The following is a 144179-nucleotide window of genomic DNA, read 5'->3' on the forward strand; positions in this document are numbered from 1 at the left end:
TCTTCTGTTTCATTCAGCAATGGTACTCTTTTGAGAGAAATTGATGAGATGGCAAACTATATGTGAAAATTAGCTGTGTAGCAGTGACTGCAGCCAAGCAAATTTTAAAGTCAAGTAAGAGAAATTTCCTGGGTAATAATAATGCATTCCTGCTTGCATAAAATTATTTAAAAGGGATTTTAAATGTTTGTTTGTACTTAAAAACCTGAAAAGTAATTTTATTGAAAGAAATCCCTTTCCAATGTCATCATTCTACAACAAATGAAATGTGAAAAAGAGGAATAGTTGTTCAGCCAAGTGTTATAGGCAACTTTTCAAAAGGCTTACCAGTTTTATTAATTCATTGCATTCTTCATCCAAAATACTCAGTCCCCAAGAATCTTAATGATAGACTCCATAAATCAGTTACTTGGTCCTTAGTATTATTAGTAAATTTGACTATTTCTTTTCTCTGCTTTATATTCTAGATAGGGCATTATACTTTATTTTTATCTAGAAATTATTCATTTTTTAGTTTATCAATCTATCAATTTCATTTTAGAATTGTCAAATGACATTACAATTTATTATAAAAATAATTATTTAAGCTGACAATATTGAGAACCACTATATTGTAACTTTGCAAAAAGTGCATATTAATATAATTTAAAATGTTTTCCAAGTTATATCATTTTAAAAATCTCACTAGCAGATAAACTTTTGTTTCCTTTATTACTTATGTAAATAAATTTTTCTGCATATCCTTTAGTTATTTGTATTTTTTCTCTGAATTTTTTCATGCTCATTACATAGACTTTGATCAGTAAATTTGAGTTTTATTTATATCTATTTTTAAATACTTTGCATTATTACATGTTAAACCTTCATTATAATTATAGCAAATATTTTTCTTTATGTATCACAGGTATTTTAATATCAGCTGTGATTTTGTTGTATAGAAGGCTACCAAATATACCACATATTCTTTGTTAATATTTTCACTGTATATATCCTTAGAAATTCCTCACCCAGGTTTACAAATGTTTTGATATTTTTTGTTTTTCACGCATAGTTTTACCTAATAAGGCCAACTTGCTTTCTTTTCAGCATGCATTTTACTGAATAATGTAAGTTGTGATTCTAACTTGATTTATCACATAATTTTTCCCATTTACTCCTTTAACTATGAGTATTATATTCTAAATTCTTACATATATAGGACTTGTTTCTACATTTATTTTTCCCAATAATCTATTGATCCTTGTCCTCCTAACACAGTGTATTAATTATTGTCTTTTAAGATAACTATTTAGTGTCTGGAAGCCCCTGTCTCCTTCATCATTAGCCTTTCCTTGAAATCACTAGCACCATTTTCTCAGTCATTTCATTTTCATGTAGTTTGTGATAGTCATACCAAATTTATGAAAATATTTAAGGAATTTTGTAAGACTGTACTAAACTTCTATCTTCATTTAAGATATAGATAGATAGACAGATGATAGATGATAGATGATTTATAAATACACAATAATCAGCCTTTCCAATGAATTTTTCCTCTGTCAAGCACAAATTGTGAAATATTTATTGATAAAATAAATGCACGAACGGGTAAATGTACTCAAAATGCATTGATTTGTTTCAACCATCTGATGTTTACAAAAAAATATTACCAATTAGACAATACATAAGTGGTTTGGCTCTTGAAAATGTTAAGATACAAAATCTCAAATCAGTAAGAACCAATCTTTATACTGTCAAAAACAAGTTTTACAGAATTGTTATTTAACTAAGAAAAGGTAAGTGTAAATAGAAGCTCAACAAGGGAAGGAACCAGAACACATTTAAATGATCAACCTAAAGATTCAGAAGACACCTAATTGTGTGGATATCATACCTTGCTCGGTAGGTGGATCTTCTCTTTTTTTGGCCATTCCAAATGCATTCTTCCAGTGGCCGATAAGATTTTTGACTAGCCCAGACTCTGAACCAGCCTATTCCATATCATCTGCATCTCAACTTTGACGAGTTCTGTGCTAACAGGGTGACTAATGAAAAGGTAACAGGACCAGGGGTTTCAACGTAATTATAACACATCATTCATTAGCTTGCCAAAGTCTCCTTCCAGATATCAAACTGCTAGTTTAATAAAAATGGTAAAAAAAAAAAAAATCAAGACCTGTTTTTACCCCTGCATGAGAGCCCTTAGGGAGAAAAATTCCTCCACCCTAGTGCGCAAAGATATTCTATAATGAGCAGCAGCTACATCCACGAAGTGAAGGTCAGACCTATGGCATCAAATCCTCTGTCACTTTCCTTCACAGACACCTACTAAAAGCCCAAGGCAGCATTTTAAAGCAGGAAAGTACCCCAGAAATGGTTAATGAAACTATGACTTTCCCCCATGGGGAATAGCCTTCTGAACTAGAAAACAGGCAAAACTAGTCCATTAACTCTCCTTTGAGAGAGGTATGCTTTTGTGGCTTCATAAAAATAGCAATGCAGAGTTGGAAAAAATAATAAGTCTCAGACTTGAAATACTAAAATGCATGCCCTCGGTAATCAGTTTAATGAATGCTTAGTAAATAAAGGGACTGCACACAAACTCATATATCCCCGAGGGGTTAGTGTAAAACCCACGTGACATGAACAAAGAACTTTCCCCAGAAGCGAAGGTAGGTAAGTAAGTTGCCTTTTCCAACTGGCTCTTCTACATTTATTGAAGGCACTGACAGAAGTCAACCAAAGTCACTTGCCCTGTGAGCAGGAGGATATTTGAACTTTGTTTTCTGTTCTCATGTTAGTTGCATTAGAATCTCGACCATTATTTTTTCGTGATGAGGGAAAATATATTGTTTGAATAAAGAACTATTATTACCTCTTGCATCTGTGTTCAAAGTTCTGCATTGGGAGATGAAGCATGTTTTATATTATCACTTTAGAATAGGAAAAAGAATTCCCGGGTAGGGATCTAAGCTAAAATGGGTCATCCTGTTGGGCAGAAACCAGGACACCATATCCTTCCTGTGTGAAATCATTACATAGCTACTGTGGCCACTGTGGTCCAAGCAGCTCACAGATTTTTATTGTTTGTCTAGTTCACAACAGTTGTAGAATCATTCATTAACCTACGGGGGAAATGTCAAAACAAAATATAAAAAAACTAGGCAGCCATCAAAACTTCATTGTAAAAGAGAGAGAATTTCACGCCAGGGAAGGCATATCTTTGGGAAAGTTAATTTGTTGTTTCTTTAATGTTCAATGGAATATATGGGTTGTAGTCCCAAATTTCTACTGGTTTTTGATATACCAGTTTAGAAAAAGGAATAATAAACCTGGTTGATATCTAAGCTCCTTTTCATGCCTCATTTTTTTTTCTAACTACCCATTTGTCTCCTCTCTTTATTTTCCCTCCCTCCCTTTCATTCCTTACTTCTACCTTCCCTCACTCTCCCCCTCCTTTTCTGGATTTCAAAAGTAAGTGTAATATTTTCTATACCTCAAGACAATTTATCAATGGTAAACCACAACATTTTGAGAAAATACAAGAAAAGTATTATAACCTCCATTGTCAACAATGCAGGGCAGTTAAAATATTCTAGAAGGGGACACCATCATGGGCTTTCTACAGTGGTTATATGCTATTCCCTAGTGAGAAATAGATTTTAGCTGGCGGAGACAATCAGATTATTTTGAATGTACAGCAATAAGTTAGTGTAATTACTATGATTAATGTTTTTAGAACAAAATTGTGAGGTTTTCCTAATGAATAAAGCTGAAATGTTTATCTTATAATAATGTTGTAGCATTGTATCAATATAAAGTGGAACAAAAAAAACCTAGAGAAGCACAGAACAGCCAAACCATAAATCTGAACATGAAAATTTTGCTTTTACACATCACTACCTCACTACTTTAAAATTTCCTAAGTTGAAATGTAGAACGTTTATTTGATATTGCTAATAAATGTACTATTTCCTGAAGTTTAAATTCAATTTCCAGAAATTAAAAGTACGTGAAGGAGAAAAAAAAATCCCAGTAAAAAAGCATAGTTACAGATCAAGGCAATTAAAAAGACATCAGGGTGAGAGATATAAATAAGACAGTGTGATCCTTGCAAATGCTAAAGACTAATTTCTTTCGATGTAGAATTTATCTTTAATAAAGATAAATGGACTGTGGTACCATGGTTAAGAGCTTGGTTTCTGAAGCCAGGAAGTGTGAACTTAAATACAAGCTCATCTGTATGGCCTTTTGCAAATTATTGAAATCTCTAAACCGGTGATTTTAAAATTTAGATTCTGAATGATGCACAGAGTTTCCAGGAGCCTGGCGGGCTGAGCTGAGAATGCGGGTTTCCGCCCAGGTGCAGCAGGCCCTTTCCCCGGCTGCCCTCCAGGGAACATACTAAGTGAAAATCCTCACCCAGCTCCAATCCTTCTGTGGCAAACTGCCTTGGGGATTAAAAACTACTGGGCGGCCAAACAAATGGACAGTTCCCGTGGCTTGTGTCGGTGGAGACCCTCTGACCGCAGGGCCACCAGCCCTCTGCAGGGTGGAGAGCGCGGGTCACATTTGCCTAAGTACCAGTGACACTGGGAAGGAAATGGTCTGGGTTTTGTTGGAAATTCTGAGATCAGATCTATTTTAGCATTGGGAATGGAGATAACTCTAACTTCAAATTCTTCCTCGTTATGCTTTAATTATTGTCGAAGAGCATACTGCTCCTGAGGGAGGAACGCTCAGCACAAAGCAGAGAGCGTCGGGAAGAAACGGTGACAGGAGGGGCCCCTCGGCGGCCGGGAGGAAGCCCAGAGCCAAGCCCCCGCCCGCAGCGCGGGCCCCGGCCCTCGGAGGCGAGCACCGGGCGGGAATTCCCAGCCGGGGCCGCTTCCATCAGCGCCCGAGTCAGGCTCCTTCTGCGGGTGTCAGCCTGCCTGGGCCAGGCCGGAGTGAGTCCTTGGGGTTTTCCTGGCTTTAGGAATTGTATGATCAAAACTATTCTTTATAGACAGTAAAAAAAATAATTATTTCTAGCTTATCTTAGATTAAATAACAAATTAAATATTCACGTGTTTGCTACCATGAAAATGAATGAGATTTGTTTAAATATGAGAAGTTGATATGTTGCTTCCTCATTGGCCAAATGAAGTAAGAATTCCCTAGAACGCCTGGGAATGCATCACACTTTTATGTGACTATATAACCGCACCCGGCGGCAGCCGCTATCGCGAGAAGACGCCATGGTGAGAGGCAGCCGGCACCATGAGATGCAGCTGCTATCGCGAGAGTTGGCCGCTATCGCGAGAGGCGACCAGCATCCCGACAGGCAGCTGCTATCATGAGAGGCAGCTGTTATCGCGAGAATTGGCCTCTATCGCGAGAGGCGGCCCTATCGCGACAGGATGCCGCTGCCGTGATACGGCAGTCACTATCGCGACAGGGCAGCCACTATCGCGACGGGCGGCCACTATCGCGACAGGGCAGCCACTATCGCGATGGGCAGCCGCTATCACGACGGGCAGCCACTATCACGACGGGCAGCCACTATCGCGAGAGCCGGCTGCCATCGCGATAGGAGGCCACTACCGCAAGAGGCAGCCAGCATCGTGATAGGACAGCTGCTATCGAGAGAGAGACACGGCCGCTATTGCGACAGGTGCCTGGTATCGTGAGAGGCAGCCAGCATCCAGAGAGGCGGCTACAGGAACTGGACTGGGTCATGACAGAGAAGTTTTCTGTATGTGTCACTGTCATTTTTAGTTTATACTGAATAGGTCTAGTAAATGAGTGCATTCAACCAGTCGCTGGGAGTAAACAAACGCCCGGGCTGAGGCCTAGCTCAGCACAAGTCAGAACATGGGCCTGCACTCTAAAACTGGTGCAGAAAGTCAAGCCACAATTACTGCGCACGATGCAGGTGATCACGTGCTGATCATTGGCGGAACATTGTTTACGGGAAGTGACTCTTGGGCTTAAATATGTAGACTATAGTTGTAGATATGTAATAGTTATTTGTCAGCAAAATTACTACAGCGTTTTTTCCAACATATGGCCTATTTGTTAAAAATAGCAGTGAATTAATAAAACAGAAACATAACCTGTTAAATAATTATAAGCAAGCCTTGGTTAAAAGAATTTTAAAATGAACAGGTTGTTAATTTTCACATATATCATACGGACCAGAAATTTTGTCTGTTAAATCTGACAATTTGAACCTTCTATGATTTCTTGGTAAGGCAAATTTCTCATGTTATGAAATGACAATTTCCAGTAATGCTACTAAATAACAGTAACAAAGTATTATTCACCTTTGGTTGGTTGGTTGTTTTTTGGTCTGTGTGTTTATCTTGTTTGAGAACACAGCTCTTAAATCATAGAAGGTTCAAATAGCCTTCCTTTGCTTATATTTATTTTTTTATTTTCTTGAGTCTGCGAAATCTTTTTAAATTTTTATTTTATTTGTTTTCTTTATTGTTGAAAATATGACAAGTGTCCCCTCTTTTCCCCTCCATTGAACCCCTCCATCAGGCAACCACCCCAGCCCCCTCCCTCAGGTCTTCTCCACTCTATTGCCTGTGTCCATGATCTAAGTTTTTTGATTAATCTCTCTTCCCTCCGAAATTGCTCTGACTGCTCCATGTTTCTATATCTCCGTATCTATCTTGTTTATCAGTTCATTAGATTCCACATATGAGTGAGATCATGTGGTACTTGTCTTTCATTAGAAAATGAGCAAAAATTATTCTTTGTATATATATATATTTTAAATATATGGGTACAATAGATTGGAACCCAAAGCATTTTCTAGTTCTATTAATCTCTGTACGTGCGTACGTACGTGCGTTCATGCGTGTGTGCGTGTGTATAAAGGAAGTTTGCTTGTGGAAGTAGACAATGGATTGATGGAATTTAGTTATAATTTGTGTGTACAACAAACCCATTGATTTTTCGGATCTCTATTTATGGATTTCAGATTTAACAGACAAAATTTCTGGTCCGTATGATATATGTGAAAATTAACAACCTGTTCATTTTAAAATTCTTTTAACCAAGGCTTGCTTATAATTATTTAACAGGTTATGTTTCTGTTTTATTAATTCACTGCTATTTTTAACAAATAGGCCATATGTTGGAAAAAACGCTGTAGTAATTTTGCTGACAAATAACTATTACATATCTACAACTATAGTCTACATATTTAAGCCCAAGAGTCACTTCCCGTAAACAATGTTCCGCCAATGATCAGCACGTGATCACCTGCATCGTGCGCAGTAATTGTGGCTTGACTTTCTGCACCAGTTTTAGAGTGCAGGCCCATGTTCTGACTTGTGCTGAGCTAGGCCTCAGCCCGGGCGTTTGTTTACTCCCAGCGACTGGTTGAATGCACTCATTTACTAGACCTATTCAGTATAAACTAAAAATGACAGTGACACATACAGAAAACTTCTCTGTCATGACCCAGTCCAGTTCCTGTAGCCGCCTCTCTGGATGCTGGCTGCCTCTCACGATACCAGGCACCTGTCGCAATAGCGGCCGTGTCTCTCTCTCGATAGCAGCTGTCCTATCACGATGCTGGCTGCCTCTTGCGGTAGTGGCCTCCTATCGCGATGGCAGCCGGCTCTCGCGATAGTGGCTGCCCGTCGTGATAGCGGCTGCCCATCGCGATAGTGGCTGCCCTGTCGCGATAGTGGCCGCCCGTCGCGATAGTGGCTGCCCTGTCGCGATAGTGACTGCCGTATCACGACAGCGGCATCCTGTCGCGATAGGGCCGCCTCTCGCGATAGAGGCCAATTCTCGCGATAACAGCTGCCTCTCATGATAGCAGCTGCCTGTCGGGATGCTGGTCGCCTCTCGCGATAGCGGCCAACTCTCGCGATAGCAGCTGCATCTCATGGTGCCGGCTGCCTCTCACCATGGCGTCTTCTCGCGATAGCGGCTGCCGCCGGGTGCGGTTATATAGTCACATAAAAGTGTGATGCATTCCCAGGCGTTCTAGGGAATTCTTACTTCATTTGGCCAATGAGGAAGCAACATATCAACTTCTCATATTTAGACAAATCTCATTCATTTTCATGGTAGCAAACACGTGAATATTTAATTTGTTATTTAATCTAAGATAAGCTAGAAATAATTATTTTTTTTACTGTCTATAAAGAATAGTTTTGATCATACAATTCCTAAGGCCAGGAAAACCCCAAGGACTCACTCCGGCCTGGCCCAGGCAGGCTGACACCCGCAGAAGGAGCCTGACTCGGGCGCTGATGGAAGCGGCCCCGGCTGGGAATTCCCGCCCGGTGCTCGCCTCCCGGGGCCGGGGGCCCGCGCTGCGGGCGGGGGGCGGGCGGGGGCTTGGCTCTGGGCTTCCTCCCGGCCGCCGAGGGGCCCCTCCTGTCACCGTTTCTTCCCGACGCTCTCTGCTTTGTGCTGAGCGTTCCTCCCTCAGGAGCAGTATAGAGACATAAACCAAATGGTTGGCTAGTTAAGTGTCAGTAAACTGGTGATAAAATTTGGATAGCCTAAGAAAGCCAAAACAATGTTTCGTGGGGATTTTTAGAACTCGTTTATTTATAGTGAAATATGATTATTAATTATTCTATGAGGTTACTTATAAAAGTATATTTAAATCAGCGTGATAGGAATAAATAAAGGTATCTTAAAATAAGTTTTGATTTTTAAAAGGGCTCTAAATTTGTGGGGAGATAAACTTTGGAGGAGAGAACCTTCTTAATTCCTTAGGTGGTGGTATTTATAAACTGAGTCATTTACTCCTTTATTTGGCCAGTATTTGTTGAACACCGACTATGTGTCGTGCATTGTGTAAAAGTGAAATAACCTTGATCAACAGAGCCAAAATGTCTTTCCTCATAGAGCCTAAGATCTGACAGTTATTGGAAACTGAGTCAAAAATATGCCAGATTACTATTTCATTTGGGTCTGTTCTAAAGAGCATTACCAGGTAAATACTCTAAAACTTCTTTAGGGAAAAAAATGATATGGTACCATGTGCTTTTCTATTAACAAAGTCAAATTTCACAATCATAAAATTTTTTTTAGCGTGCAAACAGAACTTAACCATGTGTGGAAATAATTATTCTTTTATGCAGCATAGAATTTGAACTTTGAAAATTAATTAAAATCTATATTATTACTACTGGAGTTAATTTTGCACAGATTTGCATCATTTAGGCAGAAAGTGAAAATGTTACAAGGCAATTCAAGAGATTTTATTTCATTTTTTAATACTGCCTTATGAGAGTTGTACCTGAAGACAGATTATATACGATGGGGTACTAAATCTGTTAGTCAAATTTTCTCTCTAGTCTTTGACAACGGGCAAAGTAAATCCTTGTAATAACTGTTAATAAACATCAAAATACCAATATGATAATAACAGTGGGACAGTGTATAGAGTGTCAAATTAAGTGAAAAATACATAAATCAAGTAATAAGAAGGAAATCTATTTCCTTCCCATCTTATTATAAGGCAAACTTGAAGAAAACTAAGTAGAAAACATTACAAAGAAAATAAAAGAACCATCATTTTTACTATTATAGATTTCATAATTTCAAATTGACCTCCTCGCTAAAATGAATCTATAACCCTAAAATCAATACTGGAAGTGGCTTCATGGTTACTCATAGGGTATTGAAAATTTGAGTCACCTTTAGAGCAGTTCCCAACTGAGGTCACAGAGATGACTCTCTGTCTTCTTTAGTTCAGCTTTTATCCTGTAAACCCGTATCCTTTTTGCAGTTTGTTTAGTAGCACATTATTTGCATTTTTGTGTTTTTTATTGGTGAATTCACTGCTTAAAATGGTCTCCAAGGCATAATTTTCCAAAGCATAAAAGTGATGTCTTTATGGAGAAAATACATGTGTTAAAAAAGTTTTATTCAGGCATGAGTCATAATGTTGTTGGCCATGAGTCTAAGGTTAAGAAATCAACAACATGTATTAAATAAGGTGTTTATAAACAAACAAAAACCCACATCAAACAAGGTTACATATACGTTGGTTTACCAAAATGTGGCCCGAGACACTCAGGAACCTAATCCTGTATTTCCCGTAGGAGCAAATATTCACTATTCTCTAATTCCATGTTCACAGCAACTTTACAGAATGTACTGTGAATAAGAATTTACTGTAGATTGGTAGGAGATAGGAAAACAGAAGTTTGGTGAGCATCTAACAAATCTATACATGACAATACTTAAGAGCACCCAATTTTAGCCAAACATTTTATCCACTTGCAGTCAAGAGAAAAAAACCAAACCAAAAGTGGCTCAGAGACAGAAAATAAAATGAAGCAAGGATTTGTCTCTAGGGGAACCAAAGGAAGAGAAAATAGAAGCCGAGACATCTAAATCTTTAAATAACTTTGAAAACTAGCCCAAAATTTTCCACGTCAACAAAGTTCACTAGAAATCTTCAAAAGGCCACTCAGTTCTCACAGGATTCATCCTTATCTCTTCCTGGGTGGTTTATAATATGGAAGCTAGAAATATTTCCCTTAAACATAAGAATACATTTATTCTGATTTTTAATTAGAGCATTTATCTTTTTTTTTTTTTTACTGATTTCATAAGTAGAGACTCAACCCTGTCTTTATATGTAGCCAAAACTTATCGAATGCCTAACATCAAAAATGGCATATTGTGCATGCTAGGTCTCTCCAAATATCTGTTGGTTTTATGAAGGAGTGAAGCATGAATTGTACATATTTGGGATTCAGGTGTGAAGACAACATGCATGGCCATCAAGAGGCTATTTTTAAAGCCACAATACTATTCATCCCTTGAAGTGGTTTGTCGGGAAAGTCATTTCAAGGAAGTGATCTGCTATGTAGATCTCTCCAGCCAAATATATAATAATTGATTAAAATGCCTCTTATGGCCTGTAAATAAATTATATTGATGGGAAATCAACTGTGCAAAGCAAAATCACCTAGGGGTTATACCTGAACATTTCCCTATATTGGGTTAAAAATAAAATCAAATGAATTAAGAAAAGTACAATCCCCTTTAGAAAGAATCATTTTGATTTTGAATAGATTTTCTTGTCTCAACATTTTCATCAGTTTAAAACCACAAACAGTTTGGCAAATGGTTAGAACTGATTTAGAATTTATTTTCTTTAAAACCCCCTGCTATGAAGAAATTAATAAGCCTTTTAATATACCAATCATGAGTTTCCGAAGGAGGGCAAGGCTTAATGGAAAGTTAAGATGGTCACGAACCAAACTGGAAATTTTTTGTAAACTGAGAAGTTAATCAGCACCAGAAGACTGTCTTTGTGCTTGAGAGAGATAGTAACATAGTGTGCACTTATTCTAGAACAGGGGTGGACAAACTCTAGCCCTTGGGCCAAGTCTAGCCAAGGGTCGGGAGTTATAAATAGTTTTACTGAAACACACCCATGCTTTTTCATTTATACATTATCTTTGGTTGCTCTCTCACAACAACAGCAGAGTTGAGTAGTTGCTATAAAGACTTTATGGCCCGTAAAGCTTAAGGTATTTACTGTCTGAACCGTCATAGAAAATGTTTGCCAACCCTTGCTCTAGACTAATATTTCCTACATAGAGTTAAATAAGGCTCCATACAGTCTGTTTTGTTTACCTTTTCTTTGCAGATGTTTTCAATATTTCCTTAATATTGAGTGAATCGCATAAATGCAAAATATCAAATTTGATTTCCATTGAATTGGCTTCCTTCCTTTTTACTAAACAGATATTAGATCACTGTACCTTCTGTTTTTGCTTTTTGCATCTATCCCATAATAAACTCTATTGTTTTATTAAACCAAATATTTCTGATACTAACTACAGAAAATTAGATTGAGAAAACAGAATACTGTACAATAGAAATAACATGTAATCCAATTATATAATTTGAGTCCCTTCCTTTTTCTATTTTCATCTCCCCTGCCCCTCCCCCCCATGGATTTAGGAGCAGATGCCAAAAATTAAAAATAATAGTATAAATGTTTGTGTCTGACCTCAGCTTGATGTCCACCTTTTAATCAGTTTTGATGGAACTTCAGTTTATGTCTCATGTAGTATACTATTTTTTTAAAATAATACTTCATGTTGTTTAAATCGATTTGAAAATATGCGTTGCTCTCATATTTCAGGGGCATTATTTCTTTTGAACCCTGAGAGAATTATTGTATTAAATATCAGGTTTCAGTGAATTATATTGTACTGCCCTTACTGAAGAAATACAACATCCTTCTTTTAAAAAAATCAAACTTCAGGGGAAATATAGGTACAATTATATAAAATATGTGAAGAAACAAAATTCTAACCTAATTTTTAGCAGTACATTTTGCCAAATATTACAATAACACAAGAGAGAATAATATAAAGCACAAGAACTAAAGCACAAAACAACGTAGTACGTGGGTTGCCAAAGAGTTTGGTAATCTATGAGCCAATCAACAACCTTAATTTACTGAAGATGTGAATTCAAGGAATTATGTTGGCCAAAAGAAACACTATTTTACATTTGGCTGTCTAACTTTTTTCTGAAGTGAAATTAATAGTATGCAAGGAAGTGCTGCACTTTCCCAATTTTTTGGATCACCTAAAGATATATAATTGAATGGAACTTGAATGGAATTAAATAGAATGAAGCTTTTCCAGTTGTTTCAGAATTCCTGCTGAAGATTCAAACAAACAGTAAGTTGCTAATAAGCTTCTCCACATTCTGAAGAGGAATTTCTAGACACATAGCCACAGGACTTGCTAAAATTTAACCAGAACTTTTGCCTCACTCGCTCCCACTACCCCTTCTAGCCCAAATAAGACAAAGACATTCATCAGAGGAAAGAATTAATCTGGAGTGTTCAGCTGTATAATTATTAAGAAACATAGTAATACTCTGCTCCAAACAAAGCTAGCTGTGTTCCAAGAGAACCACGCATAAAGGCTGGGGAGTCTTCGAAGGCAAGGCTCACATAACATTCCCCAGATGGGTGGTGGTTGAGCTGGAGAAACCTGAGCCAGAGGACCAGAGTGGACTGGAGTGGGAGACATTGGGAAGAAACTGGCATTTATCCCCTCGGAGTTTCAAGGCATCTGTGAAGGAAGAGTCCAAAAGCTGATTCTCTTCTACATATTTTTGAAAGTTAGATTCTGAATGAAGCAGCCTCAGAAAGTGGAGTGACAAGGGAGGGAAACAATGGGAGTCCCATATACGTCCATTTTTTAGTTTGATAAGAATTAGGGTTGACATAAAATACAGGATGTCCAGTTAAATTTAGATTTCAGGTAGACAACAAATAATTTTAATGTAAGCATATTCTAAATGTTGTACAGGGCATACATATTTAAATATGGTTCCTTATTTATCTGAAATTCAAACGTAAGTTGATGCCCTTTATTTTTATGTGCTAAATCTGACAAGCCTAGGTAGAGTGCAAGCATGAATTAAAGTAATGCTAGCTGCTATAACAAACTCCAAAGCGTATAATGGGTTCAAGTATGATAGAATTTACTTCTTGTTCATGAAAATTACCAAGGAGCAAGCAGCTCTCCTTTCACTGAATCTAAATTTATGTTATCTTGTGGTTCCTAAACATTCAAAGGTGCCTTCCAAAGTCTGTTTATACCTCCAGCTATTATCCACATTCCTCCAAACCTGATTACAGATTTAAAAAAAAGAAAGAGAGAAGTTATCAAGTGGGTTCTTTTAAATTCCGGATGTTTCTAGCCTCAAATACCTATTAGAAATCAACAAGTGTTTCCTCAGAAGCAAACCTGTTTTTGTTTGGTTGTGTTCTCAATCCTATTGAATTTGAAACAACCCTGTGTCTTCTATATAATTGAATTCTAGCCAGGAACAGCTAAAGAACAGAACCAGGCAGAAGTTTTGCTTCGTGTTGTCTGGTAGAGCTTGATCCCAGGGGCCAAAAGTTCTCGTTCAAGACTTGATTGCAGGAAAAAAATAAAATAAAAAGAAATAAAAAGAGGAAGGAGAGTTGTGAGAATTGGCAATAAAGATTGCTACAAATCATAATTGCTAATAAAAGGCCACAGTTGTTCTTCTGACATCATTGACTTAGAGCACATAAAGCATATAAAGTTCCTCTGGGTTGTGCTTAAAATATTTTAAATCTCACACTAGGGTTATTAAAACTTAACAAAGAGTACTTACGTTTTTTAAAGTATCATAAATATTTTACTGCAAACTGTTTTGATGTATATGAAAATAACTTGATCCAAAGACAATATTTTTGTTTTATTTTATTGTAACTCATCTCTTGAATGATTCTCAAGTCCTCTAAGTGGTTAGACAGGAAACAATACTGAAAAAAAGAAGCAATAATCAGGCAAGCATATATCATCATCGGCATATCTCTGTAATTTATCACTGATGTGGGACAATGCTTGCATTTACTTGTAGATAAAATAGGTGTTCAAGAAATGTCTTAAATATTGATAAATGCATTGTCATCTCCATAAAAATTCATGTGTTGCTGAAGCTACAATTAGCTGAAGAAACAAAAATTGAAAAGAATATAGATCAGCTATGGTGTGATATTATTAGTGTTGTAAGAGTCCACTTACTAATAAGTAAAAGAATCCACATTCTAAATAATTTTTACTGTAACTCTCACAATATCTCTTTAAAAATCATCTATTTTGTAAATGTAAACTGGTAAAGCCACTATAGAAAACAGTATGGAGGTTTTTCAAATATAAAATTAGAATTATATCTGATCCAGCAATCTGGGTATATATCCAAAGGAAATAAAACCATTATCTCGAGGAGAGATCTGTAATCCCACGCAGCATTATTGACAATAGCCAAGATGTGGGAAAAACCTATGTCCATCAGCAAAAGAATAGATCAGGAAAATGTGGTATATACATATTCAAATATTTTTTATTTTTTATTTATTTATCTTTGTTGTTGAAAGTATTATAGAAGTCCCTCCTTTTCCCCCCTTGACCCCTTCTCCCGGAGCCCCCCAACAGGCCTTTACTACACCATTGTCTGTGTCCATGGCTTATGCATATATGCATATAAATTCTGTGGTTAATCTCTTCCCACCTCTCCACGCCCCCTTCCCTCTGAGATTCCTAAGTCTGTTGCATTCTTCCTTGTCTCTGGATCTATTCGTCAGTTTATTTTGTTCATTAGATTCCACATATAAGTGAGATCATGTGATATTTGTCTTTCTCTGACTGGCTTACTTTGCTTAGCATAATAATCTCCAGGTCCCTCTAGGTCGTCTCAGAGGGTAATAGATCCTTCTTTTTTACCGCTGTGTAGTATTTTGTTGTGTAAATGTACTACAGCTTTTTCCCCCACTCACCTACTCATAGGCATTTGGGCTGTTTCCAGAACTTAGCTGTATACAATAGAGTATTATTCAGCCTTTAAAAGGGAAATCCTGCCATTTACAACAACATGGATAAAACTGCAGGGTATTAGGCTAAGTGAAATAAGCCAGACACAGAAAGACAAGCACTGCATGGTATCACTTATATATATAATCAAAAAAATAAAAGAAATAAAAAACAAAGGAAAGGAAAATTTGAACTCACAGAAGCAGATAGTAGAAAGGTGGTTACCAGGGACCAGGAGGTGGTGGGAAATAGGGAGCAGTTGATAAAAGACACCGACTTTCAGTTTTCAGATGAGTAAGATCTGAGGATCCAATGAATGACATGGTGACTGTAGTTGACAATGCTGTGTTGTATCACTGAAGTTGACTAAGAGAGAAAAAAAGAGTGGGTGTAGAGCTGTGTCAGTAATGGATGTGTTAATTGACTCCTTGATGGGGAATTCTTTCCCAGTGGACACAAATATCAAATCATCCCATTGTACTCTTTAAATACTTTAATTTTATTTTTCATTTGTACCTCAATAAAATATTGAAAAATATCTATTTAAATAAATTGCTTATCAACTGCTTAAAAAATGTGGAAAGCTAGTATTCACTGACTCTATCAGATAAGGAAATAGTTATATTTCCTCCACTTACTGAAAAGTCACTTGGGAAAACAGTATGCGCACCAAAAGTGTATAACATTTGTCAATTGGGAATTATCAGATTTATAAAGTTTATTGTCTTATAAAACCAGAGTGGAAAAAAAATAGACTCTCTTAGTATCTACCTCCCAGAGTTCTAGGTTCATTCTCCTCATTCAGCATGTAAGTGACTGACGGGCAGAGGAGTAGTAATCCTTGGTTAGAATGCAAGCATGGTGCAAGTGTGGGTTTTAGAGACTAACTGCCTGAGTTCCAACCCTGGCTCTCGTATCTACTCACTATTTAAGTGACACTCTAAAAACAACTGGATCGACAATTTAAGACCATTTATATTCTGGTACAAACTACATGCTTGCTTGAACTGTTACAGGCTTAAATTCATTGTATTTCATTAATATACCCTTCCAAAGATAAGGAGATTTTAATCATGGCCACTTGTAAAATACTTTTAGCCATTTTTTTTTTAGTTTTTTTTCCAAAATAGCTTTGGCAGAAGGGGCTGGGAATATCTCTGGAGGCTCTTCTTTGAGACACTAATCCCATTCATAAGGGCTCCACCCTCATGACCTAATCGTCCTTCAAAGCTCCCACCTCTTATACCATCACCTTTGGGAGTTAAGATTCCACATATAAATTTTGGAAGGATATAGACAATAGCACAACTATAAATATTCATATATGGCTTTGTGGTGTGTCAGCTCAGCTAGGATGAACTACATTTTCCAGCATTGCCTTTCTAGAATCTTTCCAGATGATGGGGACTACAAGAGAGATTCTTCATGAGAGCTGGAGGACAAGAAGGAAGCAGCAGGCATTTTTAGCATGAACCTGTGTTCTCCCACTTATCCATTCTAACTCTAACCAACCCAGGTGCTGCTGTGAAGGGATTTTGCAGATCTAAATAAAGTACCTAATCAATTCATTTTAAATTAGGGCAATTACTTTAGGTGGGCCTGATTTATTCTGAGGAAGGCCAGAAAAATGTTTAAGCCTTTTCTGAGGACACACATTAGGCCCTGTTGGGTTCCAGGCTATTCCTAAACACTCACTATGACCGGACAACCTGTGCATAGAAAGCTTTGGCCCGTGCCTGTGGGTACCAGCCTGTTTGCGAGCCTCCCTTCTTGACTTTCGACCTATGGCATTTCAGATTTGCTTAACCAGTCTCCACAATGTGTAAGCCAATTCCTTGAAATTAAAAAAATTAAAAATAAATAAATATATATGTTTGGGAGAAGGTATATCTATATACTTTATTCTACACAGGTAGTTGGGAAATGGTGATCAGGACCAGTCCGGAACCCAACAGGGCCCAAGGTGTGTCCTCAGGAAAGGCTTTCCACTTTGTAGAGTCTTCCTACAGAATAAGGTGGCCTGGTAGAACCCTGACTGACAAACTTCATTAATGGGTTAAAGAAACTTTTGCAATGTTTATTCTAAATTTGTATGAATCACATTTTTCAACTTTTAAAACCATTTCCTTGACAAGGTAAGTAGTGAATATCAGCAATAGTTCCTTCGGACTCCGCTACACACAATACAGTAAGAAACCAAATATTTTATATATTTGAAAAAAAGTTTCTCTCCATGGTTCCAAAGTGACTAATATTGAGTTGTAACAGTGATGTTATTAAGGTCATTCCTTAGTAATTAATGTTATTATTAAGGAATGACCTTAAATAATAACATTATTTAAAAATAATACTGTTTAGAAAGTAGGTTACCTAATTTCCTATTTAGCATATGGAACCCCATTCAATTTGGGGGATTAATTTTGCAAGAATGTTTTGGGGTGTACCTTTGCAATAAAATATTCTAGAGCTCACTGACAATCACTTATTTTGCTTACCACTCTCTTGATCTGATTGCTTTAGCAAAGAGTAATAGAGACAGACAAAATACAAAGGCCACAGGGACACTCCTCTGGTGAAATGCGGCATCCTATCAAGCTGTTGAAATCAGCAAGCTGGAATGGCAACTACGGAGCAACTCTGGGAAAGGCCAACCATTTATATTAAGTGTTTCTATCAATTGAGTCAAAAACATGACTCATAATGACTTTTGGCAGCTGGAGGGACAGAAAGCACTGTTATTTTTTTCCGAATGAGCCCTTGCAGACTTTCGTCTGGTGAACAAGCATCCTTTTAAAATAGCCCTTGAGATTAGAAAAAGATGGGTTAAGAGGGGGACGATAATTAAAACTGGAAGCAAAGAAAGTGGGTAAGAAAAAGGGGGAAAAATGATGCAGATGAAAAGAGAAAAAAAATGACAGGGAAAAGATTGGCCTTCGAGTCACCGCCCTGCACCACAAAGAGGAAAGTAGGCGGTGTGTGGGATCCTCTGCTGGTGACTCCACGGTGGCCTGATTAGCTGGAGCGCAGACACCCACGGGGCCTGTGAGCCAACCAGGCCCTTCCCAGCCAGGGAGGGTGGGGGAGGCTGGCGACCACCGCTCCTTGTGGCCGAGAGAGGAAGGGTGGAGTCTGTTTGCACTTATCCTGCATTTCATCAGTTCAGCTTGTGATGTTTTCATTCACTTAAAAAAATGATGAAGTGATCCCCAATGGGTGTGTTTCACTTTCTAAACAATAAAGACGTCTGTTTTTTTGGTGATGCTAAAAGAGCACATTTTCACCAAAGGCTTTTTCCACATTACACAGGAAGGGTATTCAATATCCAAGTGGGTGGCGCCCTCAAAGGGACCAATTTTGGAAACCCCCACCTAGAAAAACAGTTTTGGATTTTTATGGTTCTTTTCATCCAAAGGTCTCAAGGGATTACCAAGCAAAATATGAAATCCCTGACAACATTTCAAGGTGCTAACAGACGAGAGTTGCTGACATCCCTTGGCAGACGAGAAAACAGTGGCCAAAATGAGGGTACCTTGAGGCAGAAAATAACAAAAGAACCAGGAATCCTATGCCTCAAACTACTACTGCTGCCTCTGAAATTTGTATGCCTGCCATGACATGGGCTCATTGTAATTATGCACAAAATAACACCCCTTTATTAAAATACTGCCATTACCTCTGGGTCAGTGTGTATCATAACTTGCTGAATGAGGTGCACATTTTCAAGGTTAGAGGCAATTCCCAAGACGTGTGTTACATAATCCTGAATACTTGGTAAATTTTTATCGTTAATAATCATAAGATTCCTTTGGTTAATATTGATTTTCTTGTGTGATTAACAGTCAATTTGGAGGGCTAATTATACATATGAGAATTATAGGATTTTATTTCACTATAGATTGAATTTTCAGTATAAGATGCCATTTGGCTTTATTCTGCAAGTGGACTATTTAAATTTGACAAGTGGGAGGGAAACGATTAGCAAATACGGCTTTTATGTTCTTGAAATAGCTATGCTTTAGCTAAAAAATAAATTTTCTTCATTCCCAAGTAAACCTTTTTGCGTTTTACTATACTGTTGACTATAATTCATGTTGACTATAAGCTTGAGAGTTTTCCCAGGAATAGGTTAAATCAATTAGCATTGGTCTTATTCAGACACTAGAAATACAAAATAAATATCCAGAATGTTAAGTATACTTCCTCTAAGATCCAGAGCTCAGATTCAAAATATACTGCTCATGACCTAAAGGACACATAATCAATGAACTGCAAAGAAAGACCTTTTTTGTAATATTAGTAAAAACCTTTGCCAAATTAGTCTCTGTTCCAAGTTTCAGAAAATTCCTCATATACATATTTTAATATATTTAAAATGTTAAATCTAGAACTGAAGACCATTAAATGGCTCATATTTATTTTCTTGAATGTCAAAATGTAGCCATTGCCAAAAAGCCTCTGGGTGTATGTACAAAATTTGTAAAAATACATAAAAACCTACTGAACCAAAACCACAGTGGAACTCACAATAACTTTCCAGACAGCATAATTCACCACTTAGTCACTGGGGAATGCCAATCTCAAAAGATAGATTTTACACCAGGCCAAGAAGATCAACAAAAATAAACCCTTCCTGGACTAGAAACAAAAGGAAAGCCCAATTCCAATGGCCTTGAAAAATTCTAATTTCAATGATGATAATAATAAATTAACTATTTTAGTTAACTGTTTAGTGCCAACATTTAATTGAAAGATTTTTTTTTAAACATTGTGCCTTTTGACATGATACTGAGAAACCAAGAACATCAAAGTATGTGGTACTAATCATTTTCTATTTGTTGTACATTGGGCTTTACATGTCTTCCTGATTTCATATTCAATTAGTAGAGAAGCAAAATTAAATGTGTTGAGCCACATGAAAGAATTCTAGTGGGCTGCTGACTCTTATCCCTCTGCAGCCTGAGCCCAGGCAAGGATCTCTGGAAGTCTCATCTCTCTCTCCAGCACCTACCCTGTCTCAGTTGCTTCTCTCCATTTCCTTTCCCACTGCCCCAGTTCAGGCTGAAGAGGGGATCTCTCCGTGGGCAGCTCTAACGGCCTCTTCTCTTCTACTATCTCTCCTCTGCCTCTGCTCTTTTTTACACGCAATCACACACACACACTCCTGCCACAACCATTTCTCAATTTAGTCCCTCCTCAGCAGTTAGACATATTTTTTAAGAAATGGTAATCAGATCACTTCATTCTCTAGCATATAATTTCCAGGGGCTTCTCACTGCACTTTGAATAAACTTCAATTCCTACAAGAGTTCACAATATGGATGTAGCACCTGCCTATTTCTCTATTGTCCCTATGTATACAGCCTGCAGTGACTACAGTGTGACAGTGAAATACTGAAGTTAATATTCTTTGTTAATTTGTCAGGTTTCTGTTTCATTAAGTGTAAACACATATAAATCTAATAACTTATATTGTGGATGTGGATTTCAGGTGGCTTAGTAGGAGAGAGGAGCAATCTCATAGTAAAAAATATAAAACATGAAAATTAATATTAGGTTTGTTGTGCATAAATCTGAAACCTTAAATATTTCCATCTCACCCACTATGTCATTCTGTGTCTTTCCTCTGAAACAAAAAAACAGAACTTTCATGCAAATAATTTATAAGTGTCTATTCCTGAGGGCATAGAGCAGCTAAAAGCAAAATCAAATAGATTACAGAGTAAAGAATAACAGAGGAATACTATGACATATTACAAGAAATCAAAAGACCTAGGTTCTAGCCTGTTTTTGCCAGCTGGATGATTTTAGGGAAAAATCATGTCTTAGACTCTACCCCTTAGTCTGTAAGATGAATGTGGTTAGTAGACTATTTCTGCATTCTTCACAAATGTATTATTGTGTGACTACAAATAAATGAGATGCATGAATGTGTATAGGATGGCTGTTTGACATTAAACTCTTCCCCACCCCCATTCTTATTACCCTTACCCTTCCCTGCACTATTAAAGTGGTAGAACTATCAGCCTTGAGGTCCTGAGTAGTATGTTCAAGTGCAGCTTAGAACAAAGAACTCAGTTGAGATGCTAATGGGTTTTGAAATTCATAACAAACACAATTGTCTAAAAGCCAAAGAGTTATTCATATGTAAGACCCCAGGCATTTATTATGAGGACAGTTTTCAATTTGTGGTTTTGAATTACAAAAAAGACTTGTCTTAGAGGAGCAGGAGGAAGAGCGTGGAGGGCTAAATAAAGTCTCTGAAACAAGCATAGAGTGAAAGCAGATTGAGGATAGTAGCCAAAGAGCAACTTTCCTGCTACACAGGAGAGAAGTGTTAAATACACATACATATGCATGCACACCTCTGGACAAGGAAGGAGTCTGGAGAATGTTTGAGCAAAAGAGTTGAAAGTTCAGATGCTCTCTGGTTCCCTAGGAAGACAGCCAGAACCCCACACTTTTGAGTGTTGCCCTGTTTGCTTGGAGAAGAAAAGAGTGGGATGTAAATACTCATCTTATTTTACAGGAAATATCCAAGGAAAATGGATATTCAGAGGTGCCAGGATGTTAAGATACACCTGGAGACAGATTAGAAAAGGCTCAGAGAGGTGTTTCCTAGGGTGAGACGAAGAACACACCTTACAAAGTCCAGCAGGACTAGGAGTGGTAGGGAGAGCAAATGAGAAGACACAACTCCCTAGCGTCAGGGGGAGGGAAAGCACATTCAGAATCTCCTTAGACAGGGTGGAATGGGTCATCGGGGACAAAAAGGGACATCTGTAATATTTTGAACAAAAATTAAAAAAAAAAAAAATCTACTTTGGACTGAATTGCCTTTGGCCAGAAGTTGGGACAGGGCAATCAACCACATGACCAGCTACACAAGGGACTAGGGAAGGTAGGGGTGATGTCAGTCTCAAAGCCCCCAAATCAGACAGAGCAGGAACTACCACAGCAGAGGGATGACCAAGCAATGGTATGTACATCAAACCCCCTCAGGAAGAAAATTATGTTTGTAAATCAGAAGTAACTTAGTTATCTACAAGTTTCTAGATTAAGCATGTTATACCAGCTGTGAAAATGGGAGTTCCACAACCAAGTTCACTTAAAAAATGAAAACAAAATTAACTCATATAAGTGTGCAACTGAATTGTGACTGCTAACATCTTATCTCTTTAAAATGTGCCTTGGGGTATTTAGAAGATGAAATTTTAATTATCATTATTATTATTATTAAGAGGATGAATCATTTAAAGGATACCAACTGCTGTCACTTGTAGTGGCAGAAACCACAAATCTCTGCAGAGCAATGTGCCTGTCACTGAGGCAGACAATCAGAATGGCAACAGAATGTGTGGAACCATCTATGTTTCACCATATGTAGCTAGGAACTAGAGTGGAAAATTAACTTTTCTTTCTTTCTTTCTCTTTCTTTCTTTCTTTCTTTCTTTCTTTCTTTCTTTCTTTCTTTCTTTCTTTCTTCCTTCCTTCCTTCCTTCCTTCCTTCCTTCCTTTCTTTCTTTCTTTCTTTCTTTCTTTCTTTCTTTCTTTCTTTCTTTCTTTCTTTCTTTCTTTCTTTCTTTCTCTCTCTCTCTCTCTCTCTCTCTCTCTCTCTCTCTCTCTCTCTCTTTCTTTCTTTCTTTCTTTCTTTTTCTTTCCCCTTCCTTCCTTCCTTCCTTCCTTCCTTCCTTCCTTCCTTCCTTCCTTCCTTCCTTCCTTCCTTCCTTCCTTCCTTCCTTCCTTCCTTCCTCTTTCTTCCCTTTCTCCACAGGGAAAATTTAAGGGAGTATAGTATAGTGTTCTAAGAAACAAACTTAAAAACAACAAACAAAAAAAAACCTCCCTTACAATTTCTCATGGTCTCAATGAACAAACAAACAAAAACACAAAAAAAACCTTTCATACAATAGTGATATGTAAATTTATGCTTTAATTTGAATATGAAGACATGTGACATTCTGGAGCCCAAGCTGTTGAAGGGAAACATATTACAAAGGAAATATTGCAATTTACAGCATGAAACATGAAGCAGTATTAAGAGATAGTCAACTTTTGTACAAGTCTTCCTTAATTACCTAAAATTTTATGAATGTATTTAAAATAAGACATCATGAAGAAAACTGAATCAGAAGATAGTACGTAGCGCAATCCATTAACTCAATATTGTCTATAGTAAGACACTAAATATACTTAAGAGATTTACTCTCATATACTAGTGCTAATTAAAGTTTACATTCACATTGTCTTTCTCAGTCACAGATAAGCAAACCTTTATTCTGTCGACTTCACAAATTCTTGGACTTATTAAGACTTACTGTAGATACCCTGAAGAATTACTTAGCCTTCCCTCTAACCCTGTGAAGAGCAATAAAGAATTTTAAAAAAAAATCATATCTTGGTTATGTGCGAAATGTAGAACTGTCAGGATTCTATGGAGGAAGAAAATGACAGAAAAAAAGGTAGATAATGAAAAAGGGACATCCATTTCCCTGTTCCAAATGTTTGAGAAATTATTGTCTTGAGCCAAATATATTCTGATAAGAAATGTAAACTAAATAAAATGACTGTTTAAGAAACAATGCCAATAGTTAAGGAATCATAGCTGTGCTAATTGTACGTGGAGAATTTTCAGTCCTCTAGAAATATGTTTTAAGGAGTCTGCCAACGTGTTTCAATTGCCAAGTCTTGAAAAAATACAGGCTTTCCTGAATATTTCCAAAAATACTTGCAATAGCTACACTTATTGTAGAACCTCATTTATCTAGTAACAGCTCATTCAAAATAGAATATAATTTAAAAACTACTATTCTGTAGTTGTATAGATAGAGGTTTTCTATTAACGTTGAACACTTATTTTGAAATAAAGTTTTAGAGGTTACAGAACAGTATGTAAGGAAACCAAATGGCCACTCACCAGTTGTGAAACTATGCTGTACTTCTCCATGTGCAAACACCACAAAAACCACATTCAAAGTACCAGGATCACTGCATGACACATTTACACTCTACATTTAAATGTCTTCACACTCAAACCCAGTCACCATCCTCAAATAACCATGAGGTGGTCTCCATTAGTTACCAAGGTCACTACACTAAGTGAACTAAACCTGACATGTCTATTCGCATGAGAAACAGCAACCTGAATGACAACCATATGATGGAGAAAAAGAACTTACAAATATTGCTCTATATTATTGATAATATTAACCTTTACTTTAATATTTTCCCTCAAAACACAAACAAATATTTTTAAGACGATTATGCTGACAAGAAAAACTAATAGCTACCATAGTTTTTGTTTTTATTTTTTAGAATTAATTTATTTTTTAGAATTTGTAAGGAATGCACAGGAAGAGAGTTCAAATAATATTAAAGTGTATGCAATAAAAAGTATTTTGATTTTTCATTCCTACCCAGCTTTCCTCCCCTAAGACAACCAGTAACTAGCTCCTTAGATATCCTTCCACAGATACCCTATACATATATAAGTATGTACACATAAATTTTTCTTTTTTTAAAAAAAAAAAAAAGCTTTATTGATTTCAGAGAGAGGAAAGGAGAAGGAGAGAGAGAGAAACATCAATGATGAGAGAGTCATTGATTGGCTGCTTCCTGCACGCCCCCCACTGGGGATTGAACCCGCAACCCCGGCATGTGCCCTGACTGGGAATCGAACCTCGATCTCCCGGATCATAGGTTGATGCTCAACTGCTGAGCCACACCCGGCCAGGCTAGATTTCTTTCCTAACACAGAAATATTAGCATGCTACAGAGCCTTTTCTATATGTTGAATTTTTTTCACTTAATATAAACAGGAGCTTTTCAATTTCAGTGCATATAAATCTTTCTTGTTCTTTTTAATATCTGCATGACATTTCATTGGATGAAATTACAATAATCTATTTAAACAGTTCCCATTGACATACATTTTTCAGGGCTGCAATGACTATTCTTATACATGCATTATTTTGTGCATGTGAGAGTATATCTGTAAGATAAATTCCTAGAAATTAAATTGCTGGGACAGAGGACATGCATTTATATTTGTGCTTAGAGAAATAAAGCTGTGGTTAATACCATTTATGTCAATTTATGCTCCCACCTAAAGTATGAGTCTATATCCCCATGTTATAAGACTTAGAACTTATTTATTGCCATTTTGAAAGTGAGTGAATTGAAGACATTTTTGCTTACTACTGCAAAATTTAAAAAAATTAAAAAGTATACAAACATGAATTAACATTGAAAGGTTTGCATGTTTCCTTTTTTATAAAACCAAACATAATCTCCAAATCTGAATTTTCTTTGAGTAAATAAGCTGACATCATTTTTCACAAAGCCAAGTTATTTTAAGACTAATAATTCTCTCCAAATTTCAGCATCATTGAAAAAAATCAAAATAATTTCAATATGAATGGAAACAGTACAATCAGTAGAAGACTATGCAGTTATTTATTTATATTTTAGGTGGTAGAAAATCCTAGTAATCAACTTGACATCATTCAATGGACATCAAATATTTAATTTAATTTTTTCCAATTTACTTATTTTCTCAATATTTAATGTCTTTTTTTTTTCTAAAATAAGAAAACCTAGGACTTTAGTTTTTCCAAATAAAGTACATCTTAGAGATGAAAAAAGAAATTTTTAGGAAAATTTTTCCTCATTTAATTGCTAGTTTTTTTGTGTTGTGTTTTTCCCCGGTACTTTCTTTTGAACAAATTTGTGCACTTCTGCATGAAAACCCTACTCTCAACTTTCATATTTGAAAAATTCCAAAACTACAATGCTTATGAGTTGCTTGCTCAGCAATATTTTCCTTTAAACAAAATCCTATTTTCCAACTAAAAATCAATGAACAAGAATGAAGTTGGTAAATATGTATATTTTTGCCCTATCATACCCTAGTATGAAGATTTTATGAGGTATGATTAGTTTTCTATTCATCCAGAAGACATAGGATTACATTTCAAAGCAAAGAGGAAGGAATTTCTTGAGCATTTAAATATGTTTGTAAAGAATGATGTTGTTTACTTGCCACTCCGTTTTCTCTGGGTTGGCTAACCTCCAGCATCTCTTCTCATGTCAATACACATTCAGAGCTGCTTTTGCTCCGAGACAGCCCCAGGAATTTTAACCTGACACTTTGAAGCATGAGGCTTCAGAGTTAAATGAAACTCCTTGGGGTACCAAAGGTGTTCCTACAAAGCACTGTTCAACTAAAGCTTGTCTCTCCTAGAAACTCAAGAAAAGGTGCTCCCAAGGCTGGCTCTCCAGGCCTCTTCAACCAGACTTCAGCGACGTCACAGGTAAAGATCTGGCGGGGGTACCAGCTTGACCTATCTTTGACCACTGCTGGAGTAAAGGAATATCCAGGTATGACTAAAGAACCGTGGCAGAAGGTCAGTTCCACTGCGGACTTTGAAGGAGATGCTCAGAAGAGGCGCCTGGAGACAAGGGATGGAGAGAAGAGCCTGAGGTGTGTCTCCAATTGACTCCAGACACCCAGCTCTAAAGATCATTGTCTGAGCGTAACATGGAAGATTTTCATGAGACACTAAGGCCTCAGCATCTCATCAAATATTAATATTCTCCTGTTGGTGACTATGTGTAAGTTCCATTCTTGCAGAGAGGTTATATTAGACAGGAATACATTTTTGGAAATTTCTTAGAATTACCAGTGATTGATATTTTGTAACTTGTACATGGAGCTTAGTGGGTTTTAAAGCAGTTGTCTCTAATATCTTCCTACTATGATCCATAATCAGAAATGTTGTCATCTGCCTTTCTGAAGTAAGTGAGGCCTTATCATCTGTCTCCCAACATCACTTATATCTTTGGGCTTCACTCCACAAAAAATAAAATCCAAACTCCCGGAGTTTTTGATACTCATTCTAGCCCCAACTAACTTCTAAGTCACATCTCTCTTCATTCACCTATGTACATTTTGTATTGTAGACATTAAACACTTCTTGAAGTTCCTCAAAGGTAACATTTTTAAAATATAACTCAGCTCAACTGCTCTTACCAATCTATGTGTTACACTTCTACTATGTCTTTAAGGTAAATCATATAGCATCTCTTCTGTGAGGTCTCAATATTCACTATGGAAATATTAATAATTTCTCCAACTATAGAGTTCAAAAATCTGTTAGAGATTGTGTTAACGTTTATTGCATTAATTAGACTATGAGTTAATTTTCAGGAATCAATATTTATATTTGCATGACTAATGCTTACATGACATTTGACACATGATAGGTAATCAATAAATCTGTGTTGAATGAATAAAAAATGAATTAACACACAAATAAAGCAAAACCACATGGACTATCTATACAGTTAAATATTTTTCTGGTAGAAGGCTGCTTCAACTTTATAGAAAATACTTGCCTCTTAACACAGCCAATATTTATATAGAAAAAAATCACATTTATGTCTCTAAAAGTCAACATGACATTTTTTTTAGCAAATTGCATGGGGGAAAGTAATTTTCCAAATAGAAATGATAGAACATCAGAATCACATAGACATTTTGAGAAGCAGGCCAAATCTCAACAAAGGGGGTATTCATCTTAGATGTTGCTGGCACTAAAAAAGGCCATGTTCCTGCAAACAAACTATTTTTTAATAAGCATGTCAATTACATTTAGTAATCTGGAAAAAACTTCAAATATTTAACAGATACTCATATATTAAAATGTTATTGTATTTTAGAAATTGGGAGTGCAAGACTGACATATAACTCACTATATTTTTCCCACTTGAAATAATGGGAAACAAACCAAAAAAGGACATAAATTCTTGGTTAGCATTTTTATTCCTAATGTCTGACTTTGATAAACAGATTGTTATTAATAAATGGGAGATAGCTGTATTAAATTAGCTATTTAAAACATTCAAATCATTGTGCTGTATATTATAAGAAATATAAAAATAAAGATGATTTGCTGCCTTGTCTTCAAGGAACTCACAGTTGAGTCTGTGTCTAAGAAATATGATAGTATTACAATTAATTTTTACTTCGAGTGCTAACTTATGAAATTTTAGTGGCTTCATAGGATGCTATGTTAGTGAGAATTCTGAAGCTACAGCCCAGCTCGGGGGATGAACACTGTGATGTTTGTAACAGTCCCATACTTGCCACCACTACTCTAGGAATTCTCACACACACACACACACACACACACACACACACACACACACACACACACACAGCCCTTCTGGTTGAAGTGATAAGTTAAAATTTCCCAAAAGGTTTGACACTTAAGCTGGGCAGGGTAATTTTAGGAATAAAAATGAAAAGAAAAAAAAAAATCATCAAAGAAAAACAGTGCCAGAAGCAAAGTTCAGAAGAGAAAGGGCTGGGAAAATCCAATAAAAGCAAGTAGACATATAGGTTGAGACCAAAGGGATTCCTCTTGTCCTTGAAATGGAAGCTTAGTGTAGTTCCTAAGAAAGTTTCCTTCAATTTGACACAACTAAGCAATGAGAAGACTTTTCAATAGAATAGCAATCTCACAATCACTTGGACAATTAAAACTGAGAGCTATCAATTGCTAGTATATGGGAGGAACTAATGCTAATTGTAAGACAAATTTACTAAGAAAAATCTTGGCATACCCTTGATTGAGTTTAATGAACCATGGTCTAGAAAAAAATAAAGCATATAGCTTAATATAGGCAATAATCTAATCAATAGAGAGTCATAATAAAAAGAGGGACCCCAAACCTTCATTTATAAAAGTTCTATACCATTAGCCCTTCTGTCTGAACTGGGTTGTTTTAGTTTTCCATTGACTTTAATTACCGGACATGGTACAACTAAAATATATCCTAAGGGATCTCCTGTGTTCTAGACATAATCGTTCATACTTACATTTTGTAGTAGCAATTTTTCCTTGGCAAGTGATATCAATCATCCCAGCCAGTACTGTAACTTGCTTATGTGCCTGGTGACTTAAAGGTATAAAGATTACAAAGTCGCTGAGCGGCAGTCTCAATTTCCAGTCCAATGCAATAATTGTTTTGTCTCCTGGTGGAAGCATTTCTCTCGATGGAACTAAGTACTCCAAACCCGCAGAGCCTAAGGCTGTAGGTTCAGGAAGCAAAGATTTTGCTAGTGGAATGCTAGTAGCATTAGAGAGCAGAGCAATTCCCAGCTTTATTCTTTCATCCCTGGACCAGTGGATTCTGGCTAAGGGAAAAACAGCATCATATATTGGACACAGATTTAGAGCATATACAAGATCTGCAGGGCACTGCTCCATAAGGCAGCTTCAGGAGTGGGGGGGAGGAGGAGAGCATGTTGAGGCCAGTGAATTCCATGAGCATGGGCCCATGGCCACACTTCCTTAGCTGTGAAGCAAGTTCCTTGATCAGAAGCAATGTTGTGTGAATTATGGTGATGGGGAATACGGCATTCTGCAAGTCCACAGATGGTAGTTTTGGCAGAAGCACTGTGTGCATAGAAGGCAAATTCATATCCAGAGTGCCTATTATACTTCCCCTTCCATAATGGAAGTAGTTCAGTGTAATTGACCTGCCATCAGTTAGCTAGCTGATCGTCCCCCAGAAATGGAACCATATTGCAGACTCAGTGTAGATCTCTGTTGCTGGCAGAGTGGGAACTCAGCAGTGACTCTAGTCAGGTCAGTCATAGTGAGGGGAGTCCATGTTGCTTGTGCATAACCTCCCTCCACCATGGCCACTTTGGTCATAAGCCCACTGGGCAATGACAAGACTGGATGGGGAAAGAGGCTGACTGGTATCCAGAGAATGGGTCTTCCTATCCACTGCGTCATTAAAATCCTCCTGTGCTGAGGTCACCCTTTGATGAGCATTTAAAAGGGAAACAAATGTCTTTACAATCTTTGTCCATTTAGATATCATTCCTAATCTTCCTTGTCATAAATTTTCCAATCATATATATTCCAAGTCCCTGGCCATTCAGCCAAATCATTAGTCAGGGTCTATAAAAAAGCATAGACTTATAATTCTGACCATTTCTTTTCCCAAGCAAAATAAACCAGATGCGCTGTTTGAAGTGCTGTGTACTGGGAGGATTCCTCTTTATCACTGCCCTTCAGGGATATCCCGGAAAGGGGCTGCAGTGATAGAGCTGATGGCTTTTGGGTGGCGTGTGCATATCATACAGAACTGTCTATTAACCAGGTCTAAATTTTCTCTCCCTCAGTCAGCTACTCATAGGGAATTTCCCATGCCTAAATGCAAGCTGAGAGACAGAAGGCAATGTAGCAGGAGTAGGGGCCTTGAATATTTGGGCTAATACCTCATGCAACTTACTTATTCCTTCAGGGCCCTCTCAAGCATGATCTCATATATGCATACCACCTTTATTTCATAATGGAGTGCTTCTGTGCATGTCCAACTTTATGGCTTCGCGTCTCAAACACCCAGTTCACGATGGAAAGCTTATTTCACATGATAATTCGGTGGCCCATGATTAAGCATTCATTACCTACTAAGACCTGAGATGGATGGATCGATAGAAGGATAGATAGATAAATAGATTATAGATATATATATGACGGATAATAGATAGATGATAGATGATAGATAGATGATAGATAGACGATAGATAGATGATGATGATAGATGATAGATAGATGATAGATAGATGATAGATAGATAGATGATGATAGATGATGATAGATGATAGATAGATGATAGATAGATAGATAGATAGATAGATGATAGATAGATAGATAGATGATAGATAGATAGATAGATAGATAGATGATAGATAGATAGATAGATAGATAGATAGATAGATAGATAGATAGATAGATAGATGATAGATAGATATAGATAGATGATAGATAGATAGATGATAGATAGATAGATATAGATAGATGATAGATAGGTCCTATAGTTTGTTTCTCTGGAGAACACTGACTAATACAGTCCATATTAATACATTTGGTCAGATTCAACTTGATGTTCCTTCCCCCACTAGCCCACTCCCTTAGGATCCATTCCCACATATATTCCCAGATTTCTATCTATACACATTGGGGGGAAACGCAGTTATGCAGTTTGCTGTGTAGTGCACTGCACTCTGGCAGGTCACACTGTTCTCATTCTCTGCAGCCTGCTGGGACTTGAGTCTAGCTATAGGTCTAGCAAAAAAGACAGGAAGCTCAGGTAGTCATGAGGAGAGAATCAGTAGTGCTTTGTAAAGCAACTGCAGCAGCGGAGGCCAAGAGAGGTGCTTCAGGCGAAGGAAGACTAACCACCTTATACGTGAATATTTCACATCATTTAAAAAATCTTAGTCTTATTAAATGCGAAAACACACACACATAACTCATCCTATAATTGAACATTTTCCACATATTTCTTGTAACACTCCTCTATTCTAAAATGTATTGATACATTGGAGACTAAAAAAAAGTCACTGGATGATTATTAAAATTTTCTAGATTTTTTTCATAAAGTAAGTTTTCACATTCTAGTACAAATCAGCAAAGGGGAAAACAGAAGACCCAGATGGAGCCTGTGGAAGTTATTTTTCTGCAAGAGTCCAAACCGAGCTATAAAGTGCATATTCTCTGAGGTGATTCATCTTTACTTTATAAAAATTTACAGCCTCTTTTTTCTTTATCCATGCCAGTGCTTCATTCCTTACTTCTATCTCGCAACTCATCAGCCTCATCACAATGCACTGTTTTGCTTATACTGTACCTCAGGAACTCCCAGGTGACTTCAGAATACATTTTTTGTCTTGTTTTCACAACAAATTTGTCTTTACTATCTCTTTGATTGCATCATGGTTGATATATTTATACATAATATGGTAATAGGTATATATTTTAAGAATTTCATATAAGCAAATACAGGATTTAAAAAAACTACCATTTCTTCACAAGTTACTAAATACAAGGCACTGTACTAATTACATAAAAAATGAGAGAGGGAGAAGAGAGCCTTGCTCCCTTCTGTAAAACCCTATTGTTGAGCTTGCGTGAAAGCAGATTACTATAATGTGGTCCCTGTCTTCCATGGAAAGGGCAGATATGCAAGCACATGTAGTTACCTAAGGGAAAATAAAGTGTGAGAGTAGTGATGTGAGTAGAGTGCCACGGCCACGTGCAGTAGACAGAATTCTAAGATTCCCTTGAGTTCCACCTCCTGGTGCACAGTTCCTGTATGATCCCTTTCTCTTCAGTCTTGATTTGTGACTATGATAGGGTATCACACCCATGATTATGTTACATTTTCAAGCTGAAGAGGTTTTGCATTTTTAATTAAATTCTGAATCTGTTGACTCCCAGTTAACCAAGAGGGAGATTATCCTAAATTGGCCCAAGTTAATCAGAATTGTTCTTTAAAGAAGTCAACTACTCAGAACAGCAGCAGACACTATCCTGTTTTGTTGGCCTTGAAGAAGTAAACCACCCTGCTACGGGGAGGACCATGGGGCAGGAAACTGCAGGCCCCTCTGGGAGTTGAGAGCCTTAGTTCTACAACTACAAGGAGTGAAATTCTGCCAAACAATCTAAATGACCTCAGCAGAGGACCCTAACTCCACGTGAGAATGCAGTCTGGCTGATAGCTTGATTTTGACCTTGTATTTTGCTAATCCTTTAACACTCAGCTTCCAATGCAATACCCTTCTTTATATCCTCAAGCACAGATAAGTGTTTTTCCCTCTGTGCTCCCATGATACCCTATTCACGTCTTGATTACAGCAATGCTTCTATGAGTGTGATTCATTCACGAGGATTTGTCCTATTATTGACCATGAGCCTCTAGAGGACAGGGACCCTGTTCTTTTCACTGCATATCCTTCCATGCCAGGTATGTAAGAGGCACTAAATACTTATTCATTTATCCATTCATATACGTATTTAATTCATACTATTTGCTGACTGAGTGACTGTGGGGCAATAACTTTATTCACTGGTTATGGAAAGAAACAAAAAATAATGCATATCTTACTAATAAAAAGTTGACCTTCTAAGATGGGAGCTACAGTAAGAGGAAGGGCTGAGCAAGAAACTGCCTTATAAACAAGAAGCATGGACTTGGCAGATAGGGAAATGTGAATAACTTAATCAGTGACATAGCAGGGTTTTCCTTCTTGAAACTATAAATTCAGATAATATCAGTCACAAAAAACTGACTATATTCATATATATATGGTACCATATTGCAGACTCAGTGTTTATTTATTTTTTGTAGTTCCTTGATTCTTGGCTCCCAGAGAAAATTCAGTAAAGCTGTTGAATTTTCCTGTATAATTTGCTGAGGTGGGGACATATTTTCAGTGCATTGTAATTCCATCCCTGTGTAGGTAACCAGTCTCAACCTATAATATATTCACTTAGACATTTTCTTAAGTCCTAATTACACAATTCTCCTTTATGTTGTTCTGGCTCAGTCCAGAAAGTGGTTCATTAAAAAAAGAGAAATAAACTCTAAGATGGGCTGTTAGTAAATGTTGCACTTATAGTTATGAATAAAAATATTGTTTCACTGTCTCGATGTGAGTCATATTTTTTTGTTTGTTTTGGTAGCTTTAAAAAAATAAAATAAAAAAGCTCTAGTAGCTTCCTCTGGCAAAAGCACAAGAGCTCTACAGATTTTAGTCTAACTGCCTGCCATCAGTCACGGAGCTGGAACGGCCCCCTCGCACACCAGGCCATCTGAGTGACGCAGAAGAGTCGTTTTTAAGGGTCTTGGAACTTGCAATCACTTGGCTACCATCAGCTATTTCTAGAGGAAAGGGATCCTCAAGCCCAATAGACCAGAGGGTCTTTGGGCTCTGCCAAGAAGAGTGACAGAGGCTATAAAACTGTCTGCTCTCCTCCTCTGCTAAGTGTCTTGCCAGAAATCACAGAGACGCGGAGCTGTTGAAAATGCGGCTGCTTTCTTTCAAAACGCACCCTGCAGATGCCGCCTCCTGCTCTCTCACTCCATCTGCTGGACTTTGCTCAAAACACTGATCTAGTTAACACAACTCGGCTAGGAAAACCGCATTCCAGAGAGCCTTCAGTCCCTGTCGTTTCCCCTAGAGGTTAAGGTCCTCAGGAGCCAAGGGTCTGACAGCCAACAATTTGAATTTGTTTGCAGGATCTTTTTTTGTTAAAGAAAAAAGGAGCAATGGGCAGGTCGAATACAGCGAGGTTCGTTCTGAACACCACATCCATTTTTTGAGCATCTCCTCCAGAATTATTTTGCCTTTTACTATCTTTCCAGAACTTTCCTCCTTTTTTACATTCACCCTGCAATTTGTGGTAACTATAACAGTAACTTACAGTAGAGGAATGGGCTCTGGATTTAAAGTTAGATGATAAAAATTTAGTTCTGACCTGCATGTCCTAATACCAGAGATTCACCAGTGTCCCTAAAGTGTGTAGAATAGATGTTCTTACTAGGGGGATGGCATTACAAACTCTGGTGAGGTGGAAGGGGTACTTCAAAATATCTGTAGACTCCTAATAACCGAACCCCACCCTTAATTCTGGCCCCTGCCACTCTCTCCTGTTTGCCTCTTGAATTTGCCTATGACCTTTAAAAAATATTATTAATAATAGATATTACTTCTTAGAGTAGTTTTAGGTTCACAGGAAAGTTGAACAACAGGCAGAGTGTTTCTATATATCCCATCTCCTCTAGCCCCCTCACAGTTTCCCCCATTATTTATATCTTTTATTTCTGTCATACATTTGTTATAATTGATGATCCAATATAAATACAGTATTATTAACTAAAGTCCATAATTTATATTAGGGTTCACTCTTACTGTTGACAGTTCTATGGATTTTGACCAATTCATAATGTTATGTATCCACCATTACGGTATCACGCAGAACAGTTTCACTGCCCTAAAACTCCTGTGCTTCACTTATCCCCTCAACCACTGATCTTTTACTCTCTCTATAATTTTGCCTTTTCTGGAAATGTCATATAACTAGACTCATACAGTACTTAGCCTTTTCTGGTTGCCTCCTTTCATTTAGCAATTTGCATTTAAAGTCTTCTCTGTCTTTTGTGACTTGATGGCTCAATTTCTTTTCACTGCTGAATAAATATATTTCATTGTATGGATGGACCACAGTTTGCTTATCCATGAACCTACTGAAGGTCATTGAGTTGCTTCCAATTTGGGGCACTTATGAATAAAGTTGCTATAAACATTCCTGTGCAGATTTTTTTTTAAATTTATATTTATTGTTGAAAGTATTACAGATGTCCCTTTTTCTTCCCATTCACCCCCTCCACTCTGCTCCTCCCCAGGCCTTCACTGCACTATTGTCTGTGTCCCTGGGCTATGCATATATGCACATAAATTCTTTGGTTAATCTCTTCCTGCCTCCTCCCCTGCCCCCCTCCCTCTGAGATCCCTCAGTCTGCTCCATGCTTCCATGTCTCTGGATCTGTTTTGTTCATCAGTTTATTGTGTTCATTAGATTCCTCATATGAGTGAGATCATGTGATACTTGTCTTTCTCTGCCTGGCTTATTTCAATTAGCATAATACTCTCCAGGTCCCTCCATGCTGCCTCAAAGGGCACGAGATCCCTCTTCTTCACAGCTGTGTAGTATTCCATGGTGTGAATGCGCCACAGCTTTTTTATCCACTCACCTACTGATGGGCACTTGGGCTGTTTCCAGATCTTAGCAATTGTAAACTGTGCTGCTATGAACATAGGGGTGCATATATTCTTTCTGATTGGTGTTCTTGGGTTCTTAGGATATATCCTAGAAGTGGGACCACTGGGTCAAATGGCAGTTCAACTTTTAATTTTTTGAGGAAACTCCACCCTGTTTTCCATAGTGGCTGCACCAGTCTGCATTCCCACCAGCAGTGTACTAGGGCTCCCCTTTCTCCACACCCTCGCTGTGCAGGTTGGTGGCCTTTTTTATAGTTTTCCACATACAGTATTTTTAAGCTTATCTTCTTATTTTTTAAATGCAAAAAGCATATTTTATATTCTCTCTGAAAAATGTAATATCTATAATCTTTGTGGATATGTTTCTGTTATCTATTGTTCCTGCTGATTAAGTGTGCTATTCCTAGTCTTGAAAAATTACCTAGATTAAAAAAGGGATCCTTCCTCTAGAAGGATTGGCTTCTTGCTGACACCTAGGGGAACTGCCACTCTATGATCACTCTGAAAGACATTCACAATCTATAGGTTATTTTACAACTATCAGGTGATATTAATTTGGGCTACAAATTTGTTATTCAAGTTGGCTATGGTTACAGTTTCTTGGGGCTTTTTCCCACTTCTGTTCTATACAACTTGAAGGAAACTGTCCTGGATGTTCAGGGGATGGAGGGCAGATTTAGTACATCTTCCCTCCCTCCCCCCAATTTCAGCATTTAAATTTTTTTTAAATTACAGTTTACATTCAATATTATTTTGTATTAGCACAGTTGTTAAACAAACATACTTTACAAAGTGGTCTCCCTCGTGTTTCAAGTACCCACCTGGCCCCATACATACCTACTACAATATTATTGACTATATTCCCTATGCTGTACTTGACATCCCTACGACTATTCTGTAGCTACCAATTTGTACTTCTTAATCCCCTCACCTTTTTCATCCAGTCCTCCAATCCCTTCCCCTCTGGCAACCATCTTCAATGGTAAAACATCTGATCTACCATTCCTCTAATGCTGTGGCTTTGTGAAGTCCCAGCTTCAAGTAGGAAAAATCTCTTATCAGATTTCTTGCCTTGGGTGGTTGATAGGCTTTAGGCTTTAACTTCTATTCCCTCAAATTTAAGCCATGAAAACTAAAGTGCAAATTAGCCTTGATTAGTAATTGCCTGTGGGGCAAATACAGCACCAGTACTTCCTTGCCTCTTGGGTTCCAGGTTTTCCTCCGATTTTGGCTTGGTAATGCCTTACTACCTTGTCAGCTTTTTGATGGTTTTTAAAAAGTAATCATAAAATATTTTATTCAGCATCTGTTGTTGGTTTCAATGGGAGGATTGGTCTGAATAATCTAACCTGCTATATCCCTGGAAACAGAACAAGACGTGCAACGTATTCTAAACAAAATGCTTAAATTGAGTTTGAATCTAAGTCTGATTCAAAGTGGAACAGGACACTTTGTAAAAACAAACCCGACTAAAAATTAAATTCATGAACCTGCCCCAGGGTCCCAGAAATAGTGATACTATTATTCTGTAATAAGTATATACTGGCAAGAATTTTGCAGTGTGCTTTTCAGGGAATCAAAGTACAACTGAAAACTGAATTTTAAAAAATCACCTCTGTACTTGAAGAGAAATTTTTGCAAGTAAAGATAGAGAACCAAGGGTGTCCCTATTTTTGCAAGTAAAGATAGAGAACCAAGGGTGCCCCTCAAATAATAATAAAGAGCCTTGTTCAAAGATACAGCAACTCAACTACACTGTGGTGGTACAAGAATGGGATGGAATCAACAGAAGAATATCAAAACTGTTAATAATCAAAGAAGAGAAATTGGAGAGATTGAAACCAGTCCTACCCAAAATCTTTCAAGTCTCATAATTAAAGATTTTTACCAATTTCTTGATGATGAAATAGTACAACTTCACTCTATGTTATATAATTCTACTTTAGTTAATGTAGATTAAATTATGTATATCTCCCTTACTATAGTTTAGTTATTTTCTATTAATCCCCTTGGACTGTATACATTATCCAAAGTCAAAGAGTGTGTCCAGGAAGTATCACTGATAGGTGCCTGAACCTAGAGAGCTGTAATTTTGCCAGAATATTACCCAGCCAGGCTTATTTCTAGCAAAAGTAAGATACAGATATATATAAGAAAAGATATATATGGTGTTTGTTTATTTGTTTTTTTTGTGTGTTCTGGGCAGGAGTGTGGGAATTGAGTCTCCAGCAGAAATATCAGTACTTTAGAAAATCTGCAATTATTATGTAATAGACACATTTCTTTCTGTTCATCTCTATTTTTAAAGAATTCTGTTATCTAAATGTTTGACCTTTAAAAACCTGCATGTTAAAAATCTTAATCATAACATTTCAAGTTAAAATGGCTTTTTATGGAAACCTTCATTACTTGAAAGGCTTTGTCATCCACTTTCTTGATCAAAATAGGTAGTGACCTGTACAGCAGCCAAGAACTTTTTCCTTGGAGTCACTTTCTCCTGATGGATGAAGGAGCCGGCAGCGATTCTTACTGGTAAAGTGTGAGCAGATAATTTTATGTGACAGCCACATTATAAATGAGGCAATATAAGCATGAAGTAGTTCGCAGCATTTGCTTCTATCAAGTTCTACTGATTAAAAAGGCAAGGTGTGGTTCAAAAATTATCTGAGCCTCCAGTAATTCTTGGCTTCCCTATAAGTCAGACTACACGAGAATACACTAGAGGCTCTGGAAAGGAAGCCACGTCATCATTGGCAAGGCGGCTTCTGGAACGGGCCCCGGTTGGCTTAGCCGAGTCTCCCGGTGCAGCCTGAAGGATGCGGCGGGCGCGCGGAACCGCCTGAGGTCTCCTGTATTAAAACCCGAGTGTCCCTCGTACCAGTTGTAAGCTTTATCAGAAACCCTAGATCCAGGCATCTTTTCAAGATCTCAGGCACTGAAAGGATCTTTTGTAACACTGCACACTGTATAGCAAACATTGTTGTCATCAGCAGGTTTGGATCTTCTGGGAGTCTGCGTTCTGTCAAGGTTTTTGGCAGCGATTCAGGTAGAGAAACATTTACTTTAAAATGATTAATGATTCCCCAGTCTACTTTGCCAAGGACCACGCTTTTTGTACTCTCTTTTTAGTCATTGATCCTGAAACACTTCTGCAACTTACTCAGCTTTCAAATTAACATATATATATACTTTGAAAAATATACATACTTGATTCGATCTTTCTTTTCCCTGGAAACCGACCATGGCTGACTCTTTTGGACAAGCACTGTGTAAATATCTATTTCATCAGTATTATTATTTGAATGGTGTAATTTAATTAGTCCGTTTCTAAACCCACATTTATGGCCAGCTGGTAAAGCCAGGATTCTGAGATATGGCCTTTATTTGATAGGGCTTTAATAATGCAGTTAACTGTAACAGTGTGTAGCGCTACCTATTACACAGTAATACCATTAAACTACTTCACAATAAACAATAGAATAAGCGAAGACTCAACTTTTTTCTAGCACATGTGACCTGGAGCTAAGAAGGCAAAATCCCAGATGGTTATAAATGTAAACTATATTATAATTCATTTATATTAATAATGAATATACTTTAAAACTTTCAGACAAACAAAAAATTGGCTTCATGTCTCTTTCTTAAATGTTCTTTGCTTTGAGCAAAGCCTTTATTTCCCCTTTTAGGTAGAGGAAGGAGGTGAATAGAAGTCCTGTGTTTGGGGCGTGTGTGTGTGTATGTGTGTGCATGTGTATTTCCTAAAAATACCACTTAGTGAAATAACATAATTCATTAACAAAACATGCTACATTTTCATTTAAATATGCATTTAGGTTTCAGCTTTTAAAAGAGCTTACCTTTTGCCCTGGCTGGTGTAGCTCAGTTGGTTGACCTTTATCCTGTGCACCAAAAGATTGTAGGTTCAATTCCTGGTTGGGGCACATGCCCAGGTTGTGGTTTGGTTCCAGTTGGGTACGTATAGGAGGCAACCAATCAATATTTCTCTCTCACATTAATATTTCTCTCTCTCTCTCTCTCTCTCCCCTCCCCTTTGTCTCTCTCTAAAAAATCAATAAAAACATAAAAATACATAAATAAAATAATTTACCTTTTTGTTGGCCATGAGCAGCAACAAACTAAACACTAGGAAATCATTTTTGGGTAAATTTTCTCATCACTGTTTATTTATAAGAAAAGGATTGGTGACGAGAAATGACTTATAGGACATCCACACCCTGGGAAAACTTGATAGGAAAAGCACCAGGGGATAGACAATCTATGCTTGGCTCAAATGTGATGCCATTTGCACCTCGATGGTAGGAGGAGGCTATTTATCCAAACTTTTAAAAGCATCTCTCTAAACTAACAACTTACGAACAATGATAATGACCTTCTACAATTAGGAATTATAAAAACTCTCAATCTTTATTGTCTTTTGACTTGTACTTGTATTATAAAAGGCAATTTAAAAAACCCAGACCTACATTAAATAGAACTTCCTTCAAATCCCCCCCCCTTACAGAAAAATTCTTAAATTCTAAAAATGAATATAGCAATTGTCATAAATTAAGCATTACTGAATTTCTCTTTTTGGCTATAGTGTGTTTTCATTCCTTAGATCATTTGAAAAGTATTTATGAATCACCTCCATGTACCAAACCCTATTCTAGATATGGGAATTTGACAATGAACAAACATTCAAAAATACCTATGTCAAGAAATTTGTGAGAGTATTTCATGATGTATAGCAGAAGTTTACCAACTATGGCCCCTGAGTAAAATCTGAGCCATTACCTATTTTTTTAAACAGCTTTATTAAGGTATAATTAGTATATTAAGAAATGCACATATTTAATGTGTGCAATTTGATGAGTTTCAGCATAATGCCCATGACACCATCACCACAGTCAAGGTGACAGACATATCCAACACCTCACACACTTTCCTTGTTTCCCTTTGATTTGTTGGTTTGTTTTGTGGTTGTTGTAAGAACAGAACACTCAAACACTCAACATGAGATCTACTTTCTTAATACATTTTGGAGAGCACAATACCATATTGTTAAGTATAGGCACTATGTTGCACAGCAGATTTCTAGAATTTATCCAACCAGCCCAACTGAAACTTTATACCTATTGAATAATTACTTCATTCCCCCTCCCCTCAGCCCCTGGCAACCACTATTGCATTCTCTATTTCTATGAGCTTGACTATTTTAGGTACCTCACATAAGTAGAATAATGCAGTATTTATCCTTCTGTGACTGTCTTTTTCACTTAGCATAAAGTGCCCAAGATTCATCCATGTTGTTGCAAATGGCAGGATTTCCCTTTTTTTTTTTTTTTAAGGTGAATAATATACCATTGTATATATATACTTTCTAAAATCAATTCATCTGTCAATGGACACGAGTTATTCCCATATCTTGACTATTGTGATTAAGCTGTAGTGAACATGGGAGTACGGATATCTTTTCAAGATCTCAATTTCAGTTCTTTTAGACATACCCAGAAGTGGAATTGCTGGATCATGTGGTAGTTCTATTTTTAATATTTTGAGGAACCTCTATACTGTTTTCCAGAGATGCTGCATAATTTTATTTTATTTTATTTATTTATTTTTATATTTTTATTCATTTCAGGGAGAGGGAGAGAGAGAGACATCAATGATGAGAGAATCATTGATCAGCTGCCTCCTGCAAGCCCCCTGCTGGGGATGGAGCCTGCAACCCAGACATGTGCCCTGACCGGGAATCAAACCTCGATCTCCTGGATCCTAGGTCCATGCTCAACCACTGAGTCAGGCCAGGTGGGCGATGTTACACAATTTTAAATCCCAGGAACAATGTGAAAGTGTTCCAAGTTCTTCACATGCTCACAACACCTATCTTTTGTTTTGTTTCTCTTGTGATGATAGCCATCCTAACAGGTATGGTGATATTTCATTGTAATTTTGATTTACAGATTCCTAATAATGACACACATCACCTTTTCATATATCCATTGGCCATTTATATGTTTTGTTTGGAGAAATGTCTGCTCAAGTCCATTGCCCATTTTTAAAGGAAGTTATTTGTTGTTGTTTTTGCTATTTAGTTGTAGGAGTTTCTTATATAATTAAGAAATTAACTCCTTATCAGATATAGGGCTTGCAAACATCTTCTCCCATTCTGTAGGTTAACTACTTACTGTTTATTGTTTTCTTGCTGGGAAGAGCTATTTAGTTTGATGGAGTCCCCACCTGTCTATTTTTGCTTTTATCGCCCGGTCTTTTGGTGTCATATCCAAAAATCACTGCCAAGACCTAAGTAAAGAAGCTTTTGTCCTATGTTTTCTTCTAGAATTTTTATAGTTTCAGGTGTTATCTTTAAGTTTTTAATATGTTTTGAGTTGATTTTTGTGTAAGATGTAAAATAAGGTTCCAATTACATTCTTTTGTACATAGATACCCAGTTTTTCCACCACCATTTGTTGAAGAGAATATCCTTTCCCCATCGTGAATTTTTGGCACATTTGCCAAAGATCAGTAGACAGTACAAGTATGGGTTCACTTCTGGCTTCTATAGTCTCTTCCACTGGCCTATATGTTTGTCTTCATGCTAGCACCAGAGTGTTTTAAAGACTGTAGTTTTATAACATATTTTGTAATCAGGAAGGGTGATGCCTCCAACACTGTTCTTCTTTTTCAATAATGCTTTGACTATTCAGGGTCTTCTGTAATTCCATATACGTTTTAGGATTATTTTCCATTTTTGTAAAAAGTTCCACAGGAATTTTGATGTGGAAAACATTGAATCTATAGGTCATTTTGACTAGTATGAATATTTTACTATTAAATCTTCTAATCCATATACACGAGATGCCTTTCCATTCATTTGTGTCTAATTTCTTTCATCAATGTTTTGCAGTTTTCAAAATACAAGCCTTTCATTTCATTGGCTAAGTTAATTCCTAAGTATTTTACTCTTTTTGATGCTATTATAAATGGTATTGTTTTTAAAATTTCCTTTGTAGATTTTTGGTGTTAGTGTATAGAAACACAACTATGTATGTCAATTTTGTATCCTACAACTTTATTGAATTTGTTTATTAGTTCTAAAAATTTTATATGTGTGTGTAATCTTAGGGTTTTCTACATAGAGGATTATGTTTTCAGAAACAAGGATAATTTTACTTCATCTTTTCTGATTTAAATTTATTTCTTCTTCTTGCTTAATTACTCTGGTTAGAGCTCCCAGTGCCCAAATTTATAGAATTACAAAAAACAAAGCCTTGTGCATCATACTAGATGTGACAAATCAATGTAAAAAGTACATAGGACAAGGAATAAAAGAAAAATTCATATTTAGGTGCTAAAAAACTCACTTTATCGTTGTGGTGGACTAAATATTTTCTCCCACAAAGATGCCCATACCTTAACCTCTGAACTTGTGAATATATTACCTTAAATGGCGAAAAGGAACTTTGTAAATGTAATTAAATTAAAGATATTGAGATAGGAGATTATCTAGGATTATCTGGGTGAGCTTAATCTAATCACATTGTTCTTATTGGAGGGGGGCGGGAGAGTCACCTAAGAATCAGGGAAGGAGGTATGCTGATGGAAATAGAGGTCAATGAGAAATAGACCCACAGACAGAAATTGAAAGCTGTTATACTGCTGAATTTAGATAGAGAAAGGGGTAATGCACTGAGGAATGCAGGTAGCTACTAGAGGCCAAGAAAGGCAATGTAGCAGAATCTCCCATCAGAGTTTACATAAGGGATCGGCCCTAATGACACCTGAATTTTAGCCCATAGGACTCATTTTGAACTTCTGACATCCATAACTGCAAGAAAATCAATTTGTGTGTTTTAACCTACTAAGTTCATGGTGATTTGTTATAGCAGCAATAGGAAACCAATCCAGTGGTGACGACTCTGACTCTGGAGTCAAAGAGCAGAAACATATATCCTGTTATTTACTAGAAATGATATGTGGGCAGATTATTTAATTTCTCTAAATCAGTTTCCTTATCTTTAATTTGGATATAAAATAATACTTCACTGGGCTGTTTGTGGTATTCAATAAGATACAATGCAAGTAAAGCATTTAGCATAATCTCTTGCATGTAGCACTTGCTCAATAAATGATAACTATCAGCAGCAGCTACAGCAGCAGCCTCCGGTTTTCTGATATAAAAGCAGAATGCAGTCATGTTTTTACCATAAATTTCCATATGTATAAAATATTACAATCATGGGGCAGTGGTTACACAAGCTTTTTCAGGAGATGGGACACCTGGTAATAATAATTCTTTTTTTGTGGTTAATTCATGTATTTAATCTGGATTTAGTTTCTGCATATTTCTGTTCTTCAACATTTATTATCTGGGTTACGAAGAACCCCTAAACTAGTGTCCCTCACTGTCTCCTTTATCCACAGTAGCCTAATAAAATCCAAAGCTGGTCTCATCAATCCTCTGATTAAAGTTTCACACTCCTTAGAGGGACCTACAACTCTTCAAGATCTAGGTCCAGCCCACCTTTCCAACCTCTTTCTCCAACACCTCTCTCCCCAACCTTTGAAGCATAAACACTGGCAGTCTGGAAAATGTTTTATCTCAAGTCCTTGAATAGTCTCAGCCCTCTCAACAAATGCTTGTGATGGCTTTGCTCAGCTGACCAACTGACCCATTAGCAGAAGCCCTGCTCCCAAGGAATCATCTATGTGCATCTATGGCACCGGTATTTCCCTCTATCAAAATGAATATGCTCATTAATTCATAGGGCAATACTGGGTGTCTGTATAAGTAAGTATTATCTCAGTTGATGCACAGATGTTGCTCCTATCCTCTGGAATGTCAGGATCTAATAGAATATCAGAAATGTCAGCTTAATTATTTACCTCCCACCTCTTAGTCTTCTCTATGACTGGGGTTCAGAAAGAGCCTTTTAAAAAACAATATAAGCACAATTAAAAAGACAATAAAGATACATAGCAATAAGTATGTTGGTTGAAAAAATGCAACAGAATTTTCAGTAAAAAAACAAGGCAATTTCTTATAAATACACATTGCTCACAAAGTTGGGAGGAGACTTAAAGCTTAAAGAAAGTTGAGAAAGGAGGAGAGAGTTGAAAAGTCAGTATTTGTCATTAGTTGTGGAAGATGATGGTACTAAGAAATGTGTAGGAAAGGGGCAACTCCAGATGTTCTGGTCATTTATCACTACATAACAAACCTAATGGCTTAAAACAGCCTTGCTCAACATCTCCATAACTAACTAGCAGCAATTCAGTTTCCAAGTTTTGGAGAATTTTTCTTCTAGTTTGTGTTATGCAAAATTAAGAAAGAGTTCTACTTTCCCACACTGGACTCCTGAACTGCTCCTTGCTTATTCTGATAGGGTCTTTTAAGAAAGGCAGTGGTGCCACTTCATTGCCATGATAACCTAGGGTTCCCATGGCCAGTGCTCTCACTGATCATGAATGGCCCACATAGACCGGCATTCCTGAACTCTAATATCAAAGATCTAGTGCTCTCTCTGGAGGTTCTTTGTCAGGACCCATGCCAATCTCAGGACTTGGAAACCCTCATCCTCTCCCCACTATCAAGGAAAAGTCTGCAAACCTCTCACACCTGGTGGAATACCACATAATCTCACATGTGTGTGCTGTGAAAAATACAGTACTGGCTTTCCTCTTCTGTAGCTGAGAGTGGAGTCTTTGGTTTGGTTCCTTTCTAATTTATTCGGTACCAATAGTCCGTAGGTTATGTTATAGACAGGCATACTTCCAAATGTTAAATAATGTCATCCTTTCATCTTAAAAGCTTCAGTGACTCAAGCCCAGTATACCAAAGGGGGCCCATATAGAATGGAAGGTCTTTCCCCAAACCTCACTTTTCCTTCTCTCTTAGTTCCAGCTGCCCTGGCAAGCTCACTGGTCCACACAACTCCAAGGCTGGCACGTGGCCTGTCACCTCTCTTCCCCCCTCCCTACCTTCTTCCCTGCCAGTAACTCATTTTCTCACTTAACGCCCATTCATCCTTCCGATCTCAGCTTAAATGATACTTTCTTAGGAAAATTCCCTACTCTTCCACCCCCCAGGCTTTACTAAGTCACTTTATTAAACATTCTAATCATTCCCTTCCCTGTACTTTTTACTCATAGCACTTAAAATACTTTGTGATTATATTTTGTTTGGATGATTCTTATTTTAATTTGTCTTTGCTATTAATCCATAAATGCCATGAGAGTGAGGAATCACATCTGTTTACTTTCCCTTGATACTGAAAATTATCTAGCCTGTGTCTGGAACATGGCGATTTGTCTAATTAATAGTAATAAGCTATTGGTGAGCATGAACCAGTGTGGCTCACAGAATGTTCCTGGTAATGGTGCAGTCTGCCCTTGCTTTGGTGTTCCACAGTCTTCTGTTCTCAAACCTTCCTTTTATGCTTCCAAGTCCGTAGTACCAGGACTTGGCCTTTGCTCACATAAACATACAGTGTAGGCATTTTGAAAACCAAACCTTTATTTGTTAACCCCTCAAATACATATGTAATGCCTATGTATACTTATGTTACTCTTGCACTGCTCTAAGTTGAGAATTTGGTGTCTATCGTTTCTTTTCTAGTCTGTCTGCAGGAAAAAAAATGTAATTTTCTGCTCCAGTGATGCGCTCTCCCCACCTACGTGTGGATGGAGTTCTAAAGACCCTCTGGTGGGAAGAGTCCATTCCTGCTTGGAGACGGAAAGAGGCACAGACTCTCCATTTGGGCAACAACTCTGACACTTACTGTGTCACATCATTAAAACTTCCCAAGGCAACGGTAGCTGGGAGACTTTCTGTTTAATCACTTTATACTCAATAAAGTGTGGATTACACAATATTTTCATAATGCCATGGTAACCTAATGAGTCATCTTCCATTATAGGCAAGAGTACTGCTGTCCACAACCAGGGCATAGTGTCATCAAAGCCAGGATGGAGGCATACTGACAGATTCTTACCAACTTCCCTTTTTTAGACTTTATGATAATCACCCACACCATTTGCCCAAGTCATTGAAGCAGTAAACTTAATCTTTGCAAAATACTTTCATTGTGTGCTGTGATTTTCACATTCTGAAATTATTTCAGATTGATTGCATTTAAGGAGGACGGGCCTCTGATGACATTCTGAAAGTTCTTAATCTTATCAATAAAATATTTCCAATTTATCCCAAAGACTGGGTGACTTCTGGGGAGTTTTCCTGCATCTGATGATTGGATTAGCTGTGATCACCGAGATGCCCTTTCCCTCACATGGATTTCCTATTGACTTCCTGATCTGTTGTCAGTCATTTCTTGTTCTGAAATGTGGCATTTCCCACAAATTAATATCTTCATTCCTCTTACTGACAGCAGTGAAAAGCAGGTTTTATCACATTACTTACTAGATCCATAAGAATAGATTGTTTTTTTAAGTACTAATCCACCCAATCACCTAATCTCAGGTTAATTTCTTCTCTACCATGCATTAACATACTGACTTGTTGTCTGCCTCTCTGGCTGGCTGGCTGGCTGTTTGGTGGAAACACTAAAAAAGATTTAATTTTAAAAGGTCAAAATATATTTGAGAATAAGTAAATAATGCAAGACAACATAATACATAGTTTAGCACTCGGTTTGATAAAACAACAGAGAGTAAGTACTTACAGAAGTTCAAAAAGAAAGGAAGCTCAATGAAATTTGAAGAAAAAACAGCAGATTTGGGAGAGGAATAAGTGAGTTTTAACTAAACCTAAAAAGGGATCCAGAGGGTAAGATTTACCTAAGGAGTGAAGAGAGAAGTAGTGAGCAATCCAAGTGAAATAAAGTACATGACCACAAGGACAAAGACACGGAGAGAAAAGTATGATCGTGAGACAAGGTGGGATAAGTGCCACAGGTGATAATCACTATTGCGAGTGAATTTATAAACATAACATTTGGCTGAATTTTACTAAAAAGCAGAATATTAAATGCCAATTCCATTGACATTTTCTGTGTATTAGCATAGGCAGAAATGGACAGTAAAGACAAGCCAGGAAAATCTGTTTTTAAATCCTAGACTCACTTCTTCCTAGCTGTGAAACCTCAGGTAATTCTTTAACTTCTCTAAGCATCAGTTTTCTTACTTGTAAAAAGTAAGGGATGGCGTTTGTGTCATGAGTTTATTGTGATTATTATATAAGACAATGTGTGTAAAGGACTTAAATAATCATTATTTATCAGGCCCTCTTACTTTATCTCTCTGGAAAATTCTCAGCACTAAGAACAGTGTCTGGCATATAATAAGTCCCCAACATGTTCTTATTAACAGCATGAATCATTATTTCTAAAACTTCCCCAAATCTCTCAGACTTTCATTCATTCAGACTTATATTTTTTAACAGGTATAAGAGTAAAGATGGTTCAAATAAACATTCTCATCTACTGATAAAATAAACATAAATTCAAAAAATGTGAGTGAACAGTGCCTTCTTCATACATAAGCCACACATGTTGAACAAACAATAATAAACAGAGCAGATAACAAATTCAGCTATAAAATAAAAATTTCTAATTATATATACTACTAGGTGGTAATTGTAGCTCTAACATATACCTGCTAACCTCTTTGCAATTTTCATAAGTATATCTGAGAACTAAGGACTATCCCTACATCCATAACCCCTCTCACACACACAAATATCAAAACTTTTGTAAATGAGTTTATTTCAATATCAACATTTCCAAACGGTGCTTAAGTTCCTATGGTTGATTCATATTTTAAAATAGGATGGTCAAGTTAATTTTTCCTAAATAGTAAACTAAAACTATATTTCAGCAATATTTTGCAATTTAATTTAATATATCCAAAGAAATATAAAGAAAGGTCAGAGTATATTTCTCTGCTTTCACTCACATTACCTAGAAATGGTAAAAAGGTAGTTGGGAAATATGTGAGAATTTGAGGAAGAAGTCTGGGAACTGAATCAGCTTCCTGAATTTCAAATATCAGTGCAAAGAGGGCCAGATGGTGAATTGAAAATCTGCATGAGTACTGACTTTTAATGAAAACACTCACATGCTCTTCATGGCCACAATTAGTACAGCTCCTCTGCTCTCCTCCCTGGATGCTAGGACCCTGTTAGACTGACATCCTATGTCAATAAAACCAGCCTGAAGTTCCCATGCACACACGTTCACAGCAAGCAACCTCCCCGGTTAGTTAGGAAGGTTACTCAAGGCAAAGCCCTTGGTAGAGGCAGGATATTTATTTCTAAATTGAAAAGTCCTCTTGATATTAAAGTCAGGAGGAAAAAAATATTTGCTAACCCTATAAAATTGAATTACCATAAAGCAAGGGAAGTGGTTCTGCATATTTCATACATGAAAAGGAAATATTTGGTATGCCTTCAACTTTTTTTCTCTCTTAAGTCCTGTCTCAGTTTGCCTCACTTTCTGCCTGCTGCCTTTTTTTTTTTTCTTTTCTTACTGCTTTGAAAAAATAACAAGATATGAAGGACATAGAAGAGCAGTACGCAGACTTTACACTTCATGAAACCTCATCTGAACAGCTGGTGCTCAGAACTGTTGGAAAAAGATGGGCATCTGCTATACAGATATCTCGCTTTAACGAACATTAGTTTTTATAAAAAAATTATAAGCAATAGGGATTGGGATATTCATCTGTCCATGTTCTTGGTGTAAATATGAATATTCACCTTTCAGACTTTTCTTCCTCAATATTTACTTTAAAATGTAAAATGAGAAAGAGCTGAAAAGCCAGAGCAGGTCTTATATGCCATGGAGAGGAGCAAAAAGACCTACGTTTAATGTGGGAGATAGTATTTCACTGCTAATGGCATTGAAACTCAGCCTTAAGACATTAAGAATCTGATAAACGTTAGACACCTTCAGTACAATCCTGTCTCTAACAGGATTTTCAGACTTATTTCAGGTGTTTTTTGATATCTCCACCATTCGGAAATTGATTCTTTGTACAATTTTTTTTTCTTGCAACTCATCACTAACCGTTAAGGCCAGCAATCTTGTGGGTATTTCAAAAAGAAGACTAAACTCTAACTCCAACCAACGTCTCCTAAGGATGTTCAATATTGACTGGTATTCTGACAAATTTACATCAGAAAGTGTTGCATTAAAACTATAACAGTACAATCAAGTAAATATTGTGACAATAACTGCTATAAAACCAGAGAAGGCATGCACTCTAGTAGGAAGTCTATAAAAATATCATAGAAAAAGTGAAACTTGAGCTACATTTAGAAGACCAGATTTTTAAAAAGTGTGTGTGTGTGTGTGTTACATTCCAGTGGGAGTGGCAGAAAAAAAGTCATGGGAAACAGAAAAAAATACAGGCTATTTGCCACTCAACCACTGAAAACTATTGTGCTCCTATTTTTAACCCTCTATCACCCTGCCAGGTCCAGGGAGAATGGGAATAGAAAATACCTCCACCATTCAAATTTGTTTGATTAGTTGGAGAGAAAAAATTTTCTATTTATTGAGTTATACAGATAATATGAATGGTGTAAAAAATAAAGTAAAATTAAATAATAAAATAAAATAAAATACAAAAAAATAAAATAAAATAAAATATGAAATGAATGGTGTAAGTGCTGGGTGGTGTAGTTTATCCCAGGAAACTTTGTGAAGGGAAACTTTAGCTTGACTTTTTTAAAAAAATGGATTTTGCCCTGCCAGGCATGGCTCAGCCGTTGAGCACCGACCTAGGATCCAGGCTATCGGGGTTCGATTAGCGATCGGGGTTCGATTCCCTGTCAGGACACATGCCCAGGTTGTGGGCTCAATCCCGAGTGGGGGGCATGAAGGAGGCAGCCGATCAGGGACTGTCTCATCATTGATGTCTTTCTCTCTCTCTCTCTCTTTCTCTCTCTCTCTCTCTTCTTTCCTCTCTCTGAAATCAATAAAGACATATTTTTAAAAAATAATAATAAAATAAAAATTAAAAAATGGATTTTGATGGATAGAGAAAAAAGAGGATGGTAATTTTCAATGGAGAAGATATATGTGGGGGGAAAGGTGGTAGATGGTATGTGGCACAGGGGCCCAAGTATTATAGGTGCTAAGATCATGGACTCTGCTGTCAATTAAACAGGTTTGAACTCCAGTTTCTCAACCTACTAGCATATGACTTAGGACAAATTATTCAATATCTCTGTTACTCAGTTTAATCACATACAAAATGGGAGTAATAATAGTAGTTACCTCTAGATGTTGTTATGCAAAGAATGCAGAACAATTCCTGGCATATTATACATATACAGTAAAGATGAAGAATTATTATTATTAACATTAACATTACCACCACCACCATCATCATCATCATCATCATCATCATCACCCTTGCCATCATTGCTCACAAGATATGTTTGTTGAATGAATAAAAGAATCTAAGAATGTGTGAATTAATAATAGTAAAGGGACATAGGGAACCAAGCTCAGATTAGAGGTGTTGAGAATTATATTTGGAAGGATCCTCCCAGAGCCTGGATTGTTCAGATTCTCCCTTTACTATTTGGGCTCTGTGAGGCCAGAAAAGACTTAGAGTCAACCAAAGGGTGCTTGCAAATAAAGCCTCTGGACTTGAATAGACTTGCATTTGCATTTGAGTTCCAGCCCTTACTACTGCTTGAAGGTGGAAATTTACTTAGCCCTCAGCTCACTCAATTATAAAATCCGAAAAATAATAGAATATTGTTGCAAATGTCAAAAAAGTTAATGCATGGATAGTTTATTACCACAATGACTAGAACATTGCAAGTATTTGGTAAATAATGACTTATTATATTTCTTCTCATCTCTCTTTTTCTTCCTGAGAGAAGCATTTATAGTGTAAATAAAGTGCTTATTTGGGTGTGTTTGTGAGATAGCAGGTGGGGTGTCTTTTGGGGGGATATTGACCTCAAGCAGAAAAACTGCAGTTAAACCAGACTTGAAATGATGAAGTTAAAGACAATGATGTGATTATTAAAAAGGAAAGAACAGGAGAGATAAAAGATATGTTAAAGAATAAATGAATTAATCACCTGAGGTTGCCTGAATAACTGTGGGGAGTAAAGACCAATAGGTCTGTAGATTCCAATTAGTAGTAAAACAAGGCACCACTCACTCAATTACTAGTTAATAATGAACTCAAATATCTAGAAGATCTGCAGAATAACTTATAAAAAGCTTTCCTATACACCACCTCAGTTGATTTTCATAACACTTTTATAATGTGAATCTTATTATGTTATTATTTTATAGGTAAGTGAAAAAATATTCTCAGAAAAGAAGGAAACACTTCCAAGATAACAGAGCCAGTAAGTGGTAAAATCAAAACTCTCATCCTGGTTTCTGATTTGAAATTTCATGGTCTTTCCCTTATATTATTGCTTTTCTGGAAATTAGGTTGTCTCTAAGGCCTTTTCTGTGTAAGCCAATTGAGATGAAGCAGTTGATGGGTTTTCCAATATTGAAAATTGAATTTGACCAATTGACTTTTTCAGTCATTCCTTACTCTGATTCAGTAAGAGTGTAAGTCCCCTGGGGTTGGTCTAGGTCTACTCATGGAAAAACTGAACCCCTGGATTATCCTCAGTCCACAAGCATCATTGTGTTATGTTTGGTTGTTTCTTTCAAATTGGCACAATTTGTATTGACCTTGCTCTAGTCCTGAATCTGATGAGAAACAGACATGATGAGAATGTTGTCCAGTACAGTGGTTCTCAGTGTATGGTCCCAAGACCAGCAGCAACAGCATTCCCTGGTAATATGTTTGACATGCAAATCCTCAAGCCCCTTCCCAGACCAAATAAATCAGAAACTCTTGGGGTGAGGCCCAGCCATCTGTGTTTTGACAAGCCTCCCAGTGATTCTGTTGTACTTTAAGTTTGAGAACCTCTGATATAGAAGAAAACCTTACAAAAGCATTAATTGCAACGCAGAAATCATGTTGTATGTAGCTTGGCATTCATATTTTCCAGACCATTCTAGCTGTCTAACAAATAATCAATAAATCAATAAATGAGAAACAGGTATGATAGGCAGAGGCACTATCTGCAGCTTTCAAACTCACACATATCTTTATTTTCATATTTGAAGGCTGTTGAATTTTCTTTTCATGCCTTGACAGAATTTTGAAAGTATGTATTGAACTGGTTGTCAATCTATTGCCACTAGGAATCAATAACTGACACACTTATATACTAAGATTTCTAACAGAGAAAAAAAAGATCATCTGGATGTTATGCCTCAGAAAAGATCAAAATTAAAGAAATGCTGAAATAAGAATTCACATGAAATATGTAAAATGAAAAATAATTCATTAATAAGAAATTTATAATTTTATATTAATTTCTTCCACTTATATAAACCACTTATCTAGAGTGATTAAGACAGAAAATGCAGATTATCTAAACAAATTAAGATAGCAAGTCTCTTAAAGAAATTTTACCAAAGAATTATATCCCCTGCTACTTATGGCCTTTTGTAGTCCCCTCCCACAGTGAATTTAGCCTGACACTGTATAAAAAATAGAATACACAGGCAGTGCCTTTCAGTTTCTGAAACTGGGTCGCAAGTAACCTTGCAGCTTCTGACTTGCTTTCTTTAAACACTCGGAGGAGGAACCCACCACCATGGATATAGTCACACTCACTTGACGCTGCCATTTTGTGAGGAAGCCAAAGTAGCCGTGTACATGTTGCCCAGGCAGCTTCCCGGTGTTGCAGCCAGCCGGGCAACAGCCATCTGTCCTAGATGCTCAACTCAACTAGTCTTCAAATAACTCCTCAGCCACGATGCAACAGCAGCCTCATGACAGACTCTTAGTGAGGAGAGCCCAGGTGAGCTGAGTCAGGGCTCAGAACTATGAGAGAGAATATTAAATTGTTTTCAGCTGCTGCTAAGTTTTGAGGTGGCCCTCTACACATCAGTAGATAACAAAAAACACTAATAATGATTTCAAATAACCTTTATGTTAATAATTATAGAGATAAAAGATAGACGTGAGTGACAATTAGCCTGATTTTGCTATTTGTTATTACATCTATCCATTTCTTTTCAAAGTCACCTGAATTTAGATTTACTACTCAAGTGTGCCAGAAATATCCACCAAATTCTGTCCCTTTTTGCCTATGAAATTTGATCAACAGAACCTGGAGAATGCTGACTTTCATACCAAAGAATTGATACAGCCTTATGTACACAATATAACTCATCAAATTACTCTCCATTGAGCTCTGAGCCAGAACAGAGGGGAAAAATTAAGATCAGCACAGCAGGTAACAAAGTTTAGAATATAGATGAGAACTGTTGAAAGTCAATTCTACAAGTATGCTTGAGGAGGTTAATACGCTTAATAAGATGTAAACACATTCATATTTTTACTCATATCACTACTTTTTATAGACTGATAAAACATGGATAAAGAGAAGCTGTTCCTTTTTTATCATTTACTATTAAAGATTTTCAGCCACTGCTTTTGTCAACTCTATATTGTTATTAGGGAGAAAACATGCAAAGAAAAGGTGATAATATATAGTCTAGTTTTGTACATTAGAATATAAATCACAGCAAGAAACCAGATTGCTGCTAGAATATTATTAGCATGGCTCATGCAATACACATTAATGAATCCATCCACCCTGTGTAGGCGAGTAACAAAAAACAAGTTCCATATCATTATTTTTTATGTAGTTTGATTATTTCAGTCATCATGTAACAGAGTTTGATTGGTAAAATAATTGACTATTTGGAATTTGCTATTATAAAGCTGCTTGATTTATCATCTTATAAAATTTTTGTTAACAGAAGACTTTCTTTCTGGCTCAAAGAGAACTATTTTTATGGGCCAATGGGTATCTGTTTTATTTCCAAATAATCTGTCGACTTCATCCCAGCGAGGCAATGTGCTGTAATTGAATGAGCTGTAGACTAGGAATCAGGAAGCATCATTCATTTAACCAGTGCTATTGAATTCTTGCCAAATAGCAGGCCCCATATTAGATACTGGATGGCACAGCACCAGTCCATGTGGGTTTTAACACTACCACTTTCTAGTTCTGACTTTATCATAAGTATCTATGTGAACAAGAAGTCATGTGACACATCAGTTAAAGACTCTGATTTTGGACTGTTTCTGTGAAATAAGATTGGTTAGGTGACTGCCACTATATCAATCATTATTCCACTATCTTGAAGGAAGCTTCTATAAGTTCTCAACAAACCATAGTTTAATCAAAATATGATGCTTCATGATACAACACAAGAAAATTAACAATAGCCTTCTTATCAAATAACAAGTCTATTAAATTTTAAATCTTATTTCTGTTTTTAATACAGATTATATTACTTGTTTGTTTGTTTGTTTCAATTAAATTGTCTAATAAGCTTCCTGAATGTCCCATTAGTTTGTTGTAGTCAAAACTTTGCACTGAGTTCCTACTTTGAAAATCAACAAGGAGCCGCAAGAGCTCAAAATTATCTGTGGGAGACAGTCAGAGAGTGACAACCTTGTAAAAAATGTGGAATATACATAAAAACTATTATAGAAACACTAAACTGGAACACCTAACATGACCTAGCTGGCAATCAGGGAGGACTAAAGTTTTCTCTCCTATTAAGAATAAAACTGGTTCTCTACAAAGCACTACTAGCGTATCGGATCAGGATAGTCTTCAATGTGTGGGACTTTCTTACGTGATGCAGGATCTATAGCATCCCCTGACCAACATCCAAGAAATGGCAGTTGGAACCCCCAGGCATGTGATCATTAAAAACATTCTCAAATATTTCCAGTGTTCCCAGGGAGAGGGGTGATAGCCATGGGTTAAGGAATTCCATAATCTCCTGTCTGCTGAGATGGTTTAGATAAGTTCAGAGAATGAATCAGTGTTTACCTGAGAATAACATGAGAATATGAAATGAATGGACTCTGAGACTTTACGTTGTTCATTTGCTCTGTGGAAATAAGATGAACTTTTTGTTTATTGTTTATTGGTTAAAATATTCATACAAGGGTAAAAAAAAACACTTATATTCTTTAAAACCCAAAAGGAAACACTTTTCTCAATGAAATAAAATAGGAGAAATACATGATATACTTACCACACTGGCACTGTCTTCTTACCGTGTAATGAAAAACAAAAATCCAAACTGATGTCATGGTTTATGGTTATTTTTATGGACTGACAAAGTCCAAATGAGACAAAGAGTAGAGTACATAATATCTTAGCTAACAACACTATCTTTAAGACTTGTTTTCTTTAAGTTCCCTACCCAATAAATTTGAGAGTCCAGAACATTTAACAATCTAATAGAGTCAAACCAAAAAGAACAGAACTATTAAAACTCTATTTAACAGGTAACCTCTTTGTTTTACTGTTGGTTATAATTTTCTTTGCACATAATACACAAAAATACTAATTATTCACTGACCGGGATGCAAATAAAGTTTATCCCCACCCTAAAACCACTTAGAAGCAATCAGGCTGCTCCCTGATGCTGACCCGCTTAAAGAGATTTAAACTGTGTCTAGCTTAAATGTTACCAAGCCAATGAAAATTATGTGTTGGGCAGCGCCGCGCTACAGATCGCAAGCTATTCATGCCTTCAATTGCCATGAAATATCAATAAAGCCTCTTATGCACATAGATTCCAGCCTAAAATGTGTTGGTTTTACCCAGCAATGTGAGCTCAAGCTCTTGCACAGGAAGTCTCATTAAGGGGACATCAGGGTGAGCCCTTCCGTCCTTCTGTATGGGGACACGTGCCCATCAGTTCCAAACGGCGCTTCACAGAAAGAATCCATCCATTTGGACACTGTCAGCACCGCGTGTGCAGGGAAGCTCAGCATTCAGAATAACTACTTTGCAAAGGAAAAATTAGTTTTCTCTTTTCCCTCTACTGTTACCCTGCTTTTTGTCGTCTCCATCTTCCTTGAGCTGCTCAGTTTCATCGCACAACTTATTTGCCAGCGAAAACGCGTAGGTGCACATGCACACACGTTGTGTCCCACGAATTATGTGAGCAATGCCAAGAATAACTAATCGAGGCATAAATTATTAAACAAGATCTTAGAAAGTTTTCTCATTAAATTTTAACCGTGTTGATTTAATCATACACATTTAATCTCCATCATAATGATGTGTGTGTACTTAAAGAAAATTGCACAATCAGCACAAAAATAAAAGACTAGCCTCTGGTCATATTTTCGAGCAATTAGAAGGAAAAAGTGGAGAAAAATAAAACAGAATATAAAAATAACACAAACACGCATCTAAACCTAGAAAACCCAGAAGGCATTTAATACATGCCCACATCAATATAGAACTAGTCCAATAATAAAGCCACAGATGTTTTCTAGTTTGAAAATGTCTTTAGAGTTGAAGTCTATATTTCTGCCCCTAGAAGATTATCTCATAACCCAATCACTAGTACCCTAAGAAGGTTTTGCTAACTACCCTAGTCCAAGCTTCCTGACACTGAGTGATAATTCCTCACTCTTTGCTGGTTACAGCTTTTGTATATTTGTGATTAGTTTTCTTACCATTCTGCTGATGCAGTTTAGCCAATAAAGAACATAACGAGAAAACTGTTTCATTTTAAAATATATATATGTTTATTGATTTCAGAGAGAGGAAGGGAGAAAGAGAGAGAGAGAGAAACATCAATGATGAGAGAGTCATTGATCGGCTGCCTCCTGCACGCCCCTCTGGGGGTCGAGCCCTCAACCCGGGCATGTGCCCTGACCGGGAATAGAACTGAGATCTCCTGGATCATAAGTTGATGCTCAACCGCTGAGCCACACTGGCTGAGCTGTTTCAGTTTTTATCTACTTCTTTTTTCAACTGTTTCTAGCAAAAGTTTAATTGGTTTTAAAAACAAACCATAAAAAAAAAAAATCTTCCAGAGGAAGCCTACGTCATAGATAGACCCATTTTCAATGGGCATTGCCAGCTCTGTTTAACCAAGTGAGAAGAAGAAAGCTCTAATATTAATTAACATAATTCTTGTCTGCTTCAACAAACCAGAGAACTTTTAAGTTCACTACTTGCAAACTGGACAATTCAAGGATGAACTCCAGGTATGTTCCAATGCCAAAGAACTCAGTGGAGCTTTGTTCTCTTAAATGCTCTTTTGCTAAACTGAGAAAAACAGACATATATCATTAGAGCATATTTAATCCATTCAAGAATGTAGCTATTACCAGGATTTAGCCACAAGGAGGAATTTGAATATTCCATTCTTTTTTTATCGTACCATTACTCTATTCAGAATTCTCACCACCCTTGACATAATAAATGCAATGAATTTTCAGTTGCTATAGCAGGTCAAAGTGATAACATCTAAACCTCTGGGTTTTCACATCCTGTTTCTCAGAAATTCTTGCTGCCACAGGAATATCTTTCAGTTCGTTCAGTCTCATATCAGCAGTGACACCCAGTGGATGGAAACATTTTGAACAAGCTGGTTCTCAGCTGTTTCTGTCCCCACCCCCACCTTCTCTCCCCAGGGAAAGATTTTTGTAAGTGCTTTGTTTCTCTGACCTTCTTACAGCTCTCTGCAAGAAAGGAATTTATCAGATTGCTTAATGCCAGCCAGCTTTTCTTTAAAATGTACTCAAATTAGAAAGCCTCAGACGTTTCCTTTGCACTAAAGACATTTAAACCTATCAAAATATGTTCAACTAATCTGATATTTGGTTTCTAAAAATAAAACCAGATATACAAATATAGGGATAAAAGAGCAGAGAGATGCTCAATTAATTTCCTACATTTTGCACGTTTAAAAAAAATGTAATTGCCAGAAGAAATCATGGCTTTATTATTTATTCATGGCAAGTCATTTAGAGCATATTAACTAGATTGTGAGGAAAAAGCAATATAAACTGTGGACTAAAATCAACTTAATTCCAAATGATGGCTATCAGTAAAAATACGTCAACTCTTTCGAATGCAACTATTGTATTAAGACTAGTTCAGCTGGTCTCACAGGGTGAAGCAAATGACCTTCTTTGATTTGACAGAAACTAACAAGACATTGGTCTTTAAAAAGCCTCTTACATATTGCTTCTTATTTACAAAAACTCACTTGTGCAATCTTTTTGAATACAATGCCTTGAATAGCAAAAATATAATTTTGTTCTATTTTATTTGAAAGACAAACTGTTGTCTTCTCTATGTAGTTAGATCCAAAGAAGACATTTTATTCACCTTTAAGTACATCATTGTTGAGAATTAAGTACCAGCACAGGCTCTCTAAATTACTTAAATATAAATCAAGGAAGTACCTACAGGCAAAGATTGGTGGAGAGGGGGTGAGTTATGAAAACATTTACTGACTTTATCAAAACCACTACCCTGAGATACCTGGTTTTCAAAATGGATTTCTAACATAGAAATAAATCGATCTGCATTAAAAAACAGGGGATTTGGGAAACAAAGGAACCAATACTAAACTTTATTAGAGCAACTGTCACCAAAGTTAGGAAGAGGCAACAAGTTCCTTAAAATAAAATTATATTAAGGAAAAAGACATTGTGCTAGTAACCTAGGCTCAAGAAAAGGGATATATTTGATGGGAGATGGTTGATTTGGTTTGGCATAGTTTATGCATATTGCTGAAAGCTCACGTCCCGGGTGCTGTGACATGGAGACTGCCTGAACGTGGAAGTATGAAATGCGTGTTGCAACATCATGCCTAACACAGGACCCAGCAGGATGGGCCCACTGGATTCTGCAGGACAATTGCTCAGCGGTGTCAACGTATGGTAGTAAGAAGAAGCAGAATTTATGAGCTGTTAGAGCTCCTGTCACCCAGGGAATTCCAAAAGCTCGTGTGTTTCACAAGGCGCCAGCATCTAAGGGGACACCTTTCATCTCTTCAGTGATGGCGTAAATGAAGGCCTCCTGGTTAGATGCTGGAGCAGCAGGAGGGAGGCAACCCCTGCATAATTCATCCCAATCCACAGGGTCGCGCTCATACAATCACAGTAGCACAATCTCTTCCACCCACTGGAGCAGCTGTTCTCGGCCCCTTCTCTGCTTCAGCCCTCTCCTGAAGCCGCCTCTGCCCCCACTCACAGTTCCTAGACACCCAGTTCCATCACTCGCTTACTTCTACCCGCCTCGAACGCCTCAGGCTGCTTTACCTGCAGGGCATGGCTGTGTGCACAGACTCTGCAGCTCCCAAAAGCTCTCCTGGGCCGGGCTGTTCAAATTGTGCAACAATACATCCACTTAAAGCCAATTTTCTTTTCACTTGAGGAAGGAAAACTTTCTCTAATGCCCATAAAAGGCATTACCCAGGTTCATTCTAGCCTGATCCTTATTAATTGTTCTTTGCAAACCAGGTAACCCTCTTTGGATTAACTCTCCTCTTATTTAGACAAAAAACTGAGGGCTAGAAAGAAAGGTCCTCTGGTGTAAATATTTATATTTCTAATCGGGCATGTGATGCTCAAAAAAAGTAGTTATTGGAAGAGTGGTTGGAAAAATAAAAGTGAGCCATTTTGTACTAATGTAGGTGAAACAGGTTATACCATCTATCTATGCTTTCATTCTTTTGTCGGACATTTATTTAGCTCCCTTGTGCCAGTCAAGGTAGTCAATGTCCAGGATTAAAGATAAACAAAATACCTTCTTTGTCCTATTGACTTCTAAGCTACTGTGCATTGTGTGCGTATGGGGGGGGGGGGGTGATTACAAATTTTTTTCTTAACACGATTTATCTAAGTTGGTCTCAAAATAGCTTGATGACCCTTCTTCCCATCCCATATCATGCATTTAGTAAGCATGTACTTCTTTTATTTTTATCCCTTTTAAAATGGAGAGTATAAATTAATTAATTCATTTACAAAGATGTTAGAAATTTTCCTTTTAGCAAAGTACATTTTAAAAAGTAGATTGTAGTTTTTAGAGTAGCTTTAGGTTCATGGCAAAAGATAACGAAGATTTTCTATGCACCCTCTTGCCCTCAGTGGGCATAATCTCCCCCATTATTAACATGCCCACCAGAGTGGTGCACTTGTTACAGTTGCTGAGCCCACACTGACAGTCGTCAGCCAGAGGCCCTAGTCTACCTCAGGGTTCACTCTTAATGCTGTCTGTCCCTTGGGGCTGGACAAACACATAATGACTTGTAGCCACCATTTGCAAAGTAAGCTTTCATCAAGGCGAGAAGGTCTGTGGATCCTGATATCAGAAGGACTCAGACAATTCAGGGGTCAAGAAAGGCACTGGAAAAAATAAAGAAAGAAAGAAAAATGGCAAAGGGAAGGAAGGGAGGAAATATTAGCAAGAAAGAGAGAAAAGGGAGGAGGAAGAGTTGAGGCAGAGGAAGAGGGGAGAAAAGCTACTGCAAAGTAACTTCACCTACTTTACTGCCCAAGAGCCGCCCAGGTAAATGGAACCATCCAGAAAACTGTACTGAGGACCTGGCCCAGGAAGCCAAGAGCCACCAATTACCTACCTGAAGGGCAAACATCAGCTGGAAACCACTGATGCAACTAAGCATTCTGTAGGCCTTGTGAAAAGAAAGTTTTAAAAATTCATGTGGAAAATAAAACACAAGAATTTGAATACTACTTTAGATTAGGACCAAAATGATGCAGACGTAGCTAGGCTTAAACTTTTCTTGCTTTAAACTTTTTGATTTGGGTTTGTTTTGTGAACTATGAGATATCATTTAAAAAATGCTCAAATAAGCACACAGCTTGAATTTTTGTAAAGTGACTAGCACTCAGACCAAGAACAAGCACATTCTCAGTGCCCTAAAAGCCAAATAAGTGCAAGCCCCTTCTATGCACTACTCCCCCAAGAGTCAACATAACTTGCCTTCAGGGAGCATAGATTAATTTTTAACTACATACAAATGGAATATATGTTATATAGTGTGTGTGTGTGTATATATTTAGATACAGTTATATTCTTTTGGATTCTCACATCTTTTGCCCAATGCTAGGTTTCTGAGATCCATTCATGTTATTGCAGGGAGGTAAAGTTTGTTCATTTTAAATGCTATATATTATTTCATTGTACAAATATATCACAGATTATTCTACCATTCTTGTAATGGTCAAAGTTTATATTTTAATATCTTCTATTACTGGTAGTAAAATAATTATTTTTCCATGAATTTATTTTTAAAGGAGATTCATATGCGCAAAAGACATTGTCAAATACATATTAGTCCTTAATTAGGTTAATTATTGATAAGCTATATTCAGGAAGGAAAATGGAGAAAATATCTTCTTATCTCACATACACACATACACACACACACTGAGTGAAAGCAAGGGGTGCAGATTGGGTCTGTATGTAGAATGAACAATATGAGAAGAACATTAGGTTGCCAAGCCATGTTTGAAACCAACTGAGTTAAGCGCCTGTTGGGAAAAAGGGTTATGACTGATACCATGTTCCCCAAAACACAAATATATGGAGGCCAATAATGACTCTTATGAAGCTCATAGGCTTTTTGTAGAATGATTTTATTTATGAACAATAAAGAATTCCATATTCTCAGCTTGGGAAGTTTTCTTAAATCTACAGAAGAAAATTAAAGTTGGTTTGGTTGCTCTGTTTTATATATGTGTGTGCTTATGCATACTTACACACGTACACACACAATACACAGACACACAAAAGCACATGCACATACTATACATAGGCTGGAAAATAGTTGTTAATAAAACCTACTTGCAGAGGTTTCACTAAGAAACAAGTGAGTAAAATAACTACTCTTTTTCTTTACTTAATTGAAATAACAGGTCTATTTTGCAAAGTACCTGAAACATACAATTAATCCATAAGAAGTGTGAGTTTACACAGATTGCCTGTATAAAAGTGTGCAGTGTAATGACCTAAAACAGAGTCCTGATCTCAGTTTTAACCTGATGATGGGCTCTGTCCTGTAGTGCCATAGCCATAAAATCTCTTGATGACCAGTTACCCCTGTGGACCAGCCATTTCCTGTTCCACTGCACTCATAGGCCACTAATGTTCTGGGTTAGCCTGGTATGGCACATGTAATCAAACGTAGTAGAGCCCAGGGGACCTCACTGTCCAAAGCGAAGTTGAGAATTTGCTTATGCCCCACTTTGTTACAATGAATCTGGGTTTAATGTGGGTCCATGTGGTGTCAAATTTGGCTACCTACACAGCCTGAAATAAACAGTTTACTAATTCTCCACCTCATTCTGCCTTTGTGTTTGTATATGTGCATGTGCATGTGTGTGTGTGCATGCACATGCATGGCTTAACACGAATTTCATCATCATCAAAGCAGACAGTGCAACGTTCAAGAAGAAAATCAAATGTTACTCTGCCTTACCTTCTTTTTCCAAAGATTTATGGTTGGAATAAAACGAAGGTCTATTTTATTTGTAGATCAAATATATTTTATAGTTTGGGTGGAGATGCTGTCAATGTATATCACTCACAGCATATTTTTATCAAATAATTCCTTGAGTATTAAAAGAAAGGGACTTAGCTATTTTTTTTTAAATAATGTATATACACTTCTAAATAATTTTTTTGCTACAATGATTACTCTGCCCTCTTTTGAAGAGGAGATAATTAGAAATAGGTTTTTGAATCAGTTCCCTCCTGAATACTTACTCTCTCTTAGCCAAAATGTTGACTCAATTGGTTCATTATTTTGACAAGTATTGGTTACATTATAGAAACAAAGGTAATGCCAATTTCTAGATATAAGTGTATGAAGGAGAAAGCTCAATATAAAAACAGAATTTTTCCTGTTCTCTTTCAATCATCAAGGTGGGAAAGAGAAGAAATCACTTTCCTTCCTAATGATACAAATTAATGGTATCATTTCTACTTGCACACTACTGAGCTGGTCTAAGTCTGGACATTCATTGGACACAGAGTCTGGAAAAGAGATGGGTTATGTGGAATGGTTATTGTGGACTTAGCCTTTGGGAACCAAATGCTTTCACACATTTGACTAGTCCCTATGTCAAACCTTATGAGTGAGCTGACTAGTATTTATTAATTAATTAGGACTTTTCTATTTATTATTTGCAAATTCAAACATTTACTCAGATTTCATACCATAATCAGATGAAACATATAAAATAAGTAGAATTTAAGCTAGTATCAAGAAAATTTAAGCTATATAAAACCTCCTCTTGATATCTCCAGGTAACTGAAGCAACGTCACTTAACATATTCCTTCAGTCTTATGAATTGTTTCCTCTGGTCTCCATTTCACTTGTAAATAGTTGGTGTATCTGTGGAGAAGGTAGGATTAGCACCTCTGCTTCTGCAAACTCAGCTGGTGCCCTTTGCTCACATTATCCCAGAGGACATCTGCCAAAGAGTTGCATAGTCTGTCTGGGGTTTATAGTTTGAAAACTGTGGTCACTAGAAAAAAATAATCCAGTCACTAATAGTTCCAGTTACTATTGCTGCCTTAAAAATATTAACCCAAAGCTGAGTAGCTCAAAGCAATCATTTTATTATTCTCACAGAGTCTGTAGGGCAAGAACTGAGATAGAAAACAGCAGAAATGGCTTGTCTCTGGTCCAGGGTATCTAGGGCCTTCTAGGAAAAGCTTAGCTATTGGGGATGCTATGCAGGTGGGAGCTGAAGTCCTTATGAAGAATCGTTCACAAGCATGTATGCAGTTGGGTTGGGACACTTGTGCTGCTGCCAGGAGCATCTCCATGTGGCATCTTCATGTGATTTGTGTTCCTCATTGAATGGTGGCTTCGGTACTTGGAATTTTTACATGTCAGCTCAGGTCTCCATTTGCAAGTATTTAAGTGAACCGGGGAGAAACAGCATTATCTTTATGATCCAGTCTCATCAGTAACATGGTGTCACTTGAACCATGTTCTATCTCCTGAAGTGGTCACAAGCTCAACCAGAGTTCTTTAAAATTGTGACACTCATCTGAAGATGGTAACAAATATCAGGTATTGTCCCCACGTACTCACATAAACATAATAAGCTTTTCTCGAAAATATTCTCTGTAGAACCTACTACACATGTCTTTTCAAGACAGTAAGAGAAGCTAGACTAAACCTAGTTTTCAGGTTACATTAGCTCACAACAAATTATTTACTCTACACAAAAAGATAATCTGGCCTACCTATTTGGACCAAACAGCAAGTTGTTGACTGAATTATTAAACAAGGTCCACTGATTTATTTTGTACTTTGACTGTTGAATAATCTGTGGTTTCATTTGTTTGAAACTTCTTTTTTGCAATCTGTAGTTTCATTTGTTTGAAAATTATTTCTTTTCTGAAACCAAAGAGGATTATCTGGGTTTATAGTCAAACATTGTTGAAAATCCACAAGACTATGTAGTTATTATTCAACATATTTTTCTACTTCAACATTTCCATCAAGATTAGCTATGTGCTCAAAAAAAAAAGAGACAAAAATAAAAGCCTAAATATTAAAATTTCTGACTATGTATCATTTGATATTAAAATAATTTACATACAAATGGCAATGAGAAAATTGTAGATAAGAAATTATAACAAACTCCCCTTGAGTTCCTGCATTCTTGAATCTACTTGGAGATAACATTCCAATTTTAATGGGTATCACAATCCTGGAGGCCCCACTATTTCTTAGGGCTCTGTGTAACCTCATGGCATAGAATTATTAGGTTTCAGAGATTTTTTTCTCTCCAGAAATGCCAAGCTGATAAACATCTGAAATTTCAACACAGCTGTTCTGCTGATTTCCTTACTGCTATAATCATATTGAGAAATCAAAATTGGAGTAGACTATTTGGAACACATTTCCTCTCATACTTAATAGCCTGTTAAGTATCTATAGTGAGGGGATAGTTTGGAGAGAAGTGGAAGAAAGGTTGTCTTTTTCATTATTGTTACTGTGTGTTTTTTGTGCTTTAATGAAGGATTTTCTGATATGTGTTTAATATTCTTAGGGTCTGATGATTAACATCTTCTCATGTACATCTTAAAAGAAGATCTATTTTGAAACTCAAACTAGCTCTGCCTACTCAAGGAAAACATGTAGTTAAAGCAATTATTCAGGTTATTTAGGTCCCAAGTCGCTTTCATCCCCATTTAAAAAATATTCCTGGTATTTGATTTCATTTCAGCAACATCTTTACCAATGAACTAATTTAAAAGATAAAAACAAAATATTTAGACCTGCCAATAGCTGCTTTGAAAGCCTAAACAAGACTATTAATATGCTTTGTGACTCTCTGACTTTTGCATTCCTCTGTTATCTCTCTAGGTCCCATAACAGTTTCTCACTGCTGCTATACAAAATTTCTCATATTGAGGAGCAGACCCCAGTATTTTTTCAGTCCATAGGGTTCTATGTACCAGATAATGGACAAGATGATTTCTGAAGCACTCCTTACCTGTAAAACTACAATAAAACTAATGTCTACTTTATAGAGTATTAGTGAAATCAAATGACATAATATGTATGAAGACATTTTAAACAAAAACAGGCCATAGAATGAAACTGACTCAAGGCCCAAGTCCTAAAAACCACTGGTATACATTAGATCTGAATTTAATAAAGGGCGACTGTGGGTGAGATAAAGGAAAGATACAAAAAGCAATGAAGTCTTTTCCCATGCATTCATTCAGTATGCTGAGAGAGGGTAACAAGGGGGTGTAGATCAGATTGAGGAGTGAACTATGGTTTGCAAGATGAATAAGTAACAATAGCATGCAGAGATTGAGATCGTGTGTGAATATTCTGAGCCTCAAAAGAGCTTGGTGCATTTAATGGACGTAAACCATGAATCTCTCTATTCGCTGTCTCTCCAATTTGTGGGCTGTGATTTGCCCTATGTCTTTCCCTCATTAACCCATCAAAGAAGAGTTGTTGATGCTTCAGTCCTTTCAACTTTCTACTTGTTGGGATGGAGTAGCAATTTCTAAACTCCTTGCACGCAGAACCAGAAACCAGCAGTCCTTACTCTTCCCTTATGTCTCACTCAACACCCCTCTCATTTTCCACTGACAATATGCACTTTAGTTTGTCCTGTCACACAGTTCCCTGCCTTGCGCTTCTCCATGTGATCACAGGGTTCCACCCACTCTGATCCCCTGATTTTGCAGAAATGGCTCAGAGGAAATTGCAGAAAAATCCAACCCTCTTCATTTCATGGACTCGACCTCCACTAGCACAGAGATTTTTTAAAATAAGATCCTTTCTAGAGTGCTTGACGAGTTAATTGAGATTTCAGCATTTCTAAAATTTTAACCCACCGTCTGTTGGAGGTGAAATGAAACAGTCTGCCCACAGTGCGGAGACATGACATGCATGTGAAGACGGCAAAAGCGGGGCAGGGCATCTTCCCAGTACAGCAAGGTTGTGGGTTCAATATAAGAATCAACCAATGAATGCATATATAAGTGGAACAACAAACTGAGATATCTCTATCTCCCTCTCTCACAAAAATAAAAATAAATAAATAAATAAATAAAAGTAGTGTAAATAGTACTATTTTACAGTGTAATAATAAAAACCTCCTTTTACATGGGAGATTTATCTCTTCCAATGCAGTATAAGATATGAGAGAGAAGGTGGGTGCAAATGTTGATAGATTTGTATATTTGGTGATGAGAACATGTTGGGAATATATACTTCTCTGAGCTTTAATTTCACTTTCTATTGACAGGGTAATATGAGAAAACACATTTGAAAGAGGCTAATACCCATGGTAGGCATTCAGTAAAGGTGTATTTCTGTGGGAGAGTACAGGAAGAATTGCTTTCCTCAGATTTGAGCGGAGGCAGTAGCAGAATAAAAAGGGTTATCATAAGGGTCTTAATAGGTAAGCCAAACATTTGAGGATGGATAGAGTTGCAAAAATATGAAGCAACAATATTCAGGCATAGAGGTATGAGAACACAGTATGCACTGGCAATGGCAAAGTGTTCACTAGGGTTAAAAGGTATCTTGCAAGGGGTGAAAGCAAGAGGAAGAGCGTTGATCAAAAGCCATTTCCCATAATGCATAGTACAGAGTTTCAATTTTATCTTATACACCTGAGCTTTTCAATACAGTAGCCACCAGTCACTTGAAATGTAGCTAATATGACTGAGAAAATAAATTGTTAAGTCAGTTTCACTTCAATTTAATTGAAATTTGAAAACTGAAGAAATTAAGGCTTTTGTTATTGCTGCTAAACATGACTTGGGGGCAGGATTCATTTCTTTTTACATGCTTAAAGGTTAGCATGTTAGTTGAGATGTGTAAAGTGTAAATTACACATTGAATTTTGAAAGCTAAATACTAAAAATTGAAGCACTAATAACTTTCAACACTTCTCAAAAGAATTACATGTTCACATGATAAGATTTCGAATATATTGGGTTAAATGAAATACATCATTAAGTTAATTTCACCAGATTTTTTTTTTTCTTTTTTAGTGTGGCTACTAGAAACATTTAAATTTCATGTCTAACTCTCATTACATTTCTATTGCACAGCTCTGTTATAGATAATGCAAAAACATTTTATTCAAGGGAGAGACATTTTTAGATATCTGTTTACAAAGAAAACCTCACATCAACATAGAGAACACATTTAGCATGTATGATATTAGAGGTTAAATGACCACTTATGAAGTTGTTGTAATTGTTCAGGTGAGAAAAAAATAAAGGGCCTGGATAAAACAGGAAGGGATGAATTTTCAGAAATAGACAACAAATATAACAGGGAAGCCTGGTGATTAAATGGGGTAAGCAGAGATTAAGACATAGAAGACCAAAAGAAATTTCAATAAGGTGGGGATGATAAAATCTATGGAATTCTGCAGAAAACATTGAAATGATGCTCTAATTGTCCTCTCCATTAGCTTTCTTGTTACTTCTTCCATAAACTATTGCAAAAGCTTCATAATTGTTTCTTCAGTCTTCAGGTTTCAACTACTAGGAAGTCCATGGATGGGTTTCAGTCAATGAACCTCTAAAATTATATGCCAAAAAATTATGGCTATAGATGCATGTGTAACTTGGTTCATTTTGCTAAGAATAAGTGCCATAGCCTTTACCATACTCTAAATGGAGGTAATAACTCCCCTCCCCCCCCCAAAGAAGTCTAAATGTATTATACTAGGATCCATGTAAATTAAGAAACCAGGTTAGAGAGAGATAATAAATTAATAAGGAATCTTGGAGAATATCTACATTTATATGGGAAAGAGTAATAAAGTAGAAGTAGACTAACCCCCTTCCCCAAAATATAATTGAAGAACAGAAGGCAATTCTTCATGGGTTTTTAACATGTATTTGAAATACTGGAAATGGGTGTTTTCTAGCTGGATGCTTCATTTTTTGGTGCAAATGATTCCCATGAAAATATTTTTTAGATCATGTTCTTTCTTGAATATCTACAATACAGTATCTGCTAGGGTATCTGTATCTGGAAGATCTCTATTTTTAAAAGCCATTTCCTGCCCTGAAGCTGGGAAGTGTCTGGCTGGAACATCTATGAGATAATTGGCTACTACTCACCAGCTATCTTGATGGCCTTGCATCCTGGGAGTTAGAGTTGGTCATTTCAAAACAATGCAGAAACTAAGTTGTACCCCCATGGGCAGCTGAGAATTTAAATGGACTTCGGGCTCAGAGGTAGTATCACTTACCACTGAAGACTTATAACAAGAACAAGCTTCAGACTTAAGAAAATTCAAAGTAAACAGATCTAGTCATGATAAGCCAAGTCATAGCCTCGTAACTACAGCCCCAGCCAACTGTGTAGATCTGTTCGGATTGACATGATGCACTTGTCATAATGCACTCACCGAATAAGTAGTCTAGATCCAAGAGAAAGTAACATAGTTTTATTTCACACAGCATTTCCCAACATGCTTGCTCAAGCTTAAGAATCCAAAGGGACTCTGCCACTGTGTAGGTGTGTGACAGATTTTTGCTGTGGTGTTTACTGGCAGTTTATAGGAGAAGCATAGGCTTGGGAAAGGAAGGAAGGGACTGAAGTCAGGAGACTGTAGTCTGGGAGTCTGTTCTACAATCATCAGTCATGTCCTCACAGAGCTTTACCCTTCATCTTTCCATTGAGGGGACTGGACTAAGGGGCACTGAGTTCCCCTCCTTTCCTGACTTTCAATGATTTGACATCAGGACACCCTTAATAACAACAAAAATTGACATGGTCCACGGCTTAGGTCCTTGCTTAACTAGCTTAAGGCAAATAATATTAGTTCCAGTTCTAGTTGGGAGATTTTAGATAGTTAAATGCTTTGTGTTTAACCATAAACTTAATCCAGTTATATTTATTCTTAGTTGGTGTCCAAAACTGAATTTGTCATCACTTATGCAAATCATAGCTAGAAAGAAAAATAAGTAAATGTGTTTTTTGAAAACCCTTCAGTATCAGATAACCATAAAAATTTAGTAAAAATGTTTATTGTTTCCACATGTTCATATTTAATTTTCAACTAAAAGTATATGTATATTATTTTTTAATTCCCCTCCTATGCTTATGAGAGATTCTTTATCCAAAACACTGATTTTGTACGAATTATTTTAATTTGTCTAATCTAAATCACACAATGCAAACTACTGTCACAGCTAACCACTGTGTATTATTAACAGGCCCCACATATATGAAAGTCACTATGGTAATATTACATAATTACATTGCCTCCTTACAGCTGTAGATATCACTCTCCTTATTTAACATATGAGAAAAATTTAAGATTAAATAAGTCTTATGTTAAACAACAGATAAATTGCATAACCAGGATTTAAACGAAAATCTGTGTGACTCTCACCTCATATAAGTTTTTCACTCTGCCACTCCTCTGCTCCTACTTGACCGACTGTTTTACTCATCTGTCATTTCTATAAACAAGCAAACATTGCAAAGAACCTGAGCCTTATCTCGAGGGATTGTTAAGAGCTTCTTTTATGGTCTTTGAACAAGACCTTTACTGAATTACATAAGTATTGATTTTTGTGGGGAAACTTAATATTGATCAGTATTTGAAATTTCCTAATTTTATATAATCATAAAAGAGTTGGGAAAGAAAATTGGAGAACCAGAAGTTTCCCAATGAGTTCATTTACTATAATGATGACCAAAAATCACTCAACTTCTGCTTGAACCATTTCAGTGACAGGAGGGCAATTCATTTTAATAAGATAGATTTCTAGATTTTTAGAAACTATACTCATGGAATGAAAAAAATTATATATATATTTATGACTCTAAAGCCTTAATTTTAGTCTAGTCTTCTCACCTAAACTTCAGAACTACATATCTGGACATCAACTAATCCTTCTATATGCTTAGATTGTTCAGAAGCAATTAAAACTCAGCATATTTCTAGGGAAACCCATTCACTTCTTCTTCCAGTGTCGCCTGTGTCAGTAAATGATACCTTCATCCACTCAGTTTCTCAAGACAGAAACATGAAGTCATTTTTCACTTCTTACTGAACACACCTAAGGAAATGCCAAATCTTGCTGTTGATTCTACCAACCTCAATGCCTTTGATTCTGTCTACTCCCCATTCTTCCTTGTGCTATCATTTCATTGCTGGTTCTCTTAAGTGACTCTTTATTGATCTCCTTTCAAATATTTAAGTGAAATAAGTCAGACAAGGAAATATAACACCATACGATTTCACTTATGTGTGAAATCTAAACAAAATAAAAGAACAAACAAAATGGAGACAAACTCATTCAAACAGAGAACAAACTGATAGTTGCCAGAGGGGACAGGGGGTGGGGAACTGGGTGAAAAACAGTGAAGGGATTAAGAGGAACAGATTGGGATGTAAGTACAGCATAGGGAATACAGTCAGTAATATTGTGATAACTATGTATGGTGCTAGGTGGATACTTGAAATATTAGTGCAATCACTTTGTAAAGGATATGACTGTCTACCCACTGTGCTATACACGTAAAGCTAATATAAAACAGTACTAAATATCAACTGTAATTGAAAAATAATTTTTTTAAAATATAAAGATAAAAGAAATAAAGTGTGTGCATGGAATTAAAAAGAGAGGAAAGAAAAAAGAAAAGGGGGGAAAAAACAATGAAAAAACTGTTGAGCATATAAATTTTAACCAAATAGGTTGAAACTTGAAGCCAGAGGTCACTGTGGCCAGGCCAGGACCTAACCTAAACAGCTATGAACTCCTTCTGTGAGTGTGAAAGCAACTTCCATGAGATCATGAGAAGTCAGTCATCACCTGGGACACTGTGCAGTAACAACAGAAGCTTAGAGCTGGTAACCTAAGCAGATGTTCCACAAGTAGGACTGAGCTACTTAGTAGAGTAAGACCCAGAAACTGAGTAGTTCAGGGAAGGAGCAGGAGGCCTCGAGAAAAAAATATTGTATCTATTTTTTAAAAGCATAAGAAACGTTATCTAAATAATAATAATATACATGTTGTATAGCAATTGTTATATCCCTAATTACTGAATCAAGGCAAATAATTAAAATTTAAATTATTTTCATTTTATTTGGATAATTAAAGTTCCCATATTTACCACAACAGCCTACCTTCAGGTGGTTCATAATCTGCTAAAAAATAAATTACTATGGTTTTGAGACTCATAGTACTTTTTTGTTCTTTGTAGCCAAACCAGTCCCTAACCAATATTCCTAGACAGGTCTTTTTATTTCTCTCCTATGTAAAATTATTTTTTTTCTAAAGTATTTTATCTTATTAAATATAAACTCACTCACAGTTGTCAATTTTCCAGTGCCCTAGTATTGTTTAGCCTACTATAATTTTAATATGACATCATAGCAATCATATTTTATTACATTCTTGGAAACTTTAAATATTAACTTCTGAGTCTGAGATTTGACAGAAAATAGAATAACTGGGAAAATATATGAGCAAAAAATATAGAGAGAGGTTTACATCGTCCAACTCCTTGGGAATTTTTCAATAAAATAAAATACAGTAAAAACCAATCTACTCTGTGTATGGTTATTAAACAAGAGAAATGGATAGTACTTGCAGCCTATAATTTGTTGAAATCTGTCTTGTAGTTACTCAATATCAGTTGAATTCAATCTAGTGACCAAATATTTTTAAGTTAGTATTTACTAAATATATATTTAAGTCAGTTCACATAGGAGACCCTTCCATTTGATTTGCAAAGAACAAAAACATAAACAGCAATCTAAGACAAAGTTCTATAAAATAAAATTCTATTTATATTGCACTCTTTTCTCCCAAGAAAGCATATTCTTCTAGCCATCTCTTTTTAATGAAGTTCATTAACTATTGCTACAGAATTTTTCAGCTGTATTTTTTAAGTCTATTAATTTTAACTGAAATCAAAATAATTACACATCAATTGATTTTCACCAGTACCATTATCTTCATTCCCATTCCTGCCAGAATAAGTCTTTCTAACTAAAAGTAGAGATGGTAGAAAGAATTTGGCTTCTAATATTTAGAAACTTATACTGAAACAATTGTTGAAAATTGACTATCCCCCCAGGTCACTTATGGCACAACTCCACAGGACACCGTTCACAGGGATTAGCCCTGCTAGGGTTCCAAACACACCACTCTCCCCTGTAATACCTTTTCTGTAAATCTGTTGGGAAGAATTTCACAACTGACTTTTCTGTCTCACCAGCAAACAGTGGCAGAGGTCATGTCTTTATGTTTGTATCATTATTGTCTAGTGCCCTGGTTAGCATGAGTATATAAACCAAAATTGTTCTTTGAACTGAACCAAACTTCTGTCTGCATCTCAAAGCATCAACCAGGGAGCTACTTTGGAGAGTCAGGTTCCCACCTACATTTTTTTTTTTTATAAAGTTGACTATGATCTAATGCACCACTTTAGGAGGTAAATCCATGGAGTCTGGGTGAAGGAAGGGAACAGCTGCCAAGTCTGCTATGACACAAAGTCAACCCTGGGAATTCATGGAATGCACTGGGCTTGAGCTGAACTTACTTCATATCCACAATCAGAGTCACTCGACATTTCAGTAAACCTCCCCTAAAATAGTTCTCACCTCAAATTTGCACATCAATTTACCATAAAATTTTAATTTTTAAGTTCTGATTCTCTCTTTTATTTTTCGGTGTTAGTTGTCAATTCATCAGCTGCCCACATAACACATGCCCTCTATTCCTGCATCACTAAAACTCATATAATATTTTAAATTGCTAGCCCGCCCTTGTCCAACAGCTTGTGGTAAAAAACATCACCATATATTTCATACAATAATTTGAGGGAAATAAATTTCATGCTAATTTCTGACTTAATTTCTAAAAGGACATTAGGGAGTATTGTTTCTAAAGTATTTACCTTTAATATTAGAAATAATTTATAGTTTTACATCATTCCTGCCTCCCACCACAATTGAAAAAACATTGCCCATCCATTTTTTTGCCAAATGCAGTTATAGGAAGCAAACAACACATTTAGGGAGTGTTGTTATTCCCCTGGATTTGAGGGGCAAGCTGGAGTTTCATCATGGATTTCCACCTAAGGAATAAAAGTTCCAAGTTTCTAACTATAGAACTATGATGCCAGAACAGGAAGAGACAGAGATGCAGTTGTCACACAGAAATCATCTATAATTCTCTATCCCACTGCCAGGTCCTGCTAATGCAAGGCAGAGCTTGGGGAAGTTACATATTAAGTTTAAAAGCAGTTCATGATATTGAGTTTTATATGGGTCTGGACATTTACTGAAACTAGATTATGTTTTTGTCTAGAACTTAGATAAATTTTTATGATTGGGAAATCACCAAAAAAGTAATTGGACATGTCCTAAATTTATCTTAAGGTACAGAAAAGTATTTGCCCCACTAAGCAAGTTTGAGTTGGTCCTGAAAATAAAAAAGACAGTTTTTGTCTTTAATGATTGTTTCCTGTCAATTCCTATTCTTTCAACCTAATGATTTCAATAATGGTGATGTTCAGGGGCATAGATGTGTCCAAGAATGAGGTCCTCTTGAGGAACTAGAAGTGGATTCATATAACAGAAATCTTTATAGAACTAAGATATATCTCTTGGTGGGTTTAGATATGTTTGGAAACATGAAGAAATCTAGGTTAGCCTCACAAAGGACTCATATCTACAGGGTGTCCCCCCAAAATGTATACACACTTTGAATAATTATTAATTCCAATGGGTTAAATCTGGAAAGAAAGAAACACCAATTGAGCTATCAGCTGTTAAGTGTGTATACATTTTGGGGGGACGCCCTGTACTTGCACATGCCCTGTTGTTTGCCTAATTACCATACACCATCTCTTTCTCCAAACAGAATCCCATTTTCCCAGATATCTATCAATCCTCACATATCCTTACATTCATTAGCAGCTGAATACCTCCCATGTTTGTGCTAGTGGTGACCCATACAAAATATGATGAGTTGACTAGGCTCAGATGAACTCTGGCTTTCCTCTAAGTCTTGGGCTATCTAAGTGACCATTTCTTTTTTCATGGTTCATATATTTCATATTATTGTTGTAAGATCAATTACCCTAATCTAAGAAGGAGAAGACATGTAAGATCATGGAGAACTCTATGTCCCACTAGTATCAGGAAGGCTGCTTCTTTGAACTGGTCCAGAAGTAGACCATGGAAGACCTGGAACATTTGGGGCACTTCTTACAGATGGAAACTGTCATCATTAGCCAAATTTTAGGAAGAAGGGTCAAAATTCTTCATGCATCTCGGTCAAAAGTCACAATGATAGGTGAGCAGTGGCAGAGATTTCACCCAAGTCCAGTGAATATACATGTTTATACAACTAAAAGCCTAACAGTGGCCAGTACTAACATCATGGAACCAAATTATCAAACTAATTTATTTGGTCCTATTTACATGTATTGTTAAGACATTATTTCATTTTACATGAGCTATTTTCCTTTAAAGTTCAATGATGCCAGTAAAAGCATTACTAAAGACATTTATTTTTAATCAAGAAACTTAGAGTTTTTTGATTATCCAACCTGTATCTTCTGTACCTACAATATCTGACTCTGGGTGGGTCCACAGCAAAAGCATAGTAGATGCTTGATGAATAAGTAAAATAAATATGTGTTTGATGTAGAGTTACTGAGTCTACTAATACTCTCACATATAGTAAAGGTAAATTATTTTTCTATATACCGTAATACAAAAATATATTTTAGTGTTAAGACCTCCTTATTGTTAGTACATATGACAGGAGATGGATTAGCCAGGGTATTTTCAATATTTGCTATTTCCTATATTTGAAGATAATGCTACAGTTGACAACCTTCTCACTTCTAATAAAATAGTGCAAATATTAAATAAGTAAACTAAATCAAGAATTCAAATGGTACAAACTGCAACACAGCAGTTAACTTCCTAATACATATATCCCCTAATTTTGAAGAGAAACCTAATACCTGTCACTTTATTAATGTACAGAAATGTTTCTCAGATGAGAAAATAGGTGTGAAGCATTTGAGACAGGTGATATGTAACTACAAAGTGTCATTATAATATTCAAGCTGGTATTTTGATTTTTGTGTCTCTAGAAATTCTGTTTCTCTTCTAACAAGTCCTTGAATATTTCTCTGAAGACTGCTGCGCAAGTCATTCTCACGTATCAGATCTAATGGCCATATGCTACTTGGGAAACATTAGCACCTTCCTACAGAAATACTCGCTAACACATGAGGCAACTTCTGTAGCATTAACTTGCAGGTGGAAAATATCTTATTATACAAAGACATATGAACCCACTTTTTAAAACATTTTAAATTGACTTTCATTTTAATAATTTTTAAAAATTATTTGTTATGTGGGGAAAAAAACCACTCTGGCACACTTTTGAGGCAACATAGAACTAAAATTTAACTTCACATTAGAATTTAAAAAGAACTTGGAAAAAAAATTAATTCTCAAACGCGGGTGATGATCTGTTTTCCCATAACCCACACTGTGTTCTCAGAACAATAGATTTTATTTGTAACTGTCGCCCCATCTCATGGTAAACTAAGACCTCTGGAAGAATGAAATTTAACTCAACAGTGAAACTAGTAAATGTAATGCTAACAGTAATAATAGAAAAAGGAACTGCAAGCACTTTCTCTGGATTTTCCTAAGTACTTTTCATGCATGGCCTCACTTAATCCTCAAGAAAAACCTATGGTGTGGATGCCACTAATCTCACCATTTTATAGCCAAGAAAACTACATTTGAGAAAGCTTGTAATTATTGCCCAAATTCAGGTAACCAGTACCTGGAAGAGCTGCTTTCGACCCCCCCAAATTGTCAATGCTGAATTGACAATTGGTAATTGTCAATACCTCCCAGAGGTATAAATCTGGGAGAAAGTGTTCTTAAGTGATTATATTTTTTGTCATATTAAACAAACTACCACAATGGATATTTCATGCCTGGAAAGAAAAGTGCTGTAACAGAACTCATATCACTATTGTAATTCACAATTTGCCAATAGATCAATGCCTTTACTGTAATTTGTACAGTTATTATGACTCATAGCCTAGGTTTCAAGACGTTAAGTATGTTTGTGTTTATAGTCCAATACTCATATTCCTATGAATCAGAGTCTGCATTGATAGTACCAGCTAGTTCTGTCTTCTCCAGCTGAGAGTTGTCTCCCAAGGCCAGATAGCTAAGAAGCTGGATTACTAGAGGAAGCAATAGTTGGTAGGTGTTGGAGAGTATTGCCTTGGCTAATTGTTAATCTATAAAAAAAGTGTTTGGTTCAGGAAGCAAGAGTATACATGTAAACATTCATTCATTGAGTGTTTATTGAGAACTAACCATGTCCCAGGAACAATTGTTGGGTATTATGAAGATGAAGTCCCTGCTTCCATGGAGCTAACTATTCTACTTGTCTAATTAGAAGTGTGCAATTCTAATTTAAAAAATATATATATATCTATCTTTATTGATTTCAGAGAGAGGAAGGGAGAGGGAGAGAGAGAGATAGAAACATCAATGATGAGAGAGTCATCATTGATCGGCTACCTCCTGCACGCCCCCAACCGATCACTGGGGATGGAGCCAGCAACCTGGCATGTGCCCTGACTGGGAATCGAATCGCGATCTCCTGGATCCTAGGTCGATGCTCTACCACTGAGCCACACCCAGCCGGGCTGCAATTCTAATTTTTAAAGGTGTAATTGTATAACAGCAATCAGCAATGAACAAACTATAGAATACTACATCAAATGGTGGTAAGTACTAAAAGGTGGATGAGTGGTAACCTGGGTACCATTTACCATGGAGAGGTAAGAAAAAGGCTCTCAGATAAAGTGTCATTTTAACAGGAGCCTGAAAGAAGACAGGGAATGAGCCAGGCTGATATAAAGAAAAGATTCCAGACAAAAAAATGAGTGAGTGCCAGAGTCCTGGCCTGCGAGCAGGCTTGACACATTCTTAACCCGTGGGACTTTGGTGTGGCTGGAATGGAGCAAGGTGGGGTTGGAGGAAGGGTTGGAAGAGGGGAGCATTGATAGGTTAGGTCCTGGGGATAGTAATGAGGAGGGAGAGATGCAGATCTTGGTGAGCCATGAGGATGGCAGTCAAATCTTTCAATTTTTCATCAGAGTGAAATGAGAAGCCCTTGGCGAATTTTGAGTGAAGGACAGATATGATCTGACTTAGGCTTTAAAAGAGTCACCTGGAAACTATGCCATAAATAGTCTGTAGAGCAGCAAGGTGGAAACAGGGGGAAAGAGTTAGGAAGCAACTGCAATGATTGTGTCACGCAATGAAGGGACTCGGATGAGAGAAGAGGCGGTGGAAGGTGAGAAGTTCTTTAGCCGTGATATCTCTGAAAGCAAAAATGGCAAGATATAATGATAGACTGCGTGTGAGGTGTGACAGAAAGGAAGGAATCTAAGGTGACTGAGGTTTCTGACATGACAAACTGAAGATCGGCTCTGCCACATGCTGAGATGGGACAGATTAGAACAGGTGGAAGATTAAGAGAATTCCAGAGTTTGGTTTTGAACCTGTTAATTTGTGATGCTTACTAGATATTCTGGTGGCGAATACACAGTTTTGAACTGCAAGTGAGCATGCTAGAGATCTAAAACTCCATGCTAGAGATATAAAATTTAGAGCCCTTAGCTTTACGTAGTTAAAAGCCTTAGGTGTGAACGTGGTCACTTACAAAGTGCATATAGATAAGGAAAAGTACAGGTCCAAGGACGGAGCTCTGGGGAATCCAGTGTTTAAAAGCCATAAGGCTGAGAAAGAGAGTCTAGTGAGGTTCACAAGAAGCAAGAAGATGGAGCCCTGGAGGCCAAGTGAAAAAAGTGTGAAAGAGAGAAAGTGTGTCAGATACATTTAATAAGTCCATCCACATGAGGACTGAGAAATGGCCATTGAAAATTACAGTATATGGACACCAGTGATTGATAGGGCAGTTCTAGCTCAGAAGTGGGGAAGAATTGGGCTTGGAATGAATTCAGGAGAAATTTGAAGGAGACAAGCTGGCAGCCGCACGTATCATATAGTCCCAGTATAGTGACTGTATTTCCCTAATGAACACACAGGATATATGGTATCATATATAATCTGTTAGGAGTCACGACATTTAAACTTAAAACTGTTCCAGCAAATTCAAGACCTCCAGTGGTACGTTACAATGCAAGTACATTTACACTTGACTTTCCTTTTATAGAGCAAACCCAGTGTAACTTTATCTTCACAAATCTTGAGTTCCTAAAGACAGCTTGTCACAGCAGGCATCCTACCATGGATTGATAAATGTCTATCAAAAGCTTTAGCCCCTGTATGATTTAGTAGGATGTTTCCCGACACATAAGGCCAGATACTCTTTCTAAATTTAAAATACCCTGCATATGATGTTTATGCAAGTGTGCATACGACCACATTTTCTCCCCATGAATAATGCATGTCCTATGCAACTTGAGTCCAAAATAAGAAAAATGCTAAACATTTAATAATCTACAAGAATAAAACTTTTGTGTTTGAAAATGTGAGCCTTGAAATAAAAGGAGCTACAGGGTTAATTACATACAGGGAAAAAAAATAAGGTCAAATAATTTCCCCCATCTCTCTCATTATATTTTTCTCACCTTTTATTTCCATAATTGTTCAAATAAGTGAATCCTACTTAAAAACCATAAGGCAAAGTGTGTATTCTTTGAGTGCTAGATAATGAATGGCCATTCTAGACCAATGTTAAAGGGCAGAGACAGTGGAAAGTGTACACAGCTGGAGTCAAGATATGCGAATATGATTATTACACATATCACTAATGCTTTTCTACTTCAAACAAGTCAGGCAACCTCAGTCCAGTCTAGATCATATGAAAATTATCTTATTACAAATTAGATTCAAAAGGAAAATGCAATTTTGACTATCGAGCTGCAGAATTACTTGTGACTGATTATTCTAATGGACTGATTAACTTGTCAGCTAGAGCTCAATAATGTGTGCTGGCTACTAATTAAATAGTCCTTTAGAGGACTGAGCTCTGGATTCAGCTGTCAGGACACTCGGGGTTGTGTTTTAGTTCTGAGGTACCACTTCAGTGACACTTTGTAGGTTATATAACCTTGAGTCTTAGTTACCCTATACACAAATTAATAACATCATACTTATGATTACTGGGTGTGTTTTAGAGAAAGAGAGAGAGTGAGAGAGAGACTTAGTGAGATAATATGCTTTCTAGTCAGTTTCCTCTTGCGTCCTCAGACACTTCACATCCCAATTATTTCCTGTCCTTTACCTTAAATTTCTGTCTCATTCTGCTGAAATTACTTTGAAATTAGTCTTTTCCTTGGCCACACACATATCATCTTCCATCTTTTGTTCCTTCCTCACCTTTTAGAGACAATTTTTTAAAAGGATTGTCTACATATTCCTGTTACCTACCTATGTATGATCTATTCACTTCCTTTCTCATTATTTTCCATAGAACTCTTTACAGGTACCTACAGATCAATCTCCATCAACAGACATTTATTAATATTAACCCAACATTCACCTTGTCCCTTATATTCCTATTTTCCAGGTTTGTGACCTGAACAACAGGATATGCATACTGTTTTTGTTGTTCGGGTCATAAACCTTGAAAAATAATCTCAACATGTTTCCTTCCCCTTCCCACTATAGTTAATATATATGACCAAGTACTACTGATTCTACCTCTGTGTACTCCATTCACTTCTCTCTAAAGCCATGGTTATACTGAGTTACATCCTCAGTCATTCAGTGTCTGAATTTCCCCCAACAGCCCCATAATTGAGCTCCTTGCAAGCATTCTTGCTCCTTCCAATGAATTATCCATGTGAAGCCAGAGTAGTATTTCTAAATGCAATCCCATCATGTCTCCCTCCTTCTTAAGACCTTTCTGTGGCTCCCTATATCCTATTTCCCTATTTCCTTAGTAGAGAATCTAAATTTCTTGAGTTTAAGTTTGGTTTAAAAAGCCAATTTGGATCTACATGATACTAATCTCTCCACTCTCATTCCTTACCAATGATTCTGCTCTGTCCTTTTTTTACATGTACACCAATAAATTTGAATCATTTGCTCCCTCTTTTTGTTTTTATACGTACAATGTGCTCCCATCTCCAGACTTTCACATTTGAAAATCTCCCCAGGCAGCCTTCCATTACCCAAAATTTGGAACAAGTGCCCACATTGTGAAATCTCATAGTTAGTACATCTCCCAGTGTAACACTTTCCACTTTATGATGATATTGACCATCACACTCTGAGATCCATGTCAGTATATCTGTTGAATTTAAGTTGGATACCTTAGAATTCTCATAGTGTTTAGCACTTGGTAACTGATCAATAAAGAAATCTGGGAAAGAACTGTGGACATTTTTAAGCATTATATAATTGAAAGCAATAATATTACCTTACTGAAATTCTAATAAAAAATAGGCATAGATGATTTAAATTTTATTACCACCTATTGTCACATGATTGATTTTACTATTTACACTAATGTTTGTGGAGCAACTAATTTCTTAATTTATAAACAACTGTAACTCAAAGCAGCCTCTTTTCTGTTTTTTTCCATTGAAATTAGAATTAGACTGCCATTATATGTAACATCTTTGTACTCACAATTTACAAGATACAGAAAAGCGTGCTTTTTTTTTTTTTTTTTAGATCAATCTGAAAATACAGGCAGAGCTTGTTTTTTAGTGACTAAAGTTATGGTGGGCTTCTATTAAGTTTAATATGCTTTTTAAACATTCAACAATAGTTCTCCATAAACAATGGAAGGACTCACAATTCAGGAATCCTGAAACAAATTCTTTTAGAAAGGGAATAATCTGTCAACAAATAATCAGCCTTGATTTAATTTTGGTTAAAAAATTTTTTTCTCTAGTTTGTTTTACCAAAGAAATCCTAATCTCTATTGAAAAAAAAAATCATTAGTGGTTTATGATAGAAAGTAAGCACAAACATAATTAGTTGCTACATAAGTTTAAAATACATAACTAAATACACCATTTAATAAGTTGCTGCAAGATACTGAAAGCTCTCCTAGAAACCTCTAAAATATTATAGTTCTTCATAAAATCCTTTCTTCTTAGGGAGCTATTTTAACTGTGCTCATATAACTTCCCTAAAAACTACCCATTTGGATTTTGGAAGGCACTGTAACTCGACAGTGGATATTCAATTTAACCACTGCCTCATCAAATGGATTTTTCTTCTGAAGCTATAAAAAAACAACAACACAAAAAAACAAACTGAAAACAGAAGTTATAAGAAAAATAACCTAAATGGTAGTGTTTTTGTCATCTATTGTTGAGTAACAAAGAATCCCCAAATTTAGTAGCTTCAAACAGCAATAATTAATTGTTTCTTCTGACTCATGAGTTGACTGGAATTAGCTGGATGGTTAATTCCAGCTAATGTAACTAGAGTCACTCACGGGACTACATTCAACTGGTTTCTCAGGTGTAGACAGAACATGCAAGATGGCTCTCATCCTACACACTCTCTCTGCACACCACCTTCTCATCAATCAATACCCCAGTCCAAGCTTCTTTACAGCACAGCATCTGTCTCCAAGAAGCAAGCCCCTACCTTCAAGTGTTTTATCAAGCTTCTACTGCATCACACTTGGCCAATGCAAGTCACATGGCCAACCCCACTGCCAATATGAGAAAAGACTATACTAACTTTTGCAAAATGAAAGGCATGATTCTTGAGGGGCACCAGTGTAAGTCTACCATAGACAGTTAAGTTTGTGAACTTACGTTGCATGATCATTTATTAAAAGTTAAATCTCAACCCTCCAACCTAATTTAATCAACTTAATTTACACCAACCTAATTTAGTCAAGGTAACCTTAAACCATAAGACACCTTCTTCCTGTAGACTTATCCTACAACTTAAGTATTAAAAACTTTGAAATCTCTATTTTCTAAAGAAGGGTTTTTTATACTGATTTGTTTTAACTTTCCTTAAAGTCCTGAAGCTTCATACATAATACCATCTGTGCCCACCTTTATTTTAAAATTTAAATTTTACAAGTATTTGAATTGTTTTTATTTTGACATTTAAGATTATGTGCTATAATATTACTTAATATTGGCTTAGAGAGAATAAAAAGTTTAACATTTACCTTTATTTATAAGTCACGAAAGCACATTCCCTCCTTGAAGGACACTTGCTATTTCCAGAGTCATGGCCTTATTATATAACCTTCCCAGGCTGGTTAAACAAACAAATTGACGTTTTGTTCCTTAGAACACTTCGCTTTCACTCAGAAGCATTATCATCTTGAAACTCAGAGTCAGAAGACCAGACAAAGTACTGGCTGAGCTGCTTCTCTTTTATCCTTTTAATAGTTCCTGAAATTGCAGACATTCTTCCAGGTAAATAAGAAGAGATTTTCTTAAGCTTTCTTGCTACCCTTGTCTCACTTTGAAAATCAATCATTAAATAGTCAAAGTTAGAATAGAAAAGGACTCTGAAGGTTACTGAGTTACCTTACTTCTTTGGTTCTATAATTGCGATAAATTTATGCCATATACTTCATCTTTCAAAATGGGTTTCAATATGTAAAACTAAGACGTTTGCTACCTCAAAAGCAGCTCATTCCTTCTTTGGCTAACTTTACCTTTTAGAATTTTCCTTTTTATGATGGGACAAAAATGTATCCCTATATAACTAGTACACATTAGTTGGAATTTCAATCCTGGGCCATAGGAGACAAGTCTAACCCAGCATATATGGTTTCTTCTTTCAACATGTGTTCCCATTGCCTAGACTAGTAGCTGATACATAGTAGGTACTCAAGAAATATTTGTCAGAGAGTGAGAGAGAAAGAGAGATGGAGACAAAGAGAAAGCTAACAACAATTGAATCCTTGCAATAAATTATTATTAACCTCCTTAAATGCTGTACATTATCTCATTCAAACACATTTATCAAATTTCTTCCTCCCTATGCTCTAGCATTTCCTCTTCAAGACTAAATAGCCACAAGGCCTTCAACCATTCTAAATGTGACCTTGTTTTTGTGGGTTGATTGTGCCCCTCCCCATTCTTGCACTAAAGTCCTAACCTCCCAGTATCTCAGAATGTGGCCTTATTTGGAGATAGTGTCTTTATAAATGTAATCCAGTTAAAATGAGATCCTTAGGGTATTCTAATCTGGCACTACTGGTGTCCAAATTAAAAAAAAAAAAAAAAAAAAAGGATATTTGGACACAGAGACACATACAAGGGAAGATGATGGGAAGACAAAGAGAGAAGATGGCCATCTACAAGGCGACAGAGGCCTGAAGCAGATTTTCCCTCACAGCCCTCAGAAAGGACCAACCTGCCAACACCTTGATTTTGGACTTCCAGTCTGCAGAACTGTGAGATAATATATTTCTGTTGTTAAACCCACCTAGTTTGCTGTCCTTTGTTACAGTCTCCCTAGAATATTAATAAACTGGTCTTATAATTTGGGTTTATACTCTTAAGATACTAATGACAATATGGTATCTAGCATTTATGCAGCACAAGAGCTTTGCAAATATTATTATCCCATTTAATACTGAAAAGATCAGTGCAAAGAACATATATTATTTATCTCTATTTTACAAATGAAGAAACGGAAGCATACAGAGGTTGAGAGATTTTCTCAGTGCCCTACCAGTAGATGGGGGAGCCAGGATTTACACCAGTGATTCCAAAGTCATTATATTTAACCTCTACTTTGTAAGGCTCATTTGATTATTAGCTTCTAAAATTATGGTGGTTAGAAATGAACATGGCACTTCACTTGTAAACTTACCTGTCCTGTCATTTAACGAGGACCCCAAACAATCTATTCATTAACTTCTCTATGTATTTCTTAGACAATCGGGCATTTAATACATATATTTTCATAAAGGAATCAGAACCCTAAAGAACCTCTAAATACTCTGCTACTATCCCTAACCCTTTTTAATTTAACACATTTTATTCTCCTAAATTTAAGCCTTCAGATTATATTTATAAGGAATTACATACATAATTTTAATTTAAATAATGTTCCCAATCCTCATTTAATGATCTGCAAATTGTTGGAGTGATTCTTCTCCTATCTTTCCATGATGATCTTGGTGGACAGACCATCATGTGGACTTCAATGCGCAGAATGTTACCCAACATTTGATTCTTGGGCGGGGAAATGAAGGGGAAGAATATGGTTGGAAATAGGCTAGGGTGAAGACAGAGCCTTAAAGAGATTGCCTGGGTATTTCTGCTACTGAGTTACTAGAGTTGTTCTGGATTTTGTTTCTTCCAAAGGCCTGGGATTTCAAAATGTCCTTCTTTTCTGTGACTTATCTAAAGTTATTATAATAAAATGTTTTGTACTATTAAAAAAATTAATGAGAACCAGTAGTTGTTGCTTAAAATGAAGAAAAAGAAACAATACAATTAGAATTGGTGATATTCCTGGGAGGGCCTTCATAGTCTACCAGGGGGGAAAAATTAATGGATAACAAAACAGACTAACACTTTGCTTCAGACAATTGGCCAGAATAGGAAAAATCTAGAAATTTGATAAACTGCTTAGAAGTATGATCTTGTATACTAAGGCTGCCTAGTAGAAAATGGGCATGCCCGTCAATACCAATGATTTTTCCGGATATTGTTCAACCTTTAACAATATGTAAATGATATTTTAAATTCCCAATCTTTTTTTTGCCTAGACATAAAAAATAACATCCGATTTAATTCAGAATTACATATCTAAGTATGCAATAGAATATTCTAATGCTACTAGGAGAAACTGGATAGAATTCTATGAATTTACCTAAAACATTGCATGTGTTACCCTGGCTTCAGAAATTAGACAACTTGAGTTATCTCTCTCTTCTAGAAAACTCTCTTGACCTACAATACTCTACACTGTGAGTCTGAAATATGGTGATCTCCTTAGCCAGTGTCACCTGTCACTGACATAGAATCTTCCTCACCTTGATTTTGCAATTTCCGATGGTATCTCATGCTTTTTACTTTAGTCTAACACAGCTTGCTTCTATTCTCTTGTGTTTCAGACAACTGTCCTCCTCCTTGGTTACTAATCACTGCGCTTCTCAATCTCAGTCAGGAACAAAGCCCTAATGGCTCATCTGTGCTCTCTTCTTCTGAATTATATTCCAACTCTGATAAATAAACCTCTTCATAGTGACTGAGCAGGATTCCTCTGAGCTTCTTCCTCGGGGACAGAAAATCAACGAAGAACCCACAACTTTATTTGCAACCCTTTATCAAGCAATTCACTGGAGCATGCTGTTTCGATACTGACATAGAAATAGAAATACAGTGGAGGCTTTTTCACTGAATCCGTGAGGTAACCACATAAAATCAGCCTGCAGAAAATGTGGCCAGAACGCAAGACACGATGAGGTGTGGCCAAGGCCGGGCCTGCCAGGGCACGTCAGGTGGAATGAAGGCTCTCACTATATCTGTTCTCCACCACAAGGGCACAATTTGTCCCGGCGCCACTGCATAAAAGCAGCCATAGGAGGCATTTAAGAGTGATATATGAAAAGGGGAATTATAAGGTTTGCATGTTGATATTTTCAGAGAAATTCTAAACTTCAGCAAGTGATGACACTCCATCAATATCCTTCTATAAAAGACATATAGATGCTAATAAATAAATATGCAATATGTAAAGGCCTTCAAAAGCACAAACTACAGTAATTAATTTAGGAAAAGCATACCAGGTGAAGTAAATGAAAAATGAGATAGGTGGGTTTTTTCCCCCCAGGCATAAATATAAGCACAGAATCACTCTTTAGGTATTTGCTTAGCTCTAGGAGAAATCTGTCTTTTCAGGAAAACTGTGTTTAGACAGGCTCAGGTCACTCTGGCAATGTGTTGAATGAAAAAGAAGAACCACATGATGGGTGACTACTTTAAGGTGAACAAGCACAGTTTTGACTGCTTGGCACCTAGTGGTGGTGTGCTATTGTTAAAAAATAAATAGTTTTAAAGCTATTTAAATGTAAGTATAGCACAATTGCTACTCCAAGTTTTCTCACACACATATACGTAAATATAAATAAAAGGCTCCCCTACCTTCTATCTTCACTCATTTTTCTTTCACTCCGAGAGAATCATTCCATGTAATCATTTGGAAGCAGAAATGTTGGGAACTAGTAACGATATGCAAAATCTCCATTTTTGAGCTCCACCATGTTCCATAAGCCTCCGCCTTCACCGTCTTTCTTGTCATTGGAAAGTAAAAGAATAATCAGAAGTTTTAGTGCCATTTTCTACTTCAACTGTCATATCTACCCAACTCATACTGTAAAAATCTCATTTCATGGGGATGTAGCTGTCAAATGAGACAGTGTCTACCAAATGCTCATTTGCTGAAAACTTTTAAAGACATTTTCACTGAATCCAATTCAAGGCATTAAGCATTCAACTTATCAAAAGTCTTTCACTTAGTTTTTCACCTTTGTGAGAAGCATCATGGATCATTGTCAACAACTCACTGAAACAGCAGCTTCAATATTCATACAGAAAATGGGTAGGTCTACCTACTTGGAAGTGATGGGCAATTTTCTCAATGCCCAGTTCTGGATTATAGGCGCCAGTCCTCCAAATGCACCTTGGGGTAATCTAACAACCATAAAGTTGCCAAGAACAAACTTTCTAATTTAGAATCTTTTTTATTTTAAAAAAACACCTCTAATCTATAATCCTTTGCCATACATATAGTTCTCTGCTTACAACTCCTTCACTGTTTTGCCATCTACTTAGAGATGCTGAGGACTGAAACATTTAATCTAACAATGATGCCTACTAAGAAATTAAGTCTCAGAACCAAGTCTCTGGCAGGCCTGGAAGACAGTAACCAGAATGTTGACTAGTGAGCTTAGAAATCATTCTCAGAGATAAAAAATGCACTGGTCATTAGAATGAAATGGAGGTTGGTCACAAGATGAATCAAAGGTTTTAAATCACAAGAAATATAATTTCAAAAGACTGCTAAAAGCAAAATGTATTAATGAGTAACATTGCAGAACAGTAAGAATGATAGTTTTTAAGTTGGCCATCTTAGAGAAGAAGAAAAACCTTAAAGGTTTTATGATTTTAATAAATCGCATACAGAAAAGAATTAGGATCTTTATTTTGTTGGGCAAAATTGTGAAGATGTGCTATTGTTTGTTTACAAGAAAGCTATTATTCATTAAAAAGTGAGGAAAACATATTTATGTTTGATAACTGCAGAGTTGTTCATGTATGATTGTGGAAAAATTAGTCTCTGTGTGCCTCAGTGTCCTCATTTGTAAATTGAAATTGTAATACTATCTACACCATAGAATTTCTGTAAAGGTTAATGGAGTTAGCATATGCAGAACAGCCTCTAGTACACAGTAAGTTCTTTGTGTTTATTGATACTGATAATGTTATTATTCTTGATATTATTTTGTAGCCATGCATTCGACACATATTATTAAACAACTTCTTATGTCACACTCTGTTCAAATGCTGACAATTCAGTGGTGAACAAGATGAAGTTCCTACTCTCACAGAGCTAACATTCTGTGGTGAGGATAGGTTTCCTTTTAAAATCTATACCAAAGCTATTCCTCATATGGATAGAGAGGTTTCTTTCTATCTTTAGAAGAAGTTCTAGCTGTACAGTAATGAATGAACACAGGGAACTCTTGTGTGTAACCAGAAAATTTTACAAGATTTTTCAACAGTGAGGCACTGACAAAGGTTTAACATCCTGCTTTTCAAAAAACAACAATGAAAAGGGTCTGGTTTGTAGCATGTGCCAATTTCCATGGTGTAAATACTCCCAGTATGACTAATTTTTAGCAACCAATGTGACATCACTGAAAGGTGAAGATAGGAAGAGAAACAATAGCATACCATCTAGCAGTATTTTCAAGATCAAGATATGTATGAAAATACTCTCAAGAGATAATAGTAAAATATAGTAAAAATAATTAAGAAGTGATAAGTTATGAGTCTTTACAACTTTTGTTTTTATTATACTTTGTTTAACTTGTACACTGATAAAATTTCATTTTTATTAATGGCTATTTTTAACAGCCAGCTTGCAGAATTTCCAAAAATTTAACAATTGGTTCTTGTGAGCTCCAGCACACCACAATTTCCCAAGCGCAACCATACCAAAAAGAGAGTTTTTAGCATCTTTTCTTTTCTTTTCTTTTATTATGTAACTGAACAAGGTAAAGTAGATAGTCAACATTTGGAGGGACTTCATGGTTGGAGAGTTTGAATTTTGAAAAAGCACAAAAGCTACCAGAAATAGATGGTATAACATTGCTTTCCGCATTCAAACCAAAAGGCTTTACAAATATTACCAGTTAGTTGATTTCTCTCATGACGTATTGCATGCTGACAACTTGTCTTATTAAAAGAAAACAGGTAGCCCTATCAATCCTGGGCTCAAACAGATGTCAGTTGGAAACACAATGAGGAAAGAAGATTAAAGAGGATAGGTTTTTAGTATAGGCATTGGTATAGATACAGAAAGAGCCTAAAATCCATGTGCCTACAAGAAGCAATCAAGGGACTTCTAATAAAATGAGCTCACATTTTTTATGATCCAGTTGCCTTTAATGTGGACCCTGAGGGAATGTCCTGTCAAAAGAAATGGAAAAAATTAAATTTCAGAATCTGAACAGGAGACACTGAATGAAATGATGCAGCCTTTATGTTTTTAGGTCTCCCACCTAAAGATAAACGTTAAAGATAGATCAGATTTGTTGGACTTAATCAGGGGATTACAAAGTCTTTAAATTTGAAAACTCCCTTTTCTGGAATCTGAGGAATGTTCTCATGGAGGTCCACCACAAAGATTAAACTCTGACTGTTTTGATCACAGAACAAACAGATCTCCAGGTGGGACAGCCCACCCCACACAGAAGGACCCCTATAAGGAATGCAGCTTGGGAAGTAAATCTGCCTACAATTTTTGTTAATAAGGTAAACCCAATGACATAAATTAACAGAAATATGAAGCCATACAATAATTTCAATATTGAAGTGAGAAATTAGTTAAGTAATAGTTTTTTATTGATTTTAAGTATTAACTACTTAGGTTTGTGTGTTTCTGTGTTTACAAAATACATTGACATTCACTATATCAAATGATTCTCAGAAAAACACTATGAGGTATTATGTACATTTTATAGATAGGAAAACAGCCTTACACTGTAAATGACTTATTCAAGATTTTTCAGGAGAGTCAAGGCTCATATATAGATTTTCTTGTATAAGCTGAGAGCAGGGTATAAAAATCTTTTTGGGAAGGAGCCAGATAGTGATGATTTTCAGCACTGCAGGTCACAAGTCTCTGTGGTGACAACTGAACTCTGCTATTGTAGTGCAAAAGCAGTCATGGGCATGGCTGTGTTCCAATAAAACTTTATCTTCAAAAACATGGAGCAGGACAGATTTGACCCTTGTGTCTAGCCATAGGTTGCTCTCACTTGGTCTAGAGGAAAGAATTTGGACTTGTAAGTTAGAACTGAAACAATTCACACCTGCCATTTATCATCTGTGTAATAAAGCACAAGTTAGTTAACTTCATTAGGCTTCCTCTTTCTTGTCAATAAAATAATAACAGTTATATCTACTTCACCAACTAACACATGGAAACACTCAACATCGTTCCTGGCTCTTTGTCAGTGCTCAGTACATGTTGATAGATAGCTTCCTCAGTTTTCCATCCACATTTTATTTTTCTTGAAAAATATCTAATAAATATCCCCCATACTATAATTTTTTAATTTACTGTAATATTATTGATTCAGTTTTCCCTCTCCTCACTTTTTACCTCTTTTCTTTTTCTCTTCTATATTTTTTCAAAAGAAATGTTCATATTATATTAGTTTCATCAAGCTGCCATCAAGCCGAAAACGAAAGAAATGTATTCTCTCCTAGTTCCAGAGTCCAGAAGTCTGAAATCAAGGTGTCAGCAGGGTCATGCTCTCTCTGAGACGTTGAGTAGAATCCCTTTGCCTCTTCCTAGCTTCTGTTGGTAACCATCGATGTTTAGCATTCTTGGCTTATAGTTGCATCACTCCAGTCTCTGCTTCTGTCATCACATGGTGCTCTCCCTGTGTGTCTCTGTCTTCACATGGCATTTTCCTCTTCTTGTAAGGACACCAGTAATATGGGATTAGGGTTCACCCTCATGACCTCACCTTAATTTGATGACATCTGTAAAGACCTTATTTCCAAATAAGGTCACATTCACAGGTACCTGGGTTTAGGTCTTCAACATATTTTTGAGAACGATACAATTTAACCCATAACGCACATCATTGACATTATCTTTCTTGTATAGAATCTCTTCTTGGATGCAAAAAAAAATTAAGAGGAGTAGATGCAATTCACATTGACCTTTACAGCAAAACAGAAGGGCTCTTTGTGATTTTTATTGACTGATTTTTTTCTCTCAAACACAATATTCAAAATTATAAACAAATGTTATGTTTTGGTGCTTTAATATTACTTTCAGCAATGCCAAAATTAGATTCTATTTATATTAATCATAAAATGAATTGTTTGCTAGCCATGCTAGTTAGGATATATTTTATTGCAAGTAACAAAAACCCAACTTAAATTGCTTAAAGTTAGCAAAATCTATTGGCTCACTTTACTTAAAAAATGTTGAGGAATATAAAGTATTAAGGTTGATTAGATTCTACAACTTAAAAAAAAAAATTCTGACTTGCCATTCTTTTCTATGTTCTGTTTCATTCTTATTTAAATTTATAGAAATTATATAGGTTTCGTTTTCTTAAAATTTGAGCATAGGTATATGACTGGTTCATTTTGTTTATTTTTTTTTAAGTTTTGCTTTTTTTGTGGTTTGCATAAAGTAAAAGGTTTTATTTATCCATCTTTGAACAAATTTCTGTGATTTACTCCAACTTTTAGATCATGGCTCCCTTTGGTCAATGTCCCTCACCATGACAAAGGAAGACAAAATGACTCAATGTGAAACTGATGAATATTTGAAAAGATTTCTTGTGGTTTTATATGAAGATGAAGTACAGCATCAGACCAGAAAGAATCATGGGAAACCATTAGCCTTTCAGGAAGGCTTCAGAGAGTAGTATGCTTTAGTATGTCATAACTTACCGGAGGTTACTCTACACCAGAACCAAAGCAATGCCATACTATTTCATCAGAGTCCTTATACTGGCAAGTTATAAACATTAACCAATTGAAAAATCTGTGTCCTACTGGTGTACACAGAATCTCCTGCTGTCTACTTTGCTGTCTTAGTGTTGTTTTTTTAACTTGAACCTAAAAAAATATTTGTATAAAGATTGTTGCGCAAGTGCTTTCTGAAGCATGCTGTCACAGGAAAATGTGAGCACATCTTGTAAAAGGGCTTTTCTTGTCTTCTCTTCAGAGCACACATTACAAACACACCTCCTCTTTTAAGCCACAAATCATGATTGGCAAAGTCTAGAAAGTATTATAATCACTCAGGCTCAAGATGAATCAACCCAAAACCTCCTAATATAAAATATATGCATTTTATACAAAATGTTTAATAAATTGATTGTTCTATATCCCAGATGGTTCTACAATTTCTGGCTCATAACAAGGTAGTGGCTTTTTAATTGGCCTTTGAGGGAAGCTGAAATTTTCACTGCATGGGTTGGCCTTCTTAATCGCATCTGTGACTTTGCAAGGCTCAAAATCTGAAGATAATTTTTTGTTAGAGCAAGCTAATTATTCCTTTCTATGGAAAAGTGAAAATGTGATTTGTCTGAAATATAGTTAGACTGACAATGACTGTTTTTGAAAGAGTAAGAGAATTTTCTTTTGTTGTGTGTTTCTGGAAGTGGAATATGACTAACTACAAAAATACATAGATAACTTATACACAGAAACTGTCAAATCAAAATGTCACAGATTTCCAATTTCAGCTATGATATGACTTGTGACTCTTGTCCTTACAAGACCAAAGATTTAGACAAACTGAAGATCATCAGTTTCTTGTATTCATCAGAAAATCGAGGGTGAAGGACATGCCATCCCCCTGAAGTTTGGAAACAGTCACATCTAGAGAGATACAGTAAATCAAGATCAGTTTACCTGGAACAAAAGCTGCTAGAGCCCCAAACTGGTAGGAATACTAATATAGTAACTGTGAATGTAGCTGTCTAAAGTATGACCAGTCACTGTGTATCTTCGAATAATAATAAAGAACTTCCTGCTCAACTGAAATCTCCAGGAGTCAGCAGCTGTTCTGTCTTGAAAACTTGACTCATGGAAGGCATTAATTAGATAGATATTCATCAAGCAAGTGAATAAATGGAAGCAGAAAAGATGAAATGCACAAAGTTTAGTGTCTAGTGTACTATTAAAAAATTATACCCACAAGGAAAATTTGCTGATAAAAGAGCAAAATGCTAAACCAAGTAGTCACTTTAAAATAAGAAGATAGAATCCCAGTATTGATGTTATTAAAATTTAACCCTTCCTCTAAACTTAACAGAAGTCAGTAGGTGAATGTACAGTTATAGTTTAAAATCTACAACTGAAAAGAAGAAATACTTTTTAAAAACTAGCATATAATTCTACAATTTGAGAATTATGTTATTCCTGAGAATCTAATCCGAGCAGGAGCTCTCACTGACCTTGACTCTATGACTCTGACCCCAGAACAAACTCATACATGTAGTTCCCCATAGCACAGAGCAAAACAGGAATGAGTTGTGTAGGTTTTGGTGTCAGTATGATTCATGTAATATTCCCAAAATATTTTGTGATTTATTACTGAGTAGATAATTAGATTATTTTATTTAAAGGGATTTTAAAATACCATTTAATAAATTTAATAAATATTAATATCACCTAATCCCATATCCTATCAGCCATATCATCTTACATCCATATGAAAATTCAATCCAGTTTTAAGTCTTGTCCAGCCTAGAGCTCTAGATTACTTTTAAACTTTTTTCAAATTTTCTAATTGCATTAATTTAATTTTTAGAATAAATGTTTAAATGAGTTCCATAAAGATAAGGAATAGAACAGCTTTATTCTCAAAGACCCTGCTTTGCAGTTTTTCATACTTGTTTTTTCACCCCCAATCTATTCAAAACATTTTCAAAGTGTAGCTAGTGTTTTACACCTGGAAAATACAGGCATGTATGGAGACAAGACGGGAATTCAGCTGACAGGATTTAAAATAGAGTTCTCAGTTGTGGAGGATTTTTGTTGATGGAGAAAACTGGACTCTTCCCCTTCTGGTCAGCAAAGCAAATTAGGATGGTGTTGAAATTGTATCTGTCTTGTCATCTCCCTGGCAGGACACCTCTTGATAGAGCCTTCTGTTCCTCCCATTTCTTGGCAGCCTCTGCCTTTTGGATGTCTGGAAATAATGGAACTTTCAAGACTAAATAATGGAGCCTGGCAGAGCTTCTGTAGTTCTTACTTAAAGATCTAAATCATATGTTTGCATCAGGTCACTTAAAGTAAACTCGAAGCACTTGAAGCTTGAACTACAACGGCTCAGCAATAGAATTCTGTTTTGTCAGCTCCGTCTGTGATTGCAGTTTCATCTAGAAAACAAGAGACTGCAGTGTTTTGTTAAATGCATCCCGTTGCCTTTAAAGTATATGATATTTCACACTTTAGGTAAGAAAAGATAAAATATTCAGGCAGACAGTTTGGTACCCATCATTGGAAGCAGATGCATAGTCTTTGAATTGCAGCAAAGGTGAGGGTCTGCCTGGGCCTGGTTTTGCTCCACCGTTCACAGGCCTGATCCGAGCAGGAGCTCTCACTGACCTTGACTCTATGACTCTGACCCCAGAACAAACTCATACATGTAGTTCCCCATAGCACAGAGCAAAACAGGAATGAGTTGTGTAGGTTTTGGTGTCAGTATGATTCATGTAATATTCCCAAACACATGTTCTCTGAGTGCTCGGCTTCTTGAAGAAATTTTATCAATCCCCCGATGAGGCCTACATTTTATTACTGGTGTTTTTCTGAGGCAGCAGATTTAAAGCAATGCCATTTCTATAAGCAGTGGAGGACTTTATTAAAGGCTTGCTTTTGTTAGTTTAATTTTCATCTTGAAAAAATATGACTGTATTAACTGAATCTCAAAAAGAGGCTGAGTGAAGGAAGCCTTACACAAAAGAGTACAAGTTGAATGAATCCATTTATACTAAGTTCTAGAACAGGCTAAACTAAACCACTGTAAATATTTGTAAAGCCTTATGTGTAGGAATTAGATGTGCATTTTGATTTATTTCAAAATGTCTTCATTGGCAAATTCATCCTAAGTAATAGCTGATACTCAAAGAAGATACCTATTCGTGGATAAAATTATATTTCTTAGTAAGAGGTAACAAGCAAGGCATTTTTTTAATTTAAAATTTTAAACATTTTTTTACTGTTGTAAAATACACATAACATAAAATTTATCATTGCAATCACTTTAAAGTGTGCGATTCAGTGGCATTAAGATATTCACAAGGTTGTGAAAACATCACCAGTGTCTGGTTCCAGAACATTTTTATTAACACAAAAGGAGATCTTATACCCATTAAGCAGCCACTTCCCATTTTCCCCTCCTCCTCGAATTATTTTTGAATGAGGCTTTTATCTTTTACTCATTCATATACTAAATGACAATGTTTAAGTGCCTCCCGTGTCCTGGGCCTTGAACAGTAAGCAGATGCAGCATTGTCCCAGACAGACAGACACATAGGTCCCCACTTTTGAATGGCTCCTTCCCTGCCCCGCCCCAAAGGTAAAACAGAAAATACAAAGGATAGAAGCAGAGAGGCCAGGAGATGGCCTCTTGCAAAGGGTAACAATGGCAACTTAAAACTGCAATATTTGTTTTCTAGCAACCCTTTTAAAAATATTCTTCCTTTAGAAGGCAAATTTTAGAAGCACAGACTTTCATGAAAAGTTTTCCGTTTACTTGAAAGAAAGACTTTGAAGTGTTTTGACAAACTATTTAGTGGCATCAGCAAAAGAAAGGGAATCAGGAACTTTTGATTCCATTCCTGTGTACTGGTGACTTCCTGTGTGGGTTTAGGCAAATGACTTAACTGTTTGCTGTTAATTATTGGGGTGTTCTTTCTCAGAATGAGTAAAGCAGCTCAGTCTTCTAAATCAGAAGGGATGTGCAGAATATACATTGTGGAATTTTGTGCAACAAGGGTAATAACCTACTTTCTGAATGACTGAGAGGCTCGGTCTGTCTCAGCACGACCTTTCGCCTGGCTTCCTCGGCATCCATGCAAATCATGTTCTAAAGAGCAACATTTGACAAATACTGATCCTAATCACACACCAAAAAAGATTCTACACATATTTGTAATGGGGAAGAGAATGGTCACATTGTCAGGCATATTCATAGGATCAACACCTACACACACACACACATACACACACACACACAGAATTTCCCCCAGATTTTCCAGTTCAGTCCTGACTTCCAATATCAAGTGCCCTTGACTAAGCATCACAGAAGTTTCTTCCTCTGAGCTACCTGTTCTCATACCTTCTATTTGTACTATCATATACTCATATTTCTAGTTTGCCACAGTCTCTTTACCGGGCAATTTGGCAATATACAAAAAAAATTAATTTTAAATCAAAAATGACTTATACTTGATCCTGAATATCTGCTTTTAGTATTTATGCTAAAAATAAAATTTTGCATACTAGTAAAACAATATTTTTTAAAATTTTATTGCAGCATATTTTAATAGAAAAAAAAGGAATAGAAATAACTTAATGTCATAATAACCTGTATATATCCATACAATCTATGACACATTCATATAATTAAAAACCAAATAAGATAGAGCTGATACATACTGATATGGAATGATCACTGTTCTATATTAAGTCATCAAATAATTATTGAGCACGTACTATATGCCAGGTGAGTTTTCTAAGTACTGGGATATAGTGAACAAAACAAAGTTCCTGTCCTCTAGGAGGGATACAGAACAATAAAAAAATAAACACATATGTCAGATGATAGTAAGTGCTTTGGAGAGTCACAATGAGCTTAAGGAAAAATGGGGAGAAAGGTGGCAATGTACAAGCCAGAGTCAGTTAGGTTATGCTGTGGTGCCAGACTCCGCGATCAATAACACACGTCACTTCTTGCTCACACCGCATCCAGCGATTGCCCTCTGGGGAGGTGTAGCTCTACGCTGTCGCTCAGCAATCCATGCTGAGGGGGTCTCCAGAAGGCTGGAAAGAGGGCGGATGCAGGATCACACACAGGTTCTTCAAGGCTTCACCGGGTCACTTTCACTTACATTCTGTCACCAAAGTCAGTCTCATGGCCTCACCTAGATCCAAGGTGGAAAGGAAATGCAATCTCTACATGCACCGTGCGCCAGAAAGGAGAAGAGAATCCGAACTCTGGGTGAGCAGGGCTAACGTCTACACAGGCTTACGGTACTATTAATCGAGCCTTCCCTGATGGGGTGACACCTGAGCGGGGATGTGAAGGCGATGAGAAAACCAGCCCTGGGGACATCTGAGTGAAGAGCATTCTGGGCAAAGGAAGCAGCAGGGCACCGGTACGAGGGAATTCCGCCTGGCTCTCCAGCACCACAAGGAGCCTGGGCTGGCCCAGTGAGTGGGGGGGAATGACCGCAGCATTAAGACGACGGCATAGAAGTAGCGGAGATCTCTGCCTCCGTGAACCTCCTGGGCTCTTTGCTCTAAGGATTTGGCTTTAATCCAAGGTGAGATGGGCTGAAAGCAAGGGAATACAAGATCGGTCTTATGTTTTCAGAAGATCATCCTGTCTGCTGTAAGGAACAGGAGGCAGAAGTGGAAGCAGGGACACATTAGAAGGCGGCTGCAATGATTCGCAAGAGATGATGGTGGCTTGGGACAGGATGGTGGCACAAGAGGATCGGAAGTGGTCAGACTCCCCATACATGTTTAGGCACCGTACACAAGGAGGAGAAGCGAACAAAGAAGACGACACAACCTGTAGGCCTTATGATATCACTTGTGTAACTCTTGACTGTGGCTACTTCTGGGCAATAACTGGCACTGGGAAAAAGGGAATAATTACTTCATTTTATATTGTTCTACAAAATTGTATTTTTCTCTTTTGCCATTAGCATTCATAACGTTTCATAACCTACAATAAACACAGAAGTAGAATTGTGGCCCTTGGATGAGCATATTGCAAAAACAAATTCAAAAATATTATGAACTGCAGGTTGGAACATTGAAAGAACAGATTCAAATTATATGCATAAAGATGTTTCAGTGAAATAGAATAGTGCATTCAGGTTATGAAGAACTATATCATGTTGTCTAATTGGATCCTCCCAGTAACCCACAACGAGCTATCTGAAATTTATTCATTGGAACACTGATTCATTCATTCAACATATCCAATTATTGAATACTTGAATACTTTACTATATGCCAGTAATTACATTACACACTGGGGGACAGATTAGATGAAAGCACAAAATAAATGTAGCAAGCTCAAAGTTCGTACAAATCGTGCAAGGCATCGTTGCTTTAGAAAAATAAAAAAAGGTATGCACTGAAGCGCACGAACAATTTGAGACATAACAACTCAGAAGCAACTGGCCTACTATATTCAACATTTACAATTCTTACTAGATTACTGTGTCCAGTTTGGGACTCCAAACTATAGACAGATATGAAACCTTGGAGACTTTTCACAAGAGAACCACAAAGAAAATTAAAGGATTAGCAAGTAAAGTGTATGAGGAAAAACCATACGAAGGGGATTATCTAGCTTGCAAAAAGAACGTGAGTGGTGATTTAATATTGACCTTTAGAGTAGCCAACGGTTTTAAAGATCCTAACTAAATGTTCTCGACTTCAGCTGGGAAGCAGAAATAGGAAACAGTTGAAAGCTGCCACATCAAGGTAGATATAGCCAAGAGTGAAGGTTGTCAGGCACAGATCCGAAGGCATGGCATTTCTTCCTCAGGGGGCTTGGTCTTTAAAAAGATCGATTTTCATCTGCCTGAATGACTTCCCAAATCCCCTTCATCCTTATGATTCTGTCTCTGGAGAAAGGAACTCCTTGACCTGGCTTAGCAATTCATTCTTATGCCAAATAGCCTTCAAGGTCAGGAAGCGCTCTCATATAATTCACCTAAATAGATCCGGCTTCAACTTGAATCCATTTCCTCGTGCTCTTCCTCTCTCTCAGTGGAGAGAAAGAAACATTTGTCATGGAGCTCCATTTCAGAACTTTTCAAATAATTCAAGGCAGCGTGCTCCAGCCTTCCTTTCTCCAGCTAAATGGTTTCAATTCCTTCAATATTTCAAAAATGTTGCCCACTTTTTTAATCTAGTTCATTACATCAATCACAGCACCTCAATTTATAGCAGCGAATTGAAGAGAAACTCTTCTGGAACCTCTCTGTTCTTCAAACCTCTTCTACACAAGGGAACAGCTCTAATTAAGAATCAAAATCCGATACAGAGAGATGCGTAAAGGCATAAGGTTTTTGTGCCTTGAAGGTGAATATTCAGCTCAGTGATCCACATCCAGGACATCAGATCTTGTATTGGATTGTCTCTTCTCCTTCCTAAAACTTAAATGTTTGTGGTTCCTGGATATATTAGTCAAAAGTATTTTTGCTTGCAAATGCTAAAAACCCAATTTGAACTAGCTTAGAAAATACAAAGTGAATTTATATAACCAAACCACAGAGGCAGGGGTGCAGCTGGGCCTCAAAATTTGGACTGCAATATCAAACACAACCAGAACTTTTTTCTTTTAGTCTTTTCACTCTACTTCTCTCTGAGATTCAGCTTCAATCTTCACCCCCACTAACTAAGTTTGAGAAATTTTAACTTAAGTAATAGTTAAATTTGTGCCCTCCTCTCTAATCTGAACTCAAAGTCCACCAATCTGTTCTTAATTATCTCTTACCAAAACTGAAAACTCCCTGTCCTCAGCCTCTTTCCTTCTAACCCACTTTAAATTGCATCAATGTCACTTCTCTGCTTATGAACCCCCCAAAATCCAAACTTCTACACTTTAAGACCCTTAAAGATCTGCATACTTCTGACTTCTCTAGTTTTAGCCTTGCCTTTCAATTTAACTATTCTGAACTACTTGCATTTTCCTGTTTCTGCCATAGCATCTTAAATACCCATGACTACCTCTGCTAATGCTTTAGTCTAGATGCTCCTCTCAGCTTTGTCCACCGGGTGATTTTTTTAAAACTCATCCTTTAGCCTGGCCAGGCATAGCTCAACTGTTGAACATCGACCTAGGATCCAGGAAATCCCGGTTCAATTCCGGGTCAGGGCACACGCCCGGGTTGCAGGCTCGATCCCCAGTAGGGGGCGTGCAGGAGGCAGCCAGTTAATGACGACTCTCTTAACGTTGGCGGTTCTATCTCTCTCTCTCCCTCTTCCTTACTCTCTGAAATCAATAAAGATATATTAAAAAACCACACCTCATCCTTCAAGATGCAGCTCAAATTGGACACCTTGTTTTAATGTCTCTAGTCAGAGTTAATCACTCATATAGAAGGGGTGGTATTGTAGCATAGCAATAAGCACTACTATAGAGTTTATTTTCCAATTATTTATTTTATTTTACTTTATTATTCTGCTTAACTTTCCTGCTAGAGCATGAACTCTGAGGGGACAGAGTTGATGTCGTTTTTATCCTCGAGCCCCACCCCATTACTAATAAGCTATGTGATCCCAGCGTCTTCCCTTCTAAAACGGGATGGCGATGACAGTATCCACTCCCTAGGCTTTCTGCAAGGACTAACTGGTCAACGAATATAAAGTGCTTAAAAGATAAAATGCCTGGCACTGGAAGCCCCCAATGAATGCCAGTTGTCATTATTATTATTGATATTTGTTACACTTCTATCATTGTGCTGGTTCACTGTGATACTCAATAAATTTTGGATGAATAAAGAGATGATTAGACAGACCAGTGTAAGACGACACAAAAAAATGAATATATCTGGCGGCATCTGAATCTCCAAATATACTACTTTTTAAGCTTCATAATTTTCCTGAAGCTTTCTAATGACATGTGGGACTAGATAGTCACCAAAATTTGTTATTAACAGAGAGGTGGTGAATGATGTGTGAAGAGAGAGTTGGTGATGCCACTTGGATTTGCATTGGCCTCACACAGAGCTCTACAATCATAGCTACACCAGGTGACAGGTGAGTCATAGCAAGACCCTGCACAAGCTGGACACCTTCATCTCCTTTCAGAGAATCTCCTCTCTGGTAAATCCAAGACCTACTGGAAAAGGAAACTGACATTCTGACTACATAAGCTAGGCAATCACATCCCCTTCCCCCACCTCCCATTGTTCCCCATTCGACATTTCATCAGCACTGGGGGAAGAAGATTACCCTTTTTGATATAGTATACCCCAGTCTTTCTGTACTAAATGTTTCATGTGCGCTATATAACTTAATCTTCAAAATAATCCTAGGAGGTGTCTTATCATTCTCAAATTACAAAACAAGAAACTAATAAACCAAAACCTATGTCCTTTCCACTTTATTGGGTTACTTCTCTGAAATCTGCTCTTAAGAGAACAAAGGACAAAGATAGGAAATACAGATGGAATTCATCTTGATTGTTTATCCATCTAAAATGCCTTTGGAAAGAAGTAAATAAATGACAGAGAAAGACTGAGAGAGAAAGTAGCTAGTACTGTATTTTCATGAAAGAGCAATTAAATGCAGACTTGAGACTAAAGATGATGGGAGTTGGACTCTTATTGTCCCTAGCTATTTTCCATGCCTTTCTATTGATCCTTCAGTATAACATAGTCATAGATTTTAAAGTCAGATATGTTATTCTTAACTCTGCCTATGGCTGTATGAATTTGGGCAAATGTGTGTGTGTGTGTGTGTGTGTGTGTGTGTGTGTGTGTGTGTGTGTGTGTAAAAGAGAGAGACAGACATGGAGACAGAGAAAGAAAATATGTGTGTATATGTAGTTCCTCCTTTCTCTCATAAATTTTCAAGATCTATTCACTTCATCACTGAGCAGAGAGGAAATAGCAACATACATATGCTGTAAATCTTGTGGCTTGGGCACTGGAAAATATCTGCTGCAAGATAATCTAGTCTCGTGTCCTCATTTTATAGAGTCAAAGTACTTAGAAAACAAATCTTACTATCTAAATGTGTCTACGCCATGTTTTCTCTCACTAAAAGAATTTCAGAAAACTTTGCTTTCCTAGGCATAAAAGAATTCAGCTATAGATAGCACAGTTCTTTATATACATCCATAGACCTTATATAAGAACAAGTGATATAATAAGCTACATGGCAAATAAGAACACAATTCCTTCCCAATTCTCCTTGCAGTAATAAGAACTACCACAGCTTGTAACAAAGTCATAATGGCAGATGTATTTATGAAAGGGTTGAATGCCTGGGGCACAAAATAAGTAACAAGACTAGGCTCTGTCCTATTTCTTCCTCATAACAGGCTTGCACTTAATGCATTATTGGTGGTAGTCTACCACCTACTGTGACAATATCTGTCTTCTGTTACTACATGGCTTCTTAAGTAGGAACCTGAAACAGATATGTCTGCCCTGATACCTTTTAATCCTATGAGGCTATAGTTTCATTTCTTTACTTTACTTTATGGAGTTGAAGGATCACAGTCATTGAGGGAAAATAATAACCATGATATAATAGATTTCTCAGTAGAATGGTTGAGTCAGTCATAGAAATATGACCGACTTATAGAAATTTCTCCTTGATCTTAAATCATAATCATTTATACTAGCCAAACCTTTAAAATACTTTCAAGATGAGTGGAAAATGTTGGTGTTTAACCAACACAGGCCTCTAAAAATTCTTTTAAAGATTTAACAAACCATTTGCTTTGGTTCTAGCCAAATTAGGGGGCAAAGGGCTTCAACCTAATTGTAAGTGGATTTCTTGATTTTTTTCCTCTCTTCTGAGTGTCATGGTAGAAAGAACAGTGGTTTGGATATAAGGTGATCTGAGTTTGAGTCACAGCTGTGCCCACAGCCAATGTTGTGGCTTAGGAAAAACATTTACCCTTGTTGTCTACAAAATGAAGGGCAGCTCAACCAGATGGCATCTAGAGTTATTCATCCCACTATTGGCATTCCCCTCTCAAATGGCATTATCAACCTTTTCTGAAGAACAAATTCTAATCTGATCTTGAGGAATCCTTCAAGATCTAGGTTCACTCATTTCTCCTATCCCCCCGCCCCCTCCCCCAGAGCCAAATTGTAACAGACATTGGTTATCATAATTATTCCCTGAATTTCTTTCAAAATAGCTATTGTCTGTATAATAACGGCCCAGAGGTAGGGAGAGGTAGAGAGAGAGGGAATTTATACTTTGAGGAAAACAGGAGATATGATACTCCCTTCATCAGAAGCAAAGGTGACATTTATCTACAGGTTAACCCTACAGTGACTATGTTCTGAGAGAACATGCTGGAAATGAGCCCCAGAGGCCTGGTGGGATACCAAGCAATGGTACAATCTAGTAAGGTTATAATGTCATAATCTGTGCACTTTTACTACCAAATGCAAAAGCAAAATTTTTGGCCTGGGCAGTGGGGTGTTACACAGTGTCTTGAGCTCCACTGATGGCTTGCCCATGTCCACCTGTGACCTCCAGGGGGCAGTGCAGAGCCTGAGGCAGAGGAGACAGGGCCCCAGACAGAGGGCAGAAGCAGGGCTCAGCAACTAAGCAGGGCCACCCCAGGCTTAAGTCCTCTCCCCGAGGGAGTCTGTTTGGTTTCTTGGCTTTGTTTTTGTGTTGGGTTTTGTTTTTCATTACTTAAGATCTACTGACTTGGCTTCCAATCAATTTTTTTCCTTAGAAAATTCATTCTCTCTCTCTCCTCTAAACTTTTATTTTATAGCCCTCTCCTCAGTTCCCTTAGTCTTTCCATAATGTCTCACTCTCAACCACATAAAACTGCATTTCTTTTTTTATGCTCCCCTGGTAAATGAGCAGATTCAAACTTAGACCTGAAGAGTCAGTCTCTGCTCTTTACTCTCCTGTGACTTATTGTGCTTTGCAAAGTCTCCCCAAATTCTGATTTCACAGAATGATGCAATGCAGTGTGAGAGGTGGGTTTCCAGCGCAGGGTTAAATCCCAGCTTTGCCCTCGACAGTTTTGAAATCATGAGGAAGTTCACCCAATCTCTTGTTTATCCAACTCTAAGTTTCAGTTTATTTACCTCTAAAAGTGAAAGACAAATTCCTACTTTGGAGGTTGCACTGGGTATTTAGTTTGAATGGACTTAACACAGTTCCTGACACAAAGCAAAGATTTTACAAATATTTAATTTTTATGATCTTACTACTGCTATTGATACAGAGTATGAAATTAAATAAGTCAATAAGTAGGAATCAAATGATGAAAAAAATAAGGTATAGTTATCATCCTTAGAGAATTTAAAATAACATATGATACAATTTAAAATATTAAAATTCCCTTACTGACTTACATTGCTGGGAGAAATTAATTTGAGAAAAAAATAAACTGTTTTTATAGACTCTAAACAACATCCAGCACCAAGAATAATATCTAATAGTAAGTGCTTAATAAATATTTGAATTGATTAATAAATGTCTCCCTCTAAAATGTTCTTCGAATCAGGAGAAACTGGAAGATTTCCACATTTATTCTCTCTTCTTGTGAGCCATCTACCTGGACCAAATCTCACAAGACTATCAAGACTTTCTGATCAGCAGCTCCATTCCTTACCCTGTATTTATTCCCACGTGCTGCCTAACTGCTGAAAGTAAAACTCAAATAGGGAAACTGATTAACTCCTCTGTCTGCTCACTTTGGTTTCTGACAGGAGATTGGGGTGATTAGACGTCTTTGAAGTATAGCATCCTGGTCATAAAAGAGGTAATGGTGCCTCTATCCTCTGGACAAAATTGCCCATGTTAGCACTCTCAGGTCCAATCATGGATGCCCATTTTAAAAGAAGCATTAAAAGAGAGACAGAGAGTATACCAAGTGCAATGCAGTATCCTGGACTGGATCCCAGAACAGAAAAGGGACATTAGGGGAAAACCTGGTGAAATCCCAGTGAGCTCTGTAATTCAGTCAACAATATTGTATCCATGTTAATTTCACAGTTCTGACAAATGGACAACGGTTATGTAAGATGTTACCATTAGGGAAGGCTGAGTGAAGGGTAAACAATTACTCCCTGTGCTATTTTTGCAACTTTTCTGTAAATCTAAAGTTATTCAGAAATAAAAAGTTTATTTAAAAATATGAAGGAGAAAAATCAAAGATACTGGCCAGTTGTTTAGGCTAGGGTGACTGAGCTGCAGTAGGGAGCCGTACATATAGCGACAGGTACAAGAACATAGAGTAGTATAGTGATAAAAGTGCCTTTTCTATATTAAATCTCTTAATCTGCACAGTCACTTAGGATGTAGGTTCTATTGTTATGTCCATTTTGTAGATGAGGAAATTGAGGCTCCAAAAGCTTAAATTACCTTCCCAAGATCACCAAACTAAGAAGATGCAAAACAAGCATCTTGAATGCAGGCAGTTTAGGTCCAATCCTACGTTGTTAATACAAAACATCTTGCCCCTAAGGAAAGGTGTAATAATAAATATAAAGAAGCTGAAGGCAGCATATGAAAGATAATTAGAAATAATAGTAAAAAGTGGAATAATGCACATTAAAAAGAAGTAAAGGTAGAGATGACTTGGGTTTTGATGACAGTTCTACCACCGACTAGCTGTGATGACTCCAGCAATCACTTACATTTTTTAAGCCTTTATTTTAAAAAAAAAAAAAAAAAAAAAAGATAACGGTGATTATAGTACAAGTGGTAGATGATTAGAACCAAAAAAAAAAAAAAAAAAAAAATTTTAAGGAGAAAAATACAAACCGTCAGCCACTCCTGCCAGAATGAGTTGAGGTAGGAGCAACTGACTCAAAAAGATGAGCAATTTAACTTTTAAAAAAATAAGTCTAACAAATCATCTGGTATTTCAAAGTGCAATAAAAATAAAGCAGTTGTAATTAAATAGTTATTTTAACTTAATACACAATAATTAATTGAGTGAAAATAAATTGAACACCTGCATGTTCTAGGCAGAGAATCAAAGCTGGTGAAACAGAGGTAAACAATACGTGTTTTCGGGCCTCAATGTTTGGAAAATGCTTGAGATGAATGACATAGACTTAAAAGATAGTTACAATAAAAGGTGATCACTGCTATGCTTGAGAAAGGACTAAAGAGGAAGGCTCATCTAACCCAGACAAAAGAAAAATGTTTGGAGAGTAAGGGCCATCTTTTCAGGTAGATAAGAGGGGAAGAACATTGTAGGAAAAGAGAATTGTACGTTCACAGAAAAGACTGGGAAATGAAGAATTCTGAGCGGTTTAGATCCGTTGCATGGAAGGAAATTGAGATGACTGGGGTGAGGCCATCAATATAAATTGAGCATGATTAGCAAAGACCAAGAAAGGGAATCAGATGAGGTTTGCAAGCAGGAAACCACTTTGATTAGATTTGATTTTGAGGAATGGCATTAACTATACTATTGTGCACTGACCTAATCAGGTCACATCTGCAACATTAGGTTCAATTATAAGTGTCCCATTTTGAGAAAAATATTAACAAATGGAAGCATATGCAGAGGCTACTGAGATGACGAATGAGCTGAAAATTCTCTTTCATAATTACAGAGGAGCATATTTAACTAATTTCTGCTAGTATAGCCAAACCTCCACCTCTTACCCTTGATAGCAAACTGATTTCCCACACAATTTCACCCAAATTCGACAGTATGGCATCTTCATCTCTATGCTTGGAAGCTTTGTTTTCTTAAGCAAGGGTGAAGAAGGTTGGCATGGGTGCAGGCGTGTGAGAAAAGGAAGAGATAATTGAAGAAGAAAGGAGAAGCTCATGGGCATCTAGCTCACGTGCACACTTCTGTTTCCCTTCCAGCTGGGTACGGCCATAGGAATAAATTCGGGCAAGAGGGAGGTGAGACTTCCTGAGTGTACCCTCCTCTCCCTCAGAAACCCTTTCCTTGATGGCTGCAAGGTGGACATGGACATGACACTGAACTGTCTTGAATCATACAAATGAGAGAAACACCTTGAAGTGAAAGAAAAACAAGGTAGAGCCCGGCCGGGCATGGCTCAGCGGTTGAGCGTCGACCTAGGATCCAGGTGATCGGGGTTCGATTCCTGGTCAGGGCACATGCCCGGGTTGCGGGTTGCAGCCGATCAACGACTCTCTCATCATTGATGTTTCTATCTCTCTGTCTCCCTCTCCTTTCCTCTCTCTGAAATCAATAAAGATATATTAAAAAAAAAACAAGGCAGAATGAACTCGAGTCTTCTACTATTACGTTGTCATTACACCATCATTCTAGCCCTGGACTGTACAACTTAGATTATTTTACGAGAAAGAGGAAAACAGAAATAAAAGTCCTAACAAATTCTTTCTGACCCACAGTGGTTCATCTTGAGCAATGATACTTTGGAGAACATTGCTTCAGATGAGCAACTGGCTGAAGAAAAAGAGTCTGGGAGAATCTAGAGAAAATGCCTCCTTCCTTGTTTTGTTTATGTTCTGCTGTTCCTTTTACTTTTTTATTTCCTGATAATATTGCCTCAAAACTAAATTCCAGACAACATAATTTGTTCAAAAATGGCCTACAGAACTTCTACCAAAATGCTACATTGGAAATATCAAATTCACATATTATTAGAAGAATGATTCATTTAATACTTTAAATACTTATTTAAATATATGCTGTGCATTCACATTACCTCTCATTTTCCATGTATTATTCCTTTCTTTGTTCAGTTTTATCCATTTCTAAAAATGTATTATTTACTGTCCTTCATTGACATTTATTTTTTTCTTCCGTTTTTAATATTATCAGAGTATTTTTCTCACTATTGCGTCTCCTTCATAAGCTTTGTGTGACAAGAGTGTCTGAAAAAGTTTTTAAACTTTCCATGTAGATTTATTAGCTAGCTCCTGAGAAGGCATTATGCCCACTTTTAAATTGAAATTGATGCTGATAATTAGTCCTCAGATCTACCTGACCTCCAAATTGTGCACAGGTGCATAACATAATCCCTGCATATATCAAAAGACAGCATCACACGGATACATCGCCTGGATCTTACACCCTTGCTCTGTCATTTATTAGCTGAAAAAACTTGGGCAAATTGCTTAAGCAGTCTATGAGTCTATTTCCTGGGAAATAAAATGAGAATAATAATAATTGTGCTTAATTATAGGCCTGCTATAAGGATTAAATCATGTCAAGTGCTTAGAACAGTGTCTGGCATATAGCAACGGCTATAACCGTTATTATTTCAATCAACTACCTCATTAGATTTATCTCGGCTAGTCCAATATCTTTGAAAATCCAGCATTTATGGTTCCATGTAAAAGTGTAAGTAGCACAAATTTTAGAAATTCTATCAAACAAGACATGTCAACGTGAGAGAGGAAGTTTTATCAGTAGATTAAAAACAATTCGTTTTCTCGCCTAGGCAGAGGTCTCCAAATACCGATTCCATGGAATACAGCCAGCCATTCGATTACATGTTGTCTATGGCTACTTTCGTGGTACAACAGAGTTGTGTAGTTGCATCAGAGACTGTGTGGCCCACAAAGAAATAAAATAATAGTTACTATCTGGCCCTTCATAGGAAAAGTTTACCAACCCTGCTCTAGGCCATAGATCAAAGTTCTTCCTATTCAAAGGCAACCAAGGTGGCAGCCCCAGTAATGTGCCTGAGAAGAACAGCTGTCTTTCACTTATACACACTCAGAACACCTTGCTGTCCTCGGGGCTGGAACTGCTCACCTGGGTCTGCCTCTCAAGCTGCACCATCACCATTATGATGAGAAGGCTTTAACTGGTTTCTCATTTTCCATCGGCTGGAAACTTCACTGCAACGTGTACACATTCCCCTTGCCTTACAGGTGCTCAACTCCTGTTTACACTGCCTGGTAGGAAAGCCAGGTAGATTGGGAAATGGTAAGAAAAGAAGAAGAATTCTGAACGAGTATAAAGACAGTTAGTATTCAGGCATGGTGGCAAGCAGTGGTAGAGATACCCCATTCATTTTTATTGAGTGTTGTGGGGAGATCCACTATTTAAAACCTACTGACAAACTTCCAAGGGGCTTCCTCCCAACCTAAGTCAGGCCACTCAAAACAAAAAGATGACTTTAGAATTACTGATTTTTTTGTGTGTTGGAAAATATTCTAGGGATTCTGACAGTGGTTCTCAAAGTATGGTCCAAAGACCCTGGGATACCCTGAGACCGCTCTTCAGTGGCTAAGTGGACTTAAAGGTATTTTTATAATAACAATAAGGAATGATTTGCCTTTGTTAAGCTCATCCTCTTAAAAGGGGACAGTGCAGTTTTCCAAAGGCTGCATGACATGTGATATCACAAAACATTGAATGTAGAAGCCCACATAATAATCTAGCTGTTTTCTGTTAAACTAGACATTAAAGATTTTTAGAAGAGCCATATCATTTTATTTACCTAAAAATGAAATTACTTTTCATAAAAATATTTTATTTATATGAACATATATTGGGCCTATTTTATTTTAAATTATTTAATAAATAGATATGTTATGATTTCTCTATTTTAGTTTCTTCTCTAGTAAAACAGCATTATGCTGATAAAGCAGCTCACAGAATAAAAAGCCCTGATTAGTAGCACTTGCTAATTTCCATGATGTAAATACTTCCTCCATGTTGACTTGAAGCTATCAATGTTTTAACTACAAATCTATAGAATTCTTGAATATTTAACAATTGGCTCTCACAGGACAATGCTGGATTAGCACCTAAAAATACAGCTCTACAAGCCCCTAAGCTTTTGGAGTGGAAGATGGTCCTGAGACCACAATGTTTAACAACTGCTGTTCTAATAAAACCCCCACTTCCACACTTCCAAGGCAGTGTGAGTCCCAGATCCCCATATATGAGATAAGTGTCTGGCCCCAGGTACAAAAATAAGCAAGTACAGATCCTACTCCAGAACCCAACCGTCTTCGCTCCTATTTCTCAAAGCTGAACCGTAAAGAAAAGGATTATTTCTCAGCACACGTAAGTTCCTAAACCTGACGATGTGAAAGACACAGAAGGTATGGCAGTGGGTAGTAAAGGTGAGAGGAGAATGAAGAAAAATCATTTTTATTATAAGTCTCAAAGACAAATGACATAGAAAACATAAGCATTTTTTTTTAATAAAAAATAAAGATTGTAAAAAATTTAAAAATAGTAAAAAAATTAGAAATCAACTAAAGACTGTTAGTCATTTAAAAGATTGTTTCTTTTTAATAAAAATATCCCAAAGGTAAGTAAAATTAACAGAAAAAGTAACCTCCTAAGAACAAAGCCTTTTTATTCCTTAAATCTTCGTCCCCAGTGAAAAGGATGTTTTAACATAATCCTTTCAAAAGAAATAAATCTTAAGTCAAATAAACATTGGGTGTCACGCAGTTCCCCTTTATCTGAAGGCCAAGGGCACAACGGTCCAATCTGAAGGAGAGCAACCGCAGCGTGAAGCCCTTAGGACAGACTCTATGCACTGCGTTGTAAATAAAAGCCCGTCTCTAAAGGAGAGATACTCAATTCCACCTGCAAAAGCGAGGCCTCATGCTTGTTTATCACTTCCTGAAGAGAAAACTCGGGTTAAATCTTATCTGAGCGAACCCAGAGTTTCCCAGAAACATTCAGATATATTCTTATTCTGCCGCATTCCTACTGAACCCTGTAAAGTACAGGACCAGGCTGATGTGCGGACAGCATGCCAATAAGTGCATATAAAATTTACAGCACCCTGCGGAGCACAGTCCCAATTCCCACTGGGAAATTTTAGTGGCTCCCTTGAAATTCCAGGTCTTTCCTGATTCAGCAGCTTTTGTGGAAATGGAGAATGTGATAGACTTTCAGGAGCCAGGCAAACAGCATCTCAAACCGCAGATCAAGATGTCACTCTGATCACAACAGCTGGTGTCCAGCAATTCTACTGCCCATATTAACATTGGGCATTTACATCACTGATAACTGCATGAGCACATAAAACCCAACTAAAACGAAGCTTGAACAACCAAGAAGAAATTCCAGAAAGGTATAGAAAGCTAAAATTTCCCTCAAGAAATCAACTTTAGGACATCTTTTAGAACTTTAGAATATGCCTAAGCAGAAATTCTTCTACATGTGGTACATATATACAATGGAACATTACTCAGCCATAAAAAAGTGTATCTTACCATTTTTGACAACATGGATGGAACTAGAGGGTATTATGCTAAGTAAAGTAAGTCAGACAGAGAAAGACAAATACCATATGATTTCACTTATATGTGGAATATAAAAAACAAAATAAATAAACAAAATGGAAACATGATCTTAGATACCAAGAACAAACTGATGGTTGCCAGATGGAAGGGCGCTTAGGGGAGATGAATGAAAAAGGGGAAGGGATTAAGATGTACAAATTGCCAGCTATAAAAAACAGTCATGGGGATATAAACTACAGCATCGGGAGTACAGTAAATATTATAATAACTATGTATGATACCAAATGGGTACTAGACTTACTGGAACAATCACTTTGTAAGTTATATAAATGTCTAATCACTATGTTGTACACCTGAAACTAATATAATATTGTATGTAAACTGTAATTGAAAATTTTTTAAATTTTCTGTTCTTACTCTCCTCTTTAAAATGTATTTATCATACTTTTGTTCTACTCCTATAATGCTGATCATGGTCTGAAATACATATTTATATTTTACTTGCTTCTTGGGTTGTTTTTTTATTGGTCTCCACACTTAATCATAGAAAATAAACTCTGAAAATAGGAGCTCCATCCCCAGAATGTAGAATAATGCTTGTGACATGTAGGATCTTAATAAATACTTGCTGAATGCACAACGTAAGAACCCACCAGGGTGAACCTCTCCTCTGTTCAATTTTTCTCTCTCTTCTGTTTTCCAAATCTCACACGAATGCTTCTCATTGGCAGACACTAAACTGGAACCATACGGAGGAGGGATGCTCAGTGAACACATTTCCTAACTTCTCCTCTGCCTAAGAATGTGTTAGTGGTGAACCTAAGTTGAAATTGGACAACCTGTCATGAGGAGGTTGGACCCTGGGTACTCACCTAGGCTCCTTCGGGCTGCTTCACCAAGGTGGGTATAAGTAGCTTCCTAATATCTCCAAAGCTCCATCAAACATAAACGCAAAAGCATTATTTTCCTGTAGGGAAAGACTCTGAAAGTTTGCAAGCAACAAAAAAGGAATAGTGAGAGTCCCCCTAAATAGGCATTATAGAATTGAAGTGATACTGGATTCCAGAAGAGCAGAAACCAGAAGTAAAATACAATAGGGCAGAACAAAGAAGGGTGGTGGTGGTGGTGGTGGTGATTTTAATTGTTTGTCTACTGCTTAATGAACACCACTCTTGATTCAGAACAGGCAGAAAAGGAGTGTGGGCTACATGCAGGTGTGTAAGCAGCTAATGGAAGTGACAGCTAAGATGACATATAACCAGGGTGTTGAAAAATGAATTATCCATGTGGTTTAAATGGGTCAAATGATATATTGGAACATCATGTGGTTTAGCACAAAGCATGGCATTCAAGATGGAAGATCCAAATCCTCACCCTGGCTCTCACACAGGCCACTTTTATGAGACTGAATGAGTCATTTAAACCACACAGTGCTGTGGTTTCTTCCTCAGTCAAATCAGTGTAGCAAAATGTATTGCCCAGTCACAACACAGGATGTTGCAAGGAAACAAGGGAGGGAACAACAGAAGTAGCTTATTCTAAATACTGCAAGGTGCACACCTTGTGCAAAATAGTGGCTCTTATTGTGTGACCGTCAAGGCAAGACTCTTGAAAAATTTGTGTGTTCGAACTGATACATCCCACTTCTCTAAACTGATGTAGGGCACTAGAAATATTAAACTTCATTGCTTGAATTCTCTATTCCCTCCCTTCATATGAATTTTCATTATATACCACAAACATTTACAATTAGGGAATTCATTTTAGCTATAGCAACTGTTGCCAATAATTTGCCTGCAAGATCCCCTCTGGCCAGAAATATGCATCCTGTCCCTGTGTTCACAATCTTATATTTAGTCCTTGCCAACAGGCTGTTTAGGTTGCTCCAAATCAAATAAACTCTGAAGCCCACACAGTAAGTATTAGATCATTACTGAGCAGGCGGTACACAGGCTGGAGGTACAAACACAACTCAGGGCAAAAAGGGAATCACCAGACCTGACATTAGACACAGAGGCAATTATGCAAAGTGGAAAAAGCATGAGACAAGGAGTCAAAATAGCTGAACTTAAATACAGGCTCTGTCACTTAAGGTATGACCTTGGTCAATCTTAAACAGGACTTTGGACCTCAGCCGTAAAATTGGAATAATAGATTATGCCAGGTGACTAAAGGCAAGAGGTCATGCATCGCTCAGTTCAGCAAGCATTGAGCCCTGTAAGAGGCCGAGCTTCAGAGCCACACTGTTTGGGGCTTAATTCTAGTTCTAACTCTAACCCAGTGACCCTGGGCAAAACACTTAAGCTCTCTGTACCTCATTATTATTATTTTTTATCTTTAAAGCAAGGACAGTAAGAGTGGCTACTTTACATCAAGGTGAGAATTAAATGAATTTACCTGTGTAAGCCATTTAGAAGTCTGTGGCACATGGTAGCACTCAAAAACATTGGCTCTTGTTGCTATGTGCCAGGCAGAGAGGACTCAAAGATCCAATAAGATATCATCCATGCCCAAAAGAAGTCATAATGTGTATCAGATGACTTCCCAAGTTCTCTTCCAAATTCATGGCTCCCTTAATCTTAGCTAATTTTTGCTTTCTTGCTTCTTATTTCTTTCCTTAGAGCCAAGGAAATTTCATGAAAATTGAATGTTTACTGCAAAGAGTTGCTTGCCTCCCATTGCAAGCTCTCCTGAGAAATGCTCATCGGTGATAATACAGTGGTATTAATCTGCTCTATAGCAATTGTGTTACAGAGAATAAACCACTATGGGACCAGGAGCAAGATCAGTGATTGGTACACCTCTTGCTAGAAGTAAGACAAGGGGTAAATACAAAGAAAACAATCTTTTTATTCTTTCAGTGAATCTGCTCATTTTTGAAGAGTCTCATAGGTAAAGAAGAAAAACAGGTTTAATGAAGTCTAAAGTAAAAACACTTTGAAAATGATACTATGGTAGGTTTCCTAATCCAACATTTCATACTAATGACTAAACCATTTGTCCTCTTAATAGAATTCCTACTATGCTCTTCTCTCTGCAGATGTCCCTGCTGAAGGCCCCATGTGAAGGACATACTTCAGTGGCTTCCCATCACTAAATGGGTAAATTTACCTTTGTCACTTCCCCATCTGCCCTTTATTTTAGCCCATCAGTCTTACTTCAATGAAAGAGCTGTTCCTCTTTCTCACAAAGGATAAGTCTGTGTAAAATATCCCATCCAGTCTTCCTACGCCTGTCTGCCTATGCTTTTTGCTTTCCAAGAGCTCCACGGCAGTGTATAAACTTAATCAAGGATCCCAAAATTGTCAAAAGGAAAAGGAACATAAATTCTCCCTCAGCCCTACACACTCCTCTACCTTCAGCCCTATCTTTCTCATCTTCTTCAACCACAATTCTCAAAGTTGCTATCTACAATTGACATCACCATTTCTTCACTTCTCTTTTTCACATTAACTCATTCAAAACAGGCTTCTGTTCCACTGAAACTGTTCTTGCTGAGCTATCCAATGATTACCATCCATATCTCTAAGGCCAACACACTCAGTTTTTATCTTGCTTGACCTGAAAATGGCATTTGACCTTGTTACCACTTCCTCCTTAAAACAAACAAAAAAAAACCCCACACACACTTTTTACTCAGTGTCAGCATACCACATGCTCCTGATTTTTTACCAACTTCTTCAGCAGTCTTACCCAGGTCTCTCTGCTGGCTCCTCCTCTCCTATTCAGTTCCCAAACATTGAAATTTACCAGCACCATCCCCAAGACTCCAGGCTCATCTCATTGGCCATACTGCCCTAAGTGATCTCACATACATCCACGGCTTCAGTAAATGCCACCTTCTAATCCATAGTGACCTGCTCTGAACTTCAGATCTATATACCCAAATACATGGTCCATATATCTAACTGGAGATGTCTCATAGGCATCTCAAAATCATTTTTCCAAGACTAGTCATAGCATCACCATTGACATAGGTGCCCAAGCTAGCACTTGGGGGATAACCTTTGATTCCCTCCTCTTACATGCTTCTCACATCTGATCCATAATCACATAATTTCAACTTTCTCATTTCTCAGCTTAAATACCATTTCCTAAGAATAGCCTTCCTTGGATCCAAAGATATAACTAGCTCCCTTACCCTCCTCTGCACTTTATGGTTCCATACATAGCTTTCCTTTCTTCTCCAACTCTGTTATATTTAAATTCGAGTCATCATTTCCTTCTGCTCATGTTTTACACTCATAATACTAGAATTAATATAGTAAAAGTCTTTCCCGCTAAGCAACTTAAGGGCTGGGACTACATTGACCTGGGTTGTCTTAAATAAAGACCAGCACATAAAGATTGTTTATAAACATTTCTTAATGAATGAATGTTTCATATGTGATTAAATACTACCCAAGAGAGGCACCTAACCAAGTTTTAAAGGATCATGAAGAGCTCCCAGAAGAAGCTTTTCGTAAACCGAGATGTGAAGCATGACTTTGAGATTGTCAGGCAAATAGCAGAAGTATGGAGGAAGAGGGATAGTCCCAGTTAAGGAAGTGAATGTGTAAGTTGAATTGTTCCATGTGACTTGATCTTGACACCTGAGGGAGTCACCTACGATAAGCCAGGCAGTCAAATCTACCTGAGTCTAAACTCAGTATAGACTGCACACACAGGCCATTTGTTTTGGAATGAATGTGCCTTACACCTCGACTTATACATTGAAGCCCTAAACCCCAAATGAAGCGGGTTTGGGGAGGTAATTAGATCTAGATTATGTCCAGGGGGTGGGATCCTCATGATGGGATTGGAGCCCTGATAAGAAGAGGAAAACAGAAATATCTCATTCCCTCCACACTCCATATGCCCACATCAATGAAAGGCCATGTGAGAACACAGCTAGAAGGCAGCTGTCTACAAAACAGGAAGTGGGTTCACACCAGGAACTGAATCTGCAAACACCTTGATCTTGGATTTCCCAGACACCAAAACTGTAAAAAAATTACATTATGTTGTTTAAGCCACCCAATCTATGATATTTTTATGGCAACCTGAGCTAACTAATACACCATAATAAAATATTTTAAGAAGTGCAACTGAGTTCAATGTGCAATATGGAATCACTGAGGATTTTAATGGGGGAAGAAAGGGACACATGATCAGAACTGTGCTTTCAAAAATGCACTGTGATTTTAATGTAGAAAATGTATAGATGTGGAGCAAAACTAGAGTCAACTGCCAGGTAAACTCCTTTTTAATGACCCACTCAAAACATGACAATTATTAAAACACACACACACAGATTTGAAATGGAGATGGAAAATACTGCATAAATTTAAGAGAATCTTAGAAAATAAATGCTGTCAAACTTGTTAATTTGTTAGATTGTGAGGTACCATTAAATGGGTACCATTTAGTAAGATAGGTAAATGAAAAGAAAAGCAGTTTTAAAAGGCTAAGTACCAATTTTAGTTTTAGATACTAGATTTGAGTTCCCTGTGGGACATCCAAAATTTTATGTCATGTAACCGATTGGCTATAAAAAACTGGAACTCAGAATAGAGATATAAGTTAAACAGATGCATGGGTCATGATTGATGTCTGGGAAGGAAGGGAGGGAGAGAAGGAGGGAGGGAGGGAGAGAAGGAGGGAGGGAGGGAGGGAGAGAAGGAGGGAGGGAGGGAGGGAGGGAGGGAGGGAGGGAGGGAGGGAGGGAGGGAGGGAGGGAGGGAGGGAAAGATCTAAATAAATAGATTTGGAAGTGTTCACAATAAAGATAATAATTTAAGTCAGGTGAGGGGATTAAATTCCAAAAAAGAAATATAAAAATTCAGAAAAGACAAAGGGAAAGAAAATATTTTGGGTAGAACTTAGAGATGCACCAAAATTTAAAAACTAATATCAAGAAACAGGAATGAAGATTTGGGGTCATCTAAAGGGGTGGTGGTGTTTTTTTCCAAAAGAAATGTCCAGGAAAGTGTGATTTATTGAAGAGTGTAGTCTACTTATCACTAATTATGTAATCTTAAGCAAGTTTCTTAATTCATTAGTGCCTCAGTTTATGTGCAAAATGGGAAAATAACAGCCTTAGCTCCACAAGACTGTGGTAATAATTAAATAAGCTATCATTCATAAAAGCTTGGAAAATGCCAGAATTTGAGCCAGAATTTGTGCTGTTGGTATTGAGAGAGGGTTTTGTGGACAGCTGCCTCCACAAATTTGCTCAGCCCATCTGAATTTCCCTCTGCCTATAATCCCTTTTTCAATAATGCACAGCACTAATTACCTGTGCCCAAAATAGAGCCTATGATACTGAACACACACACACATACACACACACACCCTGCACTTAAACTAATAGTGAAATAACAGTGCTCTACACATGTCTTGGAAGTTAATGCCTATGTGATTTAGTTGACTTTGGCCCACTGCTGCTCAGCATCCAGGTCATCTCCTCCATAAAACCATTTCTCACACTTGGGTCACTCAAGCAATGTTATTGACCTCTTTTTATAGTTCCTGGTGCCATTTGTTTCAACACTTACTTGGTGCACAGGCTTAGGTTCAAACCTTCCATGCTAGGATTTTATTTACATGAGAAATAATTTATAATTTATTAATATAAAAATAAGACAGTTATTTTCCATCATTAGCAGAGAGCCTAATGCAAAAGTTCTCAGTTTATGTTTATTAATTTAAGTTGAAAAACCAGAAAAGAGACAACTTCATTGTCTAAATTCTAAGAGAATTCAATTTCTTCTTTAATAGAACTGGTAAGAAATTTCCTTAAATGTTAATAAGAGAATATTAATGGGCCAAGTGCAATATAATATACACTCTGAGAAAAAAAGAAAGATGCATTACTCTTTAGTATAAAATGGGGATTAATAATAATTAAAGATTAATGCCAACTAAGGTTAAAAAATAAAACTCTGATACTTGCTATTAATAATTTTTTAAAAATAAACAATATGGCAACTCCCCTAGGCTTTTTCTAAAACAAGCATGTGAAGTCCTTGAAAACACTCTGGAGAAAATTCAGGGAAAACACTGTCTTCATATATAATATTAATGGCCTGAGGATATTAAAGATAATTTAGCACTGTCTTGAACTAGGACAAGTCTTACACGTCTTGGGCTGAATGATAAGAAATCACCTAGGGAGCATCGCTCCATCCCCTTTGCCAGGTATTTGGGGAATAGTATAATTTTTGTTGATGGTAATCATGTTCTGCTACATTGGTGAGTTCAAAACATGTTTTCAGATTATGCTATAATATGTAATTTGAATTATAAAAAAATTATGAAACAGCCTCTTTCCTCAAAGGATTTTCTGTGTGGCTGGGAGACACAAAGGTAAAGAAATAACTTCACTAGATATGTTCCTGTGAGTAACAAAGAAAAAATACAGAGAGAGGAGTAATAAACGGTTCAGAAGATCTTTGTGAGACAAGTGGGAACCCATGAACAAAGTATTGAGATTTACTTGAAAGTTTTACTTATTTGTTATCAAAGTAATGTATTTTAATTGTTGAAAAGTTGGAAAGTACAAAATAAAATAACACCTGTAACCTACCACCTACAGTTGCACACAATAAAATTTTAACTTTTTTCTATTATTTTCTATCCAGTTTTCCTTCGGTCATTGGGCTAATGCTATTCTTTATACTGTGTTTTTGTCAGCACCTGTAAGAGGCACTTTACATAATGTAGTGAACTTGAAATACTTGAGTACACTTGAAACCTTTTTGCAAGCATGACTTTTATAGAAGCATTATATTAAATTATTTTCTATAATACAGTAGACTATCTCCTAATCATTTTCAACATCCTAAAAACAGTTATTACAAACATAATTTTAATAGATAGTTGTCTTTATAAATCTTTTTCCTCACTTAAAATGAGAATGTGGTGTAGCAATGGCAGATGAAAGAATGTGATCTTCTTCAAGATGAACAGTTTCCATTAAATAATCTGCATTCAACACATGCCTGATGACAGGAGAGGCATTTTTTTTTCCCCCCAGGAAGAAAATGTCCAAAGGTACACAATATTCACACATAATAGGGGATTAAAATTCACAAGCACACTGCTGCTTTTCTAACCCAGAAAGATAAGTCAGGTAAGGTGGGATTGTGGACAAAGGTGAAGCAGGAAGGAGCCAGATCATGAACAGGTTCCTGTCTTTTATCCTGACGGCAATGAAAAGTCAGTTTGCCCGATGTAACTGGTTGACTTGCTCAGGGTCTGCTTCCTTAAGTAAATAGACCAGTAATGAGATATCTAGCAAGGGCCCGGCTGAAAATATTCTTGCTTCCGGAAGTATGCCTTATCTTCCTAGCTGCTATTAGAGGGAGCCCTCTGCCAAACTCATTCAGGACTTCCAGTTAGTGAATTAATTTTTTAAATGATAGCCATAAATACTTTTTACATGCTATACACATATTGAGTGTTAAATTGTTTTAAAATTGAGACATATGCTTCAGTTACAAACTTTTGGTCAGGGTCAAAGTCTTGTCTTTGACTAGCAATCTACTGATCAGAGTCCTACCTCCTGCCCCTCTGCACAAAACACATCTATAATTCATACTATATGCTACCCATTTTCGATTTCTTCAAGATGGGGCAAGATGTTTAAGATGTGCAAAGCATGCTAACTGCAGACTCTCTCCCTGAAAATTTATATCAATCTTTATGTTTTATGAATTTTTCAAACTTTCAAAGTTGCAATTGCTAATCCAATACAAATTTTTCTTAGCAACTCATCTATCAACCCTTTCTTTAAAAAAACTCATTCCGGTCTGGCCAGGCGTGGCTCAGCGGTTGAGCATCGACCTAGGATCCAGGAGACCAAGGTTCGATTCCTGGTCAGGGCACATGCCCAGGTTGTGGCTCGATCCCCAGCAGGGGTGTGCAGAAGGCAGCCCATCAATGACTCTCTCTCATCATTAATGTTTCTCTCTCTCTCTCCCTCTCCTTTCCTCTCTCTGAAATCAATCAAGATATATTTAAAAAACAAAACAAAACAAAACACAACAAAAAAAACGCATTCCACTTAGATTTCATTGTAAAAACAAATTCCACTTAAAACATATTTATTAGTTTACTTAATATTGAATGTTTTGAGTAGTCATATTAATTACTGAAACTGCCTTAACCAGGTTTGGTTTATTTACTGGCTTAATCAGATTTAAAACCGACACTTAATAGGGATTCAACACAGACGGAGTGAGAGGAAGTGCAAGGGTGTTAGGGAGCAGAGTGGCTAGCTGGCTGTAGACAGAGGGAACAGAGTGTGCTCATAAACCAGGTAAACTTCCTAAGTGGAGTTCTGTCAAGGGAGTTACTAACATAAGTCCTCTTTTTCCAAACTTCCAAAGACTTTTGTCTGAAACTCTCACCAGTATCTACCCAAATTTATAATTACTTAGGTACATGATTTTTCCCCCTTGAAAAATACATTTCTGATATTTTTTTGTGTTCTGCATATGGCAGCTTTCATTAAATTTTTATCTTACTCTGGGTAAAGGCAAAAAGGTTAAGCCAATTCCATATGGACTTTAAAAAACATAAATATTGTTCAAGTTAATAAAGACTTTATATGTATCCTATTAATACTTTGTGGAGTTTCTCCCACATGTACTTTAGTCATTTAAACTCATCTATGCAATAAATGTTTATAACTACAGAGTTTTAGGTTGGGTGGCCTAATATATTTTTTTAATGTAATGATTGTAAAACAGATAATACAGAAAATGTTTTAGGTTGTTCTGTCTTTGCATACTCCTGCTGTACATATTCTCTACACTTCCTGCCCTGACCCCTAAAAACTGCTTCCACCTGTCTGGATGGGTTTGGAAGTCACAGGAGTTTGGCCAACAGAAGGCACCATCAGATGACTGGGGACTATTATGAATACTGATTTCTTCTCACTCCATACTAAAGATTCTTTACCAGTTGGAGGAATGGTGGACTCATGTGCCCCCTTTAGGATGTTTAAATACTATGGACCATTTCTCCCATGGAAATGCACACATAAGAGCATTTAGCTCCATTTCAGGGTGACTGCTGAATTGTCCAAACCCTCCCATTTCGGGAACCACTGCCTTGAAAATGCAAAACAAAACAAAAATTAAAACAAAAATCTTTATCTTCATAGTTTTTTAAAATGGATTTGAGAGAGAGAGAAGAAGGGAGAGGGAGAGAGAAACATCGATCGGCTGCCTCCTGACTGGCTCCCAGCTGGGGATCAAGCCTGCAACCCAGGCATGTGCCCTGACAGGGAATCGAACTGGTGACCATTCAGTGCATGGGACGATGCTCCATGAGCTACACCAGCTAGGGCCTACCTTCATAGTTTTAACTACAACCTTAAGGCAGATGACTTCTAAATCCAAGACAAACTCAGACCTCATTCTTAAAATGCAGAGATATATCACAAGGTGCTTTTAGACATTCCAACCAGAGTCGCCTGGAAGTTTGGTCCAAATTGTGTAAACTATTTAAGAATATGAATTTAACCTACTGGGCTTGAATCCCAATTCTACCACTTGATATCTGTATGACCTAGAGTACTTTTGATTCCTCATATTAATTGTATGTATCTCATTAGTTTGTGATGAGGACTTAAGTGTGTTTGTATGTGCAAAACATCTGGTACAATATCTGGCACAAAGTTAAGGCCACATAAATATTACAGTATCATCACCTGCATTATTAGCATTACCAATACAATATTAATATTCATATATAAATATCAATATTATTAATTCAATATTTATAAAATGGAGCTGTTCAGCCATTCCATACATAGCTTCCCGTTCTGTATTTCCTATCTTGATTAAACGAAGCTAGTATATTTTGTTTTCTAAGTCAAAAACTAGAAAACAGCTTCTCAATCACCTCTTCTCTACCCCACCCTCAGCTGTTTGTTCCCTATGAACACAAACACTTCTTTCTCTTATCAAAATCCCATTCACTGTTATGTCCCATAAAACTATTTACACTTTACCAAAAATATATCTCTATCTTTAAACTGTTCTCTCTACCTATATCTTCTTCCCCACTAACTTTATTGGTAATCCCAACCTTCTTAAAAAAACAAAACAAAAAAACACTTGGTTAGATATCGCTACCTTTAAAAATATTTTCAAAGTGCTCACCATACCAACTCAGGCAGAATTACTTACTCTTGTATGTCCCTCCTTGTGAATGCCCATAACACATGACCTACATCCAGTGCAGTAACTGTCATAATATTATAGCAGTTAGGCATCTTTTCTCTGAGTCATGATTAAAGACTCAAGTCTTGCTGAGTTCAGTGAGCCTCCAACAATCACAGTGTCTAGCACATACCTGAGCACTTGCAAAGATGTATTGAATACATGTAGATAAAATCAGGCACTCTCAGCCTGCTTGGTTCAATGGTTGAGCATCGGCCTATGATCCAGAAGAACCCTGTTTGATTCCTGGTCAGGATACATGTCCGGGTTTTGGACTCAATCCCCGGTGGGGGCATGTAGGAGGCAGCTGATCAATGACTCATCATTGATGTTTCTATCTCTCTCTCTCTCCCTCTCTTTTCCTCTCTCTGAAGTCAATAAAGATATATGTATTTTTAAAGTTTTCTAAAAAAAATAATAATTAAAAAATAAAATCAAAGACACGGTTTTTAACTGATAGTAACTAAAATATAACTTCACAATCATTCTCTCCACCCATGATAGTAGTTCTGTGTAGGAAAGTAATTTAAGAAAAAATGCTGGTCATTCTTGGGAACGGAAAAATGAGGACATTTTAACTGACGTATTATTTCAAAAGGAAACATTTATATCCAAACAAGTTAAGGTAACACTACCCTTCTATCAATTATGTAGTTTTGGCATTTTGCCTATAATGGCCAATTGCTTATAAGACATGAACCACCAACAATGTATAGAGACTAGAGATTGTGATCATGGTCACTAAATTTCCTAATTTCTTAATGATCTTGTCCATCTCAAGGTATGTTTGCCCATAAACAGTTCTTACATTTTATAGAATTGTCTAATCACAACATACCATATTACTGCATATTTGTGATAAAATATCACTCTTACACAAACATTACTGTTGCACTCTACAAATTCTGAGGTCATGTGCTTGAATACATATCTTTCATTGCCATCAATTTATAGGCAAGAATGTGAAATGTCTGAAAAGAAATGCTTCATAATATGCCTCTAACTTCCCAGCATTTGACAAAATTAAGTTAGAGTTTAACCAAAGGGGAAAATATTTCTAAATTGAATCTATTTGTGATATACTGGTTTAAAATTCAAAACTGCCAACATATTCTGTTTGCTCCCTTGGCATCTGTTGCATCTGCCAACTGGTGGCCAAAAATTAGAACAGACTTAACTAATTAGAATGGTCCCCATCTGGTAGCTGAACTTCTTGTTTATGCTCCCTTTACATTCTAAGTACAGAGATTCGAACCAGAACTCATGTGGTCTGCAGCAGAGGAGGCTCTCCCCGGCCAGCCTACTTGCTATTGTCCTGCTGAGCCAACCTTGGCGAGGATGGATATGCTCTCTATATTTTATGGTCTCCCTTCCTGCATTCCCCTTGGGATGAATCATCTTTGCCACAAGAGTTTCCATTGTCTCCTGAAACACTTTCTCATTCATTTTTATCGCCGTAGGCCTAGATCTAAGACTATACTTACTTTATTGAGAAATAAAACTTCTAAATAGAATCCATGATTTGGTAAAGTCAACACTTATACTCCTAAGAATAAAACGAAAGAAAAAGATTAAAGGAAAGCATCATAGTATAGTTTATTTCTTCATGGCTTTTATTTAATCACTGTGAGTATAGTTTCATAATAGAAAGCAAACTCCTGGCAGAATCATGCTGTGGTTACAATTCCAGACTCTGGGTGAAATTTTGGCCTTGCTTACTATTAGTTGTGTGTCCCTCAACAGGTTGACCTAATCTCACTCAACCTCAGTTTGCTGGTATGCAAATTAGAATATTTTAATTGCTGTTTCATAGTATGATGAAAGTTAGATAAGAAATTATGTGCAGAGTGCTTACACCAGTACATGTAGGGAAATTATATGTAATTGGTGTAAGGAAAACTGGCAAAAGACTTATTATTATTGAGAACAGAGACCTAACATATTTTTTTAAAATAATAACTGTTTTCGAACGTAACACATCTTGCACCATTGGGCTGTCTTGAAGCTCCGTTAGTTTGTTGTATTTTTTAAGTTTCTCTGAGAAGCATTTTTAGTTCCCTGAGCATGTTCCAGTCAATATTAAAGGACATTAGCAACATGCTGGGTGGCAGAAGAAAGTAAGCATGATATTAATATATTACTAAAAGAAACAGAATAACTCTATTCACTTTACTAGCTTTTTGCCTATTTTCCAATGTTGGTTTTCCCCACAGTGGACAAGAAGCGATAGTAAATTTGAAAACAAACTTACTTGGAGAGTAAGATTGGGGTGCTCAGCATCTGTTAAACACCTACTATGGACCAGCATCGCTTTGAGTCCTTGGAACACAAATGTAAGACATGTTCTTCGCCTGGAAAGAGTTCACAATACTTTGGGGGAGTCACATGTATAAATAAATAAATAGGTTCCTGTGTAAATAACCCCAAGTTTGTATTGTAGTATCTGGGAACATTTCCTAGGGGAAGCGACTTCTGAGATGACCTTTAAAGAGTTCATAGGAGTTAGTGAAGCACCATGCGATGGTTGAAAGGCATTCCGGTTGAAAGAGCAACAAAAAAACAAAAAAGCAGTGTGAGCTCCATCAGAGCGGAGTTGATTTAATGTGCATGTAGGGAGCACAGGGGGCCGAGATGGGAGAGGCTGCAGGAGGGATTGTCGATGTCCTTATGGAAAACAGTGATGAGAAGCTACTGAAAGACTTAAAGCAGTGAAGGGGCCAAGACGGACTTTCACTGTATATGACTCAGCAGCACTGGGGACAGTCAAGATGAATTCGCTGCCACTCGGGCATCAGCTAAGAATAATTTGAATCGAGTAGCTAGAATACACCTCCAGAAACCGTGTGAAACACGGAGACCTCGTTGATTAATGAGATCGGGGGCATGTGCGGGCCTGGTGAGGGAGAGCTATGGCACTGTCTTTGCAGTTGAGTGACAAGGGGGATAGGGAGGCCACCCGTTAAAGTAGGGAACCGGGAAAGAGCAGCTTAGCCGAGCAGTTGGGTTGAACGCCGAGTGTGTTGCACAACGCAGCACGGGCAGGGCCAGGTTCTCGGCCAACTGGTTATCATTAAAATGCAAGTGAGTGATGCTATCCAGAAAAGGCGCAGAATGATAAAAGGAGTAGCCCAAGAGTGGAGAAGCAGCAGTCAGAGAGGAGAACCGAAAGAGCATAGAATCGTGCGGGTCAAAGACATAGAGCATTAGCGGGGACCAGAGTGGCAAATGCACAAGGGAGGTCCCGCAGCAGGACGCGAGGGCTGAAATGTGGACTGCGTCGGCCTGGGCTTTGGAGCCAGACAAACTTGCATTCAAGTCCCTCTTCCAAAACTTAGCAACATTTGTGTAATTTTGGCAAATTATCTTAAGACTCTGGGGTTCCGTTTTCAAATCTCTAAGAATGATACTATTTATCTCCCTCTGAGGTTTGCTGAAAGGACTAACAGAACAATGTAAGGAAAACACCGGGCACAATGCTGGGCAAATACTAATCCCTTGATAAGAGCACCTATTTTGATTATGTTTTCCCTGAAATGTAAGTGCTGTAAAATGATCCCATGGTTTAAGTTTCCTAGTGAACAAATTAACAGAATGACCTCTCTACCAGATGATGTGACTGTGAGTACTATGTGCTGATTGTTCCGCCGAACACCTGGTACGTACCTGAGCCTGTGTATTAATAAATGACGCATAGTTAAAAAGGCAATTCACAGTCAATTCTTATAATTACAGGTCTAACACTTCATCGATCTAAATAATATCTTTAAATATAATGCAGAGTATAGAACTGCAATCATGCTTTAATGGAGGATTTGCCACAGTATATGCAACACATTTTATACATTTAGAAGACACTGGTTCTAAAGTGGAAACAATCATCTGAATTCTCTACTCTGGTGCCCATAAGTTTAGACACAAACTACCTGTCACAGTTGCTCTCAGAAAGAAGAGCATGAGCCCGGCCGGGCGTGGCTCAGCGGTTGAGCATCGACCTAGGATCAGGAGATCGAAGTTCGATTCCCGGTCAGGGCACATGCCCGGGTTGTGGGCTCGATCCCCAGTCGGGGGCGTGCAGGAGGCAGCCGATCAATGACTATCTCATCATTGATGTTTCTCTCTCTCTCTCCCTCTCCTTGCCTCCCTCTGAAATCAATAAAGGAATATTAAAATATATATATTTTAAAAAAAGAAGAGCATGAAAGAAAGAAAACAAAAGAAAAATAGTAAAACTTAACATTTTGCTCCTGCTTGTAGTTATTTATCACACTTTACTCCTAAGCCCCATCCCCTCTTACAGACTTTCAGTGAAAGTAGAACTTCTTGTGTCCTTTCTGTCTTGAGGCTCAACACATGGCATCATGTGTTTCATTGCTTTTCAGGGAGAGTGGAAGAGGGGGGATAGAAACATCGATGTGAAAGGGACACACTGGTTGGTTGTCTCCCATATACTCCCATACTTGCAGGTCCCCTGTAAGTATGTGTGAATAATAATATAATCAAGGCTTCGAAGTGCACATCACTGGGTGGATATCTTAAAGAATTAACTCTTAGTCCTTTGAGTTTTGCATAAGAAAAACTGATTGCTGTTAGGAATGGATTAAACATATTAAATTACTTTTCTTAGAAAGAAAGAACGGGAGATGGAAAAAGAACAGGATTGTTTTGTGTGTGTTTTTACTTAGGAAAAAACAATGAAAATATTCAATTAAAAATGCTTTCAAATCACAATAACGGCTAATACTTTGCGACTTGAAACATTGTTATGAGCCAACCACTAGCCTCTCTCTCTCTGTTTCTTTAACACATACACACGCTATCTGGTCAGATTTCTTCTGCCTGTAAATGCGAGATAAGGTTCCCTAGCCTCTTTGGCTCAGGGGTTAGAACCTCAGCCCCAGAACTGAAGGGTCTCAGGTTCAATTCCAGTCAAGGGCACATACATGGGTTGCAGGTTCGATCCTCAGCCTAGGTCTGGGTGTGTGTGGGAGGCAACCAACCAATGTGTCCCTTTCACATCGATGTTTCTATCTACCCCCCTCCCTTCCACTCTCTCTGAAAAGCAATGAAAAAAATGTCCTTGGTGAGAATTAAAAAAAACAAAAAAAAACAAAAAACAAAAAATAAGGTCCTTTAAGATCTCTCTAATGACTTTGAACCCCTACCTATTAAATCATCTAGGAGCCAAGTCATGGTCACTCGCTGGGTTCTCCTCTCAAATCCTCTCAGATTTCTTTTTACTTGTGGAGTTCGTTTAGTGGTGTGCTTAGCCCTGCACCCATTCCTTCTTCCCCTGCTCTGTGATGGGCTAAGATTTTGTAAAATACATTTCTCAGGCTCCCCTGCCAGCTGGCTGGCTGCCTTTCAGCCTATCCTAATAGGAGGGCCTGGCAGGTTCATAATCAAGAGGAATGGAGAAGGCATGTTTCTCTCTCTGTTCTATTTTCTTTTCTGTTTTGCTGCTTCTAGCAGAAACTCTGGAACTCACATCAATTCCTCAGAAATTTGCCTCAGTGCTCCTCCCCCACAATCTCCAAATGGGCTGTTTTCCCTGGGCTTTCATGCACCATCTCCTTTCTTGTTTCTCTAGGGCTAGAAGCAGTTTCCTGCCATTATTTATCTTGGGATTACCTCACTTCCCCTTTTTTCCTTCCTGAGCCCTTTCCACACTTGTATAATCAATTCCCTGTATTAAATTCCCTCTGTTTGAAACACTTAAAAGTGTCTTCTGCTTTCTTGACGGGCCCTTGGCTGATGCACTTGTCTATTAATCAGTCCTCTTAATCTTCTGTGGCTTGCCAGGAGCATGGGAACTCAAAAACATCCCTCCATATAAAAATCTTCAAATTCTTGATCTTATATGTATATATTATATGTATATATTATATTATTCACACACACACACACACACACATTAAAGAGTGCAGCAGGTGCTCAAATAATTTGTTCAATATCATTTTGTTATAACATCAATGAGATGCCATTGGAACTTAACTCCTATCTATATCAATTGGCCTGTGGTAAAATTGGTTTGGTTATAGATCGACTCACTGCAGTTCCAAGAACCCATCCACAATGCTAAGTGAGGCTTATTCTTTCTTAGAGAAGCATGTCTTAGTATAATTCCTTCTTTGTAAAACTGTATACATACACACACAGATGTCTATATGGAACACCATGCTAACAGTTTTCCTGTGGTAGAGAACATTAATGGCTTTTACTCACAATTTTTATATTAAAAACATAATTTTATAAAGCTATTTTTATTTTGAAAAAAGTTCAAATATCTTAAGAGTACTTGAATATGTTATTAAAATTTTATATTCATTAATTTGATTACAGTATTTGGACATAATATGTAATGTAAATAATAGGAGGTAAAAATCCCTGGTATAATGTAAAATAAGGCGATCACAATGTGCCTCTCTCATAATAGAGTTCATGAATGTTTATTAAATTATTATTTTTTAAATTTAATTTCATCATATTGTTTGTCACATTGTCATTTCTTCTACTAAAGCCTACACTCTCATAAATACGATCAGTTCTACTGTAAGACATCCTCGCATACATTAATCTGATACCATTGGGAGTGCACAATAAGTGAACAAAAGACTGAATCATAACAAAATAAAGTACCAAATGTAAGATTGGCAATTACCTCTCCGGGCACCTGTTTTTACTATAACTGAACAGCAGGATACTGCATGACTCCAAACCATGTTTTAAAGGAAGAGTAAAGTAATTTCCACAGAACAAGTTAAAGACTGAGTGACTCCATTTTGTTGGTTTCTGCTGCAGACTTAATGCTATTTAAATGTATTTTTTATAGTGTGTTAATAACTGTAATAAAAAAAAGAGGAAGAAATGACAACATACAGTTATGCTATAACAAGCAGATGGTGGCTGGAGATGGGCTGCTCTCCAATTGCTACCATTCTTTTCCAATTCATGATCAGTAAGAGGAATAAACATTTGCGTTCCCCTGTCTGCCATAATAGTCCAAATATAAGGTACAGAACCTCAGTGTCATACCAGATGAAAATCCTTTACAATAATTGCTTACCGTTCTAAACTTAGCATTGCCACTCCAAGCTGCAAGTGGTGAACTAGAAAATTCAGGAGTGTCATTACTTTGGAATTATAGGAAACATTTTGTCTCCTGCCTCCATCAGAAAATACTAACCAACAGTAATTTACAGGTATGATTAATTAACAAAAATGTAGTTTTATTGCCCTCAACATTTCTTTGGTGATAACTTGTTTTAATAACTATCATGATGGACTACACCAATCATAATTAGTGTACATTATTTGCAATCTGGTTTATGGTGTGTTTTTGGTAACATGAATTGGTACCAATCGTTAGACTCCATTTGGGGTCATATTTACATTTAAGGACATACTTGAAGAAACATACACTGTACATCAAGTAGATTCACCCAATCATAGTGACTTTGTGATCTGTGCTTAGCAATTGGTTTTATGCCATTCAAATTAACATTTGATCTAATTATCTTCACAACATCTAGATTTATTACATTCTTGACATCCCATTATATTGGGTCATTGCAAGAAAAACTGTGTCTCTAAGTCTCTCATTTTAGGCTTTAAGCCCCTTGAGGCCAAAGACTATGTCTTAATCTGTGTCTTATTTGTCATTTTATTCCAAACAATTGAGCATTCTAGTCACTTTATGTATGTGTGTTATTTGAATAAGTTGAAATAACATAAACATAATTATTAAACAAACATTAAATCAATAGAGGATACATTTTTTGATATGGAAGTTTCACACTTGGGGCAAAATATGTATACAAACTGCTTAATCATAAGGCTAGTGTAGAGGAAGTCTAAATAACTTACATAGATATTGCAGAAAACATTTTCTGGGTGTCTTCCCAGCATGTGTTTTCCTTTCCTCTCTTTTTATTAATGATATTGTGTGGCTTAGATGGAAGTAATTTGTGTTCACCTAATGAGGTAAGTCTTGCTTTCCTTCTTCTTAAAAGAAAAATCTCCCCATCCAGGTACAGTGGTGGGTTCAGAGGTAGCCACATGACTTACGCCAAGCCAGTTAGAGCCAATTAAACTCAGTTCTTGGATTCTATGTGACTTATCAGGAAAGTGAATTTCTGTTTCTACATTGATATAAGTGAGAAAAGACATAACTCAAGGAAATAAAGGCAATCACTCTGTGGTGTTGAGAAAGTAACCTGCTGAAGGGTAAAGCCAACACTGAGAAATTAGAGCCAAATATAGAGAAAATCTGGATACTGATAATACATATCAGCTTGGGACCAAGCTGCTGCTATTTTATTTATTATAAACTAAATATTTCCTTTTTTATTCTATTTTTATTTTTTAGAGAAGTTTTATCTTTATAGAAAAATTACACAGAAAGTACAGAGCTCCCATGTACCCCTTTTCCTCCAACACACAGTTTCTACTATTATGAGCATCATTCATTAGAGTGGCACATTAATTACAACTGATGAACTATTATTGATACATTGTTATGAACTAAAGTCCATAGGTGACATAGAGTTTACTCTTCATGTTGTATAGTTGTATGGGTTATGAGAAATGCATAAAATCGTGTATCCATCATAATAGCATCATACAGAATAGTTCAATGCCCTAAGAATCCCGTGAGCCTTTTATTATTCATCCATCCCACCTTCCCATCTAAATTTCTGGCAACCACTGACAATTTTATTGTCTCCATAGTCTTATCTTTTCCAGAGTGTCAAATAGTTAAGTCATACAACATTTAGTCTTTTCAGACTGGATTCTTTCACTTAGCAACATGCATTCAAGATTTGCGATGTCTTGGTTCATAACCTAGTAGCTCATTTCTTTTTATCACTGAACATAACATCCCATTGTTTGGACTTTCTGCAGTTTGTTTATCCATTCACCTAGTGATGCACATCTTGGTTGCTTCCAATTTGGGGCATTTTAAATGAAGACACAAAAAACATTCACATACAGGTTTTTGTGTGGAAAAATTTTCAACTCAAGTTGGGTAAATACCTAGTCGTGCAACTGCTACATTGTATCATAAGCCTATGTTTAGCTCTGTAAAAACTGCCAAGAGTGTCTTCCAAAGTGACTGTACAACTTTGCATTTCCTAGCAATCAATGAGAGTTTGTTACTTTGCATTGTCACCAACATTTGTTTCATTTCTAAGCCAGCTTTACTGTAAATTTTTAACTCTTTTTGACTCATAGAGTAAAAACAAAAGTGGGAAAAACACATAGGCATAATATAAGGTTCCAAGTCTATGGTAGCTGAACTAGAATGCTAGTTCTTTCATTTATTAAATGAGTGATTTTGGACAAGTCACTTAACCAAATTGAGTCTCAGTTTTCTTCCTGGTGTAGAAAACAAAAGGAATGGCTCTTCCCAAGACTGTCATTAACCCTGAACACAAATGACAACCTAATGATCAGTACTTAAAAAGAAAGTCAAGAGTTAGAGTATCACCCCGGAAATTAGAATAATATAAGCAAGGACAAATGAAGGTGTACTGATGAATCCCTTTTTCTTATAAACCTTAGATCAAATCAGTTATCTCTTTTGCATCTCATTGCTAAGGGGTAAGTCTCATAAATCTCTCTTCTAAAATGGCAGGTCTGAGCTCTAGGACTTCTGCTTGCCTCCACTTGATTCACCCCAAGCATTTAATGTACCATTTAAAAAAGCATAAAAATACCAGTTTGTTTTGTGTCCCTTTTTTTTTTTTTTTTTTTTTTTTGATACCTGAACAGTGGTGTAGTCACTTTTAAGTAGAGAAAAGATGAAATGAAAGTAATGCTCATTTTTTACAAAATGGATTTGCTCAGAATGAAGAAGGAAAGAGAAGAAGGAAGGAAGGAAGGAAGGAAGGAAGGAAGGAAGGAAGGAAGGAAGGAAGGAAGGAAGGAAGGAAGGAAGGAAGGAAGGAAGGAAGGAAGGAAGGAAGGAAGGAAGGAAGGAAGGAAGGAAGGAAGGAAGGAAGGAAGGAAGGGGAGGGACAGATGGTAGAAGGAGGAAGGCAGGCAGCTGAGCCAGAAATCAGTCCTTTAATCTTGAACTTTAATTTTTTTAAGTACTTACAATTTTAGATATGTATTCTCTGTCAATGAAAAAGAAACATTAGATATTAAAATGTAAACTGACCCAGAGAGAACATTTCTGTGAGAGTTACAGCTCTGGAAATGTCACCACCAGATAGAAACTTCTCTTCTTTAGTGTCTTAATGGTCATGCATGAAGACAGATTAGTAAGAGCCTTGCTCATAAAAGGGAAACTTAAAGATGTACCTTTAGGCTCCAGAGGACTTCAGGAATGCAGGTGGTGACTCAGGTCTGTAAAGGAAACTTCCATTGTTAAGTGTTCATTGCAGCTTGCTAAGCTAAGCCCAAAAAGAAATCCAAAGTGTAAAATCTTTTACATATCTATAATTTATTTCATGCCCAAAGCTTGGCAAGAATCAACAAAAGAAAGGACAGAGGTGGAGGCATGAGCTGTAGAAGAAACTCAGCGGGTCAGAGACTCAGAGCTTCAGAAGCAACGACGGAACAGGACTGTTAAGAGTCTGGTCCATTCAGTACAAAGCACAATAAATAGCCAAGAAGAAAAAATTGAGAATCAATAACCTCAAATTCTGAAATCTCCTGAGAACTGTGAACAGTGATATCTATCTTTTCTTTTCTTTTTTAAAGCCTTACACAAAAGGGTCCCAGAGTCGCAGGAAAACCACAACCTAGGAAATTTTATCTTCCTTGACGACCTCACAAGTCTTATTTTGCTTTGTGCCAGGGACATTACCATGGCCGTGCGTGTATCTCAGTGTAGGAAACATGCCCCTAGAAAGACTGGAGCTAAAGGTTGAAGTCCACTATAATTCTGTCTGTGTGTTTTTATTTCATTTATGTGTTCTAATATATTTTTTTCCCCAAAAAAAATGTGGCTGTTAGAAAAAGAAGGAAACATAAATCAGTACTTTCTATATCCCAAATCTGTTAATGTCTGCCTCTGGTTTTCTCTTCTAGTAAAAAATAAAAATAAAAAAAACACACAATCCTAAATTCTCAGAAGATTAATGAATTCACATCGTCAAAAGCAGTGTACTTGAGGCCAACAGATCTTTCACTGAGAAAAGAAAAACATTCCATGATTTAATCCTAAATCTCTGGATTTCATTACTGCCCCTTCATATTCAGCTTGTCTCTCAGCATTGTCAAAAACCCTAAAGTCTTTCTGATGGTCACAAATACCCATTTGGAAAGCATTTTCCTTCATCAGCGGAGAAATGGCATATTGATGTCACAACTGTGTCTGCAAATAAGACACCCAGGGACTATCTTTGGGAGACCGGGGAGGGTGTCGAGGAGCCTCTCTCTGAATAGATCTTCAATCCTATCCAGCATTTGTAGAAGAAAGGATACTTAGGATATTTTTTTTAAGATTACTGCGCACACCTAAAATTAGATAAGGCAAATAAATGTAAGGGAAGCTTTCTCTAAGGACCCTGTTTCTCAGAAGTGACTCAGAAGCGTGGATTACTCTGGCCAAGCGTTTTGCTTCAACAGTGGACAGGACAATGCAGTGATCTCAATTTGGAGGTTGTGTAGCTGCTTAATTGATTAGCCTTTCCAATCTAATTTATCCTAGCTTGATCCCCATGATCTAACTGTTTGTCATAGTACTACTGGAGGCTTGAAAAATGTCCAAGAGAAAAAGCTTCCAAGCTTTCTCAGAGCCCCTTCCTTCAAGGACGTTCATCATTCCAGTTTGTGTTCCTTTTCCCCCCAATTGCCGACCACTTTCTGTGGAAACACAGAGACTAGAGAGACAAGGGTGGAGAAGACCGAGTTTGAGAAGATCATCTGGTTCAATCCTTCAGACTAGAGAATATCTGAATCATCCAGAACAAATATCTAGATTCTTGGAGACCACAGAGAGGAAAAAAGTGTGAGAAAAGGGAAAGATTTATTGAGGACCTGATAAATGTAATCTCAACATCTGCTCTTTCCCTTGATATTGAATTCCATCACCTTCACATTAAAAAATGTCTCCTTGTGCCTAATTCTAATCTTTCTTCCTTTATTTTTCCTATACTTTATTATATTTTTGCTGTCCAGAATTGCAGGGAGTAACTGTTCAGCAAGCCTCCTTGATTTAATATATTAGCACAGATGAAGACCATAATCAAAATACCCTTTGTTCTTCCCTAAGCCCACTAACCAATTCCATTAGTCATTCTTTGTATAATCATTTTCATTCTTTTAAGTATCTCATAATTTTCTTATTTCTACAATAGCCTCATATTGCTGACTCATTCAGAGTTTACTCAACCAAGCCCCAGGTCCTTTCCTTTTCATTCTTGTGCACAGATAGTTCTTTTTCAAATTGTGTTTAGAATGTGTACATTTTGGTCCCTAAGTAACAGAGCAAACATATTGTGGTTATAGCCAGGGGATGTAGGAATTAAAGACAACAGGTTTTAGAGAATCATCACATTGAGAATTATACTAGTTTCTTCCAGCACTAAATTTTAAGAACAAGATTCAAAAATTTTTTGAATCAATTTTGATGAATTTGTCCAATTTTTTTGTTTTAACATCTCACTGAGAAGAGGTAAAATCTTAAGATGGTTAACAAGTTACCTCAGCTGATTGTAGTTCTGTCCAGAAGCTATTAGTTCTGGAAGCTAGAAACTCTTAGTTCTGTCCAGAAATTATATTTTAAAGTAGCAAGGATTTGTAAAAGTAGATGAATAAATTAAAAGGTTGGCTTGATTAAAGTTCCTATCAGAAATAAAATCTGGAAATACTACAAAAGTTAGTATAAACATTGTTATTTAAATTCAAAAAAAAAAAAAAAAAAGGCTAGCTCCTCTCAGCCTCTGGGTAATTTAGGGATGTTTCTGTATCTAGGAGAGAGAGAAGATAAAACACTCAGCCTTAGATCAAAGCTAAGTGAATATTCTCTTGGAAGCAGGTATGTGTCTCAATAAAATCCAATCTTTATGGGATATGTACCAATTTAGAACTATACCCAGGTTTTAAATAAACACAAAAAGTCATAATTATATTAACTACCAGAAACAGTCATTATTTTTACCTTTAGGGTTATTTCCAACTTGCATACTGAGACATCGCTTGACTTACCCTCATAAAATCTAAGCCTATTCACTTTTTCCAGATTGGAATTTACTGGGACCTTACTCAGTAACTCAGAAAACTGCAGTAACTCAAACTTCACTTGTTCTTTGACACCACCATTCATTTGGTCTCGTAAGCTCAAAATGTCCAGTACTTTGAAACAAACTCTTCCTTCGTTCCGTATGGTCAGTTGTCAACAAGACCTGTGGAAGTTGAACGTAAGGTCTCATTCAACACTTCCTCTTTTCTCCAGTGGCCAAGGCATGCTGTCTCTTATTAATCTCGATAGCCTACAGATTATTTCAACACTTCTCAAGTCATCTTTTGACATTAGTTGGTCTTTTTGCTGCTAGAATAATAATTTTAAATTATTTCTTTTATAGTTTCACTTTTATTGTGCAAAATTGTTCTGACTTCTATATTATTTAGGACTGAAAATTCGATTGTGTGAGAAAACTTAATCACAGGACCACAGATAGGCACTTGGGAGACTAAGAAATGCAGTCTCTGTCCTAGGCAGCCATGGACAAGCTAAAACTAGGTTAACATCTGTCCACTGCTGAAAAGAGAGAGACAGATCTTGATAATAATTACCAGTCTCTGCATCCTTACACAAAGACCTTGCAATTGTTTTGTTTTCAAATGACCCTAGTAATAGCATTTTTAGGTTAAAAGAATTGCAGTGTGATTAGTCCAGCAACATTATTTTTTTTAAACTATGCTCTGCTGGGGCTTAATATTCAGCCAAGTTTCCTCTAGGCTGCCTCTAGGCAAAAAAGCGGTTGAGCAATAAGAATTCTGGCCCCTCAATTCCTCTTCAACAAGAATACCATTATTTTTACCTGTTTTATATGTGTGTGTGTGTGTGTGTGTGTGTATAACTTGTAATGTATATACATAGATATGTATATGTATAATTTTATCTGTTACATATGTGCATATATAACTTATTTTATATGTGGAGTATATATGAAATACTTGTGTGTATATATACTTGTTTTTATATATAATATATATAATACTTGTATATATATATATATTTATACTTGTGTGTGTATATATATATATATATATATATATATATATATATATATATATAGCTCTATACCACACAGGTTAATCATAGACATTTTTTCATCCTGGGGTAAACATTCTTCTTGACTAGCCCATCTCCATTACTTGAACAATTATTTTGTTAAGGTCAAATTGTATTGAAAGCAGAAGATTGAATCTCTTCTCAGATAATATAATACAAGGAAGAAGAAAACTGAAAAAAATAGTCTGGTATGTATGCAAGGAAATGTTTACTGTTCGGAATGTGAGAAGAGAATTTTTTTATTTAGAGTGTAGATACGAAGAATGTGATTTATAGATAGGTGCACTCAAATAATAGGCAAGGGCAACTTTGGTCTGAACTTAATGTTAGATCCCAATATTTTTACCTTCCTGACAAGTATTTATGACCTCCTATCAAGTCATACAGTGCTGGAGGGGACAAGAAGTGGTATTCTTTAAATTCCCCAACCCTTCTGCACACCTATCTACTTATTTTTTTCCCCCTTGCCTGCTACATGTTTCTTGGTATTTTGGATCTTAGAGCATTTTCAATAGACAGAAAACTGACCTCTGACACCTAGCACACATTTTATAATTTCAGTTCCAAAAGAACACCCACTCAATCTCTTTGACAGTAATTCTTGCCAAAGTTTTAATACATAGGGTGAAATCGCCCAAGGCTAGAACTTTTTCCTGGCAGAGGGACATCAAGGGGATGTAAAATGCTTTGAAAGAAGGTTTTTATTGTTCTTTTTTAATTTTTGCACATTAAAGCTTTATCTTTGCCAAGTGCTTCTTCCAGGTTCAGCCGCAATATATAAAGGATAGAAAATGTATGCCCTTATGAGATTTTGCTGCAATGGAATTTATTAAAGAACTTCATGTGGTTTACACCCTCAGAGATAGCCACAAGGCCTTGGCACTCACATTCCCAACCTGTGATCTGCGGGTTCTTCCACTGCCTCTCAGAATTTAGGTAGAGAATCCACATTGCTATAATATTTTTGCGCATTCCTTTCTATATAATTACACTCCATTTGTCATTAGTCAGTCTTTCTGTTTTCAAACTTTACATTATTTCTAATTTTATTTCTTTTGCATTTTATCAACGCACCCATTGAATTCTGGATACATGAAGAAACAATTATAAACAAACCATGGATTTCTTCTAGCTGTTCTGGTCCAGCTAGCTAGAGGCATTTCTGTCTGAGGCATTTCTTCTGCCAAGTCCTGGATCTATGCTTCTATTCTAGCCTTTATTTTCTTTCCCTGATAATTCTCATTTGGGGCTTCCATAATAATAATTTATTAGACTACTCCATATAGTTCTGCATTACTTATTCCTTAATCCTCAAATCTGTAACTGGGCACTCTTGTTAATAAAAAACCTGGGTCAATGTGTGTTATGTAGTGTGACTGACCTAGGACATATACTGAATTTATTCTGCTCCCTCCAAAGAAAAATATTTTATTTTAGTTAACTGTCTATGTTTGTTACTCTTTCTACTCTCCCCAATTAATGGAGAGGCAGAATGGTAGCTCTCTGGGGCAGTAAGTCTCGAGAATCAAAGGTGGAGGGATGGTGGTTTCAAAAAGTTTACTCTTCAGTAACCCGACATCCTCTCTTTCTGAGACCCAACCCCTCAACTCCCTCACGTGGCCTGATGGCATAAGTTCAAGACAATTTAATTAGTGAAAACTAATTTGAATTTTTAAAATTTCTTAATCATAAAGAGAATAAAGACAGGGTATACTTGTAAGCTTTTAAGTTTACCAGAGAAGAGCAAAAATGGCATACAAAAAATGCTTAATTATGCTTTAAAAATGTGTCAGCTTCTATTTCATTGAAATTGAATGCAAACATAGGCTTTGGTTTCTTTAAAACATATGTGTTATATCCTGGACTTTATGCTCTCATTTAAGCACAGAAATTCAGTCTTGTTTCATTTCATCCATTCATTTATCTAATTAGTGGAAACTAATTAAATACCCAAATAGCATTTCAAAGAGTGGAGATCAAAGATATGGAATTACTAAAAAAATGTTTTTCCTTTTAAAATAAGGCAAATACGTTGTGTAAACTAAAAATGAAGTATCAGCTTTTGTGGAAAATAACAGTTGTGAGGGAAATTAAAATGCAGATTGGCAAGTTTATCATGTGAAACTATTTAAAAAATTCTGGACATTTTGTTTAAGATGGTAACATTAAGGTGATTGTCCAAGTTGGGACACTTCTCAGAGTAAAAGAGAATTATTAATAATTATGTTGAATAACAGATATAAAGTGGGACTATCTCCAAACAAATGAGATAAATGATCATCCTGAAAAATCACAGATGAACTTAATATGATTAAATATAAATACAGCCCCAAATTCCATAATTATTTTGTAATAAAAATGTTAAAAGATACCATAAAAAAAGCAGAAAGAAAAAAATGAAGATAAATTACAAAAGGACTACTTTCTATAAAAAGCACCAAAAAGCAGACAGGAGAACTACCATTATAAATTGATAATACGCTATTAGGATGCTAGTACAGAAAAGGCAAATGTTCAACTGGAATAAAAGAAGTATCTTGATTTCTTTTCAATTAAAAATAAAATTGAGTTATGAAATGGAGGTATGTTTTAAAAAATTCAAGTCCAAGTCAACATGATTAAATTAAAAATAAAAGTATGAGTTGACCATCTAGGAGTATCATTTTCTATCTGATAATTTAGTTATTAGTAATGATAAAAACTTCTATGGCATGATCTCTGGGCTGACAGATGCAGGTGCTTTATTAACTATTGCATATCCGGTTAACAGTTTGCACACTTTCAGAATATAAGCACATAGAAATTTTATCAATAAGCTTAAGAAATATTTTCTATTAACTAAAAGAGAACTGAAAGTACATAAAGAGGGGGAAAATATTCCTTATAAATATATACCTAAAGCATTTATTCAATGCCTGTTTCACATGAGAATAGGCTAGAATTTGTCCTAGGAACATGATCAAGATCTAGTCCATGTTCACAAACAACAAAAGCAATAATCCTTTCTTTTATAAATGAAAGGCCTAAAATTTATAAGTATCATAGAATTCTAGAATAAAAGGAGAATAATAATTGATTTTAAAGCTGGAAATATAATAAATCTATCATTAAGAAAGCATTCAACTTATTGAAATATGTTTAGATCATTAATGATAACATAACATACTAGTTCTAATGTAACATACTAGTCATAATATTTGTTTTATTTAGAAAGGCTTATAAAACAAAATGAGAATATTCATTTTATTCTCATTGGAACAAAAATAAAATATTTAAGTGACACCGTCACAAATTATTTCTACTTTCAAGATTCCATCCTTGTTTCTATAATCTCACCTGAGTTTAGCAAACTGTAAATAAATATTTCATTCTATAATAAGTAAATTCCTATTTATGACAAGAACATTTATAAATCTGTTTAGGTACCTTCTAACTTCTGACCCAATTTTTATAATGAAAAAGCTAAAGAGTCCTTTATTTTTTTATTGTAGATGTTCTTCAGCATACACTGATTTCATAAATTTCCTGCATAAACTCACAGAAAATATTTCCATACAGATACAGAGTTTCTTATTTTTCATTGATATAAGAAAACAAAATGTGTTCTATTTCCTTAGCATATCAATATCAAGAAGTGAAGTTATTACTTCTTTCACCAGAAAAAATTAATATGAACCAACTCCAACCGAAAGAAGGTTATTGTGACAAAATTGGATGTTTTTTATAAAGACAATCCACTTACCAAAGTCTGAATGCAGATATTTTTCATCTGAAGTCCTATGGTACTGAGACCAAATAGGTTTTAATGCTAATAAATTTGCCAAGATTTTGGGGGTTTGTACAAATCGTTAGCTTTAGGGTCTGTCTTGTGAAATAAAAATCTTTTTTTGTTTCATTTTGTTTTGCTTTGTTTCAACTTTAAAATCTATCTTTATGTTTGTTTCCACAGTACTGGGACTCCTGGGAATGATAAGCGGCCTCCCTCCCCCAGGTTTTGGCCTGTTTAAAAACCTCCCTGGATCCCTCGACCACCAATAGCCCTGTGGTTAGAGCAGGCACGATTTGGTGGGACCATTAATTCGTTTGAGGCTATAATTTTTGTTCCAGTAACTAACACTTCATTAAGTTGAAATAGTTTCATTATGAAAGGAAATATTCACAGAGAATTTAACCAATGAATGGAAAATTACTAAGTTTCCAACCACTTTGATTCATACTAAATGTGAAGCTTATTAATGAAGTTGGTCTACGGTTTGAATTTTTAAAAATTTTTCAATCATAAGAGAATAAAGACAGGGGTACGTGTAAGCTTTTGAATATATCAGAGAAGAGCAAAAATGGCAAATGGCATACAAAGGATACCTAATTATGCTTTAAAAATGTGTCAGCTTCTATTTCATTGAAATTGAATGCAAAATACTTGTTTTCTTTAAAATATATATATTTGTTATATCCTGTACTTTATGCTCTCAAACACAGAAATCTAGCCTTCTTTCATTTCATTCATTCATTCATTCATTCATTCATTCATTCAACAGTTATTTACTAAACAACCACTTAGTTCAGAATAGCGAACTGGAACACTAAGGTGAACAAAATCAATAGTTCCTTCAAGAATTAATATTACAGGCAGTGATACAGAAGTTACATAACCGAGGTTAAGATTATTTTATTACAATCATGTTAAGTAGCATGAAGGTGAAATACAGGGAACTAAAAATGCTTCTCTGAGAAAAAAAAAAAAAAAGTCATTTAAAATAGTATCTAAAAATGAGCAAATCCGGCCTAGGTGAAGATAGAAGAGGTACTTAATTTAATAAGACTAGACAGCCCAAGGGGGAAAATAGCATGACTCATTTGAGGAGATGAAAAGAAAACCAAAACAGCTACTGAAACTGGAACACAGAGAACTAAGTAGAAAAAAGTACTGACTCCGGAATCAGATGGTTTGGATGCAAGGTCGAGGCGACTTCGGTTTCCTCACCTATAGGATGAGGGTAACGACTCCATAGTTGTCAGGATTAAAGCAGTCACCCATTTCCAAGTTTATGGAAGTGCCAGGCACAGATGAAACGCTACAGAATTGATAGCTCTTTTTATTATTAAATTTGGCACAATCCCAACAGGAGCCTAAAATACATGTTATTTACTGTACTTTTCTTTCTCTCAACTATATCCTCAGTTGTACGGTGGGATCAGAACAAGAATTCTTTGTACATACACAGTATGTATTGAACAATTTAAAGTAAATGGATATCATGGTTGAAGCACCAGCACCCATTTTTAAAAGGCCCTTTACAAAAATCACTCAAACTACCATCCCAGGAAATTCAGGCTTCTTGTTGTTGTTGTAGTGGTCAACATATCTTTATTTTTTTCGTTTAGTTTTGCTTTAGCAGTTATAAGTCTTTAAGACTGGAAAACATTGTTTTTGGTATTTACCAAGTCTAGAATTAAGTTTCATTATAATGACTAAACTCTTTAAATATTTTTAAAGTGCAGCTATATGGTGCAAAAGTAGGGTTCATTCATACAGAATAATGTTATATAAATATATGTATGTGTCTTTGAACCAGACTGTAAGCTTTAAGCTTTAAACTGATTTTCATAATTTTTATTCTTTCCTTTTTCTTTCTCCCTTCCTTTCTACTTATTTAATGTCTGACTATTTTTATCCATTCCTTACTATGTCACTAACAAAAACCATATCCCCCTTGGGTTTTTTTGTTTTGTTTTTGTTTTTTGAGTCTTAGCCATTCCAATCTTTTTAAACTCTCCTTATATTGTCGGTCAATTATTTTTTCTTTCCTGATTGTCTTTGAGACTGTAATACTTAGGGCCTCCCAAATGTAGAAGGATTAGCAAGGCCAGTTATTTTCAAATCATTTGTTATCTATGCAGGAGATGATTCCAACCCTGTTTTCTGACGTGAGGTCATAAAGTTCTCACATATAACCTATAAATGCAGAATTTACTACAGAGACCAGTAAACCCACTGATAGTGATGTTCTTAGCCCAAGTGCTTATCTGACATTCCTAGTGTAACAGAAGTTCAGGCTCTGGATAAATCCCTCTATGCTCAATTGGAAAGATTCCCAGCTTTACTGATGTTCACTCAGGAAGAGATTGAGGATTTTTCTAAATTTATCTGAAAATGAAACTACTCAGGGGAGTGACTATAATCCATTTATAGTCTGGCTTCAAATGAACATCTATCCTGAAATTTGCCTACAATCGTCAAAGACTGAAAGTATTCACTCCTGAAGCCCAAACTAATACTTGTCTTATTTGGTTTTGAAATTCTGTGTTGGGTCTCCAAGACCCATTTGGTTCCCCAGTTATCTTAATTTTAAAATATATGGTCCTTTTTACATTATATGGGTACCATCATGAACTACCTCATTCCTAATTGTTTCCAAGTCTACATTTTTTCCCCTCATTATAAAATTAATAATCAGGTCACTATGATAAATTAAGGCAGCAGAATTACACAGGCCCGTCATCACCCACTCTTCAAGAAGATTCCTTGTGATCATTTCAGCATATTTCCTTTCTAAATTTCTAAAGCTAGGGTAATTTTTTTCCTCATGCAATTAAACTCCAGAAAAACCAGTATTTCTCTTTTGAAAATGAAATCCATTAATAGTCTATAACCACTGGTTCTCCCCCTAATATTTGTAGCATTTTAAAATATAAAGAGAAGCATTTATTTTACAGATGCCACCATTCCCAGGAGATATTTTTCCAGTTTAAAAAAGAACAGTGAGAAAGCCACACATTAAAATCAATAGCCATCTTTAGACATTAGGAGAGAAAGATGCCTTAAGTTGAACAAGGATATAAACTAATATTTTTCCTGAATTTTTAGATTTAGAGGGGGAAAAATAAAAAGAAGGCATTAAGTCCTCCTTGACATTTTTACTTTGCCAAGAAAACCTACC

The 144179-nt window shown here is 36.7% G+C and overlaps 1 long non-coding RNA gene across 1 annotated transcript; it reads right to left on the reverse strand.

The window, feature by feature from the left end:
• Positions 1 to 12810: 12810 nt before the first annotated feature.
• On the reverse strand, positions 12811 to 87623 carry LOC148091339 (uncharacterized). Its single transcript, XR_015715755.1, has 3 exons — positions 87511 to 87623; positions 15534 to 15701; positions 12811 to 14287 (listed from the first exon to the last, which is right to left on the reverse strand). It is a non-coding gene; the product is annotated as an uncharacterized LOC148091339 (long non-coding RNA).
• Positions 87624 to 144179: the final 56556 nt, after the last annotated feature.

The sequence above is a fragment of the Miniopterus natalensis genome, chromosome 16, assembly GCF_054644295.1.
Source record: "Miniopterus natalensis isolate mMinNat1 chromosome 16, mMinNat1.hap1, whole genome shotgun sequence".
In the NCBI taxonomy this organism is placed as follows: domain Eukaryota; kingdom Metazoa; phylum Chordata; class Mammalia; order Chiroptera; family Miniopteridae; genus Miniopterus; species Miniopterus natalensis.